The 144,179-nt window shown below is 39.8% G+C and overlaps 1 protein-coding gene across 1 annotated transcript; it reads left to right on the top strand.

Moving 5' to 3' along the window:
• The first annotated feature begins 33,696 nt into the window (after window positions 1–33,696).
• On the top strand, window positions 33,697–92,785 carry LOC136858447 (golgin subfamily A member 6-like protein 7). Its single transcript, XM_067137997.2, has 4 exons — window positions 33,697–34,307; window positions 34,451–34,631; window positions 45,980–46,447; window positions 90,195–92,785. The coding sequence occupies exons 2-4, from the start codon at window positions 34,460–34,462 to the stop codon at window positions 92,396–92,398; spliced, it is 2,844 nt and encodes a 947-aa protein (XP_066994098.2). The 5' UTR covers window positions 33,697–34,307; window positions 34,451–34,459; the 3' UTR covers window positions 92,399–92,785.
• The last annotated feature ends 51,394 nt before the right edge of the window (window positions 92,786–144,179 follow it).

The raw sequence follows: 144,179 nt of genomic DNA, 5'->3' as shown, positions 1-144,179 counted from the left end.
TTTTATCCATGACTACAAATGGGTGTTCCATTAAATTTCCTCCAATCTCTATTGGCAAATAAGTTTGTATCTTGCATTTCGTAACCTTGTCTGGGATTATGCCCTTGATTTTCATATTGGCTACCGGAATTACAGGCAAGTGTGATTTGTCTTGTAACTCTGAGAATAATAGCTTGGAGATGATACTAATACTCGCTCCAGTGTCCAATAATGACAACACTCGAATACCCAGTATTGTGACATAAATAACGGGTAGTCCTCTCTTTAATTTCGTTCCTTCAGGTTGACCATCTTCGTGCAGCAATTCCTCCGGTTCAAATTCCCACGATTCGATTCCAGCTATAACCCATTCGTGTTGCTTATAATTTGGATTTAATTTACTAATTCTAACATCTATTGCTGATTCCAAAATGAAGTTTTTTTTTTCACCCCGTCATTGCCTTGATTATTCTTGTCAAATGGTGCGGCTGCGGGATTCAACGTTTTATCGGCGCTTTCTTTTCTTTGCTCCTGCTGATACAACAGACTAGTCGCGCCCACGCAATCAGCGTTCATATCTTGATTCAATATTGCTCGTTCCCATTGTTTGCCTTCCTGCTGTTTTCTTAACTCGCTAAGGTACCTTTCTCTTTCTTTATTTATCTCCTCGTCCTGTTGAATATCTGACTGTCTCGAATTTTCTCGATACCTGTTTCTGCGATACGGCCATTTGTCTCTGTTCCGATTCCACCTTGTATTTCTGTAGTATCTAGGATATCTTCGTTCTTCGTTTCGAAACGGTGTCCACTTCTGGCGTGTCTTATCACTCTTCTCATCCCTATGTTCCATTCTTCTGTAGCCTTCGTTCGTCACAGGTCTATTTCCTTGACCATGACTGTTATATCTCTCGTTCCTTTCTACACCTTCATCTCCTGCTGGTGTTACAACATTTACCGTCGGATCGACGTGTCTTACTATGCGGCTATTATTATGCGTTGTCGTGCTGTCAATTTGTCGTAGTATTGACTCCGCTTGCACAGCCGATTGAATGTTCGCCGCCGTCAGTAATCTCTGTATATCCGCGGGGAATTGTTTGACTATTGCCCGTACCATTTCTGTCTCTGTAGGTGGAGAATCAAGCTCTTTCAACCGATGAAATTGCATCGTGAAGTACTCTGCAAATCTACTCGGTCCCGATAGAGAATATTTCTTTGAGTATAGTTCGAGTCTGATTCCTTGTTGAACGTCGACCCCCCAGAATTTGTCCAAGAAAGCTTGTTTGAAGCCTGCATAGTCCTCAAAAACGTAGCGGAAAGCCTTAAACCAAATGAGTGGTGCACCTTCTAGGTGTTTCTCCACTGTCTTTAACTGACGCTCCGTGGATACCTTCGCTTCCCTAAAATACTCTTCTATCTCTCTGAGAAAACCACGAGGAGTCATACTGGATCCTATATTCCCGTTACATTTCTTAGGCCTATCCTCATAAGTACGTATAATGTTAACAATCTGGGTTCCGCTTCCTGTATGAACTGTCCCGTTGTCGTTAATATCAACGCTAAGCTGCGGTATCTCAAATTGACTGTTTACTTCAGTCTTCCTTCCATCCTCAATTATTGTCTGTCGGTCGGTCAAAGTTGATACCAAATTTCTATTTGTTTCATTTTCAATCCTCAAGTTCTGTACGTCCTTTTGGATAGCGTTCAGATCGTCTTTTAATCCTTTTATTTGCTGATTCATCAAAGCTTTATTCTCGTCGGATTCTTCCGTTATCAAATTGAATCTGTCATTGATTTGTTCTCTTGCTTGGGCTATCTCCTTCCGTATATTCTCATTGGTAATATTGACTTCATCCGTTACTTTCTTGAGTTTTCCGTCCCAATTATTATCAGACTCTTTCATCTTCTCTTGCATCACATCTACTTCTTCTTTGAGCTCTTTAAGGTCATGGTCAACTTGGACTTGCAACTCTTGGATGCTCGACTTAAAATCATCCTTCAATTCTTCAAACTTTTCTTGAAAGTTTCTCTTATTCTCATTCATTGCCGCATTCACTTCTTCTTTTAAATTTAATACTTCTCCTTGTACTTCAGCGACTTTCGATCCTAACGATACGATTTCTTCTTGCATTACCTTCATGTTTTCTTGTACCATATCAGTGATTCTGTCAAAAGTTCCTTGCATTTTCTCGTGTGATTCGTGGATTTCTGCTCTAGTAGTATCCTGTGATTCCTGGATTTTCTTCTCCGTATTTTCTTGCGAATCACGTACTTCTCGGATCCTTTTCTCAGTATTTTCTTGAGACTCGCGTACTTCCAGTATTCTCCTTTCTGTACTTTCTTGTGCTTCCTGAATCTTTTTCTCAGTACTTTCTTGCGATTCTCGTACTTCTTGAATTCTCTTTTCTGTACTCTCTTGTGCTTCCTGAATTCTCTTTTCTGTACTTTCTTGCGATTCTTGCATTTTATTCATTTTCCCAGCGAGCTCTTCCAATAATAATTTTACTTGTGCAAGAGACGCCATCCTAACTTCCTATATCGTTCCTTATTAAGAATATATAATTCTCAATCTCTCTATACAGTCCTTATCCAGTGTTTCCACAACACCTATACCTGCCTAACACCTCACGAATTAAATTCAATGAAATCGAACGTATGGGTCTCTCCGGATCTGACCCGAAATATGACGGACATCCAACAATAAGTGACACGGAACAACCTATCGTGTTATCCAAGTTAAATGACTCACTATCCCGATTAACAAGAGCTGAAGTTTTACGGAATATCCTTCCATAATGTCATAAAATAAAATTAAGTAAAATCGTAGTACTGATTAACGGACAAATCCTTCCAATATTATTCATAAAATATACGATTAAATAAATATTTCAAACATCCTTCATCAACGACGTCATAAATTCAATGTTCTCTCTGATTACCAATGTCGTCTCGAGTTTTCTTTTTTTTTAGTGAAATAATCTCTACTCTGTTCTCTTCATCTTGGATTCCACTAATAGGCATTAAACGATGATGCATACAGCTCAAGTCCACTGCCAGGCGATAAATAATTCGACTCTAGCTGTTGGGTGATAAAATAATTCAACTCTAGCCCCACAGTTGGGTGACAAGTAATATTTTAACCCTTATGAGCCCTGACAGCAATCCCTGTGACCATTTTGCACATCTTAATTTTGTATCTCAGTGTTGGGTTATGCCGCGGCAAAGCAAAGCAGTCGGAGATCCATGAAGCCTCCACTCTAGGGACGTGCAAGTCCGACGAGTCGGGTCACAGGTTCATATAGTGGACTGTTATCAGTGTGGTTCAAACGTAGAAAGTAATCGTCATTTTCTGCCTAAAATTACGTGAATATTCCGCAACAGAATGCTAAGAGATCTAGGATATTGGCATATTCATCAAGACACATTGACCATCATTTCATTTCATCCTAAATTAGATAACTATCCTAATATTCCTACGCTACATCAAATGAGAACTCTGTGAAAAGTTTCATTTATGGAAGGATTTTCCGTTTAATGACTTCAAATAACTTCGAATGTCAATTACATTATGAGCAAATTATTAGCAACACAAACGGAAATAGAAAGGATAAATGTTACGTTAAAATTGAAACAAACACCTAACTTCATGCTCTTGTTACAAAGAAATTATAACATCGTCAATCAAGAGAAAATCGAAAACAAAGGAGACAAAGTGTCCCACTGCTGAAGGCTTACAGTGAAAGATCTATTATCCATCACGCATTTCGAAATAAATAACTGGGAATTATTGAATCGCCCATTTCAGAATGCTGTTCCTACTCAAATATCTCATAATATTCCGTCATTCTAATTTAAATCATCGCCTTATTTATCAGTAAACTGTCTACCTAGCAACTTGAAAACACCGTTATTCTAAATTCATAAATCATCATGAATGCAAGAGAAATGTTTGAAAGACAGGATCGTAACATAATATGTCATCCATCCAAATCATGCATTTAAAAGACAGACTCGATCCTCTCGAACATTCAACGAAGAGTGCACCTATATAAATGACATCAATAGACATTGCAACATCTACAATAACCTTCTCTAACTACGTTGATTCTGCGCCTCCGGATTCCACTGCGACGTTTGGCCTGAAATAACTACATCAGCACTAGGCATCAACTCAAATGATCTACAAAATATTCAACTAGCAAAGAAATGATTTACTTACCATAGGAGATCATATTCCCTTTGCGACATGACCGAATATCTATACGTTATCGTTTATTTTTGTGAAGATCCTAAACATCCCTTTAATACCGTGCGCTCTGGTCAATCCTGTATTTAAATAGGATAAATGTGACGACCATCTATTAGTGTTCGTGAGTGCAAAATCCTATAACATTATTCTAAAATACGGCCTCGTGCCTAAATAAATCATTCATCACAACAACATCAAAATTCACGCATGACCAACACAATTCCTAACGCCAATGCCATCATCAGGACCTTCACATTACATCATCATAAAATACGCAATCCTAATGACACATCTATAACCATCCATATCTCACTATCCACGTACATATTTTCAAAGATCCTACTGTATCAAACACCTTATCACGTCGCACAAATCGTCATGCACAGCGAATTCACAATACTTAGGAATAATCTATTCAGGCAATTACGTCAAACTACTAAATACGTTGCCGCATTAACACCATATCACCACAAGAATATCACACTTCCATTATCAAACACCGTATTTCTGCACAAGCACATAATATTTGAAGACCACAGAATCGCACGTCGCAAATACTAAGCTCCTCCGGGGTATTTTGAGCCATGAGTTAGGTTAATGCTCATCACCATAACACCATTACGGTACCAATAACATCGATGCCGAAAAACCATTCCGTAAAACCTTGCTAGCGGATATTAAAAGAAAACTTACACGACCCATCGCATATTATCGCAACGTAGATTGACTCACTGCACTAGACGCAACGATCATAATTAATACAACGCAATGATTAACAAATAACGGTCGCCTTCAAGTTGAAAAAATTGAACATGTCTTAAATCGACATTAAAAATAAATACTACTCTACATCTAAAATAAGCAACTACGTGGCGGAACATTTAGATGATATTCAAGTACTCATCCTGGGTTGTTGCTCCACGACAGTGTCACCTTCCGTGTTCAGCTCTCAACCATAAATATTATTCATTAATGTCCATCACATTCCTGGCCAGATCCTTCGAGGTCCCTCTATTTTAGTTGTTCATGTTAATACGTGCAGTCATCTCATATGTATAACCAATAACTGACGGTTCCATGTTACCTGAAACTCAGAGATATCAATTAGGACAGAGTTATACACCTTGATACAATTTTACAGTTCAATTGATACACTTGCCTTTGCACTTTCAATAACAAGATATCTTGTTTTACAATATAATAAGTGTTTATAATATGCCAATATCACGCTAATATATCTCTTCAACACAATCTTTTCCCTACGAATTTTTGCTTCCGATCCTTCTAAGATACAGATTGAAAGTCAACTTCCTCAGAGACAAAAACAAATTCTACAACAACATAATAATCGCAGACGGTTTGCTTTTAGAATTCTTCTCTGCTTCCAGCTCCCATATGTTCTTGACAATTGGAAACATTTGACACATAATGCGTAATGATCTCGTATAAATCAGCTGTACTAGCAAAGGAACTTATTTAATAATTGCCGCCTCGTATTTAGGTTAGTAATCGACAGTTTCATTTCTTCATCTCGATCGTCGAATCGTGCGAGACTAGATGTACAAGGTATGGCCCTCTCATATAAACTTATTATTCGCACATTTCATGGCCCTCAATAACATTCTGTCATTGATATTCTGCCGTTTCATGCATTTCAGAAACTTTACTTTATCGCAACGTAGATTGACTCACTGCACTAGACGCAACGATCATAATTAATACAACGCAATGTGTATTTAATCCTGCCCTATCTTCCACGATGTTTAATCGTCTACCAATATTTCCAAGGCACCACGGGGTTTAGAGCTTGTTATCAATCCGCCGATATCTTCAATTCAGCGATGCCGTTCACATAATTAGACAAGTCAACTGAACTCAAATTCACCCGGAGGTGTGATAACCGAACATAAGATTTCATTGACGTTATTTCTCAACATAAACTTCCAATGTGTTCACCAATCTCATCCTGACATACATTGGAAGGTTATAATATAATCAACTAGAATCACATATAGCCTATTCTACCAGAAAAGAGCCCAACAAGGTAATTATTTAGAAATTTCAATTCGTCAAATAACGTTTTCTCTTATATTTCACTTTGCTGGATAAATGAAAATAAATGATAAAAGTGTTAAAATTATATTTCTAACATCATTTTGAATGTTTCAAAATAAATTAAGGTGCGGAATTCCTCGATTTATTCGCTGTCATGAGAACTGTGAAACATAATTTGTGACCTTAGTTTTGATGTGGTGGATAATTTCTTAAATTCAGCACCCAATGAATGGGAAGTACACCCGAAATAATAATGTTATTGGCTTTACGTCACACTAACTACATTTTTTACGGCTTTCGGAGACGTCGAAGTGCCGAAAGTTAGTCCTGCAGTAGTTCTTTTACGTGCCAGTAAATCTACCGACAGAAGGCTGGCGTATTTGATCACCTTCAAATACCGCCGGACTGAGCCAGGATCGAATCTGCCAACTTGAGGTCAGAAGGCCAGGGCATTAACCGTCTGAGTCACTCAGCCCAAGTACACCCGAAATGATTATGTTAACCCAATGAACGGTCCTGGTAATGCTAACCTAATGTTGACATATGGCATAACAGCACTTCACACAATGATAATAACCTTAGCAATGAAACGTTCAGACACTAAAGATATAATAGGTTGTTACCTATTAAAGAACATCAGTGCAAAAACTCTATTGACTAAACACCGATATTTAACCACATGGACGAGTTTCAGTTCGGCGCTGTCTCCTTGATAACAGATAACCACAGCATGAATCTGAAGGTGTTGGTAGTGTAAAACCCTACGTTACAAACCCAGCTAATCCCTCAAATCACTATATCTTCTGTGTAACAGTATACAGATTGCTCCATCCGTCACACTTATAAGTTTTGTTATACTGCAAGATCCAGCCAAACATTTCCACAGGCAAAGCACATATTATTGTAAAATACACTTGCATGTAAATCACTCGACATTTTGAAGCACATAGACACTGACGAAATAACACAATATCAGTTATATTCTATCTAAATTAATATTTTTCAGGAAACAAGAATAGTTTGGAAGTAGAGAAATGGGTTCCTTAAGCTCAGACTTATTCTCAAAATGATGTATGCACGCTACTGTTTTCTCATGGACTTCAAAATAATCACGATGTATATTCCCAATCCATTTCTCTCTTAATGTTCTATTCCGTAGAAAACTTAAGAATAGTTTTATGAGAGGCATTTCCATAGTTAGACTAAAACCTGGTCCACATAGTGCATTCATGTTCTTTCATGGGTAAAAACACGATCAAAACAAGCACATTCTCACATCACTGTGTATAATTACAGATCCTATGTGTCCACTGACTCATATAAATACACTCGCACACTTATATTCTACAAAGAAACTAATATTGATCGTCAACTTTCATAAAATTACACCGACTACATACGATAACAACAAACCAAAACAAACCCACATCTCCAACAATTCCGGCTATTCAATTCGCCATCTTTCAACGATCGAGAGTAGCATTAAGGTCTGGTCTGGACGAATCACTGCCTGCTCGATCTGCATCCGATTGCTGCTTATACTGCCTGCTCATTCCATATTCAAACGTGTAACACGACTTACATACAATCTGCCGCTAGATCGTAGCACCAGACGTACCCAGTTATCGCGTGAATACAGATAGATAAGCATACAAGCAAAATTTAAAATCTGAAAGTAACTGAAATATTAAAGAATTGTACGCATAAAGTGGTGCTCTAGGGAGTGATAGCTTCAGGACTTTTCGAGAAAGAGATTTCGACGAACAAGAAAACCTGGAAACTTTGTCTGTTTGGTACTTCCCTACATTACTAGGTAGTGGTTTCACGAATTTGGCCACCACAGTTTCTGACACAAGTTCCTGGTGCTTCCTGTTACTAAAACCCTTTAAAATCTTACAGTGGCACAAAGAGGGTAGTACATAGATTTTATAGTCTGAAGCAGACTTGCAGATTTCTTGCAGTACAGTAGAGCCGCCTCAACAAATTTCTGTAGGCCCATAATTAGGCCAAAAAATCGTTGCTGGGGATAGCGCAAGCCTCCTCTATCCGACTGTCTGATTAAGTTCATCAACGGGGATGCATTAACTGAGGTGGAAACGTTACTCAAGCACGTGCTGCATTGTTTTTTCTTTGATTAAACGCACTAAATAACCACACACTAATGCATGGGAAGCAGTTTCCAAAGTGACACACACCGACTCAGGGGGCTCACGAACATCTTCCAATAAATCAAGTACATACTCAGCGGGCATCACTGTTTCTGTTTCGTCAAGTCCGGGAGAGGATACTGAAAACTTTGAATTTTGCTTATGGATAACGTTAGCACCATCGGTGGACATTAAAATACCGGATTTCAGAATTATCTTTATAGAATTCTGAGTAGCCCGGGAATCAGTCATGTCATTGCACCCTCCTCCCATTCTTATAGAACTCTAAACATGGCTTCAACTGGATCTCCTGAAAAAGCCCGTGTCATGGAATGAAATACCACGGCATTCTGGTTTCCCTTTCTTTGATTTGCAGAAAGGCACGCAGCAGTACAACATTTTCACCGTAAACAAATACAGTACTACCCTATTTCCCGCTATTTCATTCCGACAGTTCAGGAGCCGGTTGGTGCTGCCACCTGCTATGGGTATTTGTAAACGGAGTGTTTCATTTAGTGCCATGTTAAAATGTTGTAATGAGCAGGCAGTATAAGCAGCCATCGGATGCAGATCGAGCAGGCAGTGGGACGAATAGAAATGCATAGTGTGACGACTTCTGCTGTTTGATATGTTCCTACCGTTGCTTACGTTATAATACAAGGCCTGGAAATAGAGCCCGTAAAACGCTATGGAAGTGGTTACACTGAAGTTCAATGCCGGGCCGCTAGGATCGCTATCTTGCCGCCTGTCTACCAGGCTCGCGCCTTTAAACGTGTTCATTAACTGAGTTGGTGGTGAATGTATTATGTATTTGGCTGATGTTAAGCATTCGCAGTTCCAGTCATGGTTTATTCACGAGAAATTAAAGGTAGTGGAATTTCGTTTCACAAGTTTCCAGTGAATGTTCAATGTTCGAAACATTATACAGAGGAAGTATTACGCATGAGATACGACTTCAAGCTGATCGAAGTAGGTCTCTGTTCCCAAGTTTTGATCCGAGTTACGTCATAAGAATCGGGCGGTCCCAAAATTTGTCACTGGACTTTTTTTAAACTATGCTACCGTGACCGGCAATCATTTGAGAGGCATCTTCAAACTCAGAAATCTTAAATTAGGAAACCAACGAGGAAAATAATCTGCCCAACAAATTTCACGAAAATGAATGTAGCAAGAGCTAAAAATATTGTATTTTCCCATGAAACAATCTCTGGTTTGTAAAGTATGGAGGTGGTTTGTCCCGAGAGCATTAAATAGAGTTTAAAATAAGCCATTTGTTTTATGGAGCATTTTATTAAATTGTTCAATGCGCATAACGTCTGCAACACCTCACATGGGACATATTCAGGAACGAGAACAAACGAGCATCTTTTAACCAGGCGAGTTGGTCGTACGGTTAGGGGCGCGCGGCTGTGAGCTTGCATCCGGAAGATAATGGGTTCGAATCCCACTGTCGGCAGCCCTGAAGATGGTTTTCCTTGGTTTCCCATTTTGACACCAGGCAAATGCTGGGGCTGTACCTTAAGGCCACGGCCGCTTCCTTCCAACTCCTAGGCCTTGCCTATCCCATCGTCGCCATAATACCTATCTGTGTCGGTGCGATGTAAAGTCACTAGCAAGGAAAAAGAAAAGCATCTTTTAGTACTGAAGATGAACTCCTTAGTTGATTAATTAATGATTTCCTGTCATATATTATGAAACTTAAAATGCATTCAGACAAAGTAAAAATAATCACGAGAGAAATGTATCAGGCATAGATCTTGACTACCCAGTCCACTGTGGCCTGCGTAAAATACCTCATAAGTATACATTTGCATTATGCATTGATGAGGAACCTAACGAGCTATGACATAGAGCTCTTCTTCAGCTACCTAAGACGCCAAGCGGAATACAATGACATTATGGTTCGTGTGGCAAAAGAAAAAACAGACTGTAAAGGCTGTTTAGAACATATCTATTCTCCAGCTACTCAAAGTCCAGCATTGTGTCGTATTCGTTTTCAAGATCGAGGAGCCCTCAGATACCGAAAATTGTCTGTGGCACTTCTGCGGTGAACGACAGAATTTGTCACTTACTCTACGCAGTACTTGTCCCGAAGGGAGTTACTAAAAGGTGTACGTTTATTTTTTCGAAAGACATGTTCAACAGTGAAATTAAGTGTGGAAAGTGTAAAGGCGACAAACCACCTCTTTTTCTACTATGAACATTTCTGAAACCTCTGTTAGACAACATTGCTTTGAGCCACTCAAGTAGTAGAGAGAAAGTTTTGAAACTTGATAAAAAGCCCCTCAGAAGGAAAGTTTTGAAACTTCAATGACATATCCAAGCCAATGCAGCACCGCTCTATAAATAACGTACTGTCAATACTCGCAAAAACATTCAGTTCTTTTTATTTTGGATATACTTTACTTATTGACATATACGGCCATGCGAATACAAGGGGGCAACACCGCGATCCTAGCGGCTGAATGGTGAACTAGGAAGCCACTCGTTTCCACGAGTGCATTTCAAGGCCTTATATTATAGCGTAGGCAACGGTTCCTACACTACGCGCGCTGGTGTAGATAGAAGGTGATCAGCTGTCTCCGAGCATGTGATTCTAAATGATATCTGATGTGACTTATTTAGGAATCTCTCGTTTAAATAAATGATTTGAAACCGTGTGTTAATTATTGTGATGTTAAAGGACTGTGTATTCTGTTTACTGACCGATGACTGTGTTTATGTGCGATCTGTGTTTCGTTCAAATTAAGATATAGTGCTCCTTGTTTTGAAAGTAATAAGTAAAAAATACATAGGAAATATTTTGCATTTAGTAATGATTTAAGAACATTACTTCTGAAATTGGTTCGTCAGTATCTTAACGAATACCTCAAACGTGTATGTATCTATAGAGCTAAGTGATCTTACATTAATTGACCCCGAAATCAAACTCAGTTGCAATTATCAATTATAACCTTAAAAACCCATGTTCAACTGTTAGTGTACATGCTGTACATGCTACGTAATATAAACGTACGGTATTATAACTGTGCAGGCAACCACATGATTGTTACGTACCGGTAAGACATACACATTTAATTCCTGCATAACTACTTAAAAATATATTAACATGCTTAGCTTAATGAATCTTGCCAGCACTTCATCCCATCAGTCAGTTAACTGGACACCGTTGATATTTTCCGGGTATGTTTTGCGGTCGTACGAGCTTGCATTTCTTTCCTTACTTCTTTTATTCGGAAATAAAATCGGCATCGTATTGTAATGGAAAATTAATTTTGGTACCAAGTCCCAACTAGAGTATGGTTCCAGTGTATGGGACCCTCACCAGGATTACTTCATTCAAGAACTGGAAAAAAAACCAAAGAAAAGCAGCTCGATTTGTTCTGGGTGATTTCCGACAAAAGAGTAGCGTTACAAAAATGTTGCAAAGTTTGGGCTGGGAAGATTTGGGAGAAAGGAGACGAGCTGCTCGATTAAATGGTATGTTCCGAGCTGTCAGAGGAGAGATGGCCGGGGATGACATCAGTAGGCGAATCAGTTTGAGTGGTGTCTTTAAAAGTAGGAAAGATCACAATATGAAGATAAAGTTGGAATTCAAAAGGACAAATTGGGGCAAATATTCGTTTATAGGAAGGGGAGTTAGGGATTGGAAAAACTTACCAAAGGAAATGTTCAATAATTTTCCAATTTCTTTGCGATCATTTAAGGAAAGGCTAGGAAAACAACAGATAGGGAATCTGCCACCTGGGCGACTGCCCTAAATGCAGATCAGTAGTGACTGATTGATTGACTGAGCAATATTCAGTACAGCGCCCAAGTCCATGAGAAACAGTAATTGGAAGTAAACTATCCAGGCATTTTTGAAATATTTCTCCCCATAATGCTTCTTGTACACTAAAATTTCTCACAACTTCCTCTACATGAGAAAACAAAAATAATTCGATGGGTCAATGGGATAGCTGGGTGAGTTACTATATACTGGTAAGACTTGTTAGGACTGAAGGCGGACTGCTTTTTGCCTCCTCTGTATTAAATAAAATGGCGTAGGCCTATGGCTTTTAGTGCCGGGAGTGTCCGAGGGCAAGTTGGCTCGCCAGATGCAGGTATTTTGATATGACACCCTTAGGCGATCTGCGCGTCGTGATGAGGATGAAAAGACGACGCATACACCCAGCCCCGTGCCAGCGAAATTAACCAATTCTGGTTAATTCCCTGTAGGGAATCGAACCCGGAAGCCCTGTTACCAAAGGCCAGCGCGCTAACCATTTAGCCATGGAGCCGGACTCATCTGTATTGTTTTGCAGAGATCCAATACATGCTGTAAAATCTGTCACTTTGCTTGCATGTTTAACAATATCCCCACAGAAGTGATGAATGACATTCATTCTTGAACTGGTGAAAGGAACTATCTGTTCATCTTCCCAACTTGATAATAGTGGCTGATCAAAGGTAAGATTGCTGTAATTTTTTCCTGAGCTGTACTTATGATTTTGGCATTCTCTTTGACAACAGCTTTTGCCATGGCTCTAATTTGACTGAAAAATGATGTTAAGGGTACTATCACTTAAAGGCAGATCACTTTGACTTTGAGAATAGGGTGGGATCTTTTGGGTGTGAAAAAAAATGCCGTTTTTCATTCAAATGTTTATCGTAACCCGACTTGCAACCCGCGACATAGCAAGTTTTAGGCAAACTCATATGCCTTAGTAAATTGATGCATATGCCAAAGTATACGTCCTACTTCTCAAATGCTTATTAATCTTTTTCACTTTTTAGTTCGCGAAAAGTTAACATCAGATATTTTGCATGTATAAAACTGAAGAACGTATAAAACTACCAAAAAAGACCACAAACTGTTTACACACTTCCACATTACGCCGACAAAAAGCGCGCGTATTTGGACTTTTATCGACGGCAGCGCTACAGGTGGCGGAGAACACGTACACCGTGTCTGTTAACCACCGCCGCCTCAATCTCTATATACTGCCTGCTCTGTGCCACGAGAATTGCGTTTACAGCGACATTCCAGATGGCAGCACTTACCGCACCCAGAGAACATGTTGGGTAAATGAGAGTTGGTCCGTAATACCAATATAAAATGAAAAATAATCTTTAACGTGTTACTAATTGAGAAGATAATGCACATACAGAAACTAACATTTGACATTTGAGCTTAGCTTAAGATATAGAAACGTAAAATAATAAAATCTTACCAGTTACAGTAGCGGTAGATAGGATCATCCCATGCTGCATGGTACATACCAATTTCAGAATGTTCTCGACACGAATAACGGAGCACCTTTTCCGTACTTTTCTTACTGTTATTTACCAGCAGTGAGCGCAAAAAAATTCTATCACTATTTCGCTGATCCTTTGTTTATAACCAGATTTCAGGATACGTTTTGTAGCACATAATGCAGTGCGTGGGTTCGTCATCTCATTAAATCCACCACCCAATCCCACTGAACTAAATAGGTCTATTACGTCTCCAGAAAAACATCTAGTGAGAACATAAAATAACCGATTTTGTAACAGACAGGACATACATTCCACTATAGATTTCACAGTTAGCGAGACAGCATCTGCCGTCTCATTAGTCAGACACTTCAGTTTTTCACATTTTGATTTCAACCGAATTATTTTAACGTACTTGATGAAATCATCATTCAACCATTGTATGTATTATATTTGCTGGTGAATAGAAATGTACAAAATCTGGATTGTTTTGCCGAAAAAGCATCACAGTAATCATTTTTGAGCCTTTAACTAGGAAGTAGGCAGCAGGACTAGATGACTACTTTGAAAGTCGGATTACAAGAAAACACAACAGTGTATTCGCGAGAGCGTGAGATTTTACAATATTTGTGCCTCATAAACTTTAACGTTGACCACGCAAACGAACTTGTCACTGGTTCGGTTGTAGAGGAGCCGTACCTAATTAGCCATTCAACCAGCATTCACTGTTACATTCCCCTCAGTTGGTCTGAGAATTTTAGATTCAACTCTAAGTGTTTCCTTCGTTAATTGGGAAATCCCGACAAACACAATGAACATTTCCCATTTAGGCAACCTGTCCAGAGTACTTTGTGACGGAGCTGACACCAGACCAGGAGTCCTGCCATATTCGTAACCGTTTGGGATACTATTCCTCACGCCACATAGTACCGCGTGATTTGTTCTGACTGCCCGGATTTTGTCTTGCGAAAATTATGGATTTGATTTTTTAAAATGGTCATTCTTTTTTCATTTGGCTGCTTCCTTTACTTTATTCAAACGATCAATTTCTGGGTTGTCTTCGAATTGTCTCTGTAGTCTTTTAACTTCATTATGGTTAGTCATCAGCTGTTATCGCAGCCTCAGAAGTCTTGATCGTAGCCTCTAATGACTGATTTTCTGATCACTGCTGTCATTCTTACTCGTTGGAATATTGACTTCGATTGATACATCGTTTTTCAAATGAATTTCATACTCGTCATCCATTGTATTTCCTGCGGTTGAAGAGCATGTTTCATCACAGATTTCTTCCGAAGAAATACCTTGTCGCTGTCTGGTCTTTCGTGGAGCTCTTTTTCTGGTTTGAAGGTAATGGGGATAATTCAAAGACCGACTAGGCACGCTCTCTGGCTTCAATATATTTTTATTTTAGTTTTATCTTTTATCTCCATCTCTAAAATTCAGGCTTCAAACACGGGAATAATCGGATGGAATCCATTGATTACCCTTGGTTGATCCTTGCCTTGATATAGCATTAAGTCAATTTTCCCTAAGTTCTTTACTTGGGGGATAACAGGAATCCTCACACCTGAAGAATTTGGATTTCCTGCTTTGATATACAGAGAGGAACACAACAACGAATCATTTTACAACCAGAGACACACACATAAATGCTCGATGCTAACGCACTGGAACACGACAACGTGGGTACAGAGATAAGTTGGGTGCATTAGCTGGCGCCCCTGGCGGAGGTTCGTAACACTAAGAGCTCACGCTGAGAAGCATGTTAACCTCATAGCATAGAGCAGGCAGTATATAGGACTGAGACGGCGGTGCTGTTAACATGTGATTCAGGGGGAGTCGTCACACTATTCATTTACGTTCTGGTCTAGTGGTCGCTATCGATAACTATCGATAACGCTATCAACAGTTTTCCGCCTCTAATCCCACTTATTAAAGTTATTAATGTGTGTCAGTCGTAGAATGTACCAGTTGGAAATGTGTAGCAGTTGGATGGCAGTTGTACATGAGGAAATATGTAAGCCGAATACTAGCAGAGTGAGCGTGTACAGAGATGTAGTACGGCTTGTGATGTTGCGATGTTGAATAAACCAGTCTTTTGACTAACAAGTGTTACTCCTCGCATAATCCGATAGTTAGTTCGCCTACAATCAGAACTCACCCCCCAGTTAAAACCCGTTAAGGGTGTGTTATTTTAAGACCACTTCTTAGTTAAAATGTAAAGCATACAGGAGCAATCATGATGTGAAGTTTCAACCTCGTACGTCATCAGCCCCAATCCCCGGTCAAAACCCCTTAGGAATGTGTTATTTCAAGACCACTTCTTATTCCAAATTTAAGACGTACGTGAGCAACAATCATGTGAAATTTGAATATCGTATGTCAAACTGTCCAACCTTGTATGTGAAGCGATTTCAAAGAAATGGGTATATTTGTCATCGGGCCTCACACCCACCCCTAGTCAAAACCCCTTGGGGTGTGTTGTATTAAGACCACTTTTTATTTAAAATCCATCACATATAGGGAAAGCCATCATATGGAATTTCAACCTAGTAAGTCAAGCAGTTTCAGAGATATGAATAATTATGTTTCCAGGTGTAACCCTCCGGTCAAAAACATCTTAGGTATGTATTATTTTAAGACCACTTGTTATTTCATATCAGAGACCTATAGGACAACCATCATGTGAAATTTCCAGTTCGCATGTCAAACGGTTTGAGATAAATGAGTACTTATGACATCAGCTACTCCCTTAAGTCAAACCCCCTTGAAGTTGTATTGTTCTAATACCACTTTTATTTCCAATCTATTCCATATAAGGGAAACCATAATGTGAAATTTCAATCTAATATGTCCGTCGGTTTCAGAGATATGAATATTTATGCTTTTAGGCCTCTTCCTCCTGGTAAAAACCCCTTAGGAGTTAATTATTTTAAGACCGCTTTTCATTTAAAATCTAAGACTTATAGGAGCAACCGTCATGTGAAATTTCAAACTCGTATGCCAAACTGTTTGAGAGAAATGAATATTGATGTCATCGGTCCCGACCTTCGGTTGAAATCCATTAGGGGTGAATTCTTTCAAGACCGCGTTTTATTCAAAACTAGCTGATGTACCCGAGTTAAGTTTTTAGCTTTTTACGGCTAACGGTCCCTCGAATTCGAACCGTGTCTGCGTGTTCCATAACTCAGAAAGGATTGAAGACTTTTTGTAGAATAACTTTTTTATTACAAGTAGAAAGGTCCGGTTACTGATTACAAAGTTGCTTACATGGCCTGCTTATAGCTTAGACCAGCAGCGTGTCACGTTTGTGACCGTCGTGTACTGCACAGAACAGTGGTGAAGAGAATCAACCTCGAGTAGTGATTCGTTCTTTCATTTATACTATCTTAATGTACAAAGATCATTACCAACAGCCCTCATGACTAATATACGCATGGGGTACAATGGTTAGTGCGAGTCATAATGCTGGTTCTCCAGTGAGTAACCACCTCATGACTGGCCTTTACAAAGTTTGTCCTGACTCACAGGGAGAGTCATCTCATTTGTGAAATATGTCTTATGATTAATATATACAGATCTTAGTAATATCTTACAGTTTGGAACCTTTCATACAATACATTAAAATGAATAATCCTGTGAATTAGCAGGAACATTAGATACACGTGATATTTCGGGTAAGGAATATAACTCCTCCCCTCTTTGTCTATTGTTACTGTCCTCAGTAACATTTGGTTTTCTGGTTCTACAGATTACATATTTTTGAAACAGATTTTTTTTAAATTAACAGTATTATATATAGTATGATTATCATAATGGTCGTATTAAAAGGAGTAACCTCTTTCATTACAGTATATTTGGGAGTTAGAGGTTGTAGGTCCAGTTTTAATTTATTCACATCGAGGTGGGAATAATGGAAATGGATTTCATTCCTTGTGAAGGGTTCCTTTTGAGCATAGAGGAATGGGAAGCTGTGGACGTATTTCGTTGGTTATTGTTCAAGAGTAACTCCCATAGCTGATATGGGGCATGAGATATTAGAATATACAATACAAGGCCCTGAGATATGTACAGATTTTTGAGAATTAGGGTATGTTTGTAGTAACATGGTAGGTTTTACACTATAAAATAGGATGTGTTCATCATTTAAGGGTTGGAAGAGTTTCACATCATTTTTCACAACTGCAAACTCACACCCTGTGGTTTCAGTTAAATTACATGTGGTTATTCTAGTATTATAATAAACACATACATAAGATTGAGTACCTCTTTTACAGGAGACACTGGAGCATTTTAATGTTGGTCCTTGCGAGTAATATATTTTTGAAGGGATAAGTATAATTTTACCCATAGTAGGTAACGGAGATACTTAATACAGTTGGTATCGGTTAGCATCTGTGATAGGTACTGACAACACTACAATTAATTCTGTGTCCAACATAAGAACTTGGGTGTTAGTAAATTTAAGATTTTCAAACAAGTGATAGGAGTCCGTGTGAATTATAGATTTTGTTGGGTAGACAGATTGTAAATGCTTCATAATGTTCGTGAGATCCGTTTGGGTAAACATTTTGACGTTTGTCATATCACTGAAGGAAAGGCTGATGGTATCTTCCAGAGTGCGCACTATCTTGTTGAATTAATCCACACAAAGTAATGGTAATGTTCTAGTATACTTATTTCAAAATTCTCTTTCCGTAACATACTTTGAATTACCCTCATATTTAGATTGACCTGGTTCATTTCATTGTAAAATTTCTTAGCGACAGTATTGCTAAAAGAAACAAGTTTATTAATGTGCTGAATTTCGTCTGTACGGCTCTTTCTTAAAGCACTTATTTGATTCTGTAGGTGATCCAAATCGTCCTGGTCCAGATTACCAGAAATGATTTTAATTACATTTCCTAATCCATTGATTAATCCTCTCTTGTACCTGGGTGTACTGGGCAATAGTTTATTTAACTCCTTCCTAGTGTTCTTTAAACTTTCCGTTAGTTCATACATTAAATAAGGGAAGGTGTTGTTGGCATGTGATAAAAGGTAAGAAGTGGTTCCGTGAATATTGTTGTACGAGTCGAGTAGACTGGTTAGTTTAAAGCTGAACATAAATTTGTGATAATTACTAATTATGACTACGAGTCCCAGTGGATCGGCATAGAATCCCTCATTCTTTACTCGTTCGGTGTTGATGAAGCAGTGTCCTGGGAAGAACCTGAAAGGGTAAGGATTTCTCTCTTAGGTTTGATATCCCTGAAATTTCTGACGTGGGTCTTACCATTTTTCATCTTGCAATAAACCCTGTTTTTCTCAGTCTTAGAAATGATGCCGTCGATATAGAGGTTTCTGGATTTCTTATTTCGGGTTACATAGACAGTTTCCCCGATTTTTTACGAGTGAGAAAAGGTAGAGGTGTTAGGTTGAATGTTACTACTTCTTAAAACTTGTAACTGCTGGCTTTGTCTTTGGATATATTCATTGACTTGAGGAGAAGGGGAAAAATATGATCTAAAACTTTATAGTATGGGCCATAGATTCTATTGAATGTGGGTTGCTTGGTAGAAGAATGTATTGAGGAATTATAGTTCGTGATGGCAGTAGTTAAAAGTTGCGTGAGAGGGGTAAACTTGTCGTGATCTCTTGAAATACGTAATTTCTCTAGCAGGGTGGAATTCAATCTCTCAGCTGGGGAATTCGACGAGGAATTTAGTGGAGTTGTAGCATGATATTTGATATTAGTATCTTTGCAGAACTCCTTAATTAAGTTATTCTCGAATTCTCCTCCTTGGTCATAGGTAATTTGTTTGGGAAATCCATGGTGTGAGAAATACACCTAGAGTTGGTTAAGTACGGCAAGTGCTGTGCCATTGGGCAGTACATAGGCTTGTCCGTACTTCGAAAATACATCCAAAAGTGTCAAGACACGATTTTGTTCGAAGTGGAACGTGTCCACGTGTATCTGAGCGAAGGGGTGATCAGCCGTGATCGGACCTTGGTTCGATACTTGGTTGGGGTGTCGTTCGTACTTATTCCGTTGGCAGAGGTTGCACTGGTTTATTAGGTTTCGAATATGTCCCCTTAGATGTGGCCAATAATATTTTGTTTGTAGGTGTTCGACAGTGTCCGTAATTCCATTGTCGTTTGTAGAGTGATACTGTTGGATTAATTGTTTCTGTTTGTCATGAGCTTCGACATCTTCCAGACACTTGGATGTTTTTATGATTATTAATTCTGAAGTAAAAAGGTTTTGCCAAGTCCTAATAAATAAATAAATTAGCCGTATGAATCCCCTAAGGGCTATGGCCACCTGCAATGCAGGGACAGTGCTCAGTTTAGCTCATCAGGTGAGCAGGTCCTGAAGAGCATTATTATAGTGGTTAATCTGTAGTTTTTCATGATAACGTATTACCGCATATTGTACACTTGTGTAGTCTCATCCCCGAGTGAATGCAATTGTGTTTTTCTGGAAGCACAATTCGCGAAAACGCACTGTTGCATTAATGACACGTGTACACTTTTATCCCAGGGAGGGTTCAGGTTGTTTCTAGGTAAAAGCGTTAACTTGCACTCTTCGTTCTTGCATAGCTTCTTCTCCGAATGTTGTAGACGTTTCTTGTAATTTCTTGACCTTATCCTCCGTTGAAATTCTCCTGACATATATTGCAAGTGCATTACCTCCTTCCACTATGTGTTACGTGATGAGTTATCAAATCACTACTGCATGCAAACGTCTGTCTGTTTGACATTCGTCTTGCTATTCTCCCGAGGGCACAGAAGATGACCATCACGGTATCCTCTTCGTCGAAGTGTACAGTTGTATGTTGTATTCTTCGCCTCTGTCCTGAGAGCGTACTTCAACATATTTTACACTTGCTCGGCTTCTTTCCGCAGTGTACGCGAGGATGATAATTTTATATTCACCACTTCATAAAAACCTCTTTTTATCAATTTTACTGTATTATGCCGTAGTGATCAGAGAGGTGATCTCCAGGTCTCTTTGCGGAAGCGCACTGTTGCATATTTCACTGCTGCACAATATCTATAATATGTGTCTTGATCGACCTATGTTATCACAGAGCTTGAGCAAAGGTGTATCCCGTTAGGTCAGTGATCTCTGCACACAATTTTTCCCAGCTCTTTCCACTCTTGCCTTATCTTTGCTGTTCTTGTCCATTGTTTTCCTCCCCATCTCGCAAACCAGTCTGCCCATCTAGTTCTTTGCCTTCCCACGTTCCGTCTTCCTTGTCTGGGATCCAACATAGTCATTTTGTAGGTCCATCGATTTTGCTCCAGTCTCGCTACGTGTCCTCCCCATTTCCACTTTAGCTGATCGGCTGTCGTCAGAGCGTCTTTCATGCCGGTTCTCCTTCGTATATCTTCGTTCCGTATTCTGTCTCTCAATGAGACCTGGAGTATTTTTCTTTCCATTTTGCGCTGGCATATCTGGATCATTTTCCTTTGTTTTAGTGTTGGGATCTCTAATGTTAAATCATTAAAGTGGACAGCAAATCTTTTAGACGTGATGATTGTTCGGAGCAAAAGATTATTTAAATCTTGATAGAGGTTTTCGTGTGTAACCTACATGATGTGTCGTGTATGTTTCTTGAATAGCTTTTGTTCAAGGACTTTCGGAATATTACCATATTTAACAATAATATGGTTTCGGTTCTGATTTAGACTCCTTCCAGATAATTTCAAAGTAAAAATGGGGTCCTCTTGATTTGAATACACCGTTTCGTTATCAATCTCATCCTGGTATTTGTCATCTCCAGGGATGGCTACATTTGACGTTGTTTCATCATTCAAGTGTATCTCTACTCGCGAGAGCGCGTCTGCTACGCAGTTTGACTTTCCTTTAATGTATTTAATGTCAAAGTCAAATTCTCCTAGTTTTATTTTCCATCGGTAAAGTCTAGAAGTAGGGTCTTTCAACGTGAAGAGCGATTGCAGTGGACGGTGGTCACACTCTACTTGAAAGTGCCGGCCCCATAAGAAGTAGGGTTTGAAATGCCTGCAGCTTTCTACAATTGCAAGTAACTCTCTCTCGATGGTAGAATATTTCCTCTCGGCAGGGTTTAGTGTCCTAGAATAGTATGCAATGGGGTACCCCCTCTGTGATAGGACGCTTCCCAAAGCGAAGTCTGAACTTTCTGCAGTGAGGACAAAAGTTTCCTCAAAGTCAGGGTAGGCTAGCACAGGAGAGTTAATTAGAAGGGCCTTGAGAGTCTCGAATGCGCACTGGTATTCGGCATTCTCAGTATCAATTTTTGATCCCTTCTCCAGACAACGAATCAAGGGTTGAGCGACTTTAGCGAAATCCTTAATGGATTTCCTATAGAATCCTGCCAAACCAAGAAATTGCTTGATTTCCTTGGTGGTTTTCTGTATGGGGTATCCCTTTATTGATGCTATTTTGTCAAGATTGGGCTTCACACCGTCTTGCGATACAACGTGACCAAAAAAAGCGACCTCCTTGTGGAGAAACTCTGTTTTGTCAAGTTGTATCTTGAGGTTTACCTCCTTGAGTTTCTGGAGCACTAGTTCCAAATGTTGGATGTGTTCCTCCAATGATTTGCTGTGCACAATTATATCATCGATATAAACAAAGCAAAACTTGTACAAGAATGGCTTTAAGACATTGGCCATTACATGCTGAAACGTGGCCGGAGCAATTCGGAGTCCGAATGGCATTCTTTGGAACATCAAGTGCCTATTATCAATGGTGAAGGCTGTCTTTTCTATGGACCTGGGGTCCATCTCTATTTGGTGAAAACCTTGGGCTAGATCTAGTGTGCTGAAATATTGGCAGTTCCCTAAGTTGTCGAGGATTTCTTCAATTCTAGGAAGAGGGTATTTATCCTCAATGGTCTTTCTGTTTAATTGCCTAAAATAAATTACCAATCTCCATTTCATCTGTCCTGAAGGGTCAGGTTCCTTTGGTACTATCCAAATCAGATTACAGTACGGAGATTCACTGTGGGTTATTATCCCCTGATCCAGTAATTTCTCTTCCTCCTCGTTGAGTATTTTCTGTCGTGCGAATGTAATGTTTCATCGCACTGGAGAAGGAAAGGTCACAGCCCGGATAGTAGAAGACATCAGAATATTGTGAACAAAGTTTCTGAATAGCCTTACATTCTAAGCCATTCGTGTGCTGTGTACGAAGGTGATTTGTTATGTCTGTCTGAAATGGAGTTTATTTCCAAAGGTTGGATATCTATGTTTTCCAGGGGTTCGACAAGTATGGGTTCGTCGAACTGTTGTTTCAACTGGGTTTTCGTTGGATATAACACTTGGTAATTTTCTGCATGTAATATCGCATCAGGGAAAGACATTCCCTTGTATTCGAACATAGGAACATATACATTGCCTTGCTGGATGTTAACCGGAATTGCGGTAAACTGAGAGTCTGAAGCGAGTTGAAAGATGTTTTTCCTTGTTAGGGGAGTGGTAGTAGAAAGGTACATCTTTACCTGCTAAGGTGACTTTCTTTAAACCATAGTCAATTTTCGCATCTAGCTTAGCAAAATCGGCAGTACCGATCAAAGCGTCAAAATAGTTGTGCCATTGCATTACTCTAAAATTGAATGTTTATGTCCTGGTCTTGGAAAATAGGGTACTGAACATTGTCATCAGAACAGACTGAATACAAAACTGTTCTTTGAATATGAAATCGGGAAAGAGCGAATATGCTACAAAGGGATTCATAATGGAGTTGCAAGCGCCGCTATCAATGAGAATTTTAAGTCCGCATAGTGTGATGAAAGGCAACTGAGGAGCAATGTAAATGTTATTCAGGTCTTCGGCCGTGGAGACTGGGCCAAACGAAAATCCTGAGTGTAGTCCTTGTTTTCGCTCTCAAAGTACTCATTTGAAAAGTAGGATGAGTCGACCTGAGTGTCGTATGTATTTTCCATCTAAAGACATTCTTCGCTAGAAGAGTTTTCAGACAGTGAGTCTTCGATTGTTTCCGCGTGGGAGTTGAAATTTCCTCGAATAGTGGAAACACCTGACATGGGTTTTGGAAATTGTTGATGTGATTGTTGGGGAGAGAAATGTGTACCAATATGGCTGGGGGTAGGGTAGGGACGATTCGTTGTAATAGTAGGTCTCGAAGGTTGTGGGTTTCGTTGAGCTGAAGGCTGAGAAATTTGTTGAGGTGTGTTAGCAGTCCAATGAGGCCGGCTTGGTTGATTCGGTATATGATGTGCAGGTTGGTTTGAATGATTACATATGTTCTGAGGTCTCCCTTGTGAGAAGAGTCTTGAAAACGTGAATGGATTTATGACTTGAGTTGTGTGAGGTCGGCTTACTACTCATAAATCTATTTTCAGTTGTCGACCGTGTTCCTTTGAATTGATCCATGTAGTTTTCGTGTGATCTGTCATTGTCATATGATCTACAGGTTCTAAGAGCTTGACTGAGGTCTGTGATTTGTGCGTAGCGTAGGTATGAGCGATATGGCTCTAATATACCGGCTTTAAATGTGTGTAAGCTTATTTCATCTGAATCTCTTAGATTTCAATCTAAGATCTGGTCTCTATAGTTGATTTTACAGAGGCTTTTGTACAGAAGCGTTAGCGAATCTAAGCGTTCATGGTAATCAGTGTAGGATTCATTAGCTTTCTGAAAACAATTCGAGATTTCCTGTATTAAGAGGCGTTCGTCTCTAACATCTCCATATTTTCTTACTAACTTCTCTTTAAATCTCTTGTAACTAGTGTCGGCATCTAAATCCAAAATGCTACATGCGTCTCCTTTCAATTTAGATTTTACCATATTTAACAGGAAGTTGTTAATGAGGTCTGCATGTGGGACTGTAGCAGCTCTCTTAAAATTATTTAAGAAAGAGTCGCACCTTGCAAGAAAATAATCTAAGCTACAGGAAGAACTTCCGTTAAATTCAGGTAATAGTTGGATATGAGCATATTCAAATTCTGAAAGACGTTACTGCTCAGACATATTGAATTATTAATAATATGTAAACGAGATAAATTAAATTTATATGTTAATAAATTATTCGTTAATTTCAATTATGGTGAAAAGCAAAGGATCTATTGGATCTTGCGAGCTCGCATTCAATTGAAAAAGAATTGTTATTATTATTATTATTATTATTATTATTATTATTATTATTATTATTATTATTATTATTATTATTATTATTATTAAGTTTGAATTGAACCAGATTATCTAACTTGGGTTCACTGAAAGTATTCTTTTAAAGAAAATTAGGAAAGCGAAAAACTTAATTGATAGATCTCACTAATGCACTCTTTTACTTTGTGTGGCTGATGTTTCACTTACAGACTGGAAAAGATGAGCAGCGATTTCAGCATCCTCCTGTCTTGGTGGTGATCAGCTTGGCGTCTTGTCCTTGGTGAGTCGGGTACAGCAGCAGTAGAACGGATAGGCAGCAGGCGTGTCGGCAGGTAGTCGGAAAGGCTTCTCGTGGAAGTTGTCACTCACACCTCCAAAAGCTTTGTAGTCTATCTGGCTAGGATGGACGGTTTGCCTATCCCGGACAGGCCCCCAGTTAAGGTTTTAGCTTTTTACGACTAACGGTCCCTCGAATTCGAACCGTGTCTGCGTGTTCCTTAACTCAGAAAGGATTGAAGACTTTTTGTAGAATAACTTCTTTTATTATAAGTAGAAAGGTCTGGTTGCTGATTACAAAGTTGCTTACATGGTCTGTTTATAGCATAAGACCAGGAACGTGTCACGTTTGTGACCGTCGTGTATTGCACAGAACAGTGGTGAAGAGAATCAACCTCGAGTAGTGATTCGTTCTTTCATTTATACTATCTTAATGTACAAAGATCATTACAATCATAACAGCCAGAGGCTGTTATGACCAACAGCCCTCATGACTAATATATGCATGGGGTACAATGGTCAGTGCGAGTCATAATGTTGGTTCACCAGTGAGTAACCGCCTCATGACTGGCCTTTACAAAGTTTGTCCTGACTCACAGGGAGAGTCATCTTACTTGTGAAATATGTCTTATGATTTATATAAACAGATTTTAGTAATATCTTACAGTTTGGAACCTTTCATACATTACATTAAAATGAATATTCCTGTGAATTAGCAGGAACATTAGATACAGGTGATATTTCGGGTAAGGAATATAATTCCCGTGCTTCACTACGAGATTTTCAGAAAGACTGACTGTGGTTTTCCTAACTGAAGTCAACATAGGTCATTACAAAAACGTCAGTAGGAATGTAGCGATTAAAAGCAATGTTATCGTACAAAATACTCGATCAAATGAAAAACCGCACATTTTCTCACTTTTAACGAACAGTACTACGGTGCCGATCTAACAGTCCGAAGTTCCAGGGCTGGAAAGACCAGGCCGCAGAGACCCGCGAATACTCCTCTGCCATTATTCCGTTAAATATGCACACTGATCATTCCAATCAGCGACTCAGAGCAGGGGTTGAATAGCAAGAATGCTATGATGAACCAGTGTGTTACGTACCAGTAGTATCAGAAAAGTTCTGAACCAGATGAATGGCATGCTAAAGAAGACAGTTATCTAACTCCCCAGCTACTTTCCACGAATATTCAAGCAGGCTGTTACACTCGGTACGACCGGGCGAGTTGGCCGTGTGGTTAGGGGTGCGTAGCTGTGTGGTTGCACCCGGGAGATAGTGGATTCGAACACCACTGTCGGCAGCCCTGAAGATGGTATTTCGTGGTTTCCCATTTTCACACCAGGCAAATGCTGGAGCTGTACCTTCATTAAGGCCAAGGTCGCTTCCTTCGCACTTCTAGCCCTTTCCTATCCCATCGTCGCCATAAGACCTATCTTGTCGGTGCGACGTAAAGCACTTTTTAAATACTCGGTACGCAGCAGTAATCCTATTTATTAGCATCAGAGGACACAAAGCACATCACAACAAACAATGGTCAATATAATGTTATTGTTGAAACTTTTATGAGCTCTCTATATTGTAGGCCTTCACATTTAGTTATCTCTCGACTTTGTAATATTAGGGTGTCTTATACAACTATTTACAGCTTAGAGTATAGTTCCTTATTCTCCGACTTTACATTCCAATTTTCATTACATTCTGTTTGTACATTTCCTCATAACTCGGCGCTGATATGGACTTAACAAAAATCTAAATTTATGAATGACTCTGTGATCATAGCCGGTACGGTAACAATGTATAAGACATGCATTATAGGAAATTTAATACTATATAACTTAAGGTATGCAGTATTTATCGATACGATCACTAATAACATAAATATTTGAGAATTACATTTCAGATCTTCCCCCAAACTACCATTTCACTCACCGTGAATAAAATTATTTATAGCCTAGGTTATAGCAACTTCTTTCCCGACTTTGCAGACCAATTTTCATTAAAGATAAGGCCACTAATAACTAAAAGATTTGAGAATTTAATTTTAGGCCTTCCCTAAACTACCATTTCACTCAGCGTGAATAAAATTATTTATGGCCTAGATTCGAGCGACTTACTCCCCGACATTGCATACCGATTTTCATTAAATTCTCTTCAGCCGTTTTCTCATGATGCGTGTACATACATGCATACAGACAGACAGAAATTACGGAAAATTAATAAGTGCACGACTGATACAGAAATACCATCCTTTTTAAATTCTGAGCAATGTAAAGACACAACTCTTATTATATATATAGAGAGAGAGAGAGATTTAAGACATATAGGAGCAACTGTCTTGTAAAATTTCAACCTCGTAGTTCAGACTGTTTCAGATAAATTAATACTGTTGTTTTAAAATATTAACTCCACTGAATTTTGTTTCTAAACTTATGTTATTTCACATCTAGTTCATAAAGGAGCAATCATTGAGTGATATTTCAATTTTGTTCGATAAACGGTTTCAGAGTAATAAATACTTTGGTTTTCAGCGTTTTACCCCCGTTTCATCCCCTTAGAGGTGGATTTTTTTGAAACTCTTCCTTAGTGGGTGCCTACGTTGTAATAGCAATATATCCCCAAAATTATATTTTTATATAGAGCCGATTTGCTTGAGCATTGATATCCAATCAGTCAAGACATTCCATTATATATAGAGATAGATAGATAGATAGATAGATAAGCGTCATAATATAAATACTTCAACCGCTATTTCGCTTCTTTTCAGCCCCTCCCCCCACTTACGTGGATTTTCTGGGGGGAAATACTGTTTCTTTATTTTAAAGGAGATTCAAAAAAATTCATGTCTGTAACATCTTCAGTTTTTTAGATAAAAGTTGTAACGGTTCAAATCCAGCTACAAGGTGATATCTGTATTATTATTATTATTATTATTATTATTATTATTATTATTATTATTATTATTATTATTATTATTATTATTATTATTATTGTTGTTGTTGTTGTTGTTGTTGTTGTTGTTGTTGTTGCTGTTGTACCGATAATTATCACTGGCAAAACCATAAGAAGGTGCGGCCCCCATAGGATCTGGACTATACAAGGATAGGAAACCACCCAGAGGGCGAAAACACTGATACCCGTAGGAAACCAGCTTAACAAGTTTATTGAACAAGATAGATGAACACCGAAAAGAGTAAAGAAGGTTTAAATATTTAAATATCAACATCACTAAGGTTACGTTGACACGTGCCCTATACTAGTTCACAGGGGACCAGCCCTGTTCACAATTTAACACCAGAGGACTAAAATGCAATAGATAATTTTAGATACAGTTTAGCGATTATACACCACTTCAAGTGAATCAAGGTACTCCTAACAAACATACAATGGTTTCAAACTTTCATTAAAAGACGCTTCTAAGCGCCTAAAACTCCTAGAGAACTTGAATACATTGTTCAACATCTATATTTACATCTAACAAGGGCACAAACTCCCAATAACTTCTCTTAAGCTGCAGTAAACATACCCAAGGGTTCACGCATAACTTTACAAATTCAGACTCAAACATGTTATGTTTCAAGCAGCTCGGCATTTATAATGCCTTAAAACAACATTTAGCGCCCACCCAGTGGCTTACAAGCGAAGGAATGTCCTCCCATCATCCGTGAGTTTAATCAAGTCTTAGATGCTTACCTCCCTTACCCCTAGCGGTCCTAGGTTCGAAGACAGCTCCGTGAAGTGCTCAGGTGACCGAGCAAGGCAAGAATGCTTACTAGAGGTGGGGACGGAGCGAGTAGAACTGGAGAGTAACTCGGTTCTTCAGGTTTTCGTGACGTCACAGCGGAGCACCGATTCAACTCGAATACTCAGTATAGCGCTGCGGGTGCTTCAGTAAACCTTCCAGCCAGGCTAGACTCGCAACACCACTGTGCTGTTGCTCAGACTCCAGACTGAGACGTCTGTTCTATTTGTGTTTCCTTATACTACATATGTCTTTGTTTAAAGTTGTTGCGCTATATTTTCTACCGATATTTGTAATAAGAAAGAAGCAATAATGCCATGACAGTCCTCCCAAGCATGGCAGTATTTTACTAGCAGTCCAGGTAGAAAATCCGCTACTTCTAAAAGTTGCAATCAAATCTATTGCACAGGTGGAGGAACGTCAAATTTATGGAATCACATAAAACGGGCGTATCGTAAGGACATGGTACAAATACAGTTGCACGTCGTGACAGTAATTCCATTCCTAGGCATGGATGAGACAGTGCAGGAAAAAAAATAAGTTGCATAGGAGTGTGGCTACTTTTGTATGCGAAGACAAGCAGTCATTGAGAGTTGCAGAGGATAGAGCCAGACCTGTAGCTTAGATCCTTTCCAACAGAGCAAAAAACGAGGCCACCATAGCTCAATTGGTAGAGCTACCAACGCGAACTCGGGAGGTTGTGGGTTCGGATCCCACTGGTGTCCGGTTGGCCATTTTTTCTGTACTTAACATCTCTTCGACACGCACTAGATGTGTGCAACACGACCTAATAGGTTGAAAGTCGATTTCGATTACAATGCGGTCGTGAAATTTCAGTATTCATTGACCCTTAAGTGAACTTGCTCTTGCTTACCTTAGTGTACCTGCTACATCGGTGCCCGCATTGGAGGTGTTTTGCATGTGCTGGACAAATTCGTTCAGACCGACGGTCGTCGCTTTCTGCAAAGCGAGCTCAAACTCTGATATTTCTGAATGGAAATTCCTCCTATATAACACCTGTTCCATACAATACAGAACACTAACGGTACTTCCCATACTGTCTGTGTACAACGTATTGTGTCTTGATTTTAATGCTTGTCACAAGATGAAGAATTGAGTTCATTTGTATACTTTACTTATTTCCATTACTGATGTTATCTTAACAGATTTTTCATTTAACTCTTTACCACATAGTTATAAATGAAATGTTTGACATTATATGAATTTAGGCACATTTCAGAGCACTAGATTTCGTTTCGTCAATTATCGCATTATGGAACACGATACGTTTATACATATGCATCTATATTTATTGTATTTATTTATTCATTTGTATGTTTATTTCTTTATTTATGTCTATTTGATATGCCTCATATTAAGCACAGGGTTGTAATTACACTGCTTGTTACGTTATCTGTTAAATTTATATTACATTATAAAAAAGTGTGCAAATAACCAATAACAGATAGTACGGAGCGTTGTACCACTGATAATAATTGATAATCTTCTTTATGAATGTAAACTGTAGCTTAGAAATCAATATAAATTTTAAATTTACCGCTATAAAGTTGTACTCGGTTCTGTACTCGGTTTAACCGAGTAATGACGTCACAGTACTTGCTCCGAACCGAACCGCTCCGTCCCCACCACTAGTCCCCACCACTAATGCTTACTCCCAGCGAGCCAGCACGGCCTCGCCAAGAGTAGCGATGACGCAAAGCCAGGTGACGCAAAGCGAGACACACAGGTTGCGTCAGAGGGGCACGGCGCATCCGCAGGGGCAAGGGAGGGAAAGCAAAGGGAGACAAGTACAGGACAGGCCGCTCCCAGGGCGGAAAAAGCTCCTTTACCCTGGGGCCATAATTTGGGAATACTTTATTACAATTTGCCCGAGGGCACAACTCAAAGCGGCGAAATAACACAGTAGTGCATAAAATAAGTTTAAAACCATTAAAATACACATAGCAAGTAGTATAAGGGGGAGGAGAAACCAAATACATGGCTCAATTATTATTATTATTATTATTATTATTATTATTATTATTATTATTATTATTATTATTAATATTATATTTGTGAGATTACTATTATTGTAATATCATTATTATTCAATTCGATTCTGCAATGCTTGTCTTGCGTAATTGTAGTTAACTGTATGCATATATACGTGTGTGTAGATTAACAGTAAAGACATGTACAGTAAAGAGTTGCTGTATGTCAGATGTGGATATGACATTGCTACATTGTGCAATACTGCTGGCGTTACTGCCAAGTCATTGCTACGTCATCGTGCTCATTTAGCGGTGCGCTCACTGCTGGGAGAGACCTACTGGGTGCCCCGGGCTATTTCACCATTGTAGGTAATATCTGTCGCGAGGTGGGAGTAGATTGTTGTCATTTCTGGAGGTTACGTAGGTGCGTCAACCTAACGCCTATATAAGGTGACTGTATCTTGTAGCGTCAGTCATTATTCAATTGGAAGCAGAGGCCTAAGTCGGTCAGTCAACGAGAGTCAACGAGTGTGAACGAGATGGAGAAGACTCAGTGAGCCATTAGTCTTTGGTCATTGAGAGAGTGAGATCATACAGTGCAGACTTACCCGGAAGTCATATGATATGGCGAAGAAGCAGTCACATGGATACATCACCAAATTAGGTGTGACACGTCTGCAGTAAACACCAGATCTAAGGAATACGTCGTAATTACAGTCAAAGTGTTGAAGGTACAGTCATGTGAACCAGTGAGGGATATATTTCATATAAATTGTTAAATGTCCGGTCAAGAAGAATTCAAATTCATGCCTAGTTTCTTTCAGTTGCAATGTCATAATTTCATATTCACATCTGTTTTATCGCAGCAAGACTTACTATTTTTTATATACAGAATATATTTTGTTCTATCAAATGAATTTATAGTATTATTTCAATGACAGAATTAGCTAACCTCAAATTAAATGGGCAAACCTAACGCCAATCTCCTTTTCCCTGAACTTATATGGTATGTTGTCAAAAGTAAGCTTATTACCCCACAAGCTAGAGATAGTCAAGATTCTCATTCTATTATTGCTGCACTGAGTGGTAGCTGGCGCCCATCAAATAACGTATGTGTAAGTAAGCAGGTAAGAAGTAAGTGTGAGTACAAGGTTCGACGATTGTGTATTTTATTTAATGAATATTAATTTTTATTAATTTTCATATTTTCCATTTTAAATGCAGATATTTCATAATTTTCAATATAAATGCAGATTTATATGTTTGCAAAAGATAGTCAGCGAGTCAGGAACTTTCTCAAAGTATCCTCATAAAATGTATTCAACCCGTTTTTCAGTCCTTTCCACACCACGCCCGCTTAAGTGGATTTTGCGAAAACAAAAAAATACGTTTTCTTTAGTTTTAAAGGATATTCCAAATACCAATTTTCACGCCTGTATCATCTTCAGTGTTTGCTTTATAAGTATCCTCATAAAAATAATTCAAATCATTTTTCACTTGTTATCACCCAAAAGCAAAAGAATACGGTGCGTTTTTCTTTGTTTTAAAAGATTAATAATACTAATTTTCACGCCTGTAACATGTTAAGTTTTTGAGATACCGGTATACTGTAGATATACTCATTTTAAAAAATCACCCCCTTTTTCATTTCCCCGTGGATTTTCCGAAAACAAATTATGCGCTTTTATTACTTTTGCAGGAGATTCCAAATACCAATTTTCACGTCTGTAACAGGCTAGGTGTTTTAGATATACTGTAGATATACGGTGCCGGTACTGATTTACGCCCCTTGATTGGATTTTTCAATATTAAAAAAATACGTTTTTCTTTATTTTGAAAGAAAATTCTAAATGCCAATTTTCATGTCTTAACTTCATTTTTTGTTATAAGTATGTTCATAAAAGGTATTCAACCCCATTTCCACCTTTCTTCACCCACCTTAAGGAGAGTTTCCAAAAACAAAAAGTACGTGTTTCTTTATTTTAGAAGAAAATTCCACAACTTGGCAGGTTCGATCCTGGCTCAGTCCAGTGGTATTTGAAGGTGCTCAAATACGACAGCCTCGTGTCGGTAGATTTACTGGCACGTAAAAGAACTCCTGCGGGACTAAATTCCGGCACATCTGTAAACTGTTTAATTTTGGAGTTATAGATGTAATCATTTAAACGATTAACCTCTATTTTCACCCCTTTAGCGACGGAATATCAAAAAATCCTCCCTTAGCGAGCACTTATACTGTAATATAAATGTATCCCCAAAATTTTATTTTTTTAAATTTTTTTACTCGGCGATAATGAATCAGTCAGATAGTCAGTCATGACATGTTGTTTTATTATATAGATTAAATGAAGCCGGGCTGAGTGGCTCAGACGGTTAAGGCGCTAGCCTTCTAACCACAACTTGGCAGGTTCGATCCTGGCTCAGTCCAGTGGTATTTGAAGGTGCTCAAATACGACAGCCTCGTGTCGGTAGATTTACTGGCACGTAAAAGAACTCATGCGGGACTAAATTCCGGCACCTCGGCGTCTCCGAAGACCGTAAAAGTAGTTAGTGGGACGTAAACCAAATATCATTATTATTATTATTATTATTATTATTATTATTATTATTATTATTATTATTATTATTATTATTATTATTATTATTATTATTATAGATTAAATAAATTAAAGGAAAGAATTAGTTGATAAGACAACAGGCTTGTACCTTTTTTAAAAAATAATTCCTAGTTTCAGGCGGATAAAATGGAATAAACATGTATAATAGTGTTCTCACCATAAGTATGGGAGGGGGTGCGGCCCTTCGCCCCTCTCATCTCCGCCACTGTAACCTATCGGTTCGGCAACCGCCGAAGATAAAGCAGCTGGACAGCTGCCATTCAGGAATCTAAAATAAACTCAACACCCACGGAATCGCTCTTTAAACACACGCCGCAGAACCATCGTGTCTTGTGTTGAGGAAGGAACACTCATTTAATTTACGACGAATGGCACGCTCTTTGAGATCACAGTAGCACGTGGAGAAGGTGGGAGCATTGACAGCGCTCCCTACATACGAATTGTTCGTGTTTGGGTCTTGTGTAGAACGAAAGAAAATATGGTCTAGAAAAAAAAAAAAAAAAAAAAAAAAAAAATGTGAGTGAAATTTTAAGTCGGCCACAGAAATTTTGCATCGTGTTGAAAGAAGATCATATGTACTCACATTTTTACCTGCCAAGCTTCGCAAAGAAAATAGTAAACGACGATCAATTTCTAAGGTAGTGACACTGCCGCAGTCGCAGTCTTATATGATCCTTGCAGTGTACTATCTGTCTGTTGTGGCTGTGGTCAGTGTGGTGTAATAGCTGTATGTTGTCAACCAGCTTTTTATACATTCCTTTGTTTCCTTGCACTTTCGGTTTCTTTGCTACAATCGCAGTACCTGAAATCATAACATTTGGATCTAAGACGTATGGAAAATTATGGGTGGCTGAATGACATCGTTCAATATGGATTATTTTAAAACTTAGTAGCAATAGTTCTGCATTGGAGGAGTAAGGTATGTTGAACAGCATTGTTTTAGTGGTTAAATGTTTGTATTAGCAGCTTCTTTGTAGAAGACAATGATTGAAATGGAAATACTTCATAGAAGGCAGGCTTCTTATTTTGAAACGTGTTCAGAATGTTCGTATATTTTTTTAGGAATCTGTCATGGAGCACGATATCAAAGAGAGTGGTAGCGATTCTGATATCTCTGATGGCTGGACAGTGTTAAATTGTAAAACAGAACAAGACCAAACTTCTCAAGAAACTGGACATATTGAAGCTAGTGATGAGGATTCTGTAGAATCTTTTGGTGCAGAAAAGCTGGAAATACCAAAAAGTAAGTTTGTTTATGGTTGTGAAAGGCTGTCATTAATACATACCCAAGGGTTCTGAAAATAGGTTAGGATGACAGGGAACACTATTCTGCTCTTTTTCCATATGTAACTGTAACTTGGATATTTTCATAAAGAAAGTTGGTGTAAATGTTTTGCTTGCTAACAGTCAATGTATTTACTGATTTTGTCAGGCAATCTTAAGAATTTTGAGACAAAGTTATTGGTAGGCTTATTTTAGAGGTGTCAACAAAAAAATTATGAGTTGGAAAGAAAAATAAGAAGACTGAATGATTGTAAGAGAATCTCCAATAGTCTATCATCTTAATTAAGTGTGTAAGTTCGAAGTCAAGAATGTTCTATTTATATTCCTTTTATAAAAGTATGTTTGCTATTTTTTCTTATTTTATTTAAAGACATTGAAACCCTTCATGTATTGCGTTACCGTCAATGTATTTACTGATTTTGTCAGGCAATCTTAACCCGCCAGTGCACGGGTCACAAAAAGTAACATGAGTAAACGGATTGGGTCTCACAGACCCATCATCATATTTCTTTTTTATAGTATGCTAATATATTTTTATTTTCAGTATTCATTCCCTCCTATTCCGCTAACATTATAAACACAGTGCTGTCACAAAACCGTTGATGATTAACACTTACTTAACATTTTACAAAGCAATTCTCTAACCACTGCAAATTTACACACAATATTTTATTTGATCACAAAATTCAGAACTTATCAAGTCAAAATGTATTAAATCATCATAACCTAATCTTGAAGATCCAGAATGTTCACTGGAACATTCACATTTCAGCTTTACATTCACTGCACACAAATACGGAGAGTTCAAGATACATTAACTTTCTGCACAAACAGCACGAGTAGCGGGTCTTTCTTACTCTACAGTATGAACGATGTCCTCTTTTATTTTCTGTATTTTCACGTCCTGCTTCTGCCGTCAACCCAGATATCCTTCTTGCAGTATCGCGAATGCTCTTAGGAAGATATCTTGAGACAGCTCTTTCTCTTATTTGTTCTTCAGTTAGAAGAAACAAGAGTTTCTTCAAAAAAATTATTCTGTTCCTTGCGTCTGGAGAGTTATAGTTGGTGGCTCTGAACATTAAATATGCGTTAAAGCCTGCAATATTCGGCAATGCATAGAAGACCACCATTGTCGAACGTCTGGTGTTTCGAGCCGTCCTTTCGTCTACACAGCCTACACCACCCTTAGCTGAATTATGGAATGTGACTATTACAGGCTTCCTCTTTCCTTCTATACTTTCCTCAGTTTTATCATTGTTGTGCATCGACGAGAGGAAAACCACAGTAAATTTCATCATCTGATAATGGTTCCTCCAATAATGCGGCAACTCGTTCCATATCACGTGGATTGCTGACATCATAACACTCCTTTTTCTTAGACCTACGAAGAAATGAACTGGTTAGTCCAGGTCAACCCATTTTCAGTCTCACCTCTGTACTTAAAACCCAAGGAACTAAGATGAAAGACAGCCAGGCTAGCTAAACCATGGATTTGGACAAGACGCTAAGTAATAATCACTGTATAATCTTCTTTATGTAGGCCTACACGGTTAACATGGAAAGACTAAAATGCTTAAGATAAAAATTTAAAAAACTTAAACAACTGCACGGGTTGGGTCTCACGGGCCCCGTAGCACTTTAACTTACCACTGCTCACGCTCTAAAGCAATCAATCCCATGTTCATCAGCAGGAATACTACACCGGTGATAAAAGGAAGGTAGCAGAAGCCGGAAGTATGCAGCTATCACCGTCTATCAGAAAATGTTGGAAATACCAGCGCATGGGTCTCACAGACCCAACCCGTGCATTGGCGGGTTAAGAATTTTGAGACAAAGTTATTGGTAGGCTTATTTTAGAGGTGTCAACAAAAAAAAAATATGAGTTGGAAAGAAAAATAAGAATACTGAATGATTGTAAGAGAATCTCCAATAGTCGATCATCTTAATTAAGTGTGTAAGTTCGAAGTCAGGAATGTTCTATTTATATTCCTTTTATAAAAGTATGTTTGCTATTTTTTCTCTTTTTATTTAAAGACATTGAAACCCTTCATGTATTGCCTTGCTTGGTAGAAATTCAGTAAGACTTTCATTACTTTTATAGCATGATAAGGATGTAATATGTTGGAAATCTTAAGTGGAATACCTTGTGGAGGAGTGATGTGTTCACTGCGACAGTTAAGAACCCACCCACCGTCCCCCAGAAATAATTTTGCTTTTATAACCTAATAGAAGTTATCACGCGCCATAGTCCATCGCCTAACTACGTACCAGCATTTCCATTGGGTGAGACTCTATGGGATATGACGTCACTCCTAGCAATGAAGTAAGTGAATTCCGTTACCAACCTGCGCACAAGAAATACACAACTGCCCAGACCAATGGAGGTATCACGCGGGATACTAGAGGCCTAGCGCTGCTTCGCGGCTTCTAATCTGGATGCCCCCAGGCCCAATGGCTTTGTCACTGACCAATGGTCTAACCAATCCAGACCAATGGCGTTGTCACGCGGGATACTAGAGGCCTAGGGCTGCTTCGCAGCTTCTAGTCTGGGGGCGTAAGCTTTGCTTGATCCAGACCTATGGTCTGACCAGTCCAGACCAATGGCTTTGTCACTGACCAATGGTCTAACCAATCCAGACCAATGGCTTTGTCACTGACCAATGGTCTAACCAGTCCAGACCAATGGCTTTGTCACTGACCAATGGTCTAACCAATCCAGACCAATGGCTTTGTCACGCGGGATACTAGAGGCCTAAGGCCGCTTCGCGGCTTCTAACCTGGGGAATTAACGCCCCCAGACCCCCTTTGCTTGATCCAGACCAATGGTCTAACCAATCCAGACCAATGGCTTTGTCAATCCCGACCAATGGCTTTGTCACGCGGGATACTAGAGGCCTAAGGCCGCTCCGCGGCTTCTAACCTGGGGAATTAACGCCCCCAGACCCCCTTTGCTTGATCCAGACCAATGGTCTAACCAATCCCGAGACCCCCTTTGCTTCATCCAGACCAATGGCCTAACCAATCCAGACCAATGGCTTTGTCATGAGATTCGTAAATAAAAGTAGCGCCGCTGCACTAGGACTAGTTCTTTATATGAACAGTTGGCAGCTCTGTCCACCGCACGATCAAGTCCTTTGCGAGAAGCGAGCGAGAGAGAAACAAATGACAGTGCAATCGCGCCAGGATGCGTAGCGCTGGAAAATGTAAGGTGTTCTGAACTTTTGCCCATTGCTTATATCTCTAGATTCTTACAAATGATCTTGCATCCACGAATAAATTCAATTGTCGGCGGTAATAACAGTACGAAGTCAGTTTTTGGCAAAATCAGGATGAGTACATATTTAACATCGTCAACTTTATATCTATGAGTGGACAGATGGGTAAAATTCGAAACATGCTCGTAACACACTGCATTCCATAGTGCACGTAGCAGTGCAAAATGAAACTTTCAAATGAAAAATGATCAGACCAGTACAAGGAGTTGTACTCTTTTTTTTTTTTTGACTTGTACTGTTATTGCATACCATCACTAAATTTACTTGTCATTGGTCTCTTAAGTAATTCATTTTGGTTATGGGTGGGATACATTCCTGTTCTTTTATGATGTAGTTAGTAAATTAACAACAGAAATGTGAACATTCTGGAATATTTTTCACCTAGTAGGATAGTGATGGGCTTAATGATCGGTTTCATTCCAAGAGAATTATCAGTTAGGCATAACCTACAAACTTCAATCTTTCTTTTTAACTATCAAACTAAGCTCTCCCAAGGTTATAGAAAAAGTAGAAATGAGGACCTTGTTTTCCTTCCTGAAGAAACTTTGGACGATACAGAAATTATACTTTACATAGCGTTTCATGTTGATTAATATCAGCATTTTCTTCATAGACCATAAATGAGATATAATTGCATGTCCTGGCTTGTAATGATGTTTAATTGCTGTAATGCCAGGGGTGCTTGTATAAGAGAATAATTTATGTAGGGATAGGAGAGTTCTATAGGAGAATTAGGTAGAGCCTACAAATATTGAATCATTTTTTTCCTTCATCTCTTTTGTAACATATTGTATGCCCATGATTCAGTTAACACAGACCTTCATTAAATTCAGGGAGTATTTTTAAGACTTCGTATTGGAGTTCCGAGGCATAGGAGTGCAGAGAAATGGTGATAACGAGCGCAGTGCCCTCAGTGGCGAGCGGACGTAATCATCTCAAAGAAGCGGCATGATTACACGTAGAGAAACTGAACTCGCCAGCTTTAAATAAATAAACAAATCAAACAAATAGACTAGTAAACAAAACTGATCTCACCAGTATTTACAGAAGATGTTTAAAGTTATCTCCCTGAGCTGTTGTGCAAGTTTCACATCTTGTAATGGGATTTCGAAACTCACTTTGCAGTTAATGGACACTGATGGAACGCACACTGTTCCTAATTTTGATTTCTAATTCTTCTGCAGTTCGAGGATTATTCCTGTAAACTTTCCCTTTCAGATTTACTCATAGATAAAAGTTACAAGTGCTTAATTCAGGCGAAGGAGATGATCTGATCATCGAACACTTCCTGCAACTGTCGTACAGAGCTACACGCCGTATGAGCCATCGTACCGTCCTGCTGGAAATAGCCGTACCTTTTTTCTTCAGTCAGTTCAGCAAAAAAAAGAACATGAATATAACGTTCGGAAGTAAGTGTCCTGAAAGAATATCGGACCGATAATTTGTCGGGCACTAATAACGCACCATACACCCACTTTCATGTCATGCAGAGGTCTTGGCTGTAAAATGTGTGATTCTTTGTATCCCAGATCCTATTTTTCTGTGAATTGACATACCCACTCAGATGCAACTATGCTTCGTCACTCATAAAATTAAAGTTTGGATCCACGATACCATTATGGACACTATTCATTAGCCAATTGCAAAATCTTATTCTTGCAATGAAACCTGTAGGCTGTATGTTATAAACCGAATGAATCCGGTAAGGTCGTAAATGTATTAATTTTGTTGCATTACATGGTAATGAATGTGAAATACTTGTTTCCTGAGCTACTCTCCGATTACAAGATATTAGAATCATTCCGTATTGACGGTTTTCACTTAACAAAGGAAAATTGAATGTGTCCTATTCAATACATATATACCTGCATTAGATGGAGTAATAAAAGTCAATCATGTTTCGATTCGTCTGAGCCATCTTCAGTGAAAAAAAGGGTGTAAAAGTTATTTACATAATAGGAGCTAAAAACATGATGAACAAATGAAAAACAAAAGAGACATGACAGAACTAAAAAACAATTCAATATATACACATTTCCATCATTAGATGGAGTAGTATCAACTAGTTTGAGACATCTTCAGTGAAAAAAGTTAACATTTTTACATAATTCAAGTTAAGAAAACCTATGAAGAAAAAATGAAAACTAATGAGATAAGACAGACACAAACAATAAGTGTATATAGTGAGGTTATGGACCTCTTAGTCTAAAAATTTTGCAGTGTGATACACTTAAAATACAGGACGAAATCACTGTGTTAAAATTTCAGAATTGACAGTCTGTCTCTGTAGAGTCACCATCACGAATAGTTAAGAGGGGAGCAAAAAAACTTGAGAATCTAAGTTTGAGAGGAAACACATGCCAGGTGAAATGTATGTGACATGTGATGGAAAACCGCCATTGAAGTTCAAATTTTAGAATAGTAGCACTCTCGAAAGGCCTGATCTTCTCAATTTTAACGGTCCCATTCTTAATGACTGTTTCCAATGTTGGCTAGGTGTGTTTGCCTTATTTTAAACAGTCAGGAGGGCAGCGAAAAAATTGATAACCTGTGTTAGAGAAGATAACAGATGCCTGGTAAACTGTATGTGACCATAGTAGAAACCGTCAATGAAGTTCCAATTCATTAAGTTGTTGTCCTCTCGAAACGGCCCGACTGGTCCCGTTCTTACGATCGTGTCTATTGTTGGATCAGCTGTGTTTACGAGGAAACAGTCATTATTTACAGCAGAAACAAAAGAGTTGCATGTTAGCAACCTTTACTGTCCTTCAGTGTAGTCACCATTGTGTATAACCCGTTCGTTGCCTTTGATGTGGAAGTCGTAGTATACCTTTGACAGAGCCTGTTCCGTTGATGATGCGAATGGAGTGATCTACTGCCTGTCAAATCTCTGCAACAGTTCTGAAGCGAATGCCACAAAGTGGTTCCTTCATCTTCAGAATCAAATCGAAGTCACAAGGACTTAAGTCCAGGGAGTATGGTGGATGGTACAGTACTTACAGCTTATAAATCTCATGTTTATTCCGTATTGGCTCAACACAACTAAGGTTAAGTTAAGAATAAGTTCCCACCTTCCAATACTTAACAATTTCTATATAATAGACTTATTAATTACATAATATAATCCATATAACCTCTAGTACATGTTTCGTTCCGATATGGAACATCTTCAGCTAAAATTGGTAAAATGGCAAGACAATTAAAATACATTGATGTTAAGATGATACATAAGCTAAAAGATATGATAAAATGGCTCGAAAATTAAAACATATGATAAAGATGATGAGATAAAGTTCATTCATGTTGGTTAAAAACACAACAAGTCAGTTTTCAAGTGGCGAATTAAAAACAGCGATAAGGTTCTTCATGTTGGAGGCGTGTACATTTTGTCGATCTTGAAAATAAATTGAAGAATACAGGATTTTCTTATATGTGATTTATCGGGGAAATCTTGATAAAATAACCGTAGTTGATGTTGAGTTTGGTAGGATTATTAAAATGTGTCTGAAACGAGAAAAGGAGAAGTGAAATAGAAAATATTTTGAGGAGAAAACCTTGTTAAAAATGTATGTTCGCGAGAAAGAAGGATAATAGAGTTGATTACCTTAAAGACAATCTTGTCGTATTTAACGTCCTCCCTTACGCCGTGTTGTTAACTGACTGAGTCCTGTGTACGTGTGTGAGGTGCTTGCGGTGGGCGGGGAGTATTGGAGGGAGAGGTAAGTGACGTAAGGAGAGCGGGTGAAGTGTTGCGTAGGGTGGAGCTTACTGAGGAGTGGTGTTGTGATAGGCTAGGGGAAACGGACGGAAAGGTAGGGGGACAATTATGTAAGGTGGAGCTGTTCGGAAGGAGGTGTGTTGGTTGTTTGTTGGGATTCTTTTTGATGGTTTTGATGGATTATATTATGTAATTAATAAGTCTATTATATAGAAATTGTTAAGTATTGGAAGGTGGGAACTTATTCTTAACTTAACCTTAGTTGGTACAGTACTTCCCAGTCCCATCGACTGAACAAATCAACCACAGCTTGCGGTGTATGTGCCCGAGCATTGTCGTGCAAAATGATTGGTGGATTCTTCAGAAAGTGTTGCCGCTTGTTTCTGAAAGCTGGTCGCAGGTGGTGCTCCAAAAATGAACAGTAATACTATGCATTGATGGTCTGTCGTGGCGGAATGTAATGCATCAGGATAACACTGTCACAGTCGTACACGAGGATCACCATAACTTTCACCGTACTGGGGCTCTGATGAACTTTCGACTTTGGTGGTGACCCATGATGACGCCATTTGTTCGATTGGCATTTGTTTTGGCTCGTACGATTTGGCCCAGGTCTCATCCAGGATTCTGATACGCCATAAGAAAGTCTCTCCTTCATGCTCATAGCGCTCCAAGTGCGTCTTAACAGCATCGTAATGCAACCCTTTGTGCATTTTCTTCAAATCATGCGGAACCCATCGTGATGCAGTTTTTTGCATGCCCAGGCGTTCCTTCAGGATGTGAAGCACAGTCGTATGCACTAATCTGGTTTCTTGGGCGAGCTCACGAATTGTCTGGTTTCGATCACTGTCCAGTAACGCGGCGAGAGCATGCACTTCTTCTTCACTGAACCTCCTAGGACGACCTGCTCGATGACTGTCCGCCACAGTTTGCTGACCATCGTTGAAGGCTTTTACCCAACGTGCCACTGTTCTGGAAGGCAATGCAGATTCCCCGCAAGCCTCTTGAAGACCTTGATGGCACTTACGTGCTGTACGTCTTCTGGCACATTCAATCCTGATCCAACTCCATTATTCCCATTTGGAAAACATAGTGACAATGTTACGTTAAACCGCTAGCTCAGATGTGACTGTGTTTCTCTCGCTTGTGCGCATGCAGGTGATGTGGGAAGGGCGAGTCCATTTGCTCTGAGGTAAGGTAGGTGTGTAACCAACGTGTGCTATCAGCGACAATATTAGATTCCGTTGCATAGCGTCTCCACAGCAGTGTTGCCACTATTTAAGTTCCAACCCTCGTATTACTCCATCTAATGATGGAGATATATATGTATTGAATAGGAGGACACATTAAATTTTCCTTAGTAAAGTGAAACTACTCTCCGAAGCGACTTATGCGGACTGACTTGTAGCCTTGCTTGTATATCTTCTAACCTTTCTTGTGGGAGACCTGTTCTCCTTCGCTGTTTTTTCTTATTAGTTATGGAACCAGTACTATGCTACTTGTGAAGGAATCTATGCACGTAACGTTTTGATGGTACTATAGAACCGGGAAATTGTCTACGGAATTTTCAAAGACACCTTTTAACTGGTTTCTTCTTGTGCAAATAACATTCAAAAGTATTCTCTGCGCTGTAGTGTACTTGACCTTCATGATAATAATCTTACAACACACCTTTAAAAATCCAGTCGTTACTAGCGAACTGAGCAACAAAGCTAAACATCCTACTGCCTCGGCTGTCAACACTGTCAACACCCGCCTAGGTGAAGTGGGAAGTCTTGAACTGTACTCCCTGTAGATTCCACTGTAGTATAGATCTCTCACCTCTGAGATTTGCAGCAAGTAAAAGGGATATGCAAGTAATTGCTGTTATATATTTACACATGAATTATTGACTGAGTATTGTAGCCTGCATTAGTGTGAAAAGTATTCTGCAGATTTAAATCATTCTTTGCTTTGTTTCCTGATTTTCCTATCTGCATTCCTTTCCACACTCATTGCTGATGATACTTTTTAAGAGAGGCTTCCTGTTGATTGTCAAGTCTGGCCAGCAAAACTTCACTACCTGCATATCAACATTAACACCAGTAGTTGCCATTTGTAGTGCAGACATCTAGGCGCGGTATATATAGAACAGCATATTGTTAGGTCCTTGTGCCTATTGTTTATTCTGTTTTTTATTGATATGTTTGTGTTGAGAATGTTAGCAGTTTTGCCATTTATTATAAGAACAATTTCAGCAATTTCTTACAGTTTTATTAATGTTACGAATTGATTTCAAACACCAGACTTTGTGAAACGGTGTGGGCATATTGTAAAATTGAGTGCAAACAAGAATTGCAAAGATTTTACATGCTATCGCCGAATTGAAAACAGTGGTCAGTATTGTTGGTATGTTATTGGGCATAAAAACTTGTTTATTTGACTACTTTGAACTGTCATAATAAGAAATTGGTTACTTTATGGTTCTGTGGTGTCTTCTACCAAAACCTCTCACCTGTGTGTTGAAGCTTTAATTGCGTTTTGGTGTTCTGCCGGCAAGTTGTTCACTCCACTGCATTAAGGTGTTTCATACCAACTATTCTTGTTCTGTATTCCACAATGTTTCCTTTACAGCTTTTAACTTGTGTTTTTATTATGCTCAGGTTGGTAGCAGAATCTGTGAGTGGGGTAAGCAAACGGGATTGGAGGCGTGAACTCCCAGATCATGGCCACGGTCTATGCCTGCCGACCTGAAGTTGGGTAATGGCAGCGCATTATACCTTTTGTTGTGACGAAAAGCTGAATTAATTAACATATCTCTCCTCTAAAACCCGCTCCACTTAATATTTCCATCATTAAAAATATGTTATGTAGGCTCAGCAGATAGCGAAGTTCCACCATTTTACACATGAATTAATGACTGAGTACAGTAGCCTACATTAGTGTGTAAAGTATTCTGTGGATCTGCAGTAAATTATTCTTTGTTTCCTTGTCTTACTTTTCTATATGCTTCCCTTTTCATCACTCATTGCTGATAATACTTTTTGAGAGAGGCTTCTTATTCATTGCCAAGTCTGACAGATGTATGAATACAGGCTGATAATCATGTTGTTTTGTCCATTAAAACAACAATTGCCCTCACCAAAATGTACTGTATAAAATAAAAAAATTCTTAATGTCATTTACAGTATACTAGCCTACAATGAGAATAATTCTTTCCCTCAGGGGTTTGTAAGAGCAAGGCAGAGCAAGTGGCTGCACGGTTTGGGTCATGTGGCTGTCAGCTTGCTGCGGGAGATAGTGGATTTGAGCCCCACTCCACTGTCCTTCCCTTCCCTGTCCTAGCCCTTTCCTGTTTCATTGTTACTATAAGACCTCTCTGTGTCGCTGAAACATAAAACAAACAAAAAATCTTATGAGATGTGTGGCAGGCACAGGGTTCCAGCCAAGTTGGATATTGCTGCTTATTATTTATGTCCTGCTCCTCTCTTTCATCTTAACTGTCCAACTTCCATCATGTTTCCTTTCAATCCCTATTGCATAAGGTCTGCAAAATTTGGTAAGCTACACAATTTTCCTTTAGCATAAAATACACATTTCAGCATGTAAATCTAACAAATCGTATGTGGTATAATATGTAGGGGAAAGAGATGCGCTCATTGCTGAAGCTAGGAACCCACTATTCCACCCCAGATATATTTACTCCAATAGGAAAATATTGCTGCCGGGTAATCTTCCAAAATTTTCCATACATCCCGAGTGAAAAGCCACTGCCATTAGCTGAAATTTATTACATATTATGTCACTCGCATAATTTAACACATGTTTTAATTCATTACCAACTACCGATCAATAAAAACTCCTGCGCTGTAGGCCAATAGTTTAAAATGAAACAATATTCCCACTGCACAGGGACTCAATCCCCTCAGAAGGCTCATTGCTAAGCACCCCTGATGTGTTTTACCAATGTGGGTTTTGTCGCTATCCAGGATGTGTGCAAGCCAATAATTAATATTACACACCTTGGAACGTTCAGTCAACAGTTAGTATTCGTGTGAGGAAGTAGTCTGAGGTAATTCACTAGGAAGAAGAAAACAGCTCCATGTGTGGCACACACCATTGATCTTGGCTGAGGGGGAATTGCATACCTTATCCCAAACTTTTAAGCGAGTCATTATATGACAATATTTCTGAAGGTAGCTCTATGTTGCTATTGTACAACAATATATGAACACTTCACTCTTCTGGCTTAGTGGTTTACTTCTCTCTGTGTTAATATAACTTAAGCATTCATTTGAAACTGTTTCTAAGAAGTATCCTTCTTTTGTTGTATAGGGGATGAAGAGAGTGATGGAATTTCGGTAATAAGTGAAAGTGATGTCTGTGATCATATAGAAGTCATTCCAGTTTCTCCAGAAGTTAACAAAGACTGTGAAGAAGAAATAGTAAAGGATGCAGAAGTACGTCCAGTACAGCATCCAACCTGGAGGCGAAGGTGCTGTGATTCATTTAGTGAAAGTGATGGTTGTGAACTTGCAGATCTTCCCGGAAACTTTTCTTTGTGTCCACGGAAGCTTAGAAGACAGAGACCTAATAGGCCCTTATCTCTTAGTGAACTGGATACCTATGATTATGTAGAGGACTTCCCAGTTCTTACTTCAGGTTCAAGGATGCAAAGTAGAAATGAAGCATGTATGCAGATATATGTACATCGTCCAAATGATCAGATTAATTATCTTCTGACTATTCTTTTAGCCTTGGCATTGGCAGCAGTTGCTGGGCTTGGAACTGGTCACTTCTTAGGTAAATACATCAATATATTTATTGTAATTACCTAAAGATTGGAGTAAATTATATGTGATGCTGATTGCCAGATATTCTTACTAATACTATGGATACAGGTTTGTAAGGTAATGGTAGCTTGTAGTAGGAATACTGAGTTGTAGAGAAAAGGCAAGCACAATATGCATTTATTTTTAAATATCAGAGGATATTCATCCTTGTTTAGATGCACCTGAAAATTAATTTTTGAATGGGTATTTCAACAGGAATGGAGTAGTACCGTATTTACGTGAATAATACCCGCGTTTTTTTTTAATTAGAGGCACGACATTGGGGTGCGGGTTTTATTTGAGTCAGTGTTGGCCTTTTTTTTTTTCTTTCAAAATCAGCCGTCCTAAAGTTAAGGTGCGGGGATTATTCGTGTAAATACGATATTTTAAACTACAGATTGAGTAAAACTTTGCTTAAAACTCGTTTCTTGCACTCTTTTCTATTTACAGTTTGGAGCAAGAAATTGTCTTAACTTGTGGTGACTATAGGCCCTACTCTGTAATGAACTCTTAACATTGAAAATTTTGAACTTATATTAACAGAAATGTGCTCAATGTGCAAAGTACGTAACTTAGTTATGAAATTGTGTGATTGACACAGTGTAAAAAAAAAAGAACTTTAAACTGATTGAGCATGACAGACAAATCATCATTCTCATAAACTTAAAGAATATTTTCATAACATGCATCTAAAGAAACATATCATCTTGGGAGTTAGATGCAGGGTTGGAATCAATTTCATAAATAGGGAGAGAGAAATCTAAGTGTTACATGACATTGGTGATTCATCTGAAGTAAATTAAAATGTAAAAATCTTATAAGTTAGATATTGGTGCATGCAGTTCGTTAACTCTTCCACTATCAGAAGACTCCCTTGCTTTCACCACAGTGTTCTAAAAACTCATGCACATGAACGAGAAATACGGACATAGATAGAAAATTATTCTTAAAACCTAAGTCATTAAAAAACAAATTTGAAGAACTACAGTTCCATAAAATATCCATTTTCAAACCTACTTGCCCAGTAAATTGTAGTTTATCAGGATCGTAACAGAATCTACATATTTGGGGGGAATTTATAATAATATGAAGTCCCGTCACCACCACCTGTTGCCTGGAAAACAATATCTAGAATACCATTGTAATTTTCATCATGATCAATATTTTCGTCATCATTAGGTTAACTTGAACTCTCACATTCATTAAATGTCCTGATAGAGGAGGCGATTAATACTGGTAAAATACTGAAATTTACCTATGATAATAAAGACATATTGTCTATAAAAAGATACAAAAGTTGAAGGCTAAAAAGGCAGCTGGATTGATAAGATTTCTGGGGATATATTAAAGGCTATGGGATATAGTGCCATATTTGAAATATTTCATTACTGTTTGTATGAAGGAGCCATACCAAATGAATGGAGAGTTGCAATAGTAGCCCCAGTGTACAAGGAAAAGGGTGACAAACATAAAGCGGAAAATTACAGGCCAGTCAGCTTGACCTGTGTTTTCGTAAGCTCTGGGAAAGCATTCTTTCTCTTCTTCTTGCTTCCAAATTTGGTCAACTGTGAACCACGTGAAACTTAATGCTTTCTGGCCATTTTTCTTCTTTTCTCTTCCCAGAACTTCTTCATTCGTTCATTCCTTATTTTTCTCTGCTCCTCAGATATTACAAATTTGGGCCTGTTCTTTCGCTGCTCTTCATGGAATTTGTGGTCATCTACTCGAGTTCTGAACTTCTTTCTGTCGAGGCTCAATTCTAGTGGTGTTTTAATTTCTTCTGCGTCCTTCTTAACCTCCTCCACCCATTTCGTTGTCCTCAATCCAATTATATATTTAAATATTCTTTTAGTCAGGCGGTTATCATCCATTCTGGCAATGTCCATAAAATTTCAGTCTCCGTTTTCGCATTGTGTCCGTGATCTTTTCAGAATACTTGTAGAGATCCTCATTTCTCCTTTTCCTCCATGTCCCATCCGTCGTTTTCTGAGGACCAAGCATTTTCCTCAGAATTTTCCTTCTCGATTTCTTTCAGTTCCCCTTTTTTTTATTTAAGATAAGGTATTCTGAACCGTACAGCCCCCCTGGTTTTATAACGACGTTGTAGTGTTTAATTTTGGCTTTGTAGGATATTGCCCATTTATTGTACCTGTTCTGTGTCAGTCGATAGGCCAGTTCCAATTTTCTAGCTCTCTCCTTGTTTGCCTCCTTGTCTAGTCCATTGGGTTGGATCAGTTCTCCCAAATAGTTCAACTTTTCTACTCTTCTAATTTTTCCGCACTTTACTTCCATGCTTTTCTCTCCCTGATGTCGGTACTCCATGTACTTTGTGTCTTTTCGTAGGAGACTTTGAGACCTGTTTTTTCGCAGTGTCATGAAGAAGCTCCAGCATCCTTTGGGCATCCTCTCTGTTTTGAGCTAAGAGAGCAAGATCATCAGCAAAAGTCAGACATTTAATTTCCAAGTTTTGTCCCTTGCGCCCAGGATGAATTCCCTGTATGCTTTCTACTTTCAGAGAGTTTTCACAAGTTCTTATATGACTTTCTCCAATACAATGTTAAACAGGATGGGTGATAATCCATCTCCTTGTCTGACTCCTGTCTTTATTTGGAATGGATCAGAGATTTCTCCAGTGAATTTAATTTTTGAGATGGTGTCTGTCAGGGTTTGTTTTATTATTTCTCTCATTTTCCTGTAGATTCCAAACTCTTCTAGGAGATTAAGTAATATCTGTCTATCAATTGAGGGATATGCTTTTTGGAAATCGACGAAGATTACCACTGTGTTCTGGCCCCTCAATGCTCTAGTCCTTAGAATACCCTTGAGGTTGAATATCTGTTCTGTACACAACCTCCCTTTCCTGAAACCAGCGTGGTATTCACCAATGAGGGAGTCTATTTGTTCTTCGACTCTGTTCAGTAAGCACTTTGGAGAATATTTTGTATGCGACTGAAAGTAAGAGATACCTCTGTAGTTATTAATATCCATTCGGCTACCTTTCTTGTGGAGTGGGTGGATAAGCGCACATTTCCAATCGTTCGGAATCCTTTCAGTTTTCCAAATCTCTTTTATGAGGTGATGCATTCTTTCTCATTACAGTAGAAATCCGCTATAGTGAGTACGGCATATAGCAAGAACTGTGCTATAACAACAGTTTTTCGTGTCCCTTGAAAATTCCTATATTAAAGTGTGTGTTATCCTTCGGTTACAGTGAGAACTGCATCACTGATGCATCTGTTATTACGAGCAGTAACCATGCATTCTTTTTTTTTCCATTATCAATATTTATGTACTCCAGCTATTATACTAAATGCGAACAATCGTTGTAGGTATACTTTTGTCACAATGGGCACTAGCGAGCGCTCTTGTCGACATTTTCATTCCGTTCAAAAGGTATGTCGGAATCAATTAGTAACAGCCTACCCTCAATTGTTTTCTGTAAAGGAAATTCAAAATGAAAGAGATTTTTTTTAAACAAATACGTAACATGGCCGATAACCAATTGTTAACACGTTGGAAATAAAGGCTGAAGTAAATGATCGCTTAATCTTAATGCTATGTACTGAAATTAAGTAAGAATGTGATACACCTCAAGATATGAAGAGTGCATCACTGATTTCAGAGGTTAGTTTATACTGTATTTTCTCGCATCTGGTTAAATTTTGGAATTAGGCTATTCCCTTGTACATTTAGGGCCAAATTAATAGACAGTATTTATACATAAGTGGAACCCTTAAGTGATAAAGAATCACTTATAGTAAGTATTCCCTTATAAGAGTTTTCATTTCATAGACAGCACTGAAAGAGCACATACATTGATACAGTAAGTATTCACTAGAGATGTAGCAGTGCTGTATATTATGCCCATGCTTCCTGGATCGTGTAGTTCTGGCTACAGAATAGTGGGAGTGTTTTGTTTATCAAAGGACATTGTGTGACATTTGTTGCCATTTTTTAGGTTAAAATGCCTATATTGTATTTGGTTATCAGAATGGATAACAATGCAGCGAGCTGAGACGCCACCTGCTAGAACTTGTGTCAAAGTACATGCACATAATATAGAACAAGCAGACCGACTGAGTTTCTCAGCATAATATGAGTGACTCGGGAAAAACTTGTTGTGGACAATGCAAACTACAAAAATGCCCAGAATCTAATTTTCTTCTTAATATGTTTATAGTTATTCACATACTCAAAATTATACAAATATTCCTCCAAATGTAAAATATCTAGCCTTACAACACTTTTAATGATTTGACAAATATATCCATGATTGACTCCACAAATAACCTCAGCCTTTGTGGGTGGGGTTAACTTCCAATAAGTAACTAGTGGAACCTGACCCCTACAGAGCGCGTCCCCAGGTGGCGGATAGGGGATCCCTACAGTACGTAATAAGGATGGTTGAAATACCCAATACAACCCACGGACCAACACATAGCCTTATTCCTGGGGGCTTTAAAATACTGGGACACCCTCTCTCCAGGGATCATAAATATGGAGGTCCCTTACCCTGGGTTATGGGCAAAGACCTCAACGGCATCTACGGCGGAGAAGATGGACTTTGGTACGGTGGAGATGGCAGAAGGGGCAAACCCGTAGTGTCTGTACTCCAGAGGATCTTCTACAAACTGTATCTGACTCCATGTTAGGGGCGGACCAATTTGAACCTGGCAGAAAGTAATAAATTGCCTTTGGGAGTAGTGAACCCATCGTAGAAACAGCCTAAAAAATAAGTGCAAGTGAATAGAGGCCTCGGAAAATGCTAGGGCATCACCCTGAAGTGACGTGCAGTTCCCGGTACTCTGGGGGAACTATGAGAAGTAGGCTACCAGACATCACAAAAATCGGTTTCATCATTGTCGTGACTTTGAATGGCAAGGTAGAAGAACTGATAGAGTATATGGAGAAGAAAGACATGGCAATGATGGGAATGAGTGAGACAAAATGGGAGAGGGGAAAGGTTGAAAGAATTGAAGAAGGGGTATAGATTATATTAGAGTGGAGGAAAGATGGCAACAAATGGTGTTGGTGTTATATTGAGAGAAGAACATAGCACGTGTGGACATAATTGACCACATCAGTGACAGGATAATTAAACTTATACTTGGACTTGAGAGTGAAATCAAGGATTTTATACAGGTTTATGTACCCCAATCGAGGAATGCAGATTAATGTTTAAAAGAGTTTCTAGAAGAACTAGAAAGTTGTATTGAAGACAAAGAGGTTATAATAATGGGAGACATAAATGCACATGTTGGAACAGACAGACAGGGAAAAGAAGAGATAATTGGCCCTTATAGTTTGGAAACCAAGATGATGAAGGGGATTTGGTAATAGATTTTTGTAGAAGGAATTGATTAATTGTTGGCAATACATGGTTTAGAAAAACTCACAAAAGATAACTAGATATGGTTGGGGAGATAGAAAGACAAAGACAATGATTGACCTTATTCTGGTGGAGAAGGAGAAACGTAGACAACTGGAAGATGTGACAGCGATGCCAAGAGCAGATTTCGAAGGAAACCATAAAGTGGTGGTAGCCAAATTAAGACTTGGTAAAATAACAATGTTAATAGAAAAAAAGGGATGGAAGTTAAAAGAGAAAGAAATAAGGGGAACATTTCAAGAGGATCTGAAGAAAGAAATTCCTAAAGAAGGCATGAACAGTGTGGAAGGGGAATGGACATGTTTTAGAAATGGTTTTGTAAAGTGTGCAGTAAACACCTGTGGAAGACTATCAGGGAGGAAAAAGGAAAAGGAGCCTCCTTAGTGGAACAGCAGGGTAAAGGAAGCAGTTAAAGAGAAACAAATGGCTTGGAGGAAGTGGATAGGCAGCAATATTACAGAGAAGTGGCAGAAATATAAAGAAGCCAAAAAAGGTATGTAAGGAAAGAGTAAAAGAAGAGAGATGGAAGAGCTGGAAAGTTTCACAGAAACTTTACAGGAGAATATAAAGGGAAGTAAAAAGGTTTTGTGTGGTTTGGTGAAAAGTTTACGAAATAGGGAAGGTACAAAATTTGTAAAAACTGAAACAAGGCAGATATTGACGCTGAGCCATACAAAAGATGATGAGCGGTAAAGCAGCAGGAGTGGATGAGCTAACTACAAAAATGATAAAAGCAGCAGGACCAATAGGGCTACAGTGGCTGTATAGATTATTTAGAATAATGTGGAGGAAGAAAGAGATCCCAGAAGAGTGGGGAAAGGGTTTAATTATCCCGGTATTTAAAAAAGGTGATAAAAAGGAATGTAATAACTACAGAGGGATCACCCTTATTGCCCATGTGCTAAGATATTTGAGAGAGTATTGGAAGGAAGACGCTAGAAGGAGAAATGGAAGAACAACAGGTTGGTTTTAGGAAAGACAGATAAACGTTTGACCTGATCTTTACATTAAGACATATGATGGAGAAAAGGTGGGAGTTTGGAAATGACATAGTGATGACATTTATTGGCATTGAGAAAGCTTATGACAGTGTGCCCAGACAGTTGGTATGGGACACATTAAGGAAAAAACAAGTTAACAGAGTGGCAGTGCAAATGATAACAGCTATGTACAAAAATTGTGTTAGTAGTGTGAAGACTAGTATAGAAAGAAAAAAAAATGGTTTAAAGTTGAAACAGGGAAGTGTACTATTCATCGTAGACATGGATGAAATTCATAAGAACATTAAACAGAGATTGGGAAGACAGGCAACAAAAGCCATGTTATTTGCAGATATAGGGTGAGGATGAAACTGAAGTGCAAACGCAAGTAGATGTATGGAAGCAAGAGGTAGAAAAATTTGGGATGAAAGTAAGCACAGAGAAAAGTAAAACAATAGTGATGACAAGGGAAAGGAAGAGGAAAGATAAAACTGAATGTTAAAATTCTGGAAGTGGTTAAAAGTTTCTCAAGTATACTTGGGAAGTGTGATCACAGAAGATGGAAAGATAACCAAGGAAATTGGGAAAAGAATACAACAAGCAAACAACTTCTACCAGAGTATAAGGGGTGTTTTGTGGAACCAAGATGTCCAAAAGAAATGTAAGAAAGTATTATATTATATTCAACCTATTATGAACCCATACTAACCTATGCAGCTGGATCGTGGACTACAGCAAAACGAGGCAGTGGAGATGAAATTCTTAAGAGGTATTGTGACTATTACTCACTGATTTAAAAATATAAAACTGAATTAAAATATTCAATATTAAAATGCTCAGTCGTCAGACTATGTACTCACACTTAGTACTTGCCTGATTACTTACACATGGGTGCCAGTTACAAATAGATGTAACAATAATAGAATGAGAGTCTTGAATATCTCTAGGGTGTGAGGTAATAAGCTTACGTTGACAGTATAACATATAGATTCTGCGAAAAGGAGATTGGCGTTTGGTTTCCCCATAAAAATGTCAGGTTATCTGATCTACTATATGAAACAATCAATTATATTTGATACTGAACAAAATATATTCTTTAAAAATTGACTTTAATGAGTGAGATTTACTGCGATAATTCAAAAGATAATATAAAACTCTGAAATTATAACTGAAGGAAACTAGGCATGAAATTTGAAATCCTCTTGACCGGACATTTAAAAGTTGTACAAGAAATTTATCCCTCACTGGTTCACTTAATTGTACCTGGAACACATTGAATGTTACTATGATGTATTCCTTTGAATTTGTATTAGCTGTAGTTATCTCAAGCCTAATTTGGTGATGTATCCTTTTAGTTTCACAAATGAGATATAGTATGGCTTGAGGTTATATTTCACTTCACAATCAAATTTACAAGTAATTCACTGATAACTGTTAGTCTGCATTACGACGACTCAGTATTCGGCTGTCACTGAACTGACGCAAGAACTCAACCGAACAGATACAAGGAAACACACACTGAACATATAGTCCATTTGGTCACTGGCGATTATGTATCCATATCACTGTTCCCCATTCATTTCCTTCCAGTTGACTTCATGGCAAGTCTCTCCATTCATCTCCTTCCAACCAACTGCTTCTAACCAACTAAACTATCCAACTGCTTCTCCAACTGACCATCTGTGGTCTCACCATCCAAATGACTGCCGCTAAAGGATACAGCCCATATATATAGCCATTAGTTGACACCTGGTATAACACCCACGTCAGAGCTCAAAATAGATATGATGCCACCCTCGCCCAGCTTCAAATGTTACGTATTATGTTGAAATAGCCTCAGGCAAATAAGGAACTCCCTAAATGTGATCTCATCATTAAAAGCATACAATGACAAAGCGATGACTCGACAGTTACTGTAGCAGTATTACACCATATGTTGCAATGTCAAAAGGTTTCACAAAACATATCCATATTGATATTAGGCAGTTAGTCTCACATTACATGATTTTAATGCTAACACACACACACATATACATAATAAATTAAATACAATAAAGCAAGCGATAATTAATACATAGCAAAATCAGATTATACAGGGTGATTTAATTTGAAAGTTCAGAGCGAAGGGCCGAGGGTTAGGCGTGCTGGGAAGCGGAGACAGTGAGCGCTGTACCCGCCATGACAAGCGGGCATAGTCGGCTCAAAGAAGCGGCATGATTACGCCTATAGAAACTAAACGAAACTGAACTCACCGGCTACATAAATGCTCTGGACAAATAAGTAAATTAATAAATAAATCAACTAGGAAATTAAACTGAACTCACCAATAATAAATAAATAAGTAAATAAACAAATAAATAATACAACTAGGAAATTAAACTGAACTCACTAGTATTTACAGACTATGCTGAAAATGATCTCCTTCAGCTGCAATGCAAGCTTCATATATTGTAATGAGATTTCAAAACACACCTTGTAGTTCATGGACACCGATAGAACGCACAATGTTCCTAATTTCAGTTTTTAATTCTTCTGCAGTTCGAGGATTATTCCTGTAAACTTTTCCTTTAATGGTTCAAGTTTGTGGGTTACTGTAGTCACATCCTAGTTCGTGAACCATTGGCTACGGCTGAGTGGCCTAGTAAGTGGTCCTGAGAGTCGGGATACCAGTTGCTATGGAATGGGAGTGGGCATCTCGGACATATTCTGAGTCATGGCCCTCCTTGTGCTCAGGCGGCTAGGACTATACAATTCACCGGTGGTCCATAACCCGTTAGAGGAGAGATCCTCACTTGGACTATGTGCAAGTAGGGCAGCATCCTGCTTCATGAATTTACCGAGCTCAGAACATTTTAAGCAAGCCTCGGACCTATGGGAGTAATGGAGTCCCACTCCCATTTCACAGGCGAAGGACTCCTTGGAAACAACTTGGCGAACAAAATGGAATTTGATGGGGAGCTATCAATATTAATGGGGCTTATGGAAGAAAGACAGTAGAACTGGCTGAGTCAGCAAAGAGGATGCATCTGGATGTGCTAGGATTAAGTGATATTCGGGAACGAGGAGATAACGAGAAAGAGATAGGAGATTATAAAGTGTACTTGACGAGTATTAGAAAGGGAAGGCAGAGTCTGGGGTAGGGCTCTTTATCAAGAATACCATTGCACGCAACATAGTTTCTGTTAGGTATGTAAATCAGCGAATGATGTGGGTAGATTTGTCAGTTGGAGGAATTAGGACAAGAATTGTGTCCGTGTATTCACCATGTGAGGGTGCAGATGAGGATGAAGTTGACAAGTTTTATGAAGCATTGAGTGACATCGTGGTCAGGGTCAACAGCAAGGATAGAATAGTGCTAATGGGCGATTTCAATGCGAGAGGTGGGAATAGAACTGAAGGATACGAAAGGGTGATTGGTAAATGTGGGGAAGATATGGAAGCTAATGGGAATGGAAAGCGTTTGCTGGACTTCTGTGCTAGTATGGGTTTAACTGTTACGAATACATTCTTCAAGCATAAGGCTATTCACCACTACACATGGGAGGCTAGGGGTACCAGATCCATAATAGACTATATCTTAACAGGCTTTGAATTCAGGAAATCTGTTAGGTACGTACAAGTTTTTCGCAGATTTTTCGATGATACAGACCACTATCTGATCTGTAGTGAACTAAGTATCTCTAGGCCTAGGGTAGAGAAAGTGAAATCTGTCTGCAAACGAATAAGTGTAGAAAATCTCCAGGACGAGGAAATTAGACAGAAGTACATGGATGATTAGTGAGAAGTATCGAACAGTAGACAGTAAGCAGGTTCAGGACATAGAAAGTGAATGGGTGGCGTACAGGGATGCTGTAGTAGAAACAGCAAGGGAATGCCTAGGAACAACTGTGTATAAAGATGGGAAAAGGCAAACATCTTGGTGGAATGATGAAGTGAGATCAGCCTGTAAACATAAAAAGGCGGCTTATCAGAAATGGCTCCAAACAAGGGCCGAGGCAGACAGGGATTTGTACATAGATGAAAGAAACGGAGTGAAACAAATAGTGTTTGAATCCAAAAAGAAGTCTTGGGAAGATTTTGGTATCAACCTGGAAAGGCTAGGTCAAGCAGCAGGGAAACCTTTCTGGACAGTAATAAAGAATCTTAGGAAGGGAGGGAAAAAGGAAATGAACATTTTGAGTAATTCAGGTGAACTCATAATAGATCCCAGGGAATCACTGGAGAGGTCGAGGGAATATTTTGAACATCTCATTGTAAAAGGAAATCATCCTGGTGGTGTTGCAAACAGCCAAACTCATGGGGAGGAGGAAAGTGATGTTGGTGAAATTATGCTTGAGGAAATGGAAACGATAGTAAATAAACTCCATTGTCATAAGGCAGCAGGAATAGATGAAATTAGACCTGAAATGGTGAAGTATAGTGGGAAGGCAGGGGTAAAATGGCTTCATAGAGTAGTAAAATTAGCGTAGAGTGTTGGTAAGGTACCTTCAGATTGGACAAAAGCAGTAATTGCACCCATCTATAAGCACGGGAACAGGAAGGATTGCAACAACTATCGAGGTATCTCACTGATTAGTATACCAGGCAAAGTATTCACTGGCATCTTGGAAGGGAGGGTGCGATCAGTCGTTGAGAGGAAGTTGGATGAAAACCAGTGTGGTTTCAGACCACAGAGGGGCTGTCAGGATCAGATTTTCAGTATGCGCCAGGTAATTGAAAAATGCTACGAGAGGAATAGGCAGTTGTGTTTGTTTCGTAGATCTAGAGAAAGCAAATGACAGGGTACCGAGGAAAAAGATGTTCACTATACTGAGGGACTATGGAATTAAAGGTAGATTATTAAAATTAATCAAAGGCATTTATGTTGACAATTGGGCTTCTCTGAGAATTGATGGTAGAATGAGTTCTTGGTTCAGGGTACTTACAGGGGTTAGACAAGGCTGTAATCTTTCACCTTTGCTGTTCGTAGTTTACATGGATCATATGCTGAAAGGTATAAAATGGCAGGGAGGGATTCATTTAGGTGGAAATGTAGTAAGCAGTCTGGCCTATGCCAACGACTTGGTCTTAATGGCAGATTGTGCTGAGAGCCTGCAGTCTAATATTTTAGTTTCTCAGAATAAATTAAAAGCATTTTTAATAAATTAGGGATAAAGATAGGAATTATAGTAATTATAGGCTCTAACATCAGTTTAGGCACTATAGGACCTCCTTATAAAGACCTTACAGATTAACCTTTAACCTTATAAATGAAATGTGTAAATATAACTTCATTTCAAGTTATCTCTTCAGAAACAAAATAGGTTTTTGCCTAAAATCTGCGATCTAGTTATAAAATATGCTCACATACTGTTAATTTTTCCAAAAGAACAGGTGGTCCAACAGTCATTTACATTTTATAATTTCTTGAAAATGTACGAGTACATATTTTCTTACTGTAGGGCAACGTACTGCAGAAGGCTTGAGATTGAGAAAGGAATAATACAGTGTCTTGTGAAAACTTTTATGGCTGTAAGTCACTTTATCAAAATCTACACTTTTATTTCCCCTCATTATCCTTCCTCCCTCTTCAAAGAATTCAGATACTAAAAAAGAAGAACAGAAGGCCATGAAAGGTGGGAAAATTGTAATACTCATGGTTTTCGCAAAACCAAAGTAATTCTACCGATGTCGACCGAGCAAGGTGGGATACGATATGACAGGTGTCTGGTATGAGCAAGAAGTATTTTTCCTAGCAGACCAGCTGGCATACTCATCAGTGACTGTTTAGTTTATGTATAAATGCAGCAGTAATATCATAGAACAGAGAGATGTGGCAGCAGGAGAGGCAGAACATACTTCAACTAACAATAGTCGATCATTGTTATCTCGGTATGTTTTGGGGACTTGGGACATTGTTGGCCAGGGATGGTGAACTTATGACGCGTGCCACTAGGCGACACACTAACACGTCATCTGGGGCACGCTACAAGATTTTTGTTTTTAACATGTAATAAGTAGGTCGACAATCTTGCAACACAGCATATTTTAACATTACGCTTTAATAAAGAAGCATATTTTTATAAAGTTTTATTACGTTAAAGCAAAAGTATATCTTATTCTTAAAATATACCCATTTAAAATATAATTTTCAGTGATGTATACAAAATAAAGCCATGACACATTCAGTCAAATGGGTGTATATGTAATGCAATCTAGTACCTAAGTGAAGTCAAATGAGGCGGTTTCATGATGATTTTAAAGGAAAATAACCGATGGCACACTAGACAGTAAAATGTAATAAACAAAACGTCAGTTGATACGCCTGCCAGGAGAGATTTGCCATCCCTGGTCTAGGCTATATTCAATTTTATTTACGCTTGGGTGAAATGGTAGTGTAGGCGAAGGAGTAAAATTTTAATTCTCAAATATGTGTTATTTCTGTTCCTATCGAAGAGTACTTCTTAAGAAAAGTTATGGAGGATATAGGACCCGATAATTTATGTCTTATACAGTTTTACTGTACTGGCTGTGATAACAGAGATATTAGTCCATATCAATGCCAAGCATTGGTAACATGGAAATATTGTTTCATGTTAACTGGCGATGGTGGGGGTTTATGTCTGATTGTCTTAAGGAGAAAACCGTGTGGTCGTTACCCCCATATTGGCAAGGAAAACTGTGAAGATGACTGTCAAAATGAGGAAAAAATACATAAAGGAACGATCGCTTGAGGAATAAAAGAAGAGGGAGTCATGAAAGGAGGGAGGAGGACCTACTTTACATTGGATGCCCTATGATAACAGAGTTGAAAGGAAACTAAATGTGAAGGCCTGCAATATCGAAAGCCCATAAAATTGACCAACAATTTTACATTGACTATTGTGTGCTGTGATGTGCTTGGTCTCTTCTGCTACAACTTATTTCCAATAGATGTCATTAGTGCTGCATACAGCATGAGTAGAACAGTCTGCCTGAATGTCAGGGGGGAAGTAGCATGCCATTCCTGTGGTTCATACATTCTGATAACTACTGGCACGTGACACACTGGTGCATCCTATATTCATACTTGCATTCTTGCTACGAATTGCATTTATGTTCTCCATTTACCTCTACCACCAGCACGGCCAACCAGATTACATTTTTCAGAACCTTCCAAATATTTCTGGAAATATTTATTCTATCTAAACAAGTGCATGTAACAACAGTTATAGAATATCTACTTTATAACCTCTTATGTATCTATTATGTCTCATCTTTTAACCTTATGAGCTATAATAATGGAGGTATTCATGAATTTAAAGACTTTATTGGCAAGTACTTTAATGGTGAGTATTGTTGACGGGGACAGCCTCTATTGTTCAGTCATCATAGTAATCAAATAGTTAATGAAAAGGGTGATTGTTTAAATAAGCTGCAAATCTGCTTGGTCATTAGCCACTATTAATCATGAAGATAATGAAGATGACTACTAAAATGAAAAGGAAAATGCAATCACTCAAAGAATGAGGGAAAAGGGAGGTATTACTCTAATATCAATGAACTCAGAAAACAAAACAAATTGTGATGGCCTACAATGTCCTGAATCCGTAAAACTTATCGACTATAACATTACATTGTTTGACTATTGTTAGTTGAGGTGTTCTGCCACTTTACTGCCTCATTTATAGAAGTCACTGATGGGTACAACATCTAGTATATAGCATTAAAATTAAGCAATAGTTTACTTCAGCGTTTATTTCTAATGAGTTAACATCTGCTATCAGTCATGTTATTTACACATTTATTCCGAAAACATGTTCTCTTTCATTTCAAATTTCTTTACAGAATACCAGTGGACGGGTATTACCAATAGACTCCGACATTGCCTTTGAATGTTGACGAGAGAGCTTGCTAGTGCACATAGCAAGAAAACAATACTGAAGATGATCGATCGCATTCTGTAGCAAACATTTCAGTTTACTTATTCAGACAGCATCACTTAACTTAACTTAACTGTATATGTATCATGAAAACATATTTCAAGTACCAGTAGAGAAATTATAGCCTTCTTACTATACATTTACATGGGAATAGCCTTTCCGAAGTTTAAGCAGATGCGAGAAACTATAAACTAATCTCTGAAATCAGTGTTGCGCTTTGCCATATCTTGAGGTGTATCACATTCTTACCTTATTTCAGTATATAGCAGTAAAATAATCATTGACTTCAGCCTTTATTTCTAACATGTTAACAGCTGCTATAGGCCACGTTATTTACACATTTATTACGAATACATGTTCTCCCCTTTCATGTTGAATTTCCTTTATTGAACACCAGTTGACTGTTATTACTAATTGACTCCAATATCGCCTTCGAATGTTCACGAGACAGCTTGCTAGAGCACATATAAGTTTGAGTGGTGTCTTTAAAAGTAGGAAAGATCACAATATGAAGATGAAGTTGGAATTCAAGAGGACAAATTGGTGCAAATATTAGTTTATAGGAAGGAGTAAGGGATTGGAATAACTTACCAAGGGAGATGTTCAATAAATTTCCAATTTCTGTGCAATCATTTAAGAAAAGGCTAGGAACAACAGAGAGAGAGAATCAGACTTTGTGGTGAAAACCATGTACCGCAAATCTAGTAACGAGATGACGTGTCTCATAGTTGGAAGCTGACCCTTCTCTGCTGATCATAGCGTCAGTAGACTAAAAGTTACTCCAGATCTCTACTTTCTTCCGATAATGCTCTTGCAGTAGTTCCTGATAAGGCGTTGTAGATGGTAGTGAAAGGCTGAATTTCAGGTCTTCCAAGAACATTGGTACTCGACATAATTCATAGACCAGTCTGGCTGGTGTCCACTTAGAGACACAAAGCATCCTTTTTAGAAAAGAAGCCTTAAGCTTCTCTATATTTTTCAAATTTTATTTTGTGAGATGTTCCCTTATTAAATGAATTCCATATGTGGTTATTGGTTTTACTTTCATCTGACGTAATACTAGTGCAGTTCTGAGAGATAATTTTTGCAGGTGCTGAATATCATGAATAGTAAGAATCGCTTGACAACAACCTCTCCTTAACATGGATAGCGAAATTGTTCTGTGAGTTTGAAACGTTATGCCTAGATATTTAAATTTGTTTACAGTTTCCATCTCTTCACCCTCGTACATAATGGTCTCAGACTCGCTGCGTCTCCCACCTCGTTTGAATGTCTTCATTACTGTTTTATTTTTGTTTATATTCGTATGTGCCAGGTAATTGAAAGATGCTACGAGAGGAATAGGCAGTTGTGTTTATGTTTTGTAGATCTAGAGAAAGCATATGACAGGGTACCGAGGGAAAAGATGTTCGCCATACTGGGGGACTATGGAATTAAAGGCAGATTATTAAAAGCAATCAAAGGCATTTATGTTGACAATTGGGCTTCAGTGAGAATTGATGGTAGAATAAGTTCTTGGTTCAGGGTACTTACAGGGGTTAGACAAGGCTGTAATCTTTCACCTTTGCTGTTCATAGTTTACATGGATCATCTGCTGAAAGGTATAAAATGGCAGGGAGGGATTCAGTTAGGTGGAAATGTAGTAAGCAGTCTAGCCTATGCTGACGATTTGGTCTTAATGGCAGATTGTGCCGAAAGCCTGCAGTCTAATATCTTGGAACTAGAGAATAGGTGCAATGAGTATGGTATGAAAATTAGCCTCTCGAAGACTAAATTGATGTCAGTAGGTAAGAAATTCAACAGAATTGAATAATCAGATCGGTGATACAAAGCTAGAACAGGTCGATAATTTCAAGTATTTAGGTTGTATGTTCTCCCAGGATGGTAATATAGTAAGTGAGATTGAATCAAGGTGTTGTAAAGCTAACTCAGTGAGCTCGCAGCTGCGATCAACAGTATTCTGTAAGAAGGAAGTGAGCTCCCAGACGAAACCATCTTTACATCGGTCTGTTTTCAGACCTACTTTGCTTTACGGGAGTGAAAGCTGGGTGGACTCAGGATACGTTATTCATAAGTTAGAAGTAACAGACATGAAAGTAGCAAGAATGATTGCTGGTACAAACAGGTGGGAACAATGGCAGGAGGGTACTCGGAATGAGGAGATAAAGGCTAATTTAGGAATGATCTCGATGGATGAAGCTGTACGCATAAACCGGCTTCGGTGGTGGAGTCATGTGAGGCGAATGGAGGAGGATAGATTACCTAGGAGAATAATGGACTCTGCTATGGAGGGTAAAAGAAGTAGAGGTAGACCAAGACGACGATGGTTAGACTCGGTTTCTAACGATTTAAAGATAAGAGGTATAGAACTAAATGAGGCCACAACACTAGTTGCAAATCGAGGATTGTGGCGACGTTTAGTAAATTCACAGGGGCTTGCAGACTGAACGCTGAAAGGCATAACAGTCTATAATGATAATGTATGTATGTATGTATGTTATATTCAATTCGTTGATTCATGTCCAAACTAGTAACTTGTCGAAGGCTTCCTGAAGTGCATCTCTAGAAGCTGATGCGAGAAACGTGTCATCAGCATAGATATAGGTTTGTACTTCATTCATCTTAATTGCTTGCATCACATCATGGGTCGCAATGTTGAATAATATAGGACTCAAGGGATTCCCTTGTAATACCTCAATTGGCTGATCAATTCCTGTCGATATGGATACAGAGTCGTTAATTTGAAGTCTGTTTTCTGCCAAAATGTTGTTAATTATACGAACTAAAGGGTTGTTCTCACCCAATAAATTTCTTTGTTTATCCATTAGTTTTACCCGGTTAATTGAGTCGAAAGCCTTAACATAGTCCACAAACACCGTAATCAACTTCCCTCTTTTAAACCGGAGAACCTCATGAATATCATTTTGTAAACACTGAATTGCATGAATAGTCGATCAACGTTTTCTGAAGCCAAATTGCTCCTCAGGAAGAAGTTTTTAGCCTTCCTGTTATAAGTTTGGTTAATAGTTTCAAAAGTTTCTTTATTGTAAATGTTATCTAGTCTGCAAGCTTTCTTCAAATTCAGCTTGTCAGTTATATATTTTACTTCATCTTGTGTGATCAAATTTCAATATCTTGTCAAATCTCTTAGCAGATCTTTTATCGTTAGGTCGGAGGACCTTGGAGAAGTGTTCAACCCAGGTTTCCGTCTGAATGTCACGAGAGAATTTCGGTATTCTTGGTTGAAATACATGGTTGACTTTTAGCCTTTGCAGTTTGTTCCTTACCTATGTTCTCATAGTATTCTGCCTTTTTGAGTTTAATGAGATTCTTATATTCCTTTCAGATGGTTTTCTGTGGTTTCCCATTTTCACACCAGGCGAATACTGGGGCTGTACCTTAATTAAGGCCACGGCCGCTTCCTTCCCACTCCTAGCCCTTTCCTGTCCCATCGTCGCCATAAGACCTATCTGTGTCGGTGCGACGTAAAGCAACTAGCAAAATATATATATATTCGTTTTGTCTCTCAGCATAATCATGAAGAGTAAGATCTCTTGGGAAATATGCGACAACATGAAGATAGTGTAAGACTTCCTGTCGAGTTCTGTAGCAGGTAGTATCGAACCATGGCTTTGCCTTCCTGTCAATTTTAACTATCGTTTGTTGCATGGTGAATAATTGTCTCCATTTCTTGTGTCGCTATATTAATGTGACCATCTCCTAATAGATTGTTGATTGAAATGACGCGTTCTTTATATGAATTCATGAGGTCCTTATCCAACACCTTGGATCTGGAGGTTATGTTACGAGGCCTAATGTGTTTCTGATTAAGTAGAAAAGTTGTTGCTACTGGTAGATGTTTCCTCTCAATTCTGTTGATCATCTGGTTGACAGACTGAATAGAGTGTAGGTTAGACACCAGGTCTATTGTGCTGCTTCCGTTGGGACAGATATAAATTTTCTCTTGTTGTATGTTTATTAAGATCAAACGATCTGCTTGTAAGAAGTCAAGTACCATTTCCGATTTGTGGGACATAACATCGATGCAACTGTTAAGATCCCCTGCGACAATTACCAGTTCATACCGATTAGTCTTAAGGTGTGTTCACACCAAGATGTTTTCGTTAACTTTGTTAATAAATACTGTTCATGAACATTTTTGGATGTTATTAAACAAAATAGCATGTTCATTATCTTTTCGTGTTTTCGTTAACATTTCGGTTCGCACATGCGCAAGGACGCAAATTCGTAGCGTGGAATACAATGATTCTTATTTCTTCTAAAAATTTACTATCAAATCGCAAGCAAAAGTTCTTATATACAGTAATTTTAATTCTGTATTATATTCTTTTAGCTGTGTTCTAATATAGTTTCATTTCTAGCTTCGCTCCTCGCTGAATAACCTAATCTCCAATAATCGCTTGTATATCATCAAAATAATGCTATCCTAACCAGGTTAAATGAAGGCTTTCTCTATTTGTTACCTTTACTAATTCCCTGATATTGTTGTATAAAGCTTCAAACACCTCAGGCACAATACAATAACTGAAATTGCTTGTTTTGATACTCTGGACAAATAGGTACATAAGTGAAATGTCTGAGTCACCACTTACTAGGAATCTTAGTTATACATTATTTTAAAAAATAGCCTCTCATTAGTGGAGCCGGCTTTCTGACAATCTGTATCATTACTTGCAATTTCAGACCCAGTTACTGTCAACAAGAACTGAAAGTCATGTGGGGCATTCTGAAGAATATTTTGAAAGCCTGTTGCATCATGAATTAAAAGTTCTAACATAAGTGTTCTCTCCAAACTTAATTCTACACGCCTTTCCAATATTTTTCGTTACTGCACTTTGCGTCTGTGCTTTTTTTCTAACTGTACTCAGTTAAATAATGAAAGCTGAAGCTGTAAGAATTTTCTTCTTCCTGGCCCTATCCATTGTAACTTCACAAACAGCTATTTTGGTGTGGATACAATGTTGAAGAAGTTTGTTAGCAAAAGTTTATTAACATGTTCAGAAATGTTTTCATTAACATTGTTTATTAACTTTGTTTTGTTAACAGTTTAATAACTTTAGTGTGGACTAACAAATAACTTGGACCTTCATTAATGAGATCTAATATACCACCTGTGGGTGGGAGATGCAGGTGAAGAATACACCCATGGTATCCCCTGCCTGTCATAAGAGGCGACTAAAAAGGCCCCAGGGGCTTTCAACTTGGGAGCGTGGCTGAGTCCTGGCATTGTTTCCACTTACTTGTGCCAGACTCCTCACTTTCATCTATCCTGTCTGGTCTCCCTTGGTCAACTCTTGTTCTTTTCCGACCCGATGGTATTAGAGCATTCGAGGCCTAAGGAGTCTTTCATTTTCACGCCCTTCGTGGCCCTTCCCTTTCTTCATTCGTTACTTCATTTTTTGAAGTGACAAATCTCTTTTCTTCTTTTATTCTCTCTCTCTCCAGCCCCTGTGGGTGGGGGTGCAGACGAAGAATACACCCACGGTATCCCCTGCCTGTTGTAAGAGGCAACTGAAAGGGGCAACCAAGGGATGATTGTCTTAGAACCATGAAACTACTTGTGATTAGTATCATCACGTGGGGAACACCATGGGTCGCCTTTACTTGCGAGTAGTACCCCTATGTTCGGTACACAAATGGTTTGTGATTAGTAGCAACAGAGGGTGAATCAGTATGGGTTTACAGTACTCGTGATTAGTACCATTGTGAGATACAACACGGGTCTGGGCATTGCCCTGTGATTAGTACCACTACACGAGCGACACTGTAGGTCTGCGTTGCCTGTGATTAGTACCCACTATGTGAGGAACACCTTGGGAATACCAGCGCCTGTGATTAGTACACTTAGGTGAGGAACACCATGGGCTTGCATTGCCTGTGAGTGGCACCATTATGTGAAAAACACCATAGGTCTGCGTTACTTGTGCGACATACAATACTTACGAGTAGTACCATAATGTGTGGAACACCATGAGTCTACACTACTTTTGATTAGTACCGCAACATGACAAATACAATGGTTCTGCTGTACTAGCGATAAGTACCATTATGAGGGGCTGTTGACCTGGGTTTTTGGACTCCTTTAGACAACAAGCATCCTTGATTCAGGATTGTGCTTTAGAAACAGTCCCTTGGTCAGTATTACTATTGTTTATGATAGTTTCTAGGAAGGTTGGGCATTGCAGGTCGGATCCACTAACTGTTTTAAATTCATATCCATCCATTCATTCTTCATCATCAAGTTTTTTATTCTGGTCACTGGATGATTTTGAACTTTTAAGTCATTGTTTAAGAAGCCTTTCTCGTGGACAGTCGATATTTTCTTCTGATGACGCAGAGCACAGTTCTCTGCGAAACATAAAGAATTTCACCTTATTTTCTTGACATGGCATACCGGTAAGCCCAAAAGCCTATACAGTAGTATTACACCTATAAGTACGGGCCATGAAAGCATCAATGGCAACTTTTAAATTATTACATTTTGTCTCATTTCATACCATTAGGGGCTGATGAGCTAGACGTAAGGCCCCTTTAAACAACAAGCATCATCATCCTTATCATCATGAGATCTAATATATTGCATTCTTTGTATTCGGGTTGAATATAAATGCCTAAAATAGTACACAATTTGGTTCTTAAAACAGCAATGTTTGACTATTTCATTTCAACTGTGAAAGGAGAAAATTTTGGTTTAAATACACGGCACCCCTCTGAAAGTTCTTCCTTTTGGATGAGTTAAAGCAAAGCCGTGTACCACATAAAAGCCATGTCTACACCAGTCCTTAGTGAGAAAAGTTTCTGTTAGTATTGCTATGTCGAAATCAAATATATCATATGGTAACATATTAGACACTTGACAGATCTTCTATATTCCATGTTAGCAGTTTTATTGAATCATTAGTGCCTGGCTTGTTAATTACTATTCTTTCCTCCTCAAGCGGTTGTAAAAGTGCTGTTCTGATTTCCATCTGGAAGTCGTGCACTGTCATTTCTTGACCTCCGAAAAAGATAGCGTCTCACTGTAATGTTTCGGCCAGTTGTCAGGTGGGTTTACACACTCTTAGAAATTCGTATTGTATACCCACTTTAAACGATTTGTTCTCCCCTTTCATAGGCAATGTTCACAAACTATTCTTCCAGTAACTCCAAGTTTTTGAAGATGAGGTTTTTACTGTCGGTTGTTGCATGGAGGTGACCTATATGCAACCATCCCATCATTTCTCCTGTCTTAATGAGTTTTCCTTGGTGTCTTTTATGCGTGTGATAGTGGTGATGCTCCTTGTGCAGCGACGTCTGGCAACTGTTGTCCAGAGCCAGCCTCCATCACATCACTATCATTAGTTGCAACTTGTATGGTAGTAGTGTTTCCATTCGTTAATGTTTGAATAGACTCTACTGCTGAGAGCCCTTGAATTTCTTTTGTTTGCTTCGGTAAGTGATCTTCTTACAAACCATTATTCTCGTCATTATTCCGTATTGAAAAATAGCTGATCACAAAGTTTATACAAGGAGTAATTTTAATACCACCTATTCAATACAAATTTATTCCACTATAGTGTGGTTAAATGCACATGGAAATTATCAGAAATTTGAAGCACATGTTTCGCCCACTATTTATTGGGCATCATCGGCTTCAATCAATCTTAAAACACATATGGTCTAAGGAGTCATAATAACTTACGTAAAAAATATTGATGAATATTTACAAGTGTTAATACTGTGGATGCAAAATGTTTACAGTAAAAAAAATTGGTATTATTATTGGTATTATAGAACTTATACTAAGATCACTTTGAAAAAATGATGTGTTCATCTAAAAGTAATAGTCATATATTGTTTTTAAAAAGTAGTCCATGTCTGACACTGAAGTGGATCTTCTTGATGAGAAGCTTAAGCAATATATATTACATTAAGAAAACAGAATATCAAAAATAAGGCGTCACAGGATAAGAACAAGGCGGTTAAAAGATGCAGTAAAAGTTCATATTTGAGGTCAATATTTAAAATAAGGATGGAAAGGAGTAGTTGAATTGAAGGCAGTATAGTTTTTGACGTCTTGGAAAGTTGGATTAAAATAGTGGTATGTCGTGAAGTGCTGAAAAACATCGAAGAATTTGCCGTAAAACGCTGCTAAAATATCGAATAAAAGAAGGTAGGCTGGACGACAAATTCGTGTAACAGAAAATGCCTTTTGTAGACGTGGATGTCCGTAGTAAACAGTGTTGTCAATCTGGAATGAAACGGAAGGCTAACTTGACGACGGGAAATTAGGCCGAGAATATATCACTGAAAACGATATGTTGAATAATGTGTACTTACTTATTCTCAAGATGTAATGTATGTCTGAATGTATCTGCAGCATTAGTCTGTTTGAAGTTCCTACTTCTAGTGTAGTAATTTTTTTTTTTTTTTTACGGGGGGGGCCCCCGTAGTCCGCTCCCCCACCGTGACGATCGACTCAATCTACATGGCCTCCAACATGCTATTAATTTCTAAGTAGAAAAGTGATAGCTGGGTAGAGTGGGAAGTGATACAAGGAGTATCTGCCTGTTTCCATGTTAGACATGTTACCAGGCGAGATTGTGTTAGGTATATGGTGTCGAAGTATGGTATTGAAGGGTCAGGGAAAAACCACATAGGCGGAAAGAAGAAAGAGCCTACATGTAAAACCTGACTTCTTTTGAGAGCACATGCAAAGATGTGGGCTGGAGATAGACCAGAGGTTGTGTTAGTTAGGAATATGTGTCATGCAAACATAACCATTTCCTTGCCATTTTCTGTTATTATGGGGATCAGTCCTTCCTGTCACTGCCTGGTGCGACTCGGGTTTGCTAGCGTCTGGGCTCTGGGCCACAGGTTCGTCCCATTGCCCAGCTGCCAGCAGTCCCTGGTGCCAAGTCTCCTTTTGGAGAGGGAGGAGTTAAAGCCAAGCCTTACATGATGCAAGGGGCTATCTTCTTCCGCCTGTCGATGTCCCTCTGTGCGGTGTTGTTGGAACACACTTGTCTCGGCAACAGTTTGTACATATATACATTTAAACTTTAGAGTGCGGGCCGCTCTCTTCCGCTCTCGTGTCCTGTAAAACAAGTAAATCATATAATGAAAAGATATTAAATGATATTATCAGGGGTGCGTTATCTGTCCACTCCCTTGTCGTTGGCAGGGGGCGGGGGTGGATTGGGTTGTCCCTTATTATGGCTGAGATGCCTTCGTCATGATGTATTTCTTCTCTCAATCCTCCCTCGCTGGATTCCCTGTGGTGGTTATATCTGCAACATAACAGCATAACAATAGTAATAGTATGGTTAACATAATCTAGGATAGAGGTAGACATATATATATATATATATATATATATATATATATACAGTGTTGCAGTGTGGTTTGTGTGCGTAGTATTCAGTGGAGCGGTGTAGTGGGTTGGTGTCAGCTTAAGAGCGAGGGCGGTTTTGGCCCGCCGGCCTCCTAACCCTGTGGCTGAACAGAATGTGTTTCGGCGTGGGGTATTTTGTGTATAGGTCGACGTCATAGCGTCCGATTCCACTGACAAGTGGGTTGACCTTACTACCCCATGACTTCGTGTACATTCGGAGTGTTTGTTTTCGTATGTGATGCCTTATCGAGCTGACTTTCGCAATAGAGCGTAGTTGGCGTATTGGCGTGTCGTACGGGAGTCTAGCCGCTGCTCGAATGCATTTGTTTTGTATTAGTTCCAGCTTATCCAGATTCTTCATAGTAGTGTAGCCCCAAGCGGGCTCTGCGTACGTTATTATTGGCCTAATTAGGGCCTTGTACATGTTGATTGCTACTCTCTTGTTAATGCTGGATCTTTTATTCAGTATGGGATAGAACTGTGACAGTCGTGCGTGTGTTTTCCGCTGGATCTCTTTAATGTGATATAGCATGGTTAGTTTTCTATCTAGGACTACTCCTAGATATTTGACCTTGTCGTGCCATGCTATATCTCGATTGAATAGTTTGAGCGGTTTTATATTGGCTGGCCTGTGTGTGCGTCTGTTCTTCCAAGTGAACATCACAGCTTGGACCTTGATGCGTCATTTGGTTAGCCAGGGCTCGAGGGTTCGTAGTGCTACTTGTAGTCTCTTTCGGGTGCATGCTAGCTGAGGGTGTTGTACTGTGATAGCAGTGTCATCCGCGTAGAGGTGCGTGTTAGTGAGTTCCGCTGTCGGCATGTCATTCGTAAATACACTGACTGACAGAGCAAATGCAACACCAAGAAGGAGTGGTTCGAAAGGGATGAAAGTTGGGGAAAAAACAGAGACGGCACGGACGAATAATTGATGTTTATTTCAAACCGATATGCAGGTTACACAATGCGCACGGCATCGACTCAAGGTCTGTCTAGGGAGGTCTGGTCACGCTACCACAATCCTTTGCGGTGGCGGCCATATTGGGTCTCATATATCGTTGTTATGTGGGCGTGCCCGATGTAATGATGTGAGTTATTACTTGTATTTTGAAGGAAAACGGGATACTGCGCCGCACCAAATTGTCAAAATAAGACAACTGACGGAATTAGAGTGTTTCGCTTCCCGAGAGATAAGCAAAGGAGAGCTCAGTGGGTACAAAACTGTAGGCGTGACAAATGGCAACCTACAGATAATTGCTTCTTGTGCGAGGTTAGTGAAGTTATACATTCTTATTATTCCTGAAATGAATGATGTTTTATATTTATAGGTCTTATTATGTATTTTCTTCTAGTATCATTTTGAAGAATCGCAATTTGAACTAAAGAGGGCAGATGGACGGAAACTACTCAAGTGGAATTCCATCCCAACAATTTTCAACGCCCCTAATCCACCTCAGTCTTTGACATATAATAGGAAACCTCCCAAAGAAAGAGAACTGTCTTTCAAAACAAGCAAGAAAAGTAACAGGAAATGTGTAATAGTAGTATTGATGTTTATGAAAATTTCATTTTCATGTGTCCGGCTCCATGGCTAAATGGTCAGTGTGCTGGCCTTTGGTCACACGGGTCCCAGGTTCGATTCCCGGCAGGTTCAGGAATTTTAACCATAATTGGACAATTTCGCTGGCACGGGGGCTGGCTGTATGTGTCGTCTTCATCTTCATTTCATCCTCATCACGACGCGCAGGTCGCCTACGCGAGTCAGATCAAAAGACCTGCACCTGGCGAGCCGAACTTGTCCTCAGGTGCTCCTGGCACTAAAATCCAAACGCCATTTCATTCCATTCCTTTTCATGTAAACTACAGACAGTATCATTCTAACCCTACATGCAACGTAGAAATGAATCACAGATATTGGAAATGCTTGTTCCTGTTCATTTACCAATTATAATCACAACAAACAATAGGCCTATTACTTCAGACCAACAATTTATGTCCAGCTGGCCATCATTACAACAATTTCATTGATAATAGCAGTCTTATACTGTACTGTAGTTGTTATTTACAGCTGAATTTCATTCATCTTAAATGCTCTATAGAGTACATTATATGGCTGGACAAATACTTACAGATCACAAGACTCGCTTCACTCCCACTAACCAACTACTGTAATTTAATGTACCGTAGCCTAACATAATATCTTAAAGTAATCCCTAAAACAGCCTCACCTAGGTTGACTCAACATAATAGTGACTGAATTTCTATTTCTTATGGAATCGTGTCTACCAATTGCTTTAATTTTCTTAACCATTATTATTATTATTATTATTATTATTATTATTATTATTATTATTATTATTATTATTATTATTATTATTATTATTATTATTATTATTATTATTATTATTATATGCATGAATGTTAGGACTCAGCTAAGAGCCCCGTGGTCGCCAACCCACGCTCCCTAGTTAGGAGCGCCTGACGCCCCCTTCAGTCGCCTCTTATGACAGGCAGGGGATACCGTGGGTGTTGTTCTATTTCCCCCACCCACGGGGGGAAATCTATTTTGGGTTGTGACTACAAGGTCCTTAGCTGAGTCTTGACATTGCTTTCAGTATTCTAGCCCATCCGACCTCCCCTGGTCAACACTTGTTCGTTTTCGACCGCGACGGCATTAGCGCATTCGAGGCCTAGGAAGTTTTTCATTTCCACACACTTTGTGGCCTTCATCTTTCTTTTGCCGATACCTTCATTTTTCGAAGTGTTGGTCCCCTTCCATTTGTTTTCTTCTGATTAGTGTTTATAGAGGATGGTTGTCCAGTTGTACTTCCTCTTAAAACAATAATCACCACCACCACTTTGTACTGTATAGCTGCAAGTTAAGAGTAGCTAAAACATCACTCTTCTTGCATATGTGCAGAATATTTTTGCCTTAGAACCCAAAGAAATACCACATGAATGGATAACAACAGTTACCATACATAATTTAATGCACTCAATTCAAGAGGCATTCAGTGTTTGTCAACATACTGGGGTAACCTTTTAGAAACGCACTATCGGAAAATTTCTTAATAAAGAACACACTGAAGGTAATTTATTACAACTGTATTTTAATACTTTAAATATAGTACTTCAAGTTCAGTATTTCATGTACCGGTAATCATAATATGACACAGGTATTGTACAGATTTCTATGCTTCTGTCAATAAGATTACGTATTTGACAGATGATATTAATAAGAAACACAGTAAGACCAAGTTGTAAGGAAGTAAAAGAGAACAACATGAGCTTTTCTGTTGATTCTTGTTTCTCAAGAAAAGAAAAAAGAAAGAATTTCAGGCTCTGTTAATTATCTTCCTATTCAAATAGCTGTGAATGTATTCATTTCATTTAAGTGTTATAAGTTATATATACATGACCAGTAGATGCCCAATTAAATTTTTCATTAAAAATAATTGGTATTTTGTTTTTATTTTAATGTACGGTACCGAAATCCTCTAAATTCGAATACACTTGCCTTTGGTTACGCTCGCTTAAAGACCCAATATGGCGGCGCCATAAGTAGCATTCGTGACTTGACCTCCCTAGACAGACCTTGCATCGACTCAGTAGGATGTAGGACCACCGCGAGCGGCGATGCACGCAGAAACACGTCGAGGTACAGAGTCAATAAGAGTGCGGATGGTGTCCTGAGGGATGGTTCTCCATTCTCTGTCAACCATTTGCCACAGTTGGTCGTCCGTACGAGGCTGGGGCAGAGTTTGCAAACGGCGTCCAATGAAATCCCACACGTGTTCGATTGGTGAGAGATCCGGAGAGTACGCTGGCCACGGAAGCATCTGTACACCTCGTAGAGCCTGTTGGGAGATGCGAGCAGTGTGTGTGGGCGGGCATTATCCTGCTGAAACAGAGCATTGGGCAGCCCCTGAAGGTACGGGAGTGCCACCGGCCGCAGCACATGCTGCACGTAGCGATGGGCATTTAACGTGCCTTGAATACGCACTAGAGGTGACGTGGAATCATACGCAATAGCGCCCCAAACCATGATGCCGCGTTGTCTAGCGGTAGGGCGCTCCACAGTTACTGCCGGATTTGACCTTTCTCCACGCCGACGCCACACTCGTCTGCGGTGACTATCACTGACAGAACAGAAGCGTGACTCATCGGAGAACACGACGTTCCGCCATTCCCTCATCCAAGTCGCTCTAGCCCGGCACCATGCCAGGCGTGCACGTCTATGCTATGGAGTCAATGGTAGTCTTCTGAGCGGACGCCGGGAGTGCAGGCCTCCTTCAACCAATCGACGGGAAATTGTTCTGGTCGATATTGGAACAGCCAGGGTGTCTTGCACATGCTGAAGAATGGCGGTTGACGTGGCGTGCGGGGCTGCCACCGCTTGACGGCGGATGCGCCGATCCTCGCGTGCTGACGTCACTCGGGCTGCGCCTGGACCCCTCGCACGTGCCACATGGCCCTGTGCCAACCATCTTCGCCACAGGCGCTGCACCGTGGACACATCCCTATGGGTATCGGCTGTGATTTGACGAAGCGACCAACCTGCCCTTCTCAGCCCGATCACCATACCCCTCGTAAAGTCGTCTGTCTGCTGGAAATGCCTCCGTTGACGGCGGCCTGGCATTCTTAGCTATACACGTGTCCTGTGGCACACGACAACACGTTCTACAATGACTGTCGGCTGAGAAATCACGGTACGAAGTGGGCCATTCGCCAACGCCGTGTCCCATTTATCGTTCGCTACGTGCGCAGCACAGCGGCGCATTTCACATCAGGAGCATACCTCAGTGACGTCAGTCTACCCTGCAATTGGCATAAAGTTCTGACCACTCCTCCTTGGTGTTGCATTTGCTCTGTCAGTCAGTGTAGAATGAATAGGATTGGCCCTATTAGTGACCCTTGGGCTACGCCCGCCCTGATCGGTCGCGTGCTTGACAGTGTGTTATGAACGTCTACTTGGAACTCTCGGCCTTCCAGGTATTATTTAATTAATCTTATGTACCCTGGGTGGAATTCGAGGTCTATTAATTTCGCTAATAGGCCTTCGTGCCAGACTTTATCGAATGCCTTCTGGATATCAAGGAATACCGTACCTGTGTCCCTCCGCATGTTTAGTCCATGGTCGCTTGTTCTAGGACCCGGGTAAGCAGTTGCGGGGCGGAGTGGCCGTTCCTAAAACCGAATTGTTCATTTCGAATTATTCCTCTTTCCTTGATATGTGCTATTAGCCTTTTCAGCAGTATTTTCTCGAATACTTTGCTGAGGGCGTCCAGGAGACTGATGGGCCTGTAATTATTAGGGTTAGCTTTGTCCTTGCCTGGTTTGCCAAATACAAGGAATCTCGCTTTCTTCCACTGTTCCGGATAATACTGCAATTGGAACATTGCATTGTATATTTTAGTGAGTAGTGCGAGGGCCTTCGGAGTTATCTTTTTGAGTATTATGTTCTGAATCTCGTCTGGGCCAGGTGCCTTCTTCGGGTTAAGGTGATCTATTATCCACTTAATTTCGTGGATTAGGGCTTAGGTGCGTTTGCTAGGAATTCCGCTACCTTGGCCTCTGTTTGCCTAATGAAGGCGGGGTCTGACGGTTCGTCATTGGGCATAAAGGCCTCTTTCAGTGAGTCGGCTATCACCTCGGCTTTGGCTTGGTTTTCGTATACTGGTCCGTTAGATCCCTTAATTGTTGGGATCACGTGTGGTTCTCGCGTGAAATATCTCGCTAAGTTACATACCGGTCTGGTATTAGTGTTAAACGTACTCAGTTTGTTATTCCAGATCCGCGACCTATATTCTATTAGTTCGGTTTCGATTTCGACTCTGAGATCATTTTTACGTATCCGGTCTTCATCGCGGTGGTATCGGGCCCATTTGCGCTTGTGTTGGTTGCGCTGGCGTATTAGATCTTTAATGTGGGCCGGTATTTCGATGTTAGTGTGTTGTTTAGGTTTGTGTACCGGGATATTCGCAGTTGTGGCTGCCTGGATCGCATTTATGAGCGTCTTTAAGGATTCATCCGCTTGGGTTGGGCTTACTATTTGTATGTCTTCAGTCCCTTGTAGGAGTGAATCGAGTTTTCTTTCGAATTTACCCCATTTGGCTGCTTTGTAGTTGAGTTTACGCTTGGGGTTGTTCTCATATTCCTCTAGGTTCGCGTCCATGGTTGATGCCATGACCCTAGGTCGTTAATGACCTTTATGCTGTGTCTATGAGGAATATGTCGGAGTAGGGCTATGTCTAGAATATCATCGACCTGTTCGTTTGGCGCTAGGAACATGGGTTCACTGGGGGCTGTTACCACATAGTCCTGGGATAGCATGTGGTTGTACAGCCTTGTGCCGTCTGGGTTAGGCTTCAGGCATCTCCAGCTGGCGTGTTTCGAGTTTACGTCGCCTCCTAGGATCGTGTTTCGATTTAGCCTTAGTACCGATTCGATGTCTTGTGTGTTAAGATGTTTAGGTCTGTAGTATGCCGATATGACATTGACGAGTGTTCCTTGCACTGGCATGGCAATTCCGCATGCCTCCAGCTCGACCAGTTCTGGTAAGTCCATTTCCATATGTTTAATGTCCTGCCACTCCTCCGACTCTTATTAGCCTTGTCGCTTCTGTGTATTTTGTAGCCTCTTATGGTGAACTTCTTCCCCGGTGGGAGGAAGGTTTCAGTTAGGAGAGCTACGTGTATAGTGTTCGCGGCTAGGAAGGCTTCGAGTTCGTATTTTCTAGACCTGACGCCCTGGCAGTTCCATATTAGAACTCGAAACTCTGCGTGTTATTGTTATTATCGTTATCGTCTTCGTTGATTTGTTCATCCATCTAGGGTCAGGAGTTCGGAGATCGCGTTCGCCAATTCCCCTAGCCATGGGAGTGATAGGGTCGTGGCCATCATTTTGGCTATCATAACTCCAGAGGTTATGATCGCGGTTAAGTTCAAGTTCGGAAAGACTTTTTTCAGAATTTCGTCTATCTTCTCCTTGAACACCCTTCCTGCCATGTTCCCTTCTGGCTGGTGCACCTGTGTTAGTGTTTCAGGTGTAGGTGGTGGGATGGTAGTGGCTGGTGTAGTGTTGGGGGCGTTAGTGCGGATGCTGGTTTTCTGTCGGCAGTTATCTTGGGGGGGTGGAGCTGGCCTAGGGCGGACCGTCAGGTAGTTCGGTGGAAGCTCGCGTGGACTTAACCTGCCTTTGTTTATGTACATGGGACTGGGCCGCCTTGTTGCTGTTGCTTGAGGTCTTAGCTTGGACGGTGGTGGGGGCTGGTTGGGCTGAGGGCCCGGGGTTGTGTTTACCTTCCGTCTGTACGGTCTTAAAATGTAAAATGCCTCCGCCTGATTGGCGCTGCGTGCCTGAAGGGCCTTGGTTTTGGCCCTTTGTACCTGAAGGGTCAACAGGACCTGAAGGGTCCTTTTTACCTGAGGGGCCTGGGTTCTTTTTGCGTGAAGCACCTGAGCCTGAAGGGCCTGCTTGGGCTTTAGGGTTGCCACGCTTCTCACCCTTTGGCCCTTTGCCTTGATGTGCGGCTTCGAAGTCCCTGCGGCTGGGACACTCCTTAAAATTAGGCGCGTGTTTCCCCCCGCAGTTGGCGCACTTGGAGTACGCGGGGTCGTTGCTGTGGGGGCAGTCGCGGGACAAGTGAGAGGCGGCGCATCTGCGACATCTGGGCTCCAGTTAGCACGCCGCCCCTGGATGGCCATGCCTCTGACACACTCCACATTGGGGGCCAGTGGCTGGGGGGCGGTACGGCTCGACCGACACCAGCATGTTCACGAGCATCCGCATTTTCCGCAGATTGTCCGCGTCTGGGGTGTCTGCCACGGCAACTAAGAATAGGTTGCCCTTGGCTGGCCTATTCCCTGTACGCATCTGCACCACGGAGAATGCGGGGATATCCTGTGCTTTCAAGGCAAGCTGGATTTCGTCCGCATTGCTTCCGATAATGGGGGTCCTCACTACGAACCGCTTCATAGTGCTGTTTGGCAATACTTTTACAAAATTAATATTTAGCCCTTTTAGCACCTTGATAGCGATTTCGTAGCTCTCAAAGCTCGACATGTGTAGCCGAATCGCTTCATGTGCGTCTACTCTCGGCCTAGAGAAATATTTTCTCTCTTCATGCGGCAGCTTTTTGAGGAGCTCCATTTCAAGTGTCTTGGTGTCCTTGGTGTATACCATAAGAGGTGGGGGGTTGACCCCTTACGGGTGATCGGTTTCTTTTGTTGTGGTGGTGGAGGTGGGCTCTGACGAGTCTGCGTCCTGTGTGTGGTGAGCTGGGGTTGGGTTGAGCCGATAGATGTTTCGGTGCTACTATCGACTCGGGTACTTGGTTTACTTCTCCCGGCCGCCTGGGCCTTGCGTTTCAGGGGCTGGGTTACTTTGCATTTTTCCCACTTCCCCCTTTTCCCCCCTTTTGCCTCCCTGAAGCCGTCACCCTGGTTTACCAGCTGGGTGGCTGGGACCTCGGGTTCGGTCACCCCGTGCTCGCTGAATCTCTCCCCCTCGGAGCTTTCAGATTCGGCCTCCCGGGATGCGCCTGAAAGGTCAATCACCAAGTGGGACTTCGTCCAAGTCCGGGTCCGAGATTCTCGCTCGCTCGGGTGGGGGTTGGACTTTAATTGGCGCCATTCGCCGAGTCCGTTTCTTCTTCCCTTCCCCTCCCTTGTGCGCTGTTGCCTCTCCGTTCAGTTTGGCGGAACTGGGACCCGCTTTCCCGGCGTCCGGCTGGCTGACCACTGGGCTGGGTGTAAGGGTTCGGTTCGTTTTGGGGGGAGAGGTAGCCTCCAGTTTATGTTGGCGTTGCTCCACAGTCACTGGCTCAGCATAGCCATGTGACTGTTCCTTCCCATGCTCGGGTTCCGGCACATCGAGGTCTAGCCCCGGTTCCCGGTCACCCGAGCACAACGTCAGGCACCCCAGCTCGATCTCCAGGCGCCGCCTGCTCTTACTTCGGGTTCAGCTTTGTGGCTGTCCATCCGAGTGGGAAGCGGCTGCATTGGTATGTGCGAGCTGGCCTGTACTGACGGGGTGGTAATCGGAGATGTCGTGGTGGTGGTAGTCATGGTGGTGGTGGTGGTGGTGCACGCATAGTTGCACATAGCTTGCCCCGTCAGGTAAACGTTTCCCGTCAGGTGTATTTGCTGTGAGTCAGGGGTAAAGTCTGCTCTCAGCTCCTACACTTTTCGCTTCCTGCTCTTGAAGCACGATAGGCGCTGAGTCACCCCCAGCTGTCGCTCGGCCGGGTCATTGACCGGAGCGAGGGCCGGTAGCGTGACGCTATGCGCGCTTGTAGCGTTAAACCCTAAAGACGTATTCAATACATTACTACTAAAAAATAATATATTGCCGGTGGGGGTTATTGGCGGGGGGCAGCGCTGTGAGAACTGCGATTTGCCCTCCGCTGATCCACTGACGGCCGTAGAGTGATCAGAGTGCCGTGATAACGACAGCTTCTCACTCTTCGTCAGTACTCGAGGTTCTCCGTTGAGTGTATGTATGGCTCCAGGCTTGCCGACAAATTGCTCTTTCCGAAGCGATAGATTGCTCTTTTCGGAATAGCAAGCCTGGCCCCATGTGTGTATCTGTTGGGACATTCTAAAAACGAGCTAGTAGACGCGGGATGATCCGTTGTTAAGCGGGTCCCTGGCCTACAGATTCCCTATCTGACCCTAGGTACCGAGAGGCGGTAACTGGTTGGGACAGGTAGTGTAATCTCTCGAAGTTCTCTGAAGGTCTCGGTGAAAGGAGAAAGACAGCACAGCGAGAGGCACGTACGTTCTTTCACTACGACAGTCAGCTCGTCCTTGGTGTAGTATCGACGCTGTAGAGGTGTAGGGGAATGCTGAGAGGAAGAAGGGGTATCGGTAGGCGGAGCATCACGTGTTACAGCCAGTATAGGAGGGGCGTTACTTGAAGGAGCAAGTATGGCGTCGGTATTTAACGAATTAGAGGGAGTCTTTAATTCTAAGGATTTAAATATCTGAGGGACTTTATTATGGTTTGGGTTGACCGTATTCAATAACTTAGGCATTAAAATAAGTAACGGACTTCTGACTTCCGTGTCGTCATTAAGATTACGATCTTTATTATATGTCCCTGTCCAAGAAAATGCAAATACTCCCTAATTCATTCAAAAGTTTACCTTTGCCTGTATTCCTAATTATTGTGAGATCTTTTTCTATTGTAGTGAACCGGTGTCCAGTTTCCTTCATGTGGGTGCTCATTGCCGAGTATTTATTATTATGTTTTTCGGCATTGAAATGTTCCATGTACCTTATATAAAAACTGTGCCCAGTCTGTCCAACATAGGATTTTCCGCACTGAGAACATGTTCATCTATAAACTCATAAACCTGAATATCTATTTCTGTCGTATTTAGTCTTTTTTTTATTTAAAAAGATGTTTTGAGTTGTGTTGATTGTTCGAAAGGCTAAGTTCATATTATGCTTACTGAAAGTATTCGCAATTTGGTGGACTACTGGGCTACTATAAGTGAAAGTGGCGTACTTAGTTCTTTTTGGTTTGTCGGGTATGAGATTCGTGGATAACTTATTTTTGATTTTGTGAATTAAGCAGTTTATCATCTCGACCTTAAACCCATTAAGTCTGGCTAGGTTTCTTATGTAGTTCAGTTCATTCCTTAAGTTAGTAGGGGAAAGAGGTATTCTTAGTGCTCTATAAATTAAACTATGAAAAGATGCCTGTTTATGGGAGCTAGGATGTAATGAGGAATTATTTATAGTTATCAGAGAATGTGTAGGCTTTCTATATATTTGAAATTCAAAAGAGTTATTGGTTCGTGTCACTGTTATGTCCAGAAAATTCAAGGAACACTTGTCTTCATCTTCCTTAGTGAAACTCAGGTTAGGGTCGATACTGTTTAATTTTTCCAAAATTTCACTGCTGTTGGTAACATCTTTATCAATTATTACAATTGTATCGCCCACATGTCTCAACCATAAGCAAATTCCTTTAATATTAGTTTTTATTTTAGTGTGTTCAATTGAGTCCATGTAAATGTCAGCTAGGATGCCCGATATTGGGTCACCCATTGCTAAACCGTTCTGTTTGTAAATGTTTTGTTAAATGTAAAATAACTGTTGTCCAGAACAAAGTTCAATAATTTCATGAATTCATCGATCTCATTTCTACTGAGGCCACTATGTTTACAGATGTTATCATAAATGATGTTAACTGTGTCACCAGTGGGAATGTTTGGGTACATATTAATCACATCGAAAGAGCATATTGCTTGTTTTGATTGAAGATTAAATTTGCTTAAAATCTCACAAAAATCTATTGATTTCCTTAAGGGCTGCTTGTTATTAAACACGTATTGTCTCTTAAGGAAGCCATGGATGTACCTGGAGGCTTTATACGTTGGACTGTTGCGGCAGTTAATAATACGACGCATTAGAATATCATTTTTATGTACCTTAGGAAGAGCTCCTGCCACAGGAATATTCGGATTCATATTTACGACTTTCTGTTGATCTCGTTCATTAAACAGAAATGTCGAATTCTTTATTATTGTCTTTAAGTTACGTTGTATCTTAAACGATTGGAAACACTACTACCATACAAGTTGCAACTAATGATAGTGATGTGATGGACGCTGGCTCTGGACAACAGTTGTCAGACGTCGCTGCACAAGGAGCATCTCCACTATCACAGGCATAAAAGACACCAAGGAACACTCATTAAGGCACGAGAAAAAAATCTAAAGACTAAGATAGAAAACAACAACATTGTGGTAACTAAGGCTGACAAGGGGGGATCAATAGTTCTCTTAGACAAAGAAGCATATATTAAAAACAGAGGATTTCTTTAACAGTAATGGATACATGGTTGTTAATAAAGAGCACCCACATGAAGGAAACTGGACACCGGTTCACTACAATAGAAAGATCTCACAGTAATTAGGAATACAGGCAAAGGTAAACTTTTGAATGAATTAGAGAGTATTTACATTTTCTTGGACAGGACATACAATAAAGATCGTAATCTTAATAACGAGACGGAAGTCAGAAGTCCGTTACTTATTTTAATGCTTAAGTTATTGAATACGGTCAACCCAAACCATAATAAAGTCCATCAGATATTTAAATCCTTAGAATTAAAGACTCCCTCTAATTCGTTAAATACCGACGCCATACTTGCTCCTTCAAGTAACGCCCATCCTATACTGGCTATAACACGTGATGCTCCGCCTACCGATACCCCCTCTACCTCTCAGCATTCCCCTAAACCTCCACAGCGTCGATACTACACTAGAAGTAGGAACTTCAAACAGACTAACGCTGCAGATACATTCGGACATACATTACATCTTGAGAATAAGTAAGTATACATTATTCAACATATCGTTTTCAGTGATATATTCTCGGCCTAATTTCCCGTCGTCAAATTAGCCTTCCGTTTCATTCCGGATTGACAACATTGTTTACTACGGACATCCACGTCTACAAGAGGCATTTTCTGTTACACGAATTTGTCGTCCAGCCTACCTTCTTTTATTCGATATTTTAGCAGCGTTTTACGGCAAATTCTTCGATGTTTTTCAGCACTTCACGACATACCACTATTTTAATCCAACTTTCCAAGACGTCAAAAACTACACTGCCTTCAATTCAACTACTTCTTTCCATCCTTATTTTAAATATTGGCCTCAAATATGAACTTTTACTGCATCTTTTAACCGTCTTGTTCTTATCCTGTTGACGCCTTATTTTTGATATTCTGTTTTCTTAATGTAATATATATTGCTTAAGCTTCTCATCAAGAAGACCTATTTCAGTGTCAGACATGGACTACTTTTTAAAAACAATATATGACTATTACTTTTAGATGAACACATCATTTGTTCAAAGTGATCTTAGTATAAGTTCTATATTACCAATAATAATACCAATTTTTTTTTACTGTAAACATTTTGCATCCACAGTATTAACACTTGTAAATATTCATCAATATTTTTACGTAAGTTATTATGACTCCTTAGACCATATGTGTTTTAAGATTGATTGATTGGAGCTGATGATGCCCAATAAATAGTGGGCAAAACATGTACTTCAAATTTCTGATAATTTCCATGTGTATTTAACCACACTATAGTGGAATAAATTTGTATTGAATAGGTGGTATTAAAATTACTCCTTGTATAAACTTTGTGACAAGTCCCTGTTGCAGATTTTGGTTGAGGTGCTTTCCCTCTCAAAATCAACTAAGCGTATGGAAAGTTTCCTGGACCACTAAGGGGAATATTAGAGTTTTAAGATATTTTGATTCCGCTGCTCTTTACGAAGGAAATTAGGATTATTCCGCGGAGGTTAATCTGAAATCTTTGTTTGCCATCTGGGATGACGGAATAATGTCCCATCGTTTAATCTGTTTATCACTGTTGATTAGTTCATGCAGCTTCCGATTCATTTCTTCACGAATATACTCTATTTCCTTATGAATGCTCTTTCCAGCTTTGTATTGAAGAAAATCCTGATTACAATGATAGCAAAGCCATAGTAATTTCTACTTCTTTTTGCTAGAATCCTTGAGTGTCTTAAATTGTCCTAGTTAGGGCTCTCTAAAGACTAGGTATGCTCGCCCGCCATTATGGTTCATTCCTGCATTGCGTTGGTAAGGCAGTTGACCACGCTAGAAAGTAATACTAAACTAATATATTGTAAAAATACTCATTCTCAGTATTACTCAAACGGTTACTGAACATAAATATTAGTATATTTCGTGGATTATTGTGTAATTTTTACTTGTACGGTGATTGTAAAAGCAAGGTCGTTGATAATTTGCCTTTTGATAAACAAACAAACTAGGCATGTACTCTTACTGGAGAAATATTAGAAAAATAGATTACTAATAAATCGGTTTTTGTTATTATTATATTATCGATAAGTAGGATAAGTTGTTCGTAAGCTATGCGCCGCGGTACCGTCAAATGAAATGAGGTACACCGTGGTATTGATATAGGCTACTGCCATTCTTAAATCGTAGAATCTGACGTGGTAATTGGTCAGTGTCGAAGATATATAAATTGTGATATAATATTTTGATACCATATGACCGGTATTTCATACTTGCGTGAAATTGATTCAGCGCTATTTTCAATATTGTCGAAATAATAAGAAAAATATTCTTCGAACAAAAATAACGCTGAAATGTGATGTACGAAGACGAACACACCCAAGTAACTGGGAATCAATCAATCAATCAATACTGATCTGCATTGAGGGCAGTCGCTCAGGTAGCAGATTCCCTATCTGTTGTTTTCCTAGCCTTTTCTTAAATGATTGCAAAGAAATTGGAAATTTATTGAACATCTTCCTTGGTAAGTTATTCCAATCCCTAACTCCCCTTCCTATAAACGACCTTTTATTACAGTATTTACAAAACAATACTCCATTCCGTACATTCTTATTAAAGTCCACAACAGCATAGGATCGAATTTTGAAGAACTAACAATTTTTCTTTTCAATTACAGCACGTTGGAGAACATGTACTAGTACATTTATCATTCGAAATTATCTCCTTTACAAGATTAGCACCACTTTGCATTATATAATGCTTATAATCCCTATAAAGACCTCATAGTTTCAAATTAATTTCATAACTTCACAATTGGGTTTCTTTAGACCAGCCAAATAAAAAATACGAATGTTTCGGAGCTTGAGTCAGAAAGCTCATAGTTCTGTCTGCATATAGGCCTACCACAGATCTTGGTTTTCGATAATGCATTTGCTGTAATGCCACCAACGTTAAACAAATTATTTCTGTCATATGAAGTTAGTTTTGACAAATATTGTAACTGTGGTGTTTGAATGTTGAACTCCTGTTGCCGGACTTTGGGGACAGAACTGAATATTGAATTATCAGTGTGACTGAATTAAGGGCTGTAGTCTATAATATCAGTGGGAGCTGGATGCAGGTTTAAGACAACAGTTGAAGTAGAAGGTGGAGCAGAGTCAAAGGCATAATGCAGACCAGAAAGGAATCTAAACAACCTGTGTCCCGCAGTACAGATATTACTGCAATTAGGTGCAGAACAACCCACCATTATGTAATAAATATCCACTCAGATATAGCAGTATTCTGCCCCTGCACGTGGTAATTAAAGGAATACGTTCGATGTGACGACGCGAGCGCTCGTAGGAGAAACTAGACTTTGTTCACATGGCCCATTGCGCATGTATGAACCAAAATGGCGGCTAAGCATACCGATCTTATAGAGCCTTAGTCCTAGTTACAATTCCGCGCAAGCTTGATGATGCCATCTCTGACATAAACCATCACACTGAACTGCTGTCTCAGACTCTTCTACTTTCCGCTCACAGAAAGTCTCATCAGTGTATTCATCCTCTTTGAAATGCAACTGCGAAGCAAGTTGGGTACTTACGACCAGTATGGTATCTAGTGGGCAGTGATAAGATGGCTGATGCTCACCTTCTGTCTTAATGTGGTATGTTGTCAGAATCCAAAATGGCAAACTTGGCCTTACTTTCTTCACCTAATATTAGATTCTAATTACTATCTTATTTTCACTTCTATATATAGCTAACACTTGAACCTCCGTTGTTCAGGCGGCAGCGCGCTGTCCTCTCAGTGATGGATACCGTGGTTCATATCCCGGTCACTCCATGTGAGATTTGTGCTGGACGAAGCGGACGGAGGCAGGGCGGGTTTTCTCCAGGTACTCCGGTTTTCCCTGTCATCTTTCATTCCAGCAAAACTCTCCATTAACATTTCATTTCATCTGTCAGTCATTTATCATTGCCCCAAAGGAGTGCGACAGGCCTCGGCAGCCGGCACATTTCTTATCCTCGCCGCTAGATGGAGGCTTCATTCATTCCATCCCTGACCAGGTCGAATGACTGGAAACAGGCTGTGGATTTTCATTTCATTTTATATAGCTAACACTTCCACTTATTTATTAAGATATGTATGTTGTCCAGGATGAATGTGTGAACACAGTCTACTTTCAGAAGAACAGGACACTGTGCCATTATGCCCTAGAGGTTTTGCACATTTTTGAATGATGTGTTTCCTGGAAGATGAAGTGGGCACACAGGACCTATGAGTTGGGAGATGCGTTCTCCTGACCTCACACCAATGGACTTCCTATTTATTATTTAACAAATATTTTTTTCCACTTACTACTACACAAAATCTTTGTTCACAATTTTGTGTGTCACTGCATGTAACAATATAGACAATGTAGAGATCTCGCTTTTCTTTTGCTACGTTGTATTTTCCTTCAATCATGAATAATTAAACAACATCCTCTCATTGGAATAAGTGTTCAATTTGTCAACGAATTAGTGACCTTTTGCCAGTGATTTTGGTATCTTTCTCGGGTCATCCTCGAAGTTGCATTCATATATTACATATTTTGTGAAACAGTATTTAGTCAGAAGTTCTAAACATTGTGTATGGGTATATATCATTGAATAACAGTTTAGAACTCAGGCAGTGTGTGGCAACATAAATTTTAGTGAAAAATGGAAGGGTATGTATAGGTATTTTAAGGCAGAAACAGGTTCCAAGAAGGACATTCCAGGAATAATTAATGAACAAGGGGAGTGTGTATATGATGATCTTCAAAAGGCAGAAGTATTCAGTCAGCAGTATGTAAAGATTGTTGGTTACACAAGGATAATGTCGAGATAGAGGAAGAGACTAAGGCCAAAGAAGTAATAAAATTTACATATGATAACAATGACATTTACAATAAGATACAAAAGTTGAAAACTAGAAAAGCGACTGGAATTGATCAGATTTCTGGGGATATACTAAAGACAATGGGTTGGGATATAGTACCATATCTGAAGTACTTATTTGATTATTGTTTGGTCGAAGGAGCTATACCAGATGAATGGAGAGTTGCTATTGTAGCCCCTGTGTATAAAGGAAAGGGTGATAGACATAAAGCTGAAAATTACAGGCCAGTAAGTTTGACATGCATTGTATGTAAGCTTTGGGAAGGCATTCTTTCTGATTATATTAGACATGTTTGTGAAATTAATAACTGGATCGATAGAAGGCTATTCAGTTTTAGGAAAGGTTACTCCACTGAAGCTCAACTTGTAGGATCCCAGCAAGATATAGCAGATATCTTGGATTCTGGAGGTCAAATGGACTGTATTGCGATTGACGTGTCTAAAGCATTTGATAGGGTGGATCATGGGAGACTACTGGCAAAAATGAGTGCAATTGGACTAGACAAAAGAGTGACTGAATGGGTTGCTATATTTCTAGAAAATAGATCTCAGAGAGTTAGAGTAGGTGAAGCTTTGTCTGACCCTGTAATAGTTCAGAGGGGAGTTCCTCCGGGCAGTGTTATCGGACCTTTATGTTTTCTTATATATATATAAATGATATGAGTAAAGGAGTGGAATCGGCGGTAAGGCTTTTTGCGGATGATGTTATTCTCTATAGAGTGATAAATAAGTTACAAGATTGTGAGCAACTGCAACGTGACCTCGAAAATGTTGTGAGATGGACAGCAGGCAATGGTATGTTAATAAACGGGGCTAAAAGTCAGGTTGTGAGTTTCACAAATAGGAAAAGTCCTCTCAGTTTTAATTACTGCGTTAATGGGGTGAAAGTTCCTTTTGGGGATCATTGTAAGTATCTAGGTGTTAATATAAGGAAAGATCTTCACTGGGGTAATCACATAAATGGGATTGTAAATAAAGGGTACCGATCTCTGCACATGGTTATGAGGGTGTTTAGGGGTTGTAGTAAGGATGTAAAGGAGAGTGCATATAAGTCTCTGGTAAGACCCCAACTAGAGTATGGTTCCAGTGTATGGGACCCTCACCAGGATTACCTGATTGAAGAACTGGAAAAAATCCAAAGAAAAGCAGCTCGATTTGTTCTGGGTGATTTCCGACAAAAGAGTAGCGTTGCAAAAATGTTGCAATGTTTGGGTTGGGAAGAATTGAGAGAAAGAAGAAGAGCTGCTCGTCTAAGTGGTATGTTCCGAGCTGTCAGCGGAGAGATGGCGTGGAATGACATTAGTAGACGAATATGTTTGAATGGCGTCTATAAAAGTAGGAAAGATCACAATATGAAGATAAAGTTGGAATTCAAGAGGACAAACTGGGGCAAATATTCATTTATAGGAAGGGGAGTTAGGGATTGGAATAACTTACCAAGGGAGATGTTCAATAAATTTCCAATTTCTTTGAAATCATTTCGGAAAAGGCTAGGAAAGCAACAGATAGGGAATCTGCCACCTGGGTGACTGCCCTAAATGCAGATCAGTATTGATTGGTGTAACATTTATCGGCATACAGATCCTGGTGTTTCCAAATATGAGGACGGCATTTCACGCAATAACTGCTAGTGATATGTACCCCCTGGGACATTGAACAGATCACAGCACAAGAGAATCAGTCTCGAGAATTTCCCTAGATCCGTGATATCAGCTTCGAGGGAGATCATTACCCATTCCTACTGTTTGCTTATTTTCATGTCTACGGGAATTTGGTATGATGTATGGTTGGACTGGTACTTTAAAAATGTGATTTCGTGAATGTGATAAAAAACATGTAATTTAAAGTCCAGTTTTGTAGTCCCAACTATTTTAAATTATCAAGGTCTTGCTGCATTTCTTTGACTTTGATAGTACAGAATGTCCAGAAATTAAGTGTTGATTTTGTTGAAATAGTGACAATTCATAATGATATAGATAGGTTCAGAACATGCTACATTCAACATGAATACCATTCCTATTGTAACACACCTTTTATCTGTCAGCTGTGGCACAAAAGACGTTCTGGAGCATTTGTGGTGTTAGCGGCTGTAGTAACTTGTCGAATTCTGTCTCAGAGCTCCGCCAATGTGGTAATGTGTCCCTTGATAAATCCCCACAGGAGGAAATCCATTGGTGTGAGGTCAGGAGAACACACCTCCCAGCTCACAGGTCCTGTGTGCCCACTTCATCTTCCAGGAAACACATCATTCAAAAATGTGCAAACCTCTAGGGCATAATGGCATGGTGCCCTATCCTACTAAAAGTAGACTGTGTTCACACATTCATCCTGGACAAGCTGTGGGTGTAGAAACTCTTGTGGTGTATTCAGGTACATTACTCCATTAATGGTGTTTTGGCAAAAAACTGTAAATTTTGTCCAGTAATTACCATCCTCCACACATAAACTTTTGGAGACATATGCTGGACTTCCAAATGCTCCACTGGTGGTGTGTCAGCCCAGGTGATGCAGTTATATCTGTTCACCTTTCCACAAATGTAGAAGGTTGCCTCATCACTAAATAGGGCATGTTCGAGGATTTTGCGGTCTTTACTTGCTGCAAGGAAATCCACGCATATGCTAACATGCTCTGCCAGATCCTTGTGTAAATGGTACAGAGCCTGCAGATGGTACAGCTTCTTCTTCAGCATATAACGCAACACCTTATGCACCTTTGAGCATGAAATGTTCAGTTCCCATGAAAAATTGTACACAAATTTTGCACGGCCTTGTCTGGACTCATTCTTAACATTCAGAGTGTACCTTGAACTTGTTCTCCATGAGCTTAATTGTTTTGTCTATAGGTCCAGGTTTATGGAATCGGCGATCAAATTTTGTCTTATTCTCACCATAAGAAAACCCTTGCAACCTCCGTGTCACAATGGCTACCCTTTTTGGCACACTTATCATGCACGTACAGGTATCTGTAACACCAGAACACATGTTGAGCTGTAGTTGTGAAGCCAATGGCCTGATTCCACCAGCAACTACAAAGTTTATATCTACAATAAACCTGCAATGTACTGACATACAAATATTACCCCTACATCCCCATTTCTACAAAATCAAAAATTAATTTCTGGACATCCTGTATATTAAATATCATTAGATTATAGGATCTGGTCATATGTTTCAATTCTGTGATTTTTTTGTGTGACTACATTGAAATTAATGGGACTAAATGGGTGTTGTACACCTATCTTTTTGTCATGATATTTTTAGTACTGCCTATTATGTGTATATCTTTGCATGATAAATTTCCTTAACTACTTTGTATTTATATTTCAGGTACAAAGGAGGTTGCAGTGAGTCCTGAAGAAACAGTGTACAAACTCAAACTGGAGAATCAGCTGTTACAGAGTCAATTGCAGGAGTTGCTTAGAGAACGTGAAGTATGGAGAAGGATCTCGGCTAATCTCCATCTTAGGAAGTTTGGGGATATGGACTCAAAATGTTCAGAATCTAGAAATAATATTTACTGCTTTCCAGACATACCTGTTTTGAATCATTCAGTGATATATGAAGAAGTTCCAGTTTCTGTTTCCTCATATTTTGCGGAAAACAGTTCTCCAATTTTGAGAACTGATTTTCAGAATATCAACGGCATATCAAGTAATGATAAATTGTTACTTCAGGAACAATTGACTAATAATTTTAATGTAAAGCCAGAGAGAAACAATATTTTAAAGAAGGTAGATGATAATATTCCTTCTAAAAATATTGCCACTTCTATTCCTAGTATGGAAAATATTTCCAGTAAACATAAATATGAGGGTATAGCTACTGCTAAGTTAGCAGAGGATGTGAAATTGGCTCTGGCTCATGGTTTGGAGTTGTCTGGCAAACTGAAAGAGGCACTTACAGTTATAGATGTTGCTTTTGCTAATTGGAAAAGTTTGGAAACTGAGGGTGTTCCTTTTAAGATGCAGAACAATAATAAAATTGGAAAAAAAGCTCTGAAGGAATTAAAACACATTCTTTATGATGGTAAAACAAAAAAGTTGATATCAAAAACTGCAGGTAAGCTAAATTCCATTAAAAAAAAGTTGTTTAAGAACTATGACAGTCTGAACCTTAGGGAAGAAAGTGTTATCAAGGAAAGCAATGCAGACTTGAAACCAGAGATGAGACTTACAAGTGCACTTCATAGTGAAGTACATAAATTTGTAAATGTTCCTTCTTATCCTCTTTATCAGAATAATTCTGCTGTAAAATCTGATGCACCACTTCCTTCAGGTTTAGTTTATGGTCCACATCTTCCAACTTCAGATTATAAGTCACCTGTAAGACTTCCTAACCTTCCAGAGAGTAATGCTAATATAAATGAAGATACTGATTCTTTTTTGAACATGAATTCATTTGAGAACAAGGAAAGTTTTAGTAAAGATACAGGTGTTTTTAATGCTGTTAAAGATGAGAAGTCAGTCATAGAATCTCAGTACATACCAATGCTATATGATGATCTAAATCCTCTTGAGGACACACAAAAATATATTTCCTCTGAAGAAATTAGGCCACAACCAAAGAAATCTGAGGAAATCCGGGGCAAACCTCATGAAGAGCAGTCAAGAAGAAATGAAATACATATGTCAAATAAAAAACAACAATCTAAAGAGAAATCAAATAAACCATTTAAGAAACAGAAGTATGCAATAAAAGAACAGAACACTATAAAATTTCAAGAAAGTCATAGATCAAGCAGTGACAAAATACATGAACATGACAAAAAGAAGAAACAGAAAGATAAAAAACACAAATCTTCAACAAAAGGCTTGAAAGGGGAGAAGGTGCAAAAGAGTGACAATCAAGGAGTTAGGTCTGAAACGGAATTGAAACACAAATATAGATCAAAATTTCAAGAAAGCCGTGGGTTTAAGCATGTCAATAAATTCTTCCATAAGAGAAATAATGATGATTCAGGAAAGAATTTTGAAAAGAGATTGTATGAAAAATCCCACCATAACATGAATAACTTAAAGAAAAACAAGGAATTTGAAAAAGCGTACAAATATAAGAAAAGAAATAGTTTTCGATATGGTCAAGCTGCTTGGTCTATGGATGACAATGGCTACAGATTTACCAACACGTCTGGTGACTGGTTAATAAAACGATATGAGGCAAGAGCCAGGCAACGAGATGATGATCAAAAGAGTGACTGGTTATTTGAAAGAGCTATGGCACGCAAAATGAAACGGGAGGAGGATAGGGAAAAAGGGCGATGGTATTTTCAGCGTGCAAGAAGTCGAGAGACATGCCGTGTAGAGCCCATTGCAGACTGGTGTAAGACACGTGAGAAAAGGGACTCTCATAAGTTTGACAAAAGTGAATTCTGGAGATCCCGTCAGTTTAATGAAAACTATGATTACGATGATCGTGATCATCCTCGACATTATCAGAGAGATTGGAGAGCAAAACACCCCTCTAGATATTGGAAAGGATCAAAATTTATTTCTCAGGCTTTTAAAGCTGCTGTGAATTTAATGAAGGCATAAATTTATAGTAAACGATTGAAAGAATTGACAAATTACCAGTGTCAAATTGACTTCACTCTTCTTTTGTATTTTTGTGATAGTATCATTTATTTATTGAGCAAAAGTTTGCACAAAACAGCTGGTATGGATATGCATTTACTTTTTAAATTAAGTAAAGAAATTTAAAAGTACCTTTTATTTATTGCCATGTTTTACCTTGAAAAACCTCCGTCGTTGATTGTCTGAGCAGAGCAGTTTCAAAGCTTTAATAATTTCTTTGTTTTTCAAATGTCTTTTTTTAATAGAATTTTCATTTTAAAAATTAATTTTGATTATACCTTTTGGTTTTTGTGTAACCAAAACTGTACAGTTAGTATGAAAATAAAATTTTGATTTTATCTGTCAGAATTGTTATGTCTTATAGAAATCTGCCATTTACCACCCCATTTTTAGAAAACATACTTCCTTAGTGAACCTGTGTATCCTGCTTTCCCAAATTAGATGGCTTTTCAGATGGTAAAGAAATGCGTTCTTGAGAAAGGAATCCCTTGCAGTGTTGTTTCTTTAGCAAAAAGGTAAATCACCATATTATTGCTACACAGCTACTGCAACCCTCCGTTAGTCGTGCCTAGGTGTGACAGCCTCATGGTCTGCTTTAATTTTAATATGTAACTGATGGACCGATGGATGAGCTCCTATTCTTATCACTTTAGGATAGCCTAGGTGATACCTTCATTAGAGGTTTCGTAATAATAACTTCACATGAACGACTGCCATCAGCTGCTGAATTCTGTGGGAATTGTAACCCCAGTGTGCTAAGTTATGTAACAGCCAGACCGATTGCTTCAGTTGAGCATGCTGTGGGATACAGTATTTTGCAATCATCTGGCTACTTATTGAACATGAGTAAACAGGACATGCAAATATGAGAATCTGCATGAAGTCTATCTTCTACGTTTGGATGATAATGACTTCCTAGTTGATGGCAATTTCGAAGAAAGTGAAGACTCATGATACTGAAAATAGAATTGAAACAAAAACTGTCGAGACGCATACAAACCATGAAGTTGATGAGGATAGTAATAAACAGGGCTAGGATTTCATTTTTCTGACGAACTTCTTGCTTTCTGATACAAATGTGCACTCATTGACATGGCTATCATGGCCGACTTTGACCTCTAATTGTACTCGCAAACTTAGCCCAAGGAGATCACATGTTGCCTGTATACTGTGATTTTACAATGTTAGGAGGTTTCTAACTTGCTTTATTGCACTTACATGACTGGCCTGATTAAGGTAATTTAACTATTTTTATAGTTCTTCCATCATACTTTCTCACTTTTTTGGGGGTTAGCCTCCTGGACTATGTTTTATATCACCATGTGGCATTATGCTTGGCTTTATTTCTTTATCCCCCATAGCTATTTATTTTGTGGCCCATCCTGATTCGTACTGTTCTTGTCCATTTAACATGTATATTAGCTAAGTTTTTTTGGTGTCAACTCTGTATATTGATCTATGTTTTATGGTCATTGAGTAAATGACCTCTGTTGTGCCTTGGAAGTGCGTTACGTCGACTTTATTATACGGTTCTGGTTTGGAGATCTTATTATTCATGTACCAATTTGTTATCCGGTGTCCTCCCTATGTAGTTGTGTATCAGAAAAGCAAGTACATGGAAGGCTGGTGCTGCGTTGGGATTTGAGTTGTATGTGAGAAGCGTATTGATGATGTGAATGGGCCTCCGATGTTGTGTGGGTTTGACCTTGCATATCCGAGTGAGACCTTATTTGTGAACCGGACTTCTACACTTTTGCATTTTTTCTGACCGTTCTCTGTTATACATTCCCTGTTGGACCCTTTTTAAACCTATTGTAAACCAATTGTGTGAGTGTTCGAATGTGAGATTATGTAAGACGCATATCATATTGCCTAGTCATATAGTTTGATGTTCTTATCTTGGCATTTTCTTACTTGCTTTTTTGTGCTTAACTTGCTATTTCCTTAGCAACTTCTTGTTTATCCCCGATCCCGGGCGCCATGCTTGGGCATGACCCTCCCTTTCTTTTGGTCTTCGATCCGGCCATGTTTTCCTTCCCGTCTTCATCTTTGTGAAGACCATTGGAAACCATTCATGTGGGTTGTGTTTTATTTTATGACCGTGTGTCCACCTCGGCAAATACTCGTCCTGTTGAAATTGAATATCACAATGATATATCGGTTGGGGCCGAAGGCTGCCTAATGTTATTGTTGGGTGCACTTGTGAGTGTTGAGAGTGCCCTTGCTTTATCGTAGTGATAAAGTTGTTAAAACCTAGTGAAATTGTGTAACTGTGTGTGTGTGTGTGTGTGTGTGTGATACATTTCATGCTATTTATATATTAGGTTTAGTGCTTGTTCGTAGAAATTGGGAGTAGTGATGTTTAAATTTTATAACTATTACCGGTAGTTCAGTTGGCGTTCAGCAGATTACGTTTTCTAGGTTAAGTAGGCTAGCTAGGTGGACTTTGTTTCGAATTTAGGTTTAGGAAGTAATTTACGTAATAATATTAACTTTAAAAATAAGTATCTGTAGGTTCGTTGGTATGATACAAAGGCAGATTATCATAAGGAGTTGTAACTTCCGCAGCTTTTACTGCTTTTTCGTATAGATATCAGTAGTGACTCGCTCTGAAGGGCAGAGGGGCACGTGCTCCTCCAGCTAAGTAACTGTTAATGCATGGTTTTATAAATACTGGCAATTTGAATGGTGATACATTCAGGTTTGATATTAGGTGCCGCATGCAGCTAGTGCGTCAATGTTTTCATCAGACACGTACTTTGATCAAATACGTGACACTTAAGGGGCCCATACACGCGCAGATTTAGTCGGAGGTAAGTCTACGCAAACCAGTCTCTTCAGACATGTCTGTGTGTGTATGGCCGGTAAGTCTGCGCAAACCAGTCTCTTCAGACATGTCTCCGTGTGTATGGCCGATAAGTCTGCCGACAAAAAGTCTGCAGGCAAGTCTCTGACATTCTGGCGCTGCTTGAATTCAGCTGGGGACTTTGCGACGAAAGCGCTATCTCAGAGTTGCGGCAATAAATGTAAACGTGGTAACCTACAAATATGAAAACTGAAATCATTTTTTGCACGTCTTCTTCGTGCAGAGCCCTACATTATGTCCAAATAACAACTCATCTTCTATACCGACTATCTAATTAATATCAATCCGTATATATTTTTCAACCATCCGAAGTGCATAATCTTAAACAGAAAACAGCTGAACGCGTCGTATTCAACCTCCTCGGTAAATAATCATTTAGTCTGAGGGTGTGTGGGCAACTGCATACTTCCGACTTACCTCACAGAGGCAAGTCTGTGCAGGTAAGTATTCCAGAAGTCTGCGCGTGTACGGATTTAGCCTTGCTAAAATGGAAGACAATTCGACGGTGGCGCTCCTAGTGACTTGACATGAAAAAAATCGCGCTTTCAAATATCAATGGAAATGTATATACGGAAATGGATAAATAAATTACGTCTAGAAAGAAAGTGTTATTGAGATATTAACTTCGAAGTTGCTAAAGCAATTCTGGATAAATGAATGAAGAATTCTTTAAAAGGTTATTATTCAAAGACTGAAATTCGACATATAAACAAGGTGTGAAATGGACTGCTGTGAAATGGCTTGATCTTTCATTTACGCATTACTTTTTTAGCTGTAGCATTCCTGCCTGAACTCTTACGGTTGGATTTGTCTTTTTCTCATTTAAAAACATTGTATCATCACATTAAGACACTTGTCAATAAAAATATCGGCACATTCTTTACACACATGATGAAATGAATTAACATTTAATAGCTGGACAATTTTCCTCTTAACATGAAGCCTACTAACAGAAAGAAAATCTATAAAATCCCGGCTTTAATCTGATAAGAGAGATAAAAGAAAGAAAAGTATGAAAATGTTGTCGATAGTGATGCTTTGAGGAATATTTACGTACAATTAGAGTAAAAATGTAACAGACCCTTGGCTGTATAGTCGAGGATTTTTAAAGTCGCTGGCTTGGAAATGATCTGAACAAATCTTATAATTCTTATATAGGCGTAATGTCCCTTCTTTCTTGTACACCTTATCCAAATCAATTCTCTGACATTTCAAAACCCACAGATCACACCTACAACAACACATCGGTATTGAAGGTTAACTGCTGCACTATACAATGAAATATGCGTATTACATTTTAAGCCAGTTAAAACATGGGTCAAGCAGGTCAGAAGATTATGAAGTACTATAAAAATCTCTGTCACTGGAAGAATATATATGCAAACACAATATTACTTACATGTTCTTGTCACGAGGGAACCTGAAGAACGACCGCGCACTCTTCTCTACTTCATAGTTACTGCAGCCAAACACAGCACATACCTTTCCCCTCATGTTGAGAGGAGATATCAAGGAATGACATACACGCTACTATTTAATTATGTCAACACACTGAAAACGCATAAATAACACCAAAAACACACAAAAATACACGCGATGACAGAATCAGTAGTTTTCAGGTCTACTCGCTAGAGAGAGCTCCAATAGCTGTCCCTCGACATCTCGCTCAGTGTCGCGTATTGTCTCTACTGTATTTGCTTTGATTCCTCCGGCGGGCTCTTCGCTGGCCCTGTGCCCTTACCTGTTGACACTTTCGTAGGTAATTTTCGTTCATGCATGCGTGGAACTATTTTTTAACATGCACTGTAAATGAGATAGGGTCACTGCCGAAGCCAGCCCACTACGATTCCGAAAATATGCGAAGGCTTATCGCGCCGAGCAGAACATCCGTTTCAAATTCGCGTTCCAAGTCTGTCATCTGCGGTCTGATAAACGTGTTGTACTGCCTAATGAAATTAGTCAGTATCAACAAATCTGTTGTGTGCGGATATATAGAATCCCTATGAAGAGTCGCTTAATGTATATCACACAGGTATGATTCACCTGTAGACTAAGTACTTACAGTGAATTCTGTGAGTAATATTTTAAATACCGGTATACATTTTTCTCAACAGTCCCTAACGGAAAAGACAGAGATAAAGACACTCCGTCGACCAGCACCTCATTTACAACTAGAACAAGTCGGATAATATAAAGGCGCGAATCTCGACGTAGATTCCAGCCAGGGTTGTATACAGAATACGAGTACTTGTGTGGCTATGATTCAAGGAATGCGTTCTTCTCTTTTCCGTGCATGTTATTCGGACAGAACCTGACGTGGATGAAAACCGGAGTAACAGATCTCAAACACTTGAAAGAAAAAAAATTAAAGATCATGAAAGTTCCTTCCAGCATATCAATTCAGGCATGTTATTAGCTGTGCTAGGGAAAGTTAATATAGTGACTCAACTAGATTATATTATCGCCAATCCATTAAGAAACATAATGATCAAGTTAGGAAAAATAGGCACATATTACGCAGAATTATTCAGTGCATAAAATTCTGTAGCGTATTTGAAGTGGCACTCCGTGGCCAGAGACAGAAAATTCTCTAAATCCTAGAATTTCCAAAGGTCTCATTAATTTTACAGCTGAAATGGACGTTGCTGTGCAAGAACACCTGGCGAAAGCTTCTGTATTTAAAGGTACGTCAAAGACAATTCAGAACGAGCTTCTTGACTGTATGTTGAATGTATGTAGGGAACAAATTTCTTCAGAAATTGGGGAATCCTAATTCGTTGCAATAGAAGCAGATGAAACAACGGATGTTTCAAACAAATGCCAATTGGTACTTGTTTTTCGATATACATTAGAGGGTCACGTCCATGAAAGATTCTGGAGATTCATGAACCCAACCGACAGAACAGCGGATGAATTGAGTCAATGTCTATTAGAGCAAATTAATTTCATATTAAGTGACACACCACATAAATTTATTAGTCAGAGTTATGACGGAGCCAGCGTAATGTGCGGAAGGACAGGGGACGTGCAGGCGAAATTGAAAGTTCACTACCTTAATGCACATTTTATTCATTGCTGTGGACACAAACTAAATTCGACAATGCAGAAGGCTTGTTCGTATAATCCTGAAGTCACATTATTTTTCTGTAACCTGTCCAACTTTTTTCCAACTCGTCTCACAGAAATGACCTCTTGAATGAAATAATGAAGACTAGACTACCTCACTACTCGCTGTAACTACAACATTCGTACGGTGAGTGTACTTTACGAGAATAGAGAGAAACTGATTGAGTGCTTTCGTACAGTAGTAGTAGAAGAAGAAGAATAAGAAGGTAAAACGTCTATTAGCGTAAATGAAGCCAATGGATTGCGACGTGCTCTTGAATATACCATATTCATGTTCTGGTTGTCTCTTTTTCACAAATTAATGCCGCATGTTGACATACTGTACAATCAGCTACAAAAACGCGAAACAGATTCAGTCCAAATAAAAAAGGCTATTTATGACTTTGCAAAGCGTGTAGCACAACAACGTAAAGAAATATATAAAATTTCATGTGATCTCACGGATTACAATAATTCCGATAAAAGACGTAGAGTAAGTGACACAAGGACCATTGCAGCGAAAGGAGTCTGTGATGTTGTAATGAATCAGGTGCATGATAGGTTTGCATTTACTGGGTATATTGGAGCTGCAACACTACTATATTCCGATTCACTTGACAAATTTTCTATAAAATTTCCAGAAAATGTATTGAATTCTACTGCGTTACATTATCCAATGTTGCAGAAGGAAAGGCTAAAGACGGAATTAGGAGTGATTTACAAACGGACAGATTTTAGGCAAGGCAAAAGAGCTCTACCACTCCTCGCTTTTATCTTGGAAAATAATCTGAAATCAACGTTCAATGAAACGCTAAAGCTTCTCAGGATAATTGTGACCACATCCAGGTCCACAGCCGAAGCAGAGCGCTGTTTTTCGATATTGGCTCGTATTAAGACATATCTACGCAACACAATGACCGAAGAACGACTGTTTGCTCAGCTCTGGCAATGATTTCTATTGCGAAAGACCTCATTTGCGATATGCCTGACTTAACAATAAAGTCATTTCTAAGTTTGTGAATTTAGTAATAGAAGAATGGAATTCGTGTTTAAATAAAGGAATAATACTGCCATCGTCGAACAAGGCCCTACCGTATTCTTTATTTCTATGGCCAGGGCGATTAGACTGTACTTCATTCGTCCTATAGACTCAGTAGTTGGCTTATCAGTCGGTACAGTAATTTGAGTGGACTTCAGGATTACGCGGCCATCCAACGGTAGTTCTATAATGTATATAGCGCTGTGAACGTATTTGATAGACTTCAGTGACAGTAGGTACATTTGAATAGTTCAAGATACGTTAGTGACAGTAGGTACCCCCATTTAAATAGTTCGAGGTAATTCAGTGCCAGTAGTTAAACAGTTCAAGATACTTAGGGTGATGAGTCTGGATCGCCACCTTCTTCGAATGGACATCAACATTTCATTTCACAGTTTCTCTTAAAATGAAGACGATGACAGTGAAGTAGTAATGATCAAGTATTTAACATTGTATTCTGCCATTGCATTTTCTGCCACGTCAAAAGAATGTCGCCAAGTTAAATGAATAAATTACGCGAGACGAAATTTATGTAAAGAGAACATTGATTCAGAAGACCTCAGGGGGCCGAACTTGCAAAAGTAGAGCATGATCGCTAAGGCAGTGGAGGAAAGGAACATTAAATACGAGGTAGATTGTTTAAAAAACAAAAAATATATATTATTAACACAACTGACTGCCGAAAAATATAAATGGAGGAGGTCATTAATTGCAGATAATCACAAGGAAGTAAAGTAAATATTCTTCAAACAAGGGAAGAAAATAGAAAGCACAGGAGAACGTTATATGGTTATAAAGGAACAGTGTTCTTGCGCAAAAGGAAGAACGCAATAAACGAAGCAAATGGTCAAACGAGAACCAAAGTAGCAATTACCGCCAGGATACCAAGATCGCCGAGTGAATTTCTGACGATAATTTCAGAAAGGGAGAAAAAGAAAATAAAACGGCAGAAAACGAGCAGATTATCCATATTCATCTTTCATATAAATAGAATAGAGGCTGAAGCAGTATTGAAGCTAATACAATGTAATTGAAAGCAGTCTTATTGGATATCAAAAGAAAGAAGAGAAATTATAGACCGTCGAACTAGAAATATTGATATGAAATCTCACATCTCATATTTGGATTCTGTTAAGCTAAGCTCAAGCATGAAGAACGACATGATGTGCAACTAGATCTGCAGTGGGCAGTCTTGGAGATGAGTGTGGCACGGAGGATCCAGCCTACTTGATGTGGCCCGGGATCCCAGCTGATCTATGGTTTTCATACGGCCGAGCACATCAGCCTTAGATTGGACGGCTGAGGAATTATCCTGAATCTGAGAATGATAAGCTAAGTTTTCCTAAATTACACTTCTTAATTAAATTGATGCAAAATAATGTTTAGAAATTATAGTCTAAGGTATGTACCTACAATATTAATATAATCAGTGAAGTGTAACCTCAAAATCTAGCTCTCGTGATTAAGATATGTTAGGATGGATATACATTGATTAGAATAATCGACAGTGTGTATAAAGAATGTGATGCCATAACTATGGTAATCTTGCTATTGATATCATAAATGAGTAAAGTTTATTACTACAGAGAAAGATCATATGTTAAGAAGCGGATATCACGAATGGGTCAAGTAACCTAACGTGTATGTTGAAAATCATTGTAATATAGTTAGGTAGAGATATGCAGTAGACATGTGTTATTTCTTGTCAATGCAGAAACAGGAAGGAATATCATAGTATACTGGAGGTTAGATATCATCATGGTGAAGTAATATGTGATCCAGTGAAGTGAAGATAATTGTATTTGAATATTGTACGTCGTGGGAAATGTATTTCAGATAAGAGATTAAGATATTTAATAGGTATGGCTACATTAAAAAGGTATTATGGTTGAATTAAATGAGCTACGTGTTATATTGAAAGAAATAAGAAATCGTCGAAGGGAATTGATATGGAGAAAGCATAGAAGAGGTAGAATAAATGTGAAATATATGTAACGTAAGACTGGATCTTGTACAGGAAGCACTGACATGAAAAGAAATCTCATCGGGGGAGTAAATAAATACAATATAGGCATATCTAAACAATATTGGTGAATGTAAAGCCAAGTAGATCTCATTATAACCGTATGTTTGAAAATAAAGATATTATGTTAGGAGTTACCCTTAATAAACAACCTATATTGTAACAGTAAATTTGGTACTTCGGTAGAGATGAGACGCAGGGCGTGTACCAGTTCCCTGAAGTGCATACAGAGGGAGAGGGTTTGTTCAAAAGAAATCCTAAAACTTTTTTTCAGAGTTTATTAAAAATATTGAAATTAATATCACCTCTGTACAGCGTATACAGTCGAAAATGTTCCTCGTCCTATGGCTGGCGATGTCCTTGGATTCCGGCAGCTCCATTTTCCATAGCAGCGAACCACCATTCGTCCCCCGATGGAAGTTCTAGAAGATCTATTCGGTGCTTTGAAGATCCATGGCGTCGAGGTAGTCCTTGTAAATGGTGAACATGAATGAACATCGTTCAGCTCTGGGGCGAGTTAGTGCAAAGGCTGCTTCTGCACAGATAATAATAATAATAATAATCGTATGGCCTCAGCTACCGTGTGCAGACATTTCAATTTGACGCCATCTGGCTGTCTGCTCGTCAATTTCGACGTTCCGTTTTACTCTAGGCCCCCACTAGATGGCAGACCGAGTAAACCGAAACTCTCTTGGGCGTCTATGGCTGAGATTTAATGAATTTTGTCGGGTAAACACCAAATGTGTCACCAGAGATCTTTTACATGCCGACATCGTACGACATGGAGTGTCGAATGGACTTTTTTCCGCCCTTCAAAAATCCGACTACCTCTGCCGGGTTTGAACCCGCTATCTTGGGATCCGGAGGCCGACACTCTACCGCTGATCCACAGAGGCAGCTTCTGCACAGATGATAGAGTGTTTATAAATGCTTTTAACAAAGTCCAAACACAAATGTCTCGGTGAAATGTCACTTAATTTTGTCACGTGTCAAGTGAAAGAGATATTCATAAAATAAAGTCCACTCGGAGCTGATTGTCGAGTTTAACAGAGTTACTTAAAGTTCGTTGCACCTAGTACAACGTGAAGTAATGTCACATGACTTAGTTCATTGAAGCACTGTTCAATTTAAATGAAATAAAGATGTTCCGCTCGTGAATCAGAACTCATTCACGTATTGAAAATAATATGAAACCAAAAGACGAAATTAATTGAGTACTGACAGTCCTTGGTTCGACTGTTCGTAAACTAAATGTTCGCAGAATTGAAATACACTGTTCATTAGAATAGAAATGCACTGTTCACACATGCACAGTTCACAGTTCATGACCTAAAATGTCGACACAGTTTATGGATTGGTAAATTAAATTTGGATTCAAACACAGTTTATAACTTAAAGCATTTAGTACTCGGCGAGGAACAATCAGTTCTAAGTCCATAAAATTTCAATTTCGAACACTCGAAAATGTTTGCGAGTCTTGGACACTCGTATAGAGTAACAGTCAATAAATAATGTCCAGACGATACACAATTCACCTCACGTCCTATCGGAGTAAAAGGTTGTCATAATATAAAGAAATCTGCATAAGTCCACATTCAACACAATTAGATTAAAGTCCACGAACTTGAAACTTAGTAGCGGCTTCACGCTCGATCACGGTACCCGCGAAGTGACTGTGCGAATACTACAGTCTAGTGTGCACATAGAAATCCCGGCCACAAACTGGTATCATATTCTGCAGCGCACTGCTGCTCACTATAACATGCTGTAACACACTGCTCTGCTGAGCGAAGCAGTACGTATTTATATCTGATCCGGGCCTCCACCTCTTGTTCCATAACTTTATAGTCCCAAGTCAGATTCACATGAAATTTGGCAGAAACATAGCTAAAGGATTAAGTTATATGGTGATGTAGTTCAATTTGTTAAATTATCATCGTGGGAAAAGTTATTACCCGTCGAAACTCGTAGAACATTCTACATCAGTCCAGGCTCTGTAGTGCGGCGAGGCATGCTGTGACGTCATACGCGCGCAGCTGTTGCTCGCTGCCTAGTCAGTCCTTCGTAAGCGGTCCGGAGCATAACACGTAAGTTTAAGATTTTTATGACGGGGACTTAGTTTGTACCGCCGTTACCGGTACATCTCCCCCTCCTCCTGGGGAAAAGAAAATTCGATAGGATTTTCTTTTAATAATATTCTCTCCTGAAATATTTCTTTAAGTTGGCTGCATTGTAAATGCCCTCGATGCTTCCATCCAGTTTATTAATTTTGTATGCCCCGTTCTCGAGAACCTCTGCAATTCTATATGGTCCTACATAAAGTGGGCAAAACTTTGCATAAATGCGAAGTTCGGGATGTGAAACAGCTGGTTTTTTATCAATGGCCAGGGGGTTTAGATACGGAGTGACACATTTAGAAATGATACCATTATTTTCCATCTCCTTTATCACAGTCCTGGCTTCCTCTCGGTACTTCTCAGGAACTGGATAGGGCCGTTTTTTATAAGGAGAGGTGTCCTTGACGTTCAATTGGTATTCAAAATCTCTAATAACGCCTGGTTTGTCATCAAAAACTTCAGGAAATTTCTCAAATATTTGTCGAGTTGCTTCTGCCACGCGGGAATCGAACTCTGGGCTTTCAGCCGCACTGGTGAGAAATATGAAGTGATCATGACCTTCGTCGAACACATCCTCAACAATGGGCACTTCCTGGCCCTCGACGGGTCCCTCTTGACCGGGTCTACCCTCTTCGCAATCTATTTCATCGGCAGGCAGAGCATCGCTCATCTTGCCTCCGGCTTCTATGAATGGGGTACCCAGACCTTGGCACTTCAAATTATTACAGTCTACCAGCTGCAACTCTACAGAGTCGATATTAAAAAATCGTATGATGTTGGCAGGATAATCAATGATTCCCCCATACTTGGCTAGGAAATCTGACCCTAGGATGACGTTGAATTTCATCGGCGAAATGACTAGGAATATATGCTCGAACTGGACACCTTCAATGTCAAATGTAACATAAGCCTGAAATTTACATTTGATATGCTTGTCCGGTACTATCCCTTTAATTTTAATCTGTGCGACTGGTATCAATAACATGTCTTCTCCTCCCTTCAACATTTCAATTAACCTCTCAGACATTAATGAAGCTTGAGCTCCAGAATCGATTAAGGCAGTTACATAAAGGGCATCCAAAGTAATATTAATAACTGGAAGACTTCGCTGGACCTTCGGTGTTGTAGGAGTGGGATCTTCATACAAGAGATCTGAGTCATCCAAGAACCAGTAATTAATATTAGTGACACAAATTATTTCCCCTCTACTACGGTTTTCAGGCAATCTTATTGTTGTGTTGTCGAAGTTTTTTTTATTGCGCCTGTCGATTCGAGGTTGGTCGCAGGCGTCGTGTTCTGTCTTCTGGCATGCTCTTGATATTCTAAAGAGGTAGCGCCAGGTAATCCTTCATCCCGGTTTCGATTCTGGATATATTCGCGAGTTTCTCTCCATCTTCTTTCGATCTCGGCTCTCGGCGAATCTCTATCTCGAGTAAGTGACTCGGTAGGTTTCTTTCACGTTTGATTACGTCTATAAGGCGTACTTTGCCCGTATGGACGTCTCCTAAATCGTCGGAAATGAGATTATGGATCTCTCCGTGGTTCTACTTCCTCACGGGGTTCGGGATTCGATCTCGGCGGGTTGTTAACTTCGACATGGTTGGTTGCAACCTCTTTCGTCTTAGTAACCCTAGGTAGATTTTGTGTATGGGCAGTGTCAAGTTTCCTTAATAAATCATCAAGTTGTTCTAGGTCTTGAACATTGGCTGCCACAAGAATTTCTTGTACATGCGCCGGAAATTGTAAAGTTACTACCTGTATTAACTCCTGTTCTGGCAAAGGAGGATCAAAGAATTGCATCTTCTTTAATTGGGAAATGAGAAAATCAGAATATCGTGAAGAATTAATAGCTGTGTTGTATCTCCTAGAGTACAATTGTAACTTAATCAAATGTTGAATTTCCGAATTCCAAAATCTCTTCAACAAGGCTTCCTTGAACTCATCATAGGTTTTAATGTTAAATTTAAATGCTGTGTACCAATTTAGTGCTTTCCCTTCCAATAATCTAGAAGCTATCCTCAATTGGTGATCGGATCGTACTTTATTCTCTTGAAAGTACTCTTCAATATTGAGAAGGAATTCTTTCGCTATGTACTCTTCCTTTCCGGAAAATTTTGCAGGTTTATCGTCTGATAATTTTAAGACAGTGGAAATGCTAGAAGTATCTCCACTAAACCCTTGACACTGGTGTGTAGACACCTCCTTCTCCACCTGAGAGATTCTATTACCAATCGTCTCTATTTTTCCTTGTAATTCGACCTTGATAGTCTTAACTTGCCCACGGATGGAGTTTTCCACGCTCTGGCCTTCCTTTTCGAGGTCCTGCTTCACTTCATTTACATCGCGGCCTATGCGAATGATTTGAGTATGTGCGCTATCTAATTGGTTTTTTACATGCTTATCTGTTTCCTCCTGCCTTGTTTTAAGTAGATTGACCTCATTACTTATTTTCTGAAAGTTAGTCTTAAAAGATTCATGGATGTTATCCTGAATAGAGGCTATTTTTGCTTGTGCCTGTGATAACTGACCATGAGATTCTTTAAATTCTGCCTTTAAGCTTTCAACTTCTTTAATCAATTGATGTGAGGTGGGAAATGAAGCTTTTAAGTCTTCAACTATTTGTAGTTTAAGGTCCTGTTTTACTGTTTCTAAGTCACGGGTGAGGCGTTCGTTTATTTCCGTAAACTTAGAATTAATTTTCGCATTAGTTTCTGAGAATCGTTTTTCAATCTCAGAACCAGCTTTAGTAAGCCTATGTTCCAAATTAGCATTAACTTCGGTAAACTTGGTATTAATTATTTTAGTTACTTGTGTGATACGACTTTCTAAGTTGGCTGCAGTTGCGGTACTGGTCTCATTAATACGAGTGTTAATCTCATTAATACGAGTGTTAATCTCAGTAACACGAGTATCTAAAGTAGTACCTAATTGAGCCTGCGATTCGGCGATCCGTTCATTTAAGCTAATCTTAAGAGCTTCAATAGCCGCTAAAATATTTTCCATTTTGATGGTAATGTATTTAAACCAAGCAACAAGAAAATCATAAATCACTTGAAAAGAATTCAGATATCACCATTATTGTCCAATGGTTAAAAGTTCATGTTCAAAGTCATTCAAACATTCCCAAAAAGAAAAATCTCCAAGACATTTAACACACAAAAATTATCCCATATCATAGATAACACTTCTTATTAGTGAGAAGTTAAATCTTGTTAGAAAGTTCACTGTAATGTTAATAGTTATTCCACATAAAGCACTGGAAATGTATCTGAATTATATTGCTAAGTCACACGATTTTAGTCCGATTTTGTCTATCACTGCACTTCTTAATTATTACTAGTACTTCAACATTGAGCCTAGAATGGTTAAGTGTCAATTTAATGTCTACTGCACTCTTAATTAAGTTCTGATATTGCTGAAGCGCTAATTTCTAATTTTACTGCAGTCCAAATCGGCCCCGATACGACTGGGGCGCCAATTTCTACCCTCTCCTCTGTAACAGTAAATTTGGTACTTCGGTAGAGATAAGACGCAGGGCGTGTACCAGTCGCTGAAGTGCATACGGAGGGAGAGGGTTTGTTCAAAAGAAATCCTAAAACTTTTTTTCAGAGTTTATTAAAAATATTGAAATTAATATCACCTCTGTACAGCGTATACAGTCGAAAATGTTCCTCGTCCTATGGCTGGCGATGTCCTTGGATTCCGGCAGCTCCATTTTCCATAGCAGCGAACCACCATTCGTCCCCCGATGGAAGTTCTAGAAGATCTATTCGGTGCTTTGAAGATCCATGGCGTCGAGGTAGTCCTTGTAAATGGTGAACATGAATGAACATCGTTCAGCTCTGGGGCGAGTTAGTGCAAAGGCTGCTTCTGCACAGATGATAGAGTGTTTATAAATGCTTTTAACAAAGTCCAAACACAAATGTCTCGGTGAAATGTCACTTAATTTTGTCACGTGTCAAGTGAAAGAGATATTCATAAAATAAAGTCCACTCGGAGCTGATTGTCGAGTTTAACAGAGTTACTTAAAGTTCGTTGCACCTAGTACAACGTGAAGTAATGTCACATGACTTAGTTCATTGAAGCACTGTTCAATTTAAATGAAATAAAGATGTTCCGCTCGTGAATCAGAACTCATTCACGTATTGAAAATAATATGAAACCAAAAGACGAAATTAATTGAGTACTGACAGTCCTTGGTTCGACTGTTCGTAAACTAAATGTTCGCAGAATTGAAATACACTGTTCATTAGAACAGAAATGCACTGTTCACACATGCACAGTTCACCGTTCATGACCTAAAATGTCGACACAGTTTATGGATTGGTAAATTAAATTTGGATTCAAACACAGTTTATAACTTAAAGCATTTAGTACTCGGCGAGGAGCAATCAGTTCTAAGTCCATAAAATTTCAATTTCGAACAATCGAAAATGTTTGCGAGTCTTGGACACTCGTATAGAGTAACAGTCAATAAATAATGTCCAGACGATACACAATTCACCTCACGTCCTATCGGAGTAAAAGGTTGTCATAATATAAAGAAATCTGCATAAGTCCACATTCAACACAATTAGATTAAAGTCCACGAACTTGAAACTTAGTAGCGGCTTCACGCTCGATCACGGTACCCGCGAACTGACTGTGCGAATACTACAGTCTAGTGTGCACATAGAAATCCCGGCCACAAACTGGTATCATATTCTGCAGCGCACTGCTGCTCACTATAACATGCTGTAACACACTGCTCTGCTGAGCGAAGCAGTACGTATTTATATCTGATCCGGGCCTCCACCTCTTGTTCCATAACTTTATAGTCCCAAGTCAGATTCACATGAAATTTGGCAGGAACATAGCTAAAGGATTAAGTTATATGGTGATGTAGTTCAATTTGTTAAATTATCATCGTGGGAAAAGTTATTACCCATCGAAACTCGTAGAACATTCTACATCAGTCCAGGCTGTGTAGTGTGGCGAGGCATGCTGGGACGTCACCCGCTCACTACGTCATACGCGCGCAGCTGTTGCTCGCTGCCTAGTCAGTCCTTCGTAAGCGGTCCGGAGCATAACACGTAAATTTAAGATTTTTATGACGGGGACTTAGTTTGTACCGCCGTTACCGGTACAATATATGCAATTTCACAAGGTATTATGCAGAGTATGATGTTGAAATGATCTATATTGATATCTATAGTTATAACTAAGCTGTCCAATGAATCGATAGAAGTGAATACATTTAAGAGGAGAATGTTATTACATTGATAATAGAGCATATATTCTTAAATGAGAGTTGTAATTAATTAAAAACGGATATAATTAGAATTCAGTTATAGATGTCCATTTTCTGAGGTTATGACATACGGTATGATTGAAATACCTAAATGCAGTATGGTTAGGCAAGAAGATGCCAGAATTTTGCCTGGTAGGGAAGCTAGAAAACTTAGGATATCATTCAAAGGAAATCAGAATAAATGACCACGTTAGGAGAACAATTTAGCGGTCAGAAATAATTTTAAATGTTGAAAGATGGTAAATATGTGGCAATTAAGATTGTTTAATCAGACATTATTTGGAAGAAAAGAACGCAGTTGTCAGAATGAGGTGATCATGACTGGAAAACAGAGCTGTAAATAGAAACACTCCCATGTAATTTGTTTGGATTTTATGAAATAAGAAATCAAAAATGTTTCCAATTTTTTCTCTTTCTTAAACTTTATTATTGTTCAATAAACCGTATAGTTAATATTAACTATGTGTAGTGAATTATTCATAGGTAGGAATTGTAAAATAGTATATTGGTAAGTGTGACGCGTTTCTTTTCTTTCCAAATCATTAAATCCGGTGCGTAGGGTGGAGACGTCCATCTGAGTAAATGATAGGTCACGATTTTAGGAGTAACTACATCACTCTTCAGGATCCACGTTAAACAAATACTTTCTCTAAATATACCCTGAAATCATCTGAGTAGTCGGAGAATTTAAATACGCCGTTATTGGACGCAGTATGATGTGTATCTGGGTATGCGTTTGTTTACTCATGTGCACTTAGTAAATTTTTGAAAAAGTAGTGCCCCTCCACCAGTTCCCTCAGCAGATACTGCTGATAGATATCCGTTCAAACTATCACGAAGGTAATAATTTATTCAGTTAAATTACACGATACGCCTATAAAATCTATTTTAAAACAAATTCAAGAGAATACATGTTATTTCACGGGATAATTACTCAACAGTTTTGGATTGTTGACGATTGTTTGCTACATTCCTACGAGAACAATGGTTACATGGTAGTTGAGTAAACAAATGCAAGGATCAGCTGATTACTGTATTCCGACAATTTGTAGTTCTAAGTCGCCGGCATACTTTGTACTTTGCATCTTTGTTTAATCGTCGAGTAAAAGTTAATGATCAGATTCCTATATCCCAATAATATTGCAGTTCAAGCCTCCAGCGTACTTTTGACAGAAGGTGTGTTTTTGAGAAATTCTTTTAGACAACTTATTTTTCAGAATTTAAGGACACTTTTATTCTCCGTCCCGCATATTAGGGAAAGTAATAGTAATCCACCAGCTGTAAAAATCATATAACCACATTTCAGTTGAGAATTGTAGTGTAGGAATAAGCCTAAGACTTGAATAATATCGATTATCTTCAACTGTGTGTGTGTAGAATATCTTTGGATTGAGTGTTTTTGTTGTTGTTGTTGTTGTCGTTGTTCGCAAGATGTCTTCCGTGTGTGTGTGTTAAAATAAATGTGTTCGATTATTGAGGAATTGTACCCTATTTTATCGTTTTCGAAGTGCATTCCCAACATTTGGCGACCGCGATAGTACATTAGACAGTTATATAATCATAGAAACAGTTTCGTAAGTAGTATCTCAGGCATGGAAGTGAATATAGCTTTGACAAAGAAATCAAGAGCGGTATTACGGCGATCAATAACCAAGATCAACAATGAGCTCGACGCGTTACTACAGATGCCGGAGAATGATACGGAAAGTATTAGTGCACATATGGATCTATTAGAAACGAAATATCATGAATTAACATGTATGGATACTCTTATATTCACTAATATGATTGAGAACGTGGAGGTTAGAGATGATTTAGACAAAGAAGTCAGTATGGCTGACGAGTAAAAGTTCAAATTTTATAAGGTTAAGATTGTTGCCTGCCTGCTGTCATTTCTTGATGGATACAGTACTTTTGCATCCATCTCTTCTTGGCACAGGCCGGATTAAAGTGTAGCTTCCACCGAAGTCCCAGTCAACATCCATGGCTGTGACAATATGGAAGCTGCTGGGGTATGAGTAGTGCTGAGTAATGACATTCAGAGCACGACTGGTGCGTCTGAGTGTTACGAAAGGTGCTGCTCATAGGGTCAGTCGTGCTGCAATAGTACTTTCTGACCCAGTGAGGAAAGCAATGGCAAACTACCTCACTCCTCATCTTGCCTAGTACGCCTCATTTTGGTGCTGTCATTGGTTTTTGGGGTTTCCTTATAACCGCATAACCTTTAGTGGTGCTACTTGAGGATACAACCAGCCTATGGGCTGATGACCTAACAGACACAGACAAGATTGTTGTTACGAAATTATTAAATGAAGATCGGAACTCAGAAGCTACTGCAGTATCAGTTAATTCTAACTCGTCACTCCAAGTTAAGCGTTCATACAAACTGCCTCTGTTGGAATTGAAGAAGTTCGGAGGTGAACTAAAAGATTGGCTTCACCCCCTGCGGGTGGGGGACGCACATGGAGAATACACCCGCGGTATCCCCTGCCTGTCGTAAGAGGCGACTGCAAGGGGCGACCAAGGGATGATTGAATTAGAACCATGAAACTACTCTTGATTCGTACCATCATGCGGGGAACAGCATGGGTTGCATGTACTTACGAGTAGTATCACTAAATTGGTACGAAATAGGTTTGTGATTAGTTGCAGTAAAAAGCCTGGCCTGGTGGATTCCAGTACCCGTGCGTTGTACCAATGTGGGCACACCACGGGTCTGGGCGTAGCCTGTGAGTTGTACCGCTATATGAGCGGCACCGTGCGTCAGCGTTGCCTGTGATTGGTACCCACTATGTGAGGAACACCACGGGAATACCGGTGCCCGTGACTAGTACACCTAGGTCAGTCTAGCTCGAGCGGTCGAGGAGAGAGGTTGCGTTGCGAAGTGCGTGCTGTAAACATGGTCGGCATTGAACAGTACCGGGCCGCTATTGGGAAATGGCAGGCAAGGCAGAAGAAGGAGGCCAGGAGTGGATTGGTGACGGACGGATTGAAAATGAGTGAAGCGGTGCTGGTGGTGACAGTGATAGCAGTGTTACTGGTTATTGGGGGGGTGGAAGTAAACCCAGGCCCAAATACCAGTGGAAAATATAGTACGGAGGATTTGGCCGCACTCAGGGTGGTTGTAAGTGAAGTTATGCAGGAGAAGTGTCAATGGGATAAGGTGCAGGAAATAAAGGACATGATGGAGGAGCAGAGAAGGGAGATAGGGAACATGAAGAAATGGCTTGAAACGAAGACAGAGGAATCGAGCAGGAGAGTGGTCAATAACGAGAAAGAAATCGAGTTATTGAGAGGGGAAGTGAAACATCTGAAAGATGAGGTGATGAAGTTGAAGAAAGAAGCGGAGGGGTACAGGCAGGAGAGATTGAAAAAAGCCATATTTATATATGGTATTGAGGAAGGGGCGAGAGAGAGCAAGTTTGAGCTGATATTTAAGGTGGTGGAAGCTATACGTGATGTTATGAAGATAAACTTTAGTGAGGTAGACATTGATGATGTAGAGAGAGTTGGTAAAATCAAAGGTCGGAGGCCAATTAGGGTTAAATTGTTCTCAACCTTAATGGCAGATTCTGTGTTAAGGAACAGCAAGAATTTACAAGGGCGGAAAATAGGGGTGAAAGGAGACATGGGAAGAGAGGGAAGTGAAAACGCGAAGATCTTGAATAGGCACCTATGGAGAGCGAGGAACCAGGGGCTAAAGGCCCGAATAAGAGGTCTGAGGTTGGAGGTGACAAACGGGCGATGGGTCAGAGTTCATTCAGTGACTAAGCTAAAGGAAATGGACGAAAACGAGAGGGTTGAGAGTGGTGAGAGGACAAGGCAAGATGGGAAGAAGAAAGAAGAAAAGAAGAGGAGGAGGGACGTGGCAGGAGAGCAGGGCATCTCGGAAGAGAATGGGCAGTGCAGCCGGGAGACAGAAGACCAAGATAGTGAAGTGGACGGTGAGAGTGGGCCGCAAGAAACTGGGAGAGGAGAGTGTAGAGGTGCAGTGAGCAAGAAAGGACAAAGGGAGGTGGATTCAGAAGTCCAAAATAGTGAGGGGGAGAGTGGGGGTGAGCAGCAAGAAAGGGTGAGTGCAGGGTGCAGTGGTGTAGTGAACAAGAAAGGTCAAGAGGAGACAGATCGACAAGAAGGTAAAAAAAGTATGAGTAAAGTCAGGAGTAAGAGCTTAAAAGACATATGGGGAAAAGTACGTAAAGGGATGGAGGATACAGAGGGAGAGAGGTCGATAAATACTAGAAGTAAGAATAGAGGGGGAGACCTAGAAGGGAGGGAGGGAAAGTTATAACAATATTGGAAGATAGGATGTGTGAACATTGAAGGAGTAAGGAGCAAATTAGGAAACAAGAAAGTTAGGGAAGTAATTGAAAGTTTCGATGTTGTGGCACTCTTGGAGACGTGGTTGGAAACAGGGAGGGAGATTGCATGGAAGGGGTTTGAGATAAAATATAAATATAGAAGAAAAGAGAGGAATAAGGGACGAGCACCAGGAGGGATGATAGTTCTAATTAGGGAAGAAATTAGTGAAAGAGTAGAGGATATAGAGACCGATATGATGGAAACCATATGGCTGAGATTGAATTTGGGAGGGAGAGAGGGATGGAGGAAGAAAATAAATCTAGCTTTTGTTTACTGCCACCCTAGTAATTCAGAATATGCAAATAAATATTTTTTTGAAGAGTTATTGGTGGATATTGGTAGGATAAGGGGAATGTATCCAGGGGAGGAGGATATGTTGTTATTTGGGGATTGGAACGCGAGAATAGGAGAACAGAGCCCAGTTTATAGTAGGGAGGATGGAATGTGTTTGTTAGAAAGCAGAAGGAGTGAGGACAAAATTACAAATAGTTATGGAGAGAAGCTCCTAGAGATGTGTGCTGTGGGAAACTTGTATATTCTGAATGGGTGGATAGAGGGCGACAGGACGGGGAAATTGACATATGTTACGGAGAAAGGGGGTAGTGTGATAGATATGGTTTTGAGCTCGGAAGGGATGATTGAGGAAGTTGTAAGTATGGAAATAGGAGATTGGATTGAGTCACACCATTTCCCGGTGAGGGTTATGCTGAAAAGAGAGGAAGAGAAGTGTACAATGAAGGAAAATGAGACAAAGGATAAACGAGGGAGGGGTTATAATAAGTACAAATGGACAGAGAAGGTGGGCCGGGATTGGAATAGGGTAGTAAAGGAGGAGCTACATCTTCTGAAATATGGGTGGGAAGGGGCGTTAGAAGAGAATGATACTGATAAAGCCTTGGAATTGTTGCTACATCCAATAAAGATGATAGCGCAGAAGGTGAAAGCTAGAAAAGGAAATAAGAAAGAGGGAGAAGAATGGTTTAATAGGGAGTGTGAAGGATTGCGGAGAAAGGTGATGGACGCGTTAGGAGAATATAGAAGGAAAGGTGGGAGCCAAGAAAGGGAGTTTTTCTGTAGATTGAGGAAGGAGTATAAAAAGAAAATCTCTGAGACAAAAAAGACGTGGTTAGAGGAACAAATGGAAGCCATAAATAATGACTGCAAGACTAACAATTTTGAGAGAGTCTGGGATAAGATTAATAGAATTATGAAGGGTGGAAGGAATATGGAGAGAACGAGTATTGAGGAAGTGCAATGGGTCAGGCACTTCGATGAATTACTAGGAAAAAAGGGGGGTGATAGATGGAGAGGTTCGGGAGAAGAAGTAATTTGGAGGAATAGGGGAGTGGCAATTTATGACTTGGATAAAGAAATCACAAGAGAGGAAATCCGGGGAGTGATAAGCAGAGCCAGAGCGAAGTCGGCCGGGGGGTGTAATGGTATAAATAATAAGTTTTGGAAGGAAATTAGTAAAAATGAGATAATGATAGAGGGCATGGTGAAACTATTCAATAGGATATTCGAGGGAGGAAATTACCCTAGGGAATGGGAAACAGGAATTATATGCCCTATATACAAGGGAAAGGGTAGTAGGAACAATGTGAACAGTTATAGAGGTATATCTCTGTTGGATTCTTTGAGTAGTACACCTAGGTGAGGAACCTTACTGGTTTGCGTTGGCTATGAGTGGTGCCATTGTGTGAGAAACACCATAGGTCTGCGTTCCCTGTACGAATTGCAATACTTGGGAGTAGTACCATCTTGTGTGGACCACCGTGAGTCTTCGCTACTTTTGATCAGTACCCCAAAATGACAAATACCATGGTTCTACTTTACTCGCGACATGTACCATTCTGTGGGGCCCTAGACGTGAATTTAGCACCCCTTCAGACATCAAGCATCATTGTGCTAAAAATGGTCCCTTGGTCAGTAATGCTCTAATTATCTACCTTTTTTAGTGTGATCCACTGTTTTTGTTTGTTTGTTTGTTTGTTTGTTTGTTTGTTTTTGTTTTTTGTCGGGTTCATGTTCATCCATTCATTCTTCATGACATTTTTATTTTATTTTGGTCAGTGGATGAATTTGAATTTTTGGTTATTTCATTTCGTACCATTAGGGGCCGATGACCTCGATGTTAGGCCCCTTTAAACAACAAGCATCATCATCATCATCATCATCATCATCAAAGATTGGCTTCCTTTCTGGTCACAATTTAAGAAAATTGACGAGGACCCTCTATTAGACCCTAGTGATAAATTCCAGTACCTCATACAGGCAACTATTTCTGGATCCAGAGCAAGAGATTTAGTTGAGAGCTTTCCTGCTACTGGAGAAAATTATTGTAAAGCAATATCAAGTCTCAAAGCACGCTGCGGGGAAGGATGATTTGCTGGTAGAAGTGTACATTAGGGAGTTGTTAAGTTTAATCTTATAGAATGCTGTGAGCCCTAATAAGGTGTGTTTATCATCCCTCTGATAAATTTCAGAGCCACATAGGAGCCCTAGGAACCTTAGGTGTCACAACGGACAAATGTAATTCCATGCTTTTACCACTAGTAGAGTCATGTTTGCCCGAGAAAATTCTAAGAACTTGGGAAGAACTTCTTCAGTCGCACTCATTGGCCAGTCTTCTTCAAATTCAGCTGTTGAACCATGGGGCGGTAGTGTCGGTGACCAGAGTGTGAATTCCAAGAATCGTTTAGACAACTTGATGCAATTTCTTAGATGTTAATAGAACAGGAACAGAAGATTACTTTGGCTATGTCAGGGTTTGGTGTTTTGCCTTCGGTAGCTGTAAACAGAGGTCTAAAGAAGAAGGAAAAGAGCTTGAATTACACCACTAATCCGAATGACAACATTCCTACAGCGGCAGGTCTCCTTGCTGCATCTGATAGAGAAACAACAGGGTGTGTATTTTGTTCGTCTAATCACAAGTCTCAAGACTGTATCAAGGCCCAGAAGATGGCTTTGCAAGAACATCGTCTTGCACTTGAGACTAAAAGATACTGTTTTTCTTGTCTCAATGTCGGACATCCAGCGAAGAAATGTAGAAATACGCCGAGGTGCATCATTTGTTGTCGGGGACACTTTGTGGTTATGTGTGATAAGTTGCCACAAACCCAGGTAGACTCAGTCGTAGAGAGACCGAACTCAACAGGAGACAAGATGGCTTCTACGCGCAAGTCCAGAAAGATGAGGCTTTAGCTAGTTTGTCGAACCATTGTGGGATGCTGATGCAAACACTAGTGTCAAGGTTCGGGGCCAAGGAGTTGAGCGGACTGTAAGAGCATTAATTGATTCAGCACCGCAACATTCCTACATTTTGAAGAGTACAGCCACGGAAATGGGATATCAAACTGGCAGACAGGAAAATAGCCAACACTCGCTATTTGGAGGTACAACCACTGGAGTATACCATCATTGTGTGTACAATGTTTATCTCTCTAGTCTGGATGCTAGCTACAACTGTCACTTTGAAGCATTAGACCAAACAAGAATTTGTGGTGCCATACCTTCTATACATCAAGGTCCTTGGATGGAGGAACTAAGCAGTCAGGACATTGTTTTGAGTGACATCGAATCTTATGGACCAATAGAAATATTAATTGGAGCTGATATTGCAGGCAAATTGTTTACAGGAGGCCACAAGATACTAAGTAGTGGACTAGTGGCCATGGAACTGGGAACATAGTAATGGGGAAAGTATGGCTATAGTGGTGACCGCTATGCTAAAAAGAGAAGCTTGTGTATCCGATTTGTGGACTCTGGATGCCCTTGGTATAATGGACCCTGCTGAGAAGAAGAGTAAATTAGAACTTCAAGAGGCTGCTCATCAACATTTCATGGATACAGTGAAGATCAATGAGAATGGTAGATTTGAGTGCTGCCTACCCTCGATAGAAACACATCCTTCACTACCTAACAACTACAAAATGGCTGTAAAGAGAGTCTATTCCACTTAAAAGATTAAAAGCTGAAAGCTATGATGCATATCAGTCTGTACTGGATGAGTGAATACAGGAAGGTGTAATAGAAGAGGTACCTGAAGAAACAATGGATTCTCCCTGTCATTATTTGCCGCATCGTCACTTCGTGCAGCAGAATAGTACCACGCCTGTTTGTCCAGTGTTTGATGTATCTGCATGTGAAAATAAGAATCCCAGTGTTAACAGTTGTATTGAAAAGGGACCGAATCTCATAGAACTATTTCCTTCAGTATTGGCTCGTTTCCGGTTGAAGAGAATTGGAGTAATGGCCGACATCCAGCGTGCTTTCCTGCTGATCAGCATCTCTAAAGGGGACCGGCCATTTTTGAGATTCTTGTGGATCGACCGTCAGGGTACCTTGAATATCTATCAACACTGTCGTGTTGTGTTTGGGGTGACATGTAGCCCATATCTTCTTGGAGCAGTAATCAAGTACCACTTACAGACTGTATTAGACCAGTGTAAAGAAGGTACATCATCTTATTCTCATGATTTGGTAGAACTGTTAGCTCAGAGTTTTGACAATTGTTTGACGAGTGCAGATATAAACCAGTTGCATCAGTTCATTGATGAAGTAACTTCCATCATGAGTGAAAGGAAGTTCGAGCTTCGAGGGTGGGAGTTCACAAACCCTTCTCTGCCATCAGCAAAGCCTACTAATGTCTTAGGATTGCTGTGGGATAAATCAGAAGATACCTCATACATAAATGTAGAAAAGGTAAATTCCCTTTGCCTGGAGAAAATCACCAAGAAAAGTATTCTCTCAGCAGCACATCGGATTTTTTACCCCATTGGAGTGGCTTGTAGTGTCACCTTGCCTCCCAAACTTCTATTGCACCAAACATGGGAATCAGGTATAGGTTGGGATCAGGAGGTGAATGAGGACCTTAAATCACAATTCTTGACCTGCAAGAAGAATTTGCCATACTTAGAAGAAATCAAAATTCCCAGATGGCTACCGGGGACAAATTCCCAAGAAAACTGGACACTTCATATCTTCTGAGACGCAAGACAACTCTCGTATGCAGCTGTGGCTTACCTACGTGTTGAACATCAGGATCAGGTTCATGTCCAGCTCATCCTCGCTAAAGCATGAGTATCTACAATTAGTAAGCCTAACAAAAATGACAATCTCGAGGTTGGAGTTGTTAGCGGCGACAATAGCTTCTAGGATGTACTCTAATATTGTTCATGATTTCAACATTCCTAGTGTTAAGACAATATTTTGGAGTGATGCAACTACGGTCTTAGCGTGGATTCAAAGAGAAGTACAATGGGATGTGTTCATATCCAATCGATATAAAGAAATCAGGGAACTGACTGAAGGACAGGAATGGAGGCATGTTCCAGGCACCATGAATCCTTTAGACCTGCCGTCGCGTGGCGCTACTGCTAAGAAGTTGTTACAGTAGAATAAAGATTGTGGGAGGGACCTAACTGGCTACGAGAACAACCAAGTACATGGCCCAAGGATGACGTACAGTTTGACGAAGAAGAGATTACCCGCGGCAAGAAGAAAAGTGTTGTTTCCTCCATGCTCTCAGCTACAGTTGAATCTGATTGGTTTTTTGCCCGCTTCTCTACCTTTAGGCAAAGCGTATGTTTAATTGGTTGGTTATATCGCTTTGTGAAAAATTGCCATACGAAAGAACATGACAGATTCCATGGTAACTTGACAACAGAAGAATTAGTGGTGGCTGAGCTTAAAATTATAAATATGGTTCAGAAACAAGCTTTCTCTGTAGTGAATGACCCTAAGTTGTCTAATTTGGTCCCATTGATTGCTAGTAATGGAATTCCACGCCTAATGACAAAAGTCTCGCATGGGAAGGATATAAACAATTTTTGTCAACCAGCTGTTCTGCCTAGTTCCGAGCATCCTGTTGTATTTCGCCTGATAATGGATTTACATAATCATGTCACGCAGGTCCACAGATGATGATGACGCTCCTTAGAGAAACATTTTTGATCCTTCGTGGAAGACTAACTGTTCGATCAGTTCTGGATAAATGTCTTCAGTGTAAGAAGTAAACAGGCAAGCATTTAGAAAATAACCCGGCACCTCTTCCTGAAGATAGAGTGCGAAATGCTAAGATATTTGAAGTTACTGGTGTTGATTTAGCAGGGCCACTGTACCTCAATATGGAGAAGGGCAGTAATAAAACGGCATGGGTGTGTTTGTATACTTGTGGAGTTTATCGAGCAGTGCATTTGGAGCTTACATCTTCCCTCTCAACTTACAGCTTCATTCAGAGTTTTAGGAGATTCATTAGTAGAAGAGGTCGACAATCTCTTGCCTATAGTGACAATGGTCCTTACTTTTCTGGCACTGATAATGCATGTAAGAAAGTGGACTGGGATGCTATTAGCCTTTACAGCACTGCCAGAAGAATTAAATGGAAGTTTAATCCTCCAACTGCATCCAGGTGGGGTGGTTGGTGGGAGCGACTTATCGGAATATTGAAGAGACTACTGCATCGTCTCCTAGGACGAACATCAGTTGACTACGAGGAGATGCAAACAATTTTGTGCGACTGTGAGGCTGTCATCAATGCTCGTCCCTTAACGTATGTATCTCAAGATTCCAGTGATTTGACTCCTCTAACACCCAATATGTTTCTACAGGAACTTGAAGAGATAGGCGTTAATGATTTTGATTTAGTTGAATCTACTGATCTAAATAAGAGATTCGCTACCGGCAAAAGCTGCGAGAAGACCTCCGACGCAGATTTCGTTCTGAATACTTGGGACAGTTGATGTTGTTAGCCAATAAACAGCAGCATAGACCAATTTCAGTTGGTGAAATAGTGTTGATGGGAAATGACAACACAAAACGTATAGAGTGGCCTTTGGCAAGAGTTGTTGAACTCCTAAAGCGAACTGATGGTGAAACCAGACTGGTCAGAGTGAAGACCTCAAGTGGCTTGCTTCTGAGACCAGTGCAGAGAAACTACCCATTGGAACTGGAACTTGGCCAACAAAGTGAAAGTGCAGTCATCGGCATAAGACTTCGAGAGGAAGTTGCTGAACAACCCCAAGATGAAACCATGACCATCACCGAAGAAACTCCCGGTGAACTGGTGGAAACAAGATCTGGAAGGGCGGTTCGTAAACCTCAAAAACTGAATCTTTGATTGTGTGGTGTAAGTTATCGTTGGACTCACCACCGTTAACTTAGGTGGGAGATGTAGGAATAAGCCTAAGACTTGAATAATATCGATTATCTTCAACTGTGTGTGTGTAGAATATCTTTGGATTGAGTGTTTTGTTGTTGTTGTTCGCAAGATGTCTTCCATGTGAGTGTGTTAAAATTAATGTGTTCGATTATTGAGGAATTGTACCCGTGTTTTATCGTTTTCGAAGTGCATTCCCAACAGTAGTGAAGGTAGGATAAATAGCATCTTGCCTGCTATATTTGTGTGTATCGGCCGCATTTATATATTAGAGCAGTGTAGGATAAAATAGTACTAATAATCTGTCAACGCATTTAGCTTTGCTGGTAATCTTTGAGTAGTTGTTTCGAATTTCAAACTTGTAATTTTCACTTCTGTATGTAATTAGGATACGTCTGAATGTAATTTAAATTATCGTACTGTATTGTATTATGTTATTAGAAATTAACGTGCTTATTCTATTGTAAAATATTTGTATAGTATAGTAGGAGTATCTGTAAAAGCTCTCTTATTAGAATTCTGTTGTTGTTATTAGGATAGACTTAACTGAAGTTTAGAATTGTGTAATTCTTGAGTATTCCTTTCGGTATTCAGTAATTAACGGCAGTTTTGATCCCGTTAGGGTGTTGTGGGACAAAAATATTGTACGACTAAGTAGCATTGTAGCGTGTTAGTATATTAACGACCTTATTGTTGTGCGATATTTGTGCACTATCCTACGATAAACAATATTTCTTTCCTTTCATTTAATTTTTTGCACATAATAAGCTTTTTAGTTTTTTATTTTATTTCCATTTTTCCGTAAAGAACGGATAAGGAGTGCAAGTGTAGGAACTGTGGGTGTAGCCAGGCATTAAGGAGTATGAGGAAGGAGTTGGAGAGTCTGAGGGAGATAATTAGGATTCTCCCAGAAAACAGGGAGGGAGATAGGCCTCTCTCAAACAATATACAGGATACAGTAGGTGTACAAGAGGGATGGGAAGGAAAGGGGTAAGGTGGTCTAATGTTCTAAGGGAAAGGAGATTGCAGGCTAAGGGAACTATTTAGGATCAGAAATCAGGACAGATGTCTGTGGAGAAATATGTACCAGTCACTGTAGGTAGGGAAGATGAGGAACATGGAATTGTTGCTCAGAAGTGTGGAAGTAGGAGGAAAGGAAAACGTAGGAAAGGGAAATGTAGAGGATAGGAAAAGACATGTGGAACAGGGCCATGGGAAGGAAAAAGGGAGGAGGAAGTACCTTCTGCAGCTGTCAGGAAAGATAGGGCTGACCAGGAGAGGAGGGGCTCAAATGAGGTAGGTAGATTAGAGGCTCTGGTCATGGGGGATTCTATTGTTAGACATGTTGGGAACGTGTATGGAGGAAATGGAACCAGGGTAGTGTTATCCAGGAACTAGGTTGAGGCAGATGTTGAGGAAAGCAGATGAGTAGGAGGAGCAAAAGGAGAAGGTGGTAGTGTTTCACGTTGGTACCAACAGCGTAAGGCAAGCAGATATAAGTACCAACGTAGTTGGGGATGTGTGGATTCTGGTAAAGGCAGCACGGGTGAAGTTTATTGGAGCGGAGGTTGTTATCGGCGAATTACTGTGTAGGAGGGACTGACTGGAAGGTGATCGGGGATTTAAATTAGACTATGGAATGGAAATGTGGGAAACTGGGAGTGATATTTCTAGATCCTAATGGGTGGATAGGTAATAGGAGTCTGCGCTCAGATGGCCTTTACTTAAACCATATCCGAAATTTGTTTAGAACGGCTACAGGGTGGTACATTCTGGGAAACGGGGTGGTCTAGGGAGCGGTGATAAGGGAACAGGGGTCAGAATGTCAAATAGGAATGACATAATAATATTAGTGTTGATTTGTAGATGTATTGTAAAGAAAGGAATAGAATTAAGTTAATACATATATACTTACCAGATATTGTAGTAGGAGTTGAATCATGGCTGAGAAATGATATAATGGATACAGACATTTTCTCACGGAACTGGAGCGTGTGTCGTAAAGATAGGATCGGAATGGCGGGAGGGGGAGTATTCATTCTGGTGAAAGAAGAATTTTTAAGCTAGATCAGAGGTCCTCACACTTGGCATTCCGTCCCGCGGGCGCCCAGCACTGCAAGCGGGTGGGCAGGCCGGCGATGAGCACACGTCATTCAACCACAGTGACGTTGTGGCTTCGTCATACGCCGTGAAGTTTGCACGAAGTTCTCCCAGTCACTTTCGATCACTACGACGATACCCAAGTTTGAAATGAAGGTAGAAAACAATGAAAGAAAGCATAAATCCACATCATTTTCAATATGCGTTTTAAGAAATAGTTCATTTACGTTCATTGCAGTTTATGTATTTTGACCGGATACAACAGGCCTACAACCGCTAATATTTTTATAAAGTACGTTATGAATTACAATTTCCACTATTAAATTTTAACAGGTGTTTTAGAAACATCTTTAATATAATACGAAGTTACGGTGGATAAGTTGTGGCTTGTGGTTGTTTGGATTTAAATTACACGATAAACTCACCAAAAATCCAATCATGCTTACCGGGAATAACATAAGTTAATGGTATTTGAAGGCATACTATATATCTGCGTGGTAGATATATTTACATTATTGTTGCACTTTAATCTTGGATAGTAAATATGTATGTCCTCACTCGTGGTAGAACTCCCTCTCGACCTAGCTATTATCATCGGACACGTGTTAAATTTTAAATAATATTTTCGGAAACTCAGTGAACAGAGAAAGTCACACAACACTACAGCACTGTGCAAAATCAAGCAGTAAACTTTTGAATCTAGTAATTATATTACGTTTTGCTAAATGAATAACAGGAATTTTACTTTTTATTAAGTGGAAATACTGTTATGTCTATCCAAGGAATTTTAAATCGTAGCTTCTACGCTTTAACCATGTACCTTTGTAGACTGTAACAAAAAATTATAACGTGCCAGTTTTCTTTGAATTAACATATATAATAAAATAAAACCGACTGTTTATATCGAGCGCAGTATAAATTAGTCCGGAATATCTTCAAAAGGTCAGGTAGGGATGTTTGCGGTTGTAGCGCTTTATTTTAAATACTGAACCCCAATCAGCATTTCGCTGAGTAGTGTAGGATACATTCGTAATCACAATTGAACGTCAATGCTCCCTCCCGTCCCTGCAAAGTGTGTCCGCTCTTCCGCTTCAATGTGGCGTATGCTTGTTACGTAAGCTACCCGCATTTACGTCACGCCAGCCCGGCCGTACTGGGCTACCCTCAACGGGCGACCAGCTGAGCACCTCTGTTCGAGGTATATGGCGTATTTCTAAAGATATTAGGCAACTTGATGTCTTTGGAGTGTACAGACCGGGAAAGGGTATCGCTGATGCTGATTCAGAATTATTTTATAAGATAATGTTACGTGGGAAACGATATGGAAAAGAATGTGATTGTAGCGGGAAATCTCAATTTACCAAATGTCAATTGGGAAGGTATTGTGAACGAAAGGAAGCATGACCAACAATTGGCAAATAAGTGAATATGAGGAGGACAGCTGATTCAGGAAGTGAGGGAACCAACTAGAGGGAAGAATATTCTGGACGTGGTGAGATGAGCTCTACAGAGAAACAGAAGTAATAGATGGTATTAGTGACCAAGAAGCTGTCTTGTCGTGGTTAAAAAATGCGATAGAAAGGAAGATCTTAAAAGTAGGACTATTAGGCAGTACCATATGGCTTATAAAGCAAACATGAGGGAGTTCTTAAAATGTAATTCTGATCGGTGGAAAACGGTAAATAAAAATGTAAACAGACTGGGATTGGTTTAAAGCAATTGTTGAGGGATGTGCAAGCAGTTTTGTACCTCTAAAAGTGATAAGGAATGGTAAAGACCCACTTTATTATAACAGAGAAAAAGGAGACTAAGAAGGAAGTGCAGATTGGACAGAAATAGTTAGAAATGGCTGTGAAAGTAAGGAGAAATTGAATCTAGCGAAGAAGTCAGCTAAGGATAACATGATGACAAGCATAATTGACAGTCATACCAATTTTAGTGAAAAGTGGAAGGATATGTATAGGTACTGAAACAGTTCAATACCACGTTGTACCATTACGCTATCCATAAATTGGAAATATAATGAGATCGGAGTAAATCCTAGTGGCTTTACGTCGCACCGACACAGATAAGTCTTATGGCGACGATGGGACAGGAAAGGCCTAGGAATGGGAAGGAAGCGACCGTGGCCTTAATTAAGGTACAGTCCCAGATTTACCTGGTGTGAAAATGGGAAACAACGGAAAACCATTTTCAGGAATGCCGACAGTGGGGTTCGAACCCACTATCTCCCGGATGCGAGCTCACATCTGTGCGCTCCTAACCGCACGGACAACTCGCCCATTCGGAGTAAATGCGATTGCCGGTGGTGGTATTAAACAGAATAATTGAGCGTACAATGTCACAGAAGATCAGATTGACATAATAGCAAAATACATAGAATTGCGATGGCCGTATAAAAGACAAAGAAATGGGATACGGATTATTGAAACAAGACAAACGTAGAAAAAAATTAATGACTTCTTGATCGGCAATTCCAATTACAGACGTACTTGAGCCAAGAGGATAAAATACTCTATTAAAACTTCGCAAGGGAAGAAGAAAATTGATCTAGGAGGATATCAATAATATTAGTCTGTCAAGTTAACAATATCTGGTGAAAAATAAGAAGAGAGAACGTGTAATTTCATATAAATTCCAAAATTAAGATTGGGAGAAGACTGCAGCGTTACACGAAGATACAATCGACCCGCTCAGAGAAGTGAAAGTATCGAACTACGCATTAACTTCGCAATAGTCCATCAAATAAATCTAATCTACATCAATTTCATTAAACTGCAGAAATATTTGAGAAAATAATTGTAAAAAATTAGAGACCAAAGCAAGCAAATTATAAAGGGGCTAACATTTAATCAATTGGAAGGTTGTTAAAATACGTCATCACCACATATTTTCTGACACATATTATATATTTTATCCTTGCATGAACGAGCTTGACGCCTATGGAATACTTCTAAGAAGGTGAGGGACCGGACTATACAGGACTACCCGATCCAGCCGAAGATGATTGACCGAGATCAAAGATGACGACATCAAATCAGCTGCTAGCCACGAGATACACATGCAGTAGATGAGCAGACCAAACCATCCCAAAAATGTGGAGGAATCGAGATAAGTTTCTTGTTATTTTAAAATGTTTATATAGTTTGATAGAAAATAATTCTATAGGTTACCTGAAAGTGAAATATAATCGTTGTGCCACATGTAATCATCGAAATTAACTTATTCTATATGGCAAGCTCTCGCGAATAACTTATGAGCCAATCTATTTATATTGGAGTAGTAAGTAACCTAGGCCTAAACGGAGTAGGAAGTAACCTAGGTATAAACGAATCTCAGTTTTCCAACGGATTTTATGGCATAGGGAGTGTGTTTCGAGAATATGTATAGACACCAAGTCATAATTAAGGTTAATGTAGATGTTATTCAAAGAATATTGAATTGTTTATGATTAAGCTTTGTTATGGAAGAGTAACGTTATTAGATAGGATAAAGGCTATGAAAATATGAGAAGAAATGGATACTATGTTAATTATATGTGAGAATAAAAGCAGTAATATGTCGAGGGAGTTATTCTTATGATTAATTGTAGATTTCGAGAAGATATGCGGTGTGAAATGCATTGATTATGAAGTAGAAGAGTTGAATGAAGGATAAGATGAAATATGAGGTAGGTATATGGAAGTGTATCCGTCGTCGAGTATAAGAAGAAATGGAATATTTTATGTAAAAATTGATACAAGATAGGATCATACTTGTCAGTGAATGTATAGCAATGTTTTTGTCTTCGAGAATATGTATACCACCGTATTTGCAGCGTACTGAGCCTGAAGTAAAACCCATGATAATGGAATATAGTCACATGATAACCTCCATATTATAAATAAATGATGTGATACAGGGTTTTGATATATTGGAAGAGATCAGCTATTCAGCAGCAAATAATCAATTTGATAGTCATTATGCAAATATAATTACTTTTCTCTTCCAATTTTCTTTTCTTTTTATATTCTATTCTGTCAATGGAAAGTTGTAGTTCAAAAGAGATACTTGAGAACTTATTTATTGATTTAATAGTATAGTAAGGAATATTAGATAAGTTACTGTGCTTCTTTAAGTTGGAATGTCACTCTAGTGATGCGGCGGATGGAGACTTCCACCAGGAAAGTTAAACATGGGTAACTGTATTGATGCGTCGACATTTTTTCGGATCCCACGTTGAACTAATGAAAATTCGATAAACCCTGAGAAGCCAGCTGGGAATCTTTTACGTTGACCAACCTGGATGCAGGAGGGGTGTAAAATGATATTTTGGCACCCAACTTGGAAACTAGAAAAAGGGAGGCAAGAAGAAGATAAAAATATAATTTAGCTCCTGGACCTGGGAAACGAAAAGAAGAGAATGAGGGATACGAAGTAGAGAAACACATAAAAAGATATTTGGTATTACCAGCATGAAGCTAAAAAGACATTAGATGCTTCAACGTGAAATTTAAAAGATATTTGGATCACGAACATGCAACTCAGAGAGAAAGATAGTTAATATTCACAACATGGGACTTGGGAGAAGAGAAAGACAGACACTTAGAATAAAATATTAAACCCAACGTTGAAATGGAGAGAGGGAATAGATATAACTTGAAAACATAGATGTTAGAATACAATGTTACTAGTCCGTAGGATAGTATAGAGGAGGTACGATAAAGTATATTAATTCCATAGGTAATGATCATAATTGAAATAGACTAAAGCTGAATAAGACAGGATCTGAATTTTATCTTGGTTTGGGATGAGTTAATGTGCCTTGGTGAAGGTGATTTTGGGTAGTCCACCCAGTTATCACAAAGAACAAAAAGTAAAGCAACTAGTGATTAAGACGTAGAGTTAATATTAACATAAGTTGTTTGAGAAAATTTAGGAATTCTTACAAAACTCAGTGAAATAATACAATAAGAGATACTATAAAAACTTAAACATGGCAAATTTAAGCCAAGTTAGTGCTCAGTTCGAAGAATACCGGAAGGAACAAGAGGAGGAATTACAGAAAAGAGGCGAGGCAATAACAAATAACGAAGAAGAAATAAAGACGACGAAAGAGGAGTAAAAAGGAATACTAGAAATCATGCAAAAATTATAAGAAAGCAGGAGGAAATGATTGAGGAAACGAGAAGAGAAAGTGAGAAGATCAAGGAAAACGGCAGGAGATGCCAATAAAGTAGAATTAGAAATGATGGAAGAAATTTTAGGCATGAGAGGAGGACTACAGAAGCACGAAGAGTTTCAACAGAAGCAGGAAGAATTCCAGCAAAGAGGAAATGCAACAAAAACGGGTGGAAGAAATGAAAAAGGTGTAGGAGAGACAGAAGGAGGTTGTGAAAACAGAGATTGGAAAGATCATACTAGGAGTTGCTGATATTAGAACGGACATAATAAACCTATGCTCAGAAATTACAGAAATAATAAATTTCATTCAGAACCTGAAGGAAGAAGAAATAAAGACGTGGACAAACAACATCGAGGGATTGAAAATCAATTGTCACTAGAGATGTGTACAATGCCAGGAGAGAATGGATAAATTGCATGATGGAATTAAATTACAAATAAATCCATGGAGGTGAATTTCATCATAGCCAGAGACCAGATCGCAGATAAATTAGGCATAATGAAAGAAGAAACGAAGCCAGCGAAAGAATCGATAAAACGGAAGGAGAATTAGGACAGGTTCGGAAAGAAATTCAAGAAATGAGAACGGAAAATGAAGCAACGAAATCTGCCATATTATGCTACAATGAGAGGCAGAGAGTGATGGAAATCCAGATTAACGAAAGAGAAACACTACCTACAGTCACCGTAGAACGAACCAGAATACCAACGACACGATGACGCGGAATAACAACAATATCAATGGAAATCCCGCAATCATAAACATTATTAAAACGGCGATAGGCCTAAACACTTCAATAATATTGCGAGTATATCACCAAAGCAATTTTTGTGAGAGATGGAGGAATATTTCAGGCAGAACGGATTTCCTGAAGACAAGACACTACGAGAAATTGAAAAACACCTAGGTTCAAACCCGAATGTATGGTACCAAGCATTCAAATACAGCGCCCATGAATATGAGGAACTGAAAATCGCATTCCTTAGAAGATTTTGGAATTCGGGAGTTCAACAGCAATTCAGACTGGAACTATACTCAAGAAAATATGTCTCAACTGGACAGACAAGATTTAGCGATTACTTCGCATATCAATCCCACCTATTCCAAGAATTGGATGCGGCGCCAAGTGAACTAGAAGTGATCAAAATGATCCAAAAACAGTTCCCACTGGACGTGCAGAGATTGTTAGCAGCCGCAAACGTAGAATAAGCTGTGGAATTGGAAAACATACTGTACCGGGAACACCGCTACGACAGAAGTCCGAAGTATGTTTGTTGAACTTCGCGCGAGATGGAAGGTAGGCAGCCCGCCGAACGCAGTGAGGTACCCAGCGAGTGACGTGGCCGCCGTAAGCCAGCTAACCGCTACCATATATGGTAATGTTCCAGCTCATCCTCAAAAGTACATTTCGAGCTACTTTGTCGCTATTTTGACACAGCCACCTTAAAAGCCCTTACAATGGACATCATCTCTTAAGATTTCAAGCAAATCCACCGAGTTCTAGACACTTCCATGCGAACGTGTATAAAAGGAGGCCCACCCGACCTACGAATTCAGTGTCTGTCACTCCGCCGTCTCTGTGACACGGGTGACAGGAGAAGTATTGTGTGTGTCGAACTTCTAGTCGACAGTCTGCGAAATCCAAGTTCGGTATTTTCTCTATGTGTTGTATCAGGACTTTATCATATTCTTGAAGTGCCTGAATGGGACTTTATTTTTTGAGAGCATCGTATTGGAACTTTGTCATATTGACACATTGGAACTTTGTTTTTTTCGTGTGTCGTGATTGGACTTTGATATTTTCTTAAAGTGCCATATAAGAACTTTGTTTTTTCCTGAAGCGTCTCATTGGAACTTAGTTATTTTCGCCAAGTGTCGCTACAAGACTTTATTATTTTCTTAAGGTAACATACTGGAACATTGTCATCGGAACTTTATTTTCTTCGAGTGTCGTGTTGGGACTTCAATATTTCGACACGTTGGAACTTTATTTTCTTCGAGTGTCGTGTTGGGACTTTAACATTTTGGCACATTGGCACTTTGTTATTTCTACACATTGGAACTTTGTTTTGTTTTTGAAGTGCCACATAGGGACTTACTTATTCGACGACGATTGAAAGGACTTTGAATTTTCACGAGTGTTGTGTACCACATTGAACTTACGTTTCGAACTTATTCGCACTTGTATTTTTGAATCAGTTTCTGGAACACTGAAACTTTCCGAGCGTGTAGGATGAACTTGTGCCCTACCAACATAAACTTTCGTGTGAACGATGTGACTTGTTTTCTCAAGTGCCTCATTGAATTTACGCCTTGTAAAGACTATGAAACTTAGGGGACATTCAACATTACGTTTAATTGTGAAATATGCAATACTTTCCATGTGCTGCACAGGGACTTATGTTTTGATTCTTAAAGACTGTGACAATTCAGAATACGCATATCGCGTTCCCAGAAAGCATAGAACTTTCCAGTATTTTGAGTGATCCATAATTTATGAAGTCAGACTTTTTCTTTCAAATATTATTTTCTTTAATGGCTATTCACTTCGCTTATTAATGCAACAGGACAGTTTCCGAGTGCTACTTATTCAGTTCATTGCCAATATGTTTTAAAACTTCAGAACTATGCGTTTAGGACTGCAGTGACAGTAATCCTCTAGAACATTCTGACTTACAGTGAGCTTGCATTATGAACTTGCATTTCTACCAGTACTTGTTCTTCGAGTGATTATTCCAGAACGTTTTGATTTAATATCTAGAGTGCAGTAACCATAATTAGAAGGTCATATCTGTTCAGACAGTGCCCTGAATGTGTGGAACGCCGTGCAAGAAATTCAAGTGTGAATTACGTCTCGAATCGAACCCAGGAACGTGTGCCAATCTTCGAGACATTTCAGAACGTCGGGACATTCCAGAAAGTCGAGATTTCCAGAACGTCGAGACACTTCCAGAACCTCCAGACATTCCAGAACTCCTCATCCGAGCAGGTGTGGTCCCTGCCCAGTCAATGTCCAGCACCCTCCCAGGACTTGGAGGTACCAACCAGCCACGACACTTCCACGCTGCTGTACGAAGGTGATATGAACTTGCTTTTGATGATCAATAAACTCAATTTATCAAAATAATCTCTCAAATTGATAACTATGCCTCTCTCTGTACCAGCTCCAATGATAAAGCCACTCCCTAGGTTAAGAATCATGCTCGTTCATTTAATATCAAGCGCCTTAAAGATATGAACACATTTTTACGGGTACAATACTGTACCGGTAACGGCGGTACAAAACTAAGTCCCCGTAATGGAAATTTAAAACTTACGCGTTACGCTCCAGACCAGCAGCGACTGACTGAACAGCGAGCAACAGCTGTGTGCGTGTGACGTAACACGAGTGACGTCACAGCCTGCCTCGCCGCAACACAGACAACCTAGACTAGTGTGGAATGTTCCTCGAGTTTCTATGGATAATAACTTTCCCCACAATAATAATTAGATAAAATTAACCACATCATTGTGTAGCCTAATCCTTTTTCTACATTCCTGCAAAGTTTCACGTAAATCCGACATGAGATGACGAAGTTATGAAATGAGATGTGAAGGGACGGATCGGATATAAATACAGTACTGCTTCGCTTAGCAGATGAAGGACGAGGTGACTGCCGAAGTGAAAGGACGTACGTGCCTCTCGCTGCGCTCTCTCTATCCTTGCCAGGCGCTCAGTACTTCTAGTGCTAACCAGGCAGCTGTACTTATTAGTACGACTTCGGAAGAGCATTTGTCTGAGCTGAGCACTTCTCAGTGCCCGCTCTTTCTCTTTCAGGAGCTTTATTTTCAGGAGGACCAGGATGGAGAAGCTAACTGTTCCAGCAAGACCGGCCGACTACGACTGCGGTAGAGCTGTAGAGGAACTACAAGCGGTGCTCATAGCTGCGGACGCCCCCGATCTCCGACGCCCGGCGCTGCTGGTGTACAACCGATGGGGGAAGCACACATACGAGGAGACGATTTATATAATCGACCTCCTTAAAGCCATCGCGAACTTCATCGGAGAGTCGCTCTTCGAGATCATCAGCGAGGTGACCCCTGGCTGTGCGGTCATCATCCGCCCTAGAGATGCAACCAGCCTCAGGAGATACGAAGAGCTGGCGTCCCAGCACCACCAAGTAGTCCGACTACCAGGACTCAGGGAGCACCTGGACGTCTCGGGCTACCAGGAGGCAGCCACGCAGACGGAGCCAAGGACCGAGGACGACGGCGGCGCTCCCGAGCGCCGCGACGACGCGACATCAGTTGGAATGCGGTACTTTACGAAGTACACGCAGACCAACAAGGCCGCCAACCAGGATCGTCGACCACCTACCAAGGCGAAGTGGTCGCGGACGCAGGCCTACCAGAAGGGGCCTGTAACACGAGCGCAAACCAGGAAAGCGCCCGTGATGGTGGATAGCAGCACGGCAGTGGACAAGGACGCCCCTTGGCGTGCTGAGGCCGCCGTCCAGGCCCTGCCAGTCAACATGTCGTTCGAGATGCAGACCTCGATGTGCGCCCCACAGGACAGGGAACGCAGTCGAGTGTTAGCACTGACCGACGCCGCCGCCGCCAGCCAGGAGGAAGAAACAGATGGCAACGCAGCGGATCCACCAGTCACCCCGGGGTCACCAGGTGGGGAGGAGGGCCACCAGGACGAGGCCTCCCCCCAGCCGAGAAGCAGTCCCAGGGAAGAAGAAGAAGAAGAAGACGACGCACCAGGAACCAGAAGGCGACGCTGGCTCTTCAGGAGAGGACCGCCCAGCCGCAGGCCTAGACTGCTCCCAGGACAGCAGTCAACTGAGGAGCCAATCAGGAGAGGACCTCAGCGGGTAGCGGTAGTCAGGTGAGAGTAAAACGTCCCCCTCAGCAGCTCTTGCAGTGTTTCCGCTGTCTGAGGTGAGGCCACCGTCAAGTTAGCTGTGGACTCCAAGTGAAGTGCAACCGCTGTGGTGGTGATCACCACTACACGGCCTGCGCAACACTTAAGGAGGCGCTGGTGTGCGCCAATTGCGCGGGGGGGCACCCGGCCTCCCACCGCAGTTGCCCAGTCTACAGGGCCATGGCGCGGGCAGAGAGGAAGGAGGCCCGGCGTCATGACCCACCCCCTTCCAGGATGCCCCCGTCTCGGCGGGCTTGGACTCACTCTCCGGGATCGGAGACTGGTCACGAGGTACCCCAAGGAGGTGGAGCCGTGCGACAGGCCCTAGTGGTACTTGACGCATGGCTCCGCAGCCGGCAAGGACCGTGCTAGTCACAGCAGTGCCCAGACGGACTGATCCCCAGACGATGGAATGGCAAGGAATTGGTTTATGTTTTGTGCATGTTACCTGTTCCTAACTAACACATCCTCTGGTCTTTTTCCAGCCCACATCCTTGCATGTGCTATCAAAAGATGTCAGGTTTTACATGTAGGCTCTTTCTTCTTTCTGCCTATGTGGTTTTTCCCTGACCCTCCAATACCATACTTCAACACAATATACCTAACACAAACTCTTGCCGTGGTAGCGAGTCTGACTCGGAAACCGGCAGATACTCCTTGTATCACTTCCCAATCTTCCCTGCTATCTCTTTCTTCTTAGAAATAATAGCATGTCGGAGGCCATGTAGATTGAGTCGTTGGTCACGCGGGGGGAGCGGGCTTCGGGGACCCCCGAAAAAAAGCTTAGCAGATCAGTGTGTGACCAGTGTGTGTATGTGCACACATGGCAGTGGAGTTCGTGCAGTCGGTTCGCGAGGACCGCGATATAGCGTGAAGCGGCCGTCATACTTCGAGTCCGTGAAATTTAAATCAATCGCGACGAGTATGAACTTGTACGAGTTTCTTTAAACTGTGAGTGATAAACTTCTGCTCCAACGGCGCGTGATATAAATTGTGCTTCATCTGAACATCATCAAGTGACTGTTTATTCTACACGAGTGTCTAAGACTTGTGAATATTTTTCAAATGCTCGTAATTTGAAGTTTAATGTTGTGGACAGGATTTGGAACAGTTTGCTCCTCACAAAGTACTGAATACTTCAAGTTAACGAGACTGTGCTTTAATTCAGAATTACTCAAATTGCAAGCATGACGTCGCTAATTTACCATTTCATGAACTGTGTAAATATTTGTAGGTAATGAACTGTAGGCTGTGTATGTGAACTGTGCATTTCAATTCTACTAAGAACTGTACATTTCAATTCTACGAACATTCAGCTGTGCGTTTCGATTCTATGAACAGTAGAACCGAGGGCTGTTAATACATGATTAATTTCGTTTTATTTTTATTTCATGTCATTACCAATGCGTGAAAAAGTCTGAATTCACGAGTGAAACATCCTTATTTTTTCCAAGCCAATTGATTACATTGAATGGTGCTTCAAACTAAGAACTAAGTCTTGTGGCATAACTTCACATAATGCCAAGTGCCACAAACTTTAAGTGACTATTTTGAAATTCGACGTTGAGTTTCGAGTGGATTTTCATTTTATGAGTGTTAAACTTATATGCTATTCGAAAGCAGTTTTTGCATTAACTTGCCCCAAGGTTTAACGGTGTTCATTCACGTGGTCTGTCTCAACGCCCTTCATCAGCACCGTATGGATCTTCTAGAACTTCCATCGAGGGAGGAATGGTGGTCCCCTGGTATGGAAAGGAGAGGAGCTGTCGGAATCCAAGGACGTCGCCAACCGTAGGGCGAGGAACACTTTCTACTGTATCTTCTGTACAGAGGTGACATGGTTTTGAACTTATTAATTAAGTCAGAAAAAAATTGAAAGATTTTCTCTAAACAAACCCTCTCCCTTTGTATGCACTTCAACAGATTGGTACACGCCCTGCGTTTCTCGTGCTCACCGAAGTACCACATTTACTGTTACAATACTAAGACAGATATGACAACGATTCATCCTACGAGTAGAGTCATTCGCAACTCGTGTAATGAAGAAGCGATAAACGTCGTAAAGCAAGAAAATACTGGTAGAAACATACCAAGAGAGCAACAGATATTACCACATATTACCAAAGAGAAAGAAGAGAGCTAAATAGATGCCAGTGTAGGAGAGATAATGCATCTTATGGGAGATAAAATGCAAAATACAGATTCATTCCGTATCACAGGCCAAACAATCGATTCCGAGGGAAGAGGAACTGATATAATTACCGTAGCAGACCAAGGTACGATGACATCCGAGAAGAGAATTTCAAAGAAAGTGAATATACTATTAAGAAGTATATACAGGATTTGCAAGGCGCTACGCAAAATAAGGAGAGATGAGAGCAAGCCATCCGAGATCAGGATGTCAATGGGTACATAGAAGGCGCAGAGAGTCCTCAGCTACAAAGACACAAGCGCAGAGAGATAGAAGAGCGCAGATTAAACACAACTGCTCCAAGTTTGAACGCGAACTCAGAGACATCTGGGAGAAAAAGGACAATCTTAGAATAAGTCAAGGCAGATAAAAATTTAAGGAAGAGAAAATAATGGCAAAATTTTAAATTGGATAATTGCACAAGTTGATTCATGGGAAATAGACTAGCTAGTAGATGAAATCACAGTTAATGTAAGAATGCAGCAATATAACTTACGAATAATTATAGTAAGAATGAATAGAATGAGGACTCATTGTTTAATTGATTCCGGAGCAAGCATTAGTGTCACATCACATGCACTATTCTTGGAAATCGAGAGGAAAATCAAACTACTAACAACACCAGGATCAGGGGTAAAGATCAGAGCGATTATATCAGACAAAACTGTCGAATGCAACACCAAAACTTGCCTTATATTTGGAATAGGAAGTCACAATTTCGAGCATCCATTCATAATAAAGAATAAAATAAAGTACAACATTATTTTAGGCATTGATTTCATGTTAGCCACAGAAATGACTATCGACATGGAAATTATAAAGAATAATGGTAGAGAATCAGCCAAAACAACCATCCTGAATGACAACATGAGTGGTATCGAGCATATGAGAATAGAAGTGCAAGAAATAGATAGCGACTTGGAAGAAGGATTACACTTAGTTAAAAGGCAGGATGATATCAACGATATAGAGGCAGAGAGGGTCAACACCACTGAAAGGTTCATGAGTCTGGAAGAAGAAGATGAAGAAAAGTTAGTTATATGGAAGAGCATTGCAGAAACTTAAATCCCATTAGCGGAGGTGAAATTATACGGAATATTGAAGAAACACACAGAAGTTTCTAAGAATAAACCGGGGCAAATCCCAAATATTAAATATAAACTGCTTGTAAATGTTTGGACTCCATATAGGGGAAAGATACATGATATACCGGAAATAAAGGAAATCATACAGGAGATGTTATCTGACGGTATATTAACCAAAACAATTACTCCATATATTAATCCTTTGGCAATAGTAAAGAAAAGAAAAACAATGGAAGCCTAAGAATATGCCTACATGCTAGGAAGTAAAATGAGAAGTTAATCCCAGAATATGACCAAGTACATAGAATAAAGGACATCGTTAAGGAATTTAGAAAGATGAGTTATTTTACTAGTTTGGACTTCACGTCATTATTTCATCATGTTGTTTTAGAGGAACAATCGAGGTTGATAACCGGATTCATGTCAACAACCAGATATGCATACTATATTACCATCCTGGAAGAACACACAACTTAAATATCTGAAATTATTGACCTGTTCTAGCTTTGTATCACCAATCTGACATTCAATTTTGTTGAATTCCTTACCTACTGACATCAATTTAGTCTTCGAGAGGCTAATTTTCATACCATACTCATTGCACCTATTTTCAAGTTCCAAGATATTAGACTGCAGGCTATCGGCACAATCTGCCATTAAGACCAAATCGTCAGCATAGGCCAGACTGCTTACTACATTTCCTCCTAACTGAATCCCTCCATGCCATTTTATATCTTTTAGCATATGATCCATGTAAACCACGAACAGCAAAGGTGAAAGATTACAGCCTTGTGTAACCCCTGTAAGTATCCTGAACCAAGAACTCATTCTACCATCAATTCTCACTGAAGCCCAATTGTCAACAAAAATGCCTTTGATTGATTTTAATATCTACCTGCAATTCCATAATCCCAGGTATAGCGAACAGCTTTTCCCTCGGTACCCTGTCATATGCTTTCTGTAGATCTACGAAACATAAACACAACTGCCTATTCCTCTCGTAGCATTTTTAAATTACCTGGCGCATACTGAAAATCTGATCCTCACAGCTCCTCTGTGGTCTGAAACCACACTGGTTTTCATACAACTTCCTCTCAACGACTGATTGCACCTTCCCTTCCAAGATGCCAGTGAATACTTTGCCTGGTATACTAATCAATGAGATACCTCGATAGTTGTTGCAATCCTTCCTATTTCCTTGCTTATAGATAGGTGCAATCACTGCTTTTGTCCAATCTGAAGGAACCTTACCAACACTCTATGCTAATTTTACTACTCAATGAAGCCATTTCATCCCTGCCTTTCCACTATACTTCACCATTACAGGTCTAATTTCATCTATTCCTGCTGCTTTATGACAATGGAGTTTATTTACCATCCTTTCCACTTCCTCGAGCGTAATTTCACCAACATCATTTTCCTCCTCCCCATGAGCTTGGCTATTCGCAACCCCACCAGGATGATTTCCTTTTACAATGAGAAGATATTCAAAATATTCCCTCCACCACTCCAGTGATTCCCTGGGATCTATTATGAGTTCACCTGAATTACCCAAAGCACTGTTCATTTCCTTTTTCCCTCCCTTCCTAAGATTCTTTATTAGGCCTACTGTCCAGAAGGTTTCCCTGCTGCTTGACCTAGCCTTTCCATGTTATTACCAAAATCTTCCCACGACTTCTTTCTGGATTCAACAACTATTTGTTTCGCTCTGTTTCTTTCATCTACATACAAATCCCTGTCTGCCTAGGCCCTTGTTTGGAGCCATTTCTGATAAGCCTTCTTTTTACGTTTACAAGCTGCTCTCACTTCATCATTCCACCAAGATGTTCGCCTTTTCCCATCTTTACACACAGTTGTTCCTAGGCATTCCCTTGCTGTTTCTACTGCAGCATCCCTGTATGCCACCCATTCACTTTCTATAATCTGAACCTTACTTACTGGACAGTAAGTAAGTCAAAATTATGTCAGGCACAGATATTATTTGTAGGACACGTTATAGATGGAGAAGGGATACGACCTAATCCTCTTAAAACAAAAGCTATATATGACTTCCCACGTCCAAGAAGAATAAAGCAAGTAAGGCAATTCCTAGGAATGATACTTTTTCGCAGACCATTGTGAAGGATACACTAGAGCAGCAGCACCCTTACAAGAGCTATTGAATGTAAACAACAGATGGAAATGGAGTGAAGAAACGGAACAAGCATTGCTGGAAATGAAAATATTAATGTTAAATAACATTAAACTAGGCTACGCAATCTATGAGAAGGAATTTGTCATACAGACAGATGCATCAAATATTGGAATAGGAACATGTCTGTACCAGGAAGAAGAAGAAAACGATTCATAGACGAACATATTTGGCATTCACAATTCGAAAATAGAGGACGCATGAACAACATTACACCACAACGGAGCAGGAGCTATTGACAATAGTATACGCAATACAACAATGGAGGAAAACAATATATGTATACCTTATAATATAACTATCCGAACAGATCACAAAGGGTTGATCTTTGGATTATAAGCTGCCATGACAAGCGAGCGAGTAACAAGGTGGATGTTATTCACGCAGCAATTTCAACTAAAAATAGAACACTGCAGTGGCAAAGATAATATCTTAGCAGATGCATTAAGCCGGAACCCAACATAGCAGGTAGAAGCGATCCATCAAATAGAGCTAGATCAACGAAACGAGGACTTAATTAATAGACCAAAAATCTAAACATATTGCAAAAGTCAGACGAAAACCTAGGATGAATCATCAGGAAACTGAAAGATGACGCCAGAGAATCGCAAGCATATTTGATGGTAGATGGACATTAAACGGATGTATAGACAAGAACCAGGAGAATGCGCGAATCATGGTACCAGAGGAACTGCAAAGAGACCTAATATGGTATACCAATCCAATCACCGGACATGGAGGTATCAATAAAGTGGACCATCTTAGAAAGGTTTATTGGAAAGGACTAAGAAGAGCGGCCAAGAAAACGATCAGGACATGCGACATCTGCCAAAGAATGAAACACAATACTTACTTAACTAGCCATCAACAGATAGCCATACTACCATCCGAACCGAGACAGATGTATGCAATCGACATTGTCGGACCACTACATACCGCGAAGAAACGGAGAAAATTTATTGTAGTAATCATGGATGTATTTTCAAAATACAGAGCGTTACAGCCAATTCTGAGGGCTAATTCAAAACAGGTCCTGCGATGCCTAATGAAAAATGTAATATCGAAAATGGGGAAACAAAAAAGATATTAACTGAACGAGGTACGCAATTGACATCTGAAATACTCCGCGAAGTCATGAAAGAGTTCAATATTCTATATTCAGTCAGACATCCCTCATCGAATCCCGTGGAAAGGTGTATGAAGGAGATTTCCAAGTTTTGTCGAATTTACTGTGGAAGAAGCCACTGGAAGTGGATAGACGCCATTGAAATAATTGAGTTGAGCATAAATACCACTATCCACGAATCTACGGGGCAAATTCCCAGCGTTGTGCACAACAACGAATATCTGAGTAAACCACGGAACGCGATTCTGGGTGAAACAGAGGATCACAGACCTAGTACTCAAGAAACAAATTGAGTAGTCAGAGAAAGAATGGAGAAACAATCAAGGAGAAGGTTGAAAAGGATGAAAAAGGAAGATTCTAACCACCCTTAATGGACAATAATCTTGTACAGATCAGAAAATCGCCAAATTCAAATGTCTCAGGAAAATATTTGCTAAATTCGTACATTCAGTCAATGAATCAATACTGATCTGCATTTAGGCCAGTCGCCCAGGTGGCAGAATCCCTATCTGTTGATCTCCTACCCTTCTTAAGAGATTTGAAGAAAATGAAAATTTATTGAACATCTACCTCGGTAAGTTATTCCAATCCCTAACTCCCCCTCCTATAAATGAATATTTGCCCCAATTTGTCCTCTTGAATTCCAACTTTATCTTCATATTGTGATCTTTCCTATTTTTAAAAACGCCACTCAAACTTATACGTCTACTAATGTCATTCCACGCCATCTCTCCGCTGACAGCTCGTAACATACCACTTAGTCGAGCAGCTCGTCTTCTTTCTCTCAGTTCTTCCTCGCCCAAACTTTGCAACATTTTTGTAACGCTACTCTTTTGTCGGAAATCACCCAGAACAAATCGAGCTGCTTTCCTTTGGACTTGTTTTCCAGTTCTTGAATCAAGTAATCCTGGTGAGGGCCCCATACACCGGAACCATACTCTACTTGGGATCTTACCAGAGACTTATATGCCCTCTCCTTTACATTGTTAACACAACCCCTAAAAACCCTCATGACCAGGTGCAGAGATATGTACGCTTTATTTACAATCCCATTTATATGATTACCCCCATGGAGATATTTCCTTATATTAACACCTAAGTACCTACAAAGATCCCCAAAATAAATTCTCACCCCATCAGCGCAGTAATTAATATTGAGAGGACTTTTCCAATTTGAGAAACTCACAACCTGACTTTTAACCCCGTTTATCAACATACCATTGCCTGCTGTCCATCTCACAACATTATCGAGGTCACGTTGCAGTTGCTCACAATCTTGTAACTTATTTATTACCCTATACAGAATAACATCATCCACAAAAAGCCTTACATCTGATTCCACTTGTTTACTCATATAATTTATATATATAAGAAAAAAGGTCCAACAATACTGCCTTGAGGAATTCCCATCTTAATTATTACATGGTCAGATAAAGCTTCAACTACTCTAATTCTCTGAGATCTATTTTCTAGAAATATAGTAAACCATTCAGTCACTCTTTTGTCAAGTGCAATTGCACTCATTTTTGCCAGTAGTCTCCCTTGATCCACCCTATCAAACGCTTTAGACAGGTCAATCGCCTTACAGTACATTTGACCTCCTGAATCCAGGATGTCTGCTATATCTTGCTGGTATCCTACAAGTTGAGCTTCAGTGAAATAACCTTTCCTAAAACCGAATTGCCTTCTATCGAACCAGTTATTAATTTCACAAACATGTCTAATATAATCAGAAAGAATGCCTTCCCAAAGCTTACATACAATGCATGTCAAACTTACTGGCCTGTAATTTTCAGCTTTATGTATATCACCCTTTCCTTTATACACAGGGGCTACTATAGCAACTCTCCATTCATCTGGTATAGCTCCTTCGGCCAAACAATAATCAAATAAGTACTTCAGATATGGTACTATACCCCAACCCATTGTCTTTAGTATATCCCCAGAAATCTGATCAATTCCAGCCGCTTTTCTAGTTTTCAACTTTTGTATCTTATTGTAAATGTCATTGTTATCATACGTAAATTTTATTACTTCTTTGGCCTTAGTCTCTTCCTCTATCTCGACATTATCCTTGTAACCAACAATCTTTACATACTGCTGACTGAATACTTCTGCCTTTTGAAGATCCTCACATACACACTCCCCTTGTTCATTAATTATTCCTGGAATGTCCTTCTTGGAACCTGTTTCTGCCTTAAAATACCTATACATACCATTCCATTTTTCACTAAAATTTGTATGACTGCCAATTATGCTTGCCATCATGTTATCCTCAGCTGCCTTCTTTGCTAGATTCAATTTTCTAGTAAATCGGAAAAGTTGCGTCGAAAGTTACAATGGGTTACAACTCCTTATGATAATCTGCCTTTGTAAGTATTATACCAATGAACCTACAGATATTTAAAAATATTGTTTTAAAAGCTAATGTTATTACCTAAAGTATTTCCTAAACCTAAATTCGAAACAAGGTACACATAGCTAGCCTACTTAACCTAGAAAACGTTATCTACTGACATCAACTGAATTACTTGTTATAAAATTCAAGTAAATATCACTACTCCCAATTTCTACCAACAAGCACGAAAAAGTAATATATAAATAGCACTAAATGGAACACACACACAAAATTTAAACAATTTCAATAGCATTCACAACGCTGCGAAACTTAAGCTATATTTCAAGGAGGACCAAGAACAAGTATCAAACAACCTATTGGAAATAGTTCAAGAAAAGGATTATGCCAACATGGAATATCAGTAATGAACAGAACTAAACTAGAAAAAGCAGGTGACATAACGAAGTAAGATTAATGTTCATTATAAATTCAAGCTACGTGATACAACTGAAAGCTGAGACAATGAATCGGAATAGCGTAAAGTTACATTGAATGAGAAATAATTAAGATCTGTAAATATATTGCAAAGTAATATATTTAACCAAACCGTGAGGTGAAATGTACCATTACGCTATGCCTAAAGTGGAAATATAATTAGATCGGAGTAAATGCGATTACCGGTGGCGACATTAAACAGAATAATTGAGCGTACAATGTCACAGAAATCCAGACTGACATAATAACAGAATACATAAAATCATAGAATCGCGATGACCGTATAAAAGACAAACAAATGGGATGCGGATTATTGAAACAAGACAACAGTAGAAGAAATTAATGACTTCTTGATCGTCAATTCCATATACAGACGTACTTGAGCCAAGAGGATAAAACACTATTAAAACTTCGCAAGGGAAGAATAAAATTGATGTAGGAGGATATCAATAATAGTAGTCTGTAAAGCTAAAGTTATCCGGTGAAAAATAAGAAGAGAGAACGTTTAATTTCATATAAATTGCAAAATTAAGTTTGGGAGGACACTAGAGCTTTATAAGAAGATAAAATCAACCCGGTCAGAGAAGTGAAAGAACCGAACTACGCATTAACATAATAGTCCATAAAATAAATCTAATCTACATCAATTTCATTAAACTGCAGAAATATTTGAGGAAATAATTGTAAAAAATTAGAAACCAAAGCAAGAAAATTATAAAGGGGCTAACATTTAATTATTGGGAAGGTTGTTAAAAAAAGTCATCACCATGTATTGTCTGACACAAATTATATTTTATCCTTGCGTGAACAAGCTTGACGCCTATCGAATACTTCTAAGAAGATGAAGGATCCGACTACACAGGACTACCCGTTCCAGCCCAGGAGGATCGACTGAGATCAAAGATGACGACAGCATCCATCTGCTAGCCCCCAAATTCGCAGGCAGTAGTTGATCAGACCAAACCATCCCAAAAAGTGGAGGAATCGAGATAAGATTCTTGTTATTTAAAATGTTTATATAGTTTGATAGAAAATAATTCTATAGGTTACCTGCAAGTGAAATACACTGACAGAGCAAATGTCATGGGATAGCGGAGCACTGATGCGCAGGTGTTGTCTGCGCACCACACGCCCCCTGTGCCAGCGGCAGTTGTATAGGAGGCCTTGTGAGCAGTTGCTGTGCATGTGACATGTGTAACATGGAACGTCTTCGTGAGCTGAAACCGTTCGAACGGGGTATGGTGGTATGATGGGAAGTGCGATTTCGGAAGTTGTGTGGAAATTCGGCTTCATAAGATCAACCGTGTCCAGGATGTATCGTGAATGGTTGAATGCGGGTGTCACCTTCCACAACAGACGAACAACCGTCCGTCCAGCCATCCTCGATGACCGTGACCGGCGACATCTGAGACGGATTGCCAATAGTGACAGACGGGCAACCGTGCATCAAATAACGGCTCAATTCAACACAGGACGTGCTAGACACGTCTCCCAGTGGACAATCCGTAGGAACATGGGTTCTATGGGAGGTGGGAGCCGGCGCCGCACATGGGTGCCACTGTTAACCCAACGTCATCGGGCACAACGAAGCGCCATTTGTCGCCAGTCACCAAGGATGGACACTGGAACAATGGCGTAACGTGATGTGTTCGGATGAATCACGATTTCAACTGCACCATGCCGATGGGAGGCACCGTGTATGGCGCAGACCACATGAAGCGAGGGATCCCGCATGCCTCGAAGGTGTGGTCGATGGCGGTGGTGTCTCTGTTATGGTCTGGGGTGCATTTTCCTGGTATGGAATGGCCCCCTAGTTGTTCTGAAAGAGACTTAGAATGGTACGCGGTATGTTGAGCTGCTCGGAGACCATCTCCACCCATTTTTGGCCTTTCAGCTCCCAGACGGCCCTGCGGTGTTTCAAGATGAGAACGCGCCCCCACATCGCTCCCACGTCGCCCGGGAATGGTTCCAGAAACATGCAGCGGAGGTCCAACGACTGCCATGGCAACCCAGCAGCCCCGATATGAACCGTATCGAGCATATCTGGGATGTCCTGGAACGCAGACTCCGTGCCATAGATTTTGCACCCACGAACAGACCAGCATTGGCGGCCGCTCTGCAAAGGATTAGGTGTCAGCTGCGTCCAGAGGACTACCAGGGACTTGTCGACTCACTTACACGGCGT

This window comes from Anabrus simplex, chromosome 1 (genome assembly GCF_040414725.1).
Source record: "Anabrus simplex isolate iqAnaSimp1 chromosome 1, ASM4041472v1, whole genome shotgun sequence".
Lineage (NCBI taxonomy): Eukaryota > Metazoa > Arthropoda > Insecta > Orthoptera > Tettigoniidae > Anabrus > Anabrus simplex.
The sequence above is the reverse complement of the archived record's forward strand: the minus strand, read 5'-3'. Positions and strand labels throughout refer to the sequence as shown.

Bases quoted from the DNA above. Each gene is read 5' to 3' on its own strand.
- LOC136858447 (XM_067137997.2), top strand. From the start codon at position 34,460: ATGGAGCACGATATCAAAGAGAGTGGTAGCGATTCTGATATCTCTGAT. The intron at 34,632-45,979 runs GTAAGTTTGTTT...TTTGTTGTATAG, and splicing joins AAAGCTGGAAATACCAAAAA to GGGATGAAGAGAGTGATGGA. The intron at 46,448-90,194 runs GTAAATACATCA...TTTATATTTCAG, and splicing joins TGGAACTGGTCACTTCTTAG to GTACAAAGGAGGTTGCAGTG.